General features: G+C 46.4%; 3 protein-coding genes across 4 annotated transcripts; 2 read left to right on the forward strand and 1 right to left on the reverse strand.

Moving 5' to 3' along the window:
- Positions 1-6844: 6844 nt before the first annotated feature.
- LOC135913322 (uncharacterized) lies at positions 6845-34124 on the reverse strand. The gene is made up of 4 exons (XM_065445916.1): positions 33730-34124; positions 16511-16683; positions 11976-12066; positions 6845-9614 (listed from the first exon to the last, which is right to left on the reverse strand). Exons 1-4 carry the CDS (start codon positions 34109-34111, stop codon positions 7516-7518), a joined length of 2745 nt encoding a protein of 914 aa, XP_065301988.1. The 5' UTR covers positions 34112-34124; the 3' UTR covers positions 6845-7515.
- Positions 34125-37640: 3516 nt separating this feature from the next.
- Positions 37641-58238, forward strand: LOC135913294 (uncharacterized). The gene is made up of 6 exons (XM_065445879.2): positions 37641-37726; positions 39249-39418; positions 44626-44884; positions 50141-50537; positions 54967-55199; positions 57450-58238. Exons 1-6 carry the CDS (start codon positions 37686-37688, stop codon positions 57811-57813), a joined length of 1464 nt encoding a protein of 487 aa, XP_065301951.1. The 5' UTR covers positions 37641-37685; the 3' UTR covers positions 57814-58238.
- A 22357-nt stretch (positions 58239-80595) lies between these two features.
- On the forward strand, positions 80596-117635 carry LOC135913295 (dermonecrotic toxin SPH-like). 2 transcript variants are annotated; one of them, XM_070541263.1, is made up of 7 exons: positions 80596-80670; positions 86222-86307; positions 92077-92317; positions 102009-102137; positions 106382-106513; positions 110830-111070; positions 117238-117635. In XM_070541263.1, the coding sequence occupies exons 2-7, from the start codon at positions 86263-86265 to the stop codon at positions 117362-117364; spliced, it is 915 nt and encodes a 304-aa protein (XP_070397364.1). In that variant the 5' UTR covers positions 80596-80670; positions 86222-86262; the 3' UTR covers positions 117365-117635. The 2 variants fall into 2 exon arrangements, with proteins under 2 accessions (XP_070397364.1, XP_070397365.1); XM_070541264.1 differs by lacking the exon at positions 106382-106513.
- The last annotated feature ends 4497 nt before the right edge of the window (positions 117636-122132 follow it).

A 122132-nucleotide genomic window follows, 5' to 3' on the forward strand; every position in this document is an offset into this window, starting at 1 on the left:
TTAAGATTGATGACCGTCTATATGCCTGGGATCACAGTCGCAACGAGCGTATTCTTTGCCAAGAACGCCGTGATAAGGGCCGCCATAGCAATCGCAACGTGTCAGGGGAAGCTTGCAATGACAAGGAGGGCATGCCTTCCTGCAGTTCAAACACAGCATAGCTCAGAATCGTTTCGTTCAATGCTCGCAGTATTCTTAACAAGGTTACTGAATTAGAATGTCTGTTGCTATCTGAGCGACCGCACGTCGTTTGCATTACAGAAACATGGCTCAACAGTGCTATTTCTTGCGACTGTATTATCCCACCTGGCTACACAATGTTCAGGTGGGATCGGGACTCTCGTGGTGGTGGTGTGGCCATTATTGTTAAATCATCGCTGACAGCCTGTACGGTTATGTGTGACATGTCGGAATCGGTGTGGTGTAAAATCATGTTTTCTGGCATGTCGTATCTCATAGGAGTCGTCTATAGGCCGCCAACTACTTCACCCGATTTTCTAGATATGTTAAATACGTTTCTTTGATCACATGTAAACAGGAACACCAGGCTAATAATGATTGGTGATTTTAACTTGCCACATATCGATTGGGAACTTATTTCGCCTGGAAATAAAGAAATTTATAGTGCCGAAAAATTATTGGATATCACATTTTTTCATAACTTAAGGCAAATAGTGAAAGAAAACACACGTATAACGTCCCAATCGCAGTCATTGCTCGACTTGGTGTTCCTTTCCCATAAAGTAGGCGATTATGAAATGGCAGTCACCGATGGTATATCCGATCACAAAATCATTTTGCTGAATGTGCTTACTTCTACACCACCACCTACAAAACCTACTGTACGTGTTGAAATCAAAGACTATGCTAAGGCCGATGATACGTCTATTCTAGATTATTTAGAAAAGTGTTTCAACGAATTTGAAAATGTCTCCGAGATCGAAACAGTTGAAGATTTGTGGCAGCGCTTTCAAGCTATTATCAAAGTCTGCATAGATCAGTTTGTTCCGACCCGACTCAAGAAAACGAAGCGGAGTAACCCATGGATAACTAGGGATATTGTTCACGCGAAACGGAAATTAAAAAGGCTGCGCAAAGGAAAAGCAGATCCTAGGGAAATACACGCAGTACGTCAGAGAATAAAGGCTTTGCTACTCAGTTCGAAGCAAACATTTTTTAATCGCACTCTAAGTGATTTTCTTAAGACTTCCCCAGAAAAATTCTGGCGTTATTTAGACCGCAGAAACGAAAAAATAAAGCAAATGACGGTAGGAAATCGTGTGGTAGAAGAAAAAGGTGTTATCGCTGATGGATTAAATAAATATTTCCAATCAGTATTCACGCGCAGTGATCGACCATTTCCAGTAGATGATGGGGAATCTTTCAGCAAAAGTTCCATGGATGCTATCAACTTTACTCAGAGGGGCGTATTCCAGCAGTTGCTACAGTTAGATGACAAGAAGGCTTCTGGGGCAGACGGAATACCTACTGGCTTTTTGAAAAGGTATGCTGAGTGGATATCATTTTATTTGGTAATTATTTTTCAGAAATCACTAAGCACCCATTCCGTGCCACAGGACTGGCGTTGTGCAGTAGTTATCCCCATATTTAAAAGTGGTAATCGTACTCTAATGAATAACTACCGTCCTGTATCCCTTACGTCAGTTTGCTGCAAGGTTATGGAACATGTCATAGCAAAACATATAATTACCTTCCTGGAATCAAATGGCCTCCTTTGTGCATGCCAGCATGGGTTCCGACGGGGACTTTCCACAGTGACACAGCTCATTGAGACATTACACGATTTTTACAAAGCTATGGACAACCGTGAACAAATGGATGTTATATGCATTGATTTTGCCAAAGCCTTTGATAAGGTTCCCCATCGTAAATTACTTTTTAAACTGTAAAAAGCATGACTGTATAAATGGCGACGTTCTAAAATGGATTGAAAATTATTTAACTAACCGCAAGCAGGCAGTTCGTGTTGATGGGTCCGAGTCTGGTTTTGTAGATGTATATTCAGGAGTACCACAAGGGTCCGTGTTAGGGCCAACACTTTTTCTGCTTTACATCAATGATGTAGCAACCGCTTTAGATAGTTCTGCTAAGATAAAACTCTTTGCAGATGACTGCTTCATTTTTGCGCCGGTATCTTGTTTAGAGGATCAGATTAAGCTCAACCGAAACCTTCAGGCGTTTGGGAGTTGGTGTGACAAGTGGGAAATGCGAATCAATTTTGATAAGACCACATGCACGCATATCACTGCAAAAAAGAATATTTCTACTTTTCAGTACGATATTCAAGGCTACAATCTAGTTAATGTTCCTTGTTTCAAATATCTTGGTGTCTCTATTTCGCATGATTTAAAATGGCACAATCAAGTAGAAAGAGTGTGCTCTGCGGCACAGAAGAAATTGGGTTTTTTAAGAGCAAAACTGGGGAGGGCAACAAAAGATGTTAAACTGCTGGCTTACAGATCTATTATTCGACCATCCCTAGAATATGCGTTAGTAGCATGGGCGCCCCATCAAAAGGTAATGTGGGCCAAAATAGAGAAGGTGCAACGCCGGGCGGCGCGCTTTATTTGCTCGAAATATAGAAGGACAGACTCAGTTTCGGCGATGTTAAAGTCTTGCGGTCTTGAACTGTTGGAAGATCGGTGCTAGAAGCAGAGAATAAAAACGTTATTTCAAATAATTAATGGTGAACTAAAAATTAATAAAGAGTTGTATTTAAAACCTCCAGGCAGACTGAGCTCCCGCTTAAGTCATAGTGAAGCTATTAAAGCGTACTTGTCCCGAACCAATGCCTTTCGTTGTTCGTTCTTCCCAGATTCAATAGAGCTGTGGAACAAGCTGCCTGCAGAAATTGTTCGCAGTTCTGATACTGCATTGTTTACAAATGCAATCAAAGTTCTTTACTAAAACTGTACCATGTGGATATTGTAAAGTGTTTTTCTTTTCTTTTTTTTCTCTTTTTCTGTTTGTGTGCGTGCGGCAGCTGGTTGAATATTTGAATACATGCCTTACAGTCTGTATATAGTATCTTGTATTGTATCCGTAGGACACTGTAGTGTATGTGCATATTTCTTTTGTATCTGGCTGTTTTGTATGAACGTATATGTAACATCCCTCCCTGTTATGACCCTCAACTGAGGGTTGACAGTATTTCTAAATAAATAAATAATAATAAAATAAGTTCGATTTCGTTACTTCTTTTGCGGGAAGGAAAGCAATGGGCCACGGGATGCTTTACTTGCCGGATACTCTTATTATATTAAATTATACAGACGCTAAGGGCGCATTCCTGCCGTCGCCATCGCCGTCACGTTCCGTATAAAGTCCAAAGGCGATAACATCGGGACTGCGCGCCGCATACTGTATGTGCGAGTGAAAGCGTAGCGGGGTGGTGACATGGGTGGGCCGACGATGGTGGCTCACACTTGTGTGCGCAAAGGAGAAAAGCGGGGAGGAAGCGCGCCACCTTCCGTCGCGCGCGATACATCGGGGGGAGTGGACGGAACGGGGGCGGGATCTAGGATTCCGTGAATCTGTGATTGCGCAACATGCTTATTTGCCTTATTTGATGCATTATATAACGCGACTTTTTCTTAGATGCGCAGATTTATTGGAGACTTATACGTATATTTAAATATCTTGTTGCGAGGTTTTGTGTATATGTGCAGCGAACTTTGTTTGCAGTGACATTTTTTTGCCCTTTATCAATCTGTATATTCACATTTGCACATTCCATCGCATCTTCGCATTTCTAATGTACAAGGGCGAGTCAAATGAAGGTGCGTCTACCCACCCCACGTAATAATGATTCGGTTCAATATCTGCGAGGCATGCGCGTAGCACACAGGCATCTCTCATTTACAAAAGGGACGAGTAGGTATGAGCATAAACGTTTTTTAATGCTCTCATACGCTGGGTTGAACATAATTGCGTGACGTAATGGACGCTCCAGAAGTTGAACAGCGTGGCGTCGTGAGTTTTCTTACAGCTGAAGGCGTTTCCCTCCAGAAGATTAGTCACCGTATGGCTGCTGTGTAGGTTGAACATTGCATTTCATTGGCCACTGTGAAGCATTGGAGCAAACTGTTGAAAGAAGGACTGGGGACGAACCATGGTGCCACCACTACGAGCCTGAAACACGACGGCAAAGCTTACAGTGGAAACATTCGTATTCACTACCCCCGAGAAAGCGAAAGCAAAGGCCGTCATTTCCGCCGGAAAGGTGTTGACTTTTTTTTCGATCGTCAGGGGCCATTACTGATAAAAGTTGCTAAATCTTGAGAGACCATCAGTTCTTTCCGATATTGTGAAACGCGGGACCGGCTACGTGTCACAATCAAGAACAAACGACGTGGAAAATTCACGAATGGGGTCACCTTGTTCCACGACAATGCCCGTCCCCACGTCGCCTATGTGGTTAATGTAAAGCTGGCGAAGTTAAAGTGGGAAACGCTGCAATGTTCGCCATACAGCTCAGGTCTGTCACCTTGCGACTTCCACATTTTGGGGCAACTGAAAAAAAAGAACAGCACAAGGCAGGCGGACGATGACGTGAAAGAGTCAGTTGCAGACTTCTTGGAGCAGCAACCCAAGGAGTTTTACGAGACGGGAATCACGCGACTCGGTAATCAATGGGACAAACATCTCATTGCTCATGGAGATTACTTATAAATAAAGTACACCGTTTGTCGTATATTCTCATTGGATCACTTTCATTTGACTCGCCCTCGTATATTTTGCAGAACTCCTGCTTTTTATGCGTGCTCTCTGTTTCGACTATAATTTCGGTGCAATTACGCGCGATACAGGACCGGGGACAGCTGCCCCTGCGTAATACATTGGAGCAAATGACAGCGTCATTGAGATTTTTTACTGGCCGTTGCATATGTGCAAGAATGTAAACAAGGTTCTTGAATTACCATATTTGTCCCATTAACATATTTGTCCTTCACTTGTTCATTTCGTGACCTTTTTTATATCAGCTTTAATATCACCGGTATGCAATGCTTTGCTGGTTTCGAACTGATATAGTGCTAAAGTTCGTATGATATGGTCTTTACTTAATGAATAAACAAAAACATGGAAGTGTTGATATCAGTTATCTTGGGCACAATTTTCGGCACATAAGAGTATATTTTTTTATAAAAAAACTAAATATTTTGCTTGTTCTGACAGTGCGTAGCGTTCAAGAATTCGCTTGCAGCATCTTTGGCAATGCCAATGCAGTTATTATTCATATATTTGATCCCTCGACAAATTGTTTAAGCGGGAGCTTTAACTCTGGCCCAACTTCGACGCGATCTATTCAGATACATGTAAAATGCACAAACGCTTATCTGAGATGACCCCTGGATCGCTTCTAATGAGATTTGTTGCGTTTTAGAGATTAAGTTGAATTCTAGTGCCTGTTGGAAGCGGAATTTCGATTTAGGGCATGAATTTTGTTTAAAATATTTTGAAAAATTCGAAAGTTAAAAAAAATATAGAAGCAAGATGTTTAGAAACTAAGAGGTTTGCATCAAGAACAGATATCGCCGGTATGTAAACGGCATCTACTATAACAGTCAAAGCGGTCAAATTTGGTATGTCATTTTGTCTTTCGTGAATTGGTTACGTTGTGTACAAGGGTTCTGCAAAAGCCGTATTTCCAGAATACTAATTTTTTTTGAAATTAATTTGTAACACATCAATTTTGTCCGCTTTAGATGCACTATTACGTGCACTTCACAGATTTGTGATATCATTTTTTATTGTTGAGCTAGAGTTTTAAACTTGATAGTTTCGGTTTCTGGAAATGTGAAATGTTTGCCAATTTTTATTAAAAATTGACAACCTAACTCAAAAATTCGAAACCGCTGGTCACTAGAATTTAAGTTTCTCATTTAAATGCAACAAACCTCGTCAAATTTGGTGCCGTGGTTGCCGAGAAAAACTAATTCTCGTTCTACATGTATTTAGATAGGAGCACCTGAGCTAAAGCTTCGTTTTAAGAGGAAGCTTTAGCTCGGCTGCTCCTATCTAAATACATGTAAAAGGAGAATTCGGTTTCCTCGTCAACCACTGCACCCAATTTGACGCGGTTTGTTGAGTTTAGAAGAAAAACTTAAGACCTAGTGACTGTTGGTTTCGAATTCTTAAGTTAGGTCGTCAATTTTTTATTAAAACTTGGCAAAATCGTTTTCAGAAAACAAAACTATCAAGTTTTCAACTCTGTAACTCCACAAGGAAAAATGATAATACAATTCTGTGAATTGCTTCTAATAGTACGTCTAAAGGGGAAAAAATTTATATGCTACACATGAACATAAAACAAATTACTAATAGGTAAATACAACTTTTGCAGAACCCTTGTAACCAATGTAACAAATTCACGCAAGATGTAAAATGACATGTAGAATTTGTCCGCTTTGAATGATCTAATGGATTCCGTCTACAGAACCGAAATATCAGTTCTTGATGCAGAGATATGAATCTGTAAACTTCGTGCTTCTATTTTTTTCGGACGGTGTAATATTTGAAAATATTTTAAAGAAAATTCAAGCCCTAAATGGAATTTCCGCTTGCAACAGTCACTAGAATTTAGCTTTCTCTTTCAAATGCAAGAAACTTCATTGAAATCGGCCCAGGGGTTATCTCATAAAAACGTCTTTGCGTTTTACGTGTATTTGAATAGGCCGCGTCGGAGTTGGGCCCGAGCTAAAGCTTCCTCTTAAGGTGGAGGCCGTGCTGCACCGTGAGCCCCCCCCCCCCCCCCCCCCGAACAAAATTTATGGCTACACCGCTGCACTACACCCATCCCTGCAAAACCTTATTTGCGCGAGCGCTTTGCACAGCCAAACATAAGTCTTATTTAAGCGTGTTGTCAAAAAGCTATTATCTTCGAAAACATGCAAGATAAACTTCAACAGAAGTCTTTCGTGTGTATGTGGGGTGTGCGCTTGTGTACACGTGTGTTTGCTGTCTGGGATACAGTAACAGCCGTTCATGTTCAAAGTACAGGCCCACAGTGGTTCCATGCCATTGACGCTGGTTACTGTGGAGCTGTCCGTCGTAGTGATGCCTGTCTCGGAAGCTCAGTAGTCCGGGCCGTCTACTGCAGAGCATGGCGTTCCAACTTCGATTCCAGTGGCTGCCTTCCAAAAACGGTGGGATGCAAATGCACTCGCGTATATGCGTTCGATGTGCGTTTGGTACTTCAGGTGGCCAAAGAGTATAAAGCCCTCGACTATTGCGCTTGTTATAGTCCTTGTCTTTCATTCATACCTTAAAATCAGTCAATCAACCAGTTAATTACGTGAGACAGATGTTATTCGCTTGTCACAGGCATTTCTGCAGGTAACCTTTTGCGATTTTTGTTGCTCGAAGGCAAGCGACCAAGCTGAATAATAATAAAGTAACCGCTAATAATCTGAAACATAAAGAAGTGCGTTTTGGAGATTATGTGCACGAGGAATTTCCCGTCTTTCGCAGAGGCCCCTGATCGCCCAGATGCCACTAGCTCAAGCACCTGGCCCGTCTGCGGAACTTCTTGCAGCCGAAAGCATAGCGAAACTCCATTGTGCTCAAAGCGGGAAGCAAACAGCGCAGCTTGCGTCCCACGCCCGAGCCCAAGGTTCCTGCTCCGCATGAAAGTAGGCAGAAGCGCTTGAAGAAAGTCTGCAGCGCCAACAACCAGCGTTGCGAGCCAGGCGTGCCTCGGGTGCTTTTGGGCAGGTAGTACCCCCGGAGAGCGCCCAAGGTCACGTGAAACGCGCGGCTCCACACGTACAACTCGAAGGCGTCGTTCTCGACGTGCTCGTTCTCGACGCTCTTCATTGACGCTACGACGATGTCCTCGGTGCAATTTGCGAGTCTATTGACGCTCTTTCGATACCACTCCGTCCAGGGCGTTTGGAGGGAGAACTGCGATAATGCGGCTATGCGAGACAGTTCGGTCGCCAGCAGCGTTCCCGTCGTACTCATCTCGAACTCGACGGGGACACTCTCGGGGTAGGCCATGGGCAGCCGGCGCATGGCCGCCGGAACGACCACGGCACGTCGAAGAGGCTGGTACGTCACGTGGCCCCTGAGAAGCAGCGCGCTCTCGACGGCGTAGTGCGCCGTTACTGGCTCTCGCAGTCGTCTCGAGGCCTCGTGCTCTCTCGCTGCGAGATACAGCGCGGGAAAGTTCTGCCACACCTGTTGATCGATGCCGTCGAACAAGCCACCTGGAATGCCAGACACCGGTTCCAATGTGGTATTGTACAAGAAGAGATCCGCCGTGGACACCTCCGGAAAAGAGAGCGCTGTGGTTGCCTGGTGCTCGACGCCGCCGATGGAGACGCTCGACGCGGCCTGTGTTTTAGAGGCGAGGTGGAGTACCCGCTCAAAGATGTCGGCGGTACGCGCATCGGCTGAAGCGGCGCTGTAGCTAAGGTTGCTGTACAGGTGGGACCACACGGGCGGCAGCACGTCCCGGCTGGCCGACAGACACGCCACCGGTGCGTTGGCGGTTCTCTTCGGAGCGAGTTCGTTCCTCTTGTAAATGAAGCGGCCGATCTCCGTCGCCACATGGGAGTACACGTAGACCGCGGCGTATTGAGCCCGAGCAGCGAACGAGCGCGCCGTGGAGTTCAGGCATTCTAGGCAATCAGCAAGCAGCAGGCTATGCTGTGTCATCGGTGGCTTTGTAGCTGCGGCGGCGTTGAGAACATTAAGCCAGACTGAGCTATCGACTCCGACGATGGAGTCCAAGGCCGAAACTTGGAGCTGCTCTAAAGCTTGTGTGGCGCGCCATCGCTTTCCAGGCTGCATCAGGAGGAACTCGAACTCTTCGAAAGCGCCGACCATATCCTCGAGGTTCAGCCACGTAGAATTTTCCAGAAAGTGCAGCTTGATCGTATCAAACAGCGGTCGCAGGTAACCGACGAGCATCCTAGTCTGGTTTCTTTCGCCCAGCTTATCGGCCAGACTCCTTCCCCGGGTTAGGTAGAGACCAACGTTACCACGATGCCGCACCAGACTGACTCCGAATGCTGTGGAAATTCCCCTGGTAAGCGAAAGCACGACCACTCGAGTCAGAAGTTCTGCCACGTCTCGTAAGTGCAAGATCGACGAATCGTTGGCGAACAGCTCGAGGGGAAACTTGATCTTCTCTTCTCGGGAACCATGGCTTCCAGTTCTCGCAAGGAACGCGTGGCAAGAAGCATAGAAGCGTACGAAATCTGCAGCGCCGTAGTAGCGCTCCCGTCCAGCTCCGATACTCAGGAGGGTCCAGTTGAGGGCTAGGGCCAGGTCTCTTACTGCAGCGTCTACGAAGCTGAGTCCGCCTTCTTCCGCGTCCCACTTGCGGCAGACGTGCCCGTAGAAATCTTCGCAGGGCTCGATGTCGGAGTCGACGAGTGAGCAGAGATAGCGGATCGCCAGCTGACAGTCGAAGTCGACGCACGGTTCGGCCATGTCCTGCGCCCGCCACCAGAACATTAGGAGCGCCAGCGCTACCGAAGCTGTAAGAGCTCCAACGGCGATGCACAGCAAGCAGATGGTTCCTGCGTGTCGCCCACTTTGTCGGTCACGCGCCGAACGCTGGAACTCGTGTGATGTAGCACTGCTGTCTGCATGGAAGAGAGAGAAAAAAGTGCGGTAAATAAAAAATACGACAGCTTGACCTTTCTAGAGAGGGACGAGCTACGGGGGTTTAGTCGCACCATCGGAACCTGACCTTCGAACTTCCAGGGAGAAAATTTGCACCCCATTCATTATTGGTCCATGTCTAAGAGAACAGAGTTTGACGTTTATTCTTCGTAGCACAATAAATCAGTGCTCATGTTTTCGTCGCTGCTGTCATATCATCGTGGTGGTCGCCTTGCTGCTAACGTCACATGTACAAATAATCGCCTTTCACAAACATGTTGCTCCGCGTGTCAACGCTTTGCGAAACCCCCGGACAGTTTTGGATAGACGGCAAAGTTAAAAATTCTTCGAGTACGATTATTTACCAAAGGGCCAGGGGTTCGCACAATTTCTTCATTTCCATTTCTGCTTTGTGTACTTATCGAAGCTTGTTTAGCTGACTCATGTTTCTTGTCCTGTTTCAGTCCTTCCAACTCCCCCATATGTTGGCAGGTGGTGAGAGCATCATAAGCGCGGAATGAGCGCTTCTGCTCGTTTTTTGGTTGCACTTGGCGTTTGTTTTGCCATACACCTCCGTATGCCGCCGTTTTGATACTAAATTGAGTGTGATGGCGACCTCGTCTAAGAGAACAGGCGTTAACAAATAAAACGGGCCTACTTAAGGAATAAGGCCATCAGCTTAATTATGCGGTTGTACAATTTCCATCTGCAAGCTGGCGTGCCATCTACCGCATATCGCCACGCTGTCAAGCATTGGTGGTGAGGTAATTCGCACTCTCAGAATCGGAGGGGATGGGGCGCCAACAAACCCACCCCGCGTGCGTTTAGTGAGGGTTCGACTTCTGACCGGCGATAAGGTCCACGCCTGATCGACCGTGAACCAGAGGCATGAGACGGAAGGCGACGTAAAACACACACATTCAATTTAATAAGATAAAACCATGCCCGAGACATAATGGAAAAAAAAACATGCAAACTTCCAGTAGTGGGTCCTAGCTCGCGGAAGGCGTGCGGGTCACACAGCACACGCCCTGACGCCACTCGCGCGACACTGAGCCCACCACGTGGGAACCATTTAAACTCGCGAAATAACAAAAAATCCGCGACACAAATGAAAAATATACGCGACAATAAATACGGCTAACACTACACTAACAGAACATACAAAAATTAACACGCGATGGATAAACAAATGAAAGATTAAACGCGATTAGAAAAGAGAGTCCGGCGGAAAGTTCTGAGAGCGGCCTGGAACACGAGGCTTATCTGGGGCGTGCCTGCCGAGGTCCCGGTCTGAAGAGCGTCGGGCTGCTGCAACCTCGCTGCCGAAGATCCTGACGGACTTGCACCGTCTGTCGCTCGACCGGCGAAGGCTTCGGCCTGGAGATCTCAGCCTGCCGACCACATCTTCAGCTGTCCCCCGATGCCCGACCAACCTCCTCCGTCTTCCAAACTGCTCTGCCGGCTCGCCGAGCCGCCTCGTCCCTCCGCCGCGCTCAGGCGACACACGTGACCAAACAGGTCGTGCGAGCTCGGGACAATGGGAAGCTCTCTTCCCCATCACTGTGCAAGCGGCGTTGCTGTTGCTGCGGCAATGGCGGCCATCTTGAGAGGGGCACGGGCATGCACTCTGTGACACACGCTCACTCATTAAAACTCTGTTTTGTGGAAAAAAATTTTTTCATGTACGTGCGTGACAGAGAAACTTCAGATGAAGGTGTGCCGTTTATTCTCGTATTAGCTAAACATACAATTTTGGGGGGGAAATGACATGCCGAATTGAGAGAGCCAGAACTCACAAGCTGCCTGCAACGCAGATCTCAACTTTAGATAAAAGCAAGAGACTTCCCCACCACTATATGCTGTTTAGGAATTTCAATGATTTTCTTCAAATATATTCATTAGCTGTATTCAATGTTTTAGCTGCTGTTTAAAAAAAAATTCAGCTCAAAGGGCACAGAACGCCCATTCAACGGAGGAGCATGAGAAACGAATGCTTTCTGTTATCAGCTGTCAGTTTTATATAGCATCTCTTGCTGATAACCATTAGGAACAATCGTCACGTTTATCGTTCACTCTTGTTCGACTCTCTAATACATAACAAGTATTGTTATTCCTTATATTTTGACAAAAAGGAAATATCCGACCGTTTCAAATAGTGAACTCTAGAACCTAGAAGGAATCAAATACCATGGACTGTTCGATACATACATGCGCAAGAACAAAAACGTGCTCGACGCCATTGTACGTTTATACTGATAAATTGATGATGTGATTTTTGTTGATGTGACATCAGGTGAACACTCATTATGCACATGGCGTTAACAATTGAAAGTACTTACATAAAGCAGACATTGTACTAATTCTTGAGTAGCCACTCCGGAGCTGGCTTTCAAGCGTTGTGCCGTGAAGCGGTGGTGCTTTTGCAGGATTCTGCAAAAAAGTCACTCATCGTGTTTTTGCTGCTATCGCCGTAGACAGAAAAAAAAATGAATAAAGACGAGGAAAGCGAGAACTGATCGCGCTTGTTTTACCCTGTTGAGAAGCCACCACCGAAGTTAAAAGAAAAAAAATGTAATATTTGCATAGAACGCAATTTTAATTGCATATGTTCCTTTTTCTTCTTGTGAAACTTCTTCGTCATAGCGATGCGTCATCGCCATGTTTGCACCGTATTCTGGAAAATGTGTAGGGCACAACAAAATCCATTTTCAACGCCCTAGTAGCGTTGTTCAGCGCAATTAGCTAAGAGGCGTACATCGACAAAGATGTTTACTTAGTGATTAATGTCTAGTTCGATTCACATATGTAGGTAATGCGGAAATATGTTCTACGTCAAGGAAAACTTGAACATATTGTCCACCTTTATTTCTCGATGTGGTGGATACACTTGTACAAAGCAAAGCAACTGTTGTTTAGGCAGACCCTACATGGTACAAGAATATTTATAGTAATTGTTTTTTTAATTGCACGACTAATGATGACATGCTCGAACATATCAAAGCGCCAGCTTAAGCTATACACTACGATTCGCATGCCATAATACAGAAATTTAAGATATCAAACTCAGCATATTAGAGGTATTACAGGAATAAGCGGCGCTTTACATTGCCAGCGGTTATCTCCTCGTAGGAAGAGTCTTATTCACTTGTTTATGAAATTAGTGGCCTATTGAATATCTATGTGAAGGCACCCCAATACCACTAAAAGTATTCCACTAAAAGCTGCTCACGTGAAGACGCCGTAACATGGCGACAATTACAAACCAATATATACCCCCATTTAAGCCGACTACACGTAATACATCCTGCACCATACTCATACAAATCTCCCCTTTGTAATGGCTACGCCTCCCCATATCACACCACATGTGCGTGGCCCAACGTGAAGGCAGCCCCGCAAATACCCAACCCCACACTCGAGCAGTGGGAGGCCGTGCTGACTAGTTCGGGCCTTGGTAACCAGCAGCAACTGGTGCGGCGGGCCCGGAAGGCAGCAAGAGCCGCAGAAGCCCTGGACTAAGAGCACTTCCCGCACAAGCAGACAGACACCTCCTTGTCCTCTCTCTTTTTCTTTTTTAAATGTTTTTCTTCCTCCTCTTCCTCCTCGCAGCTCCAACTCAGCCCTCAGTGTTCCTAGGCATATCCATTGTTGTAGAAGATCAACAGACTGCGCAGTCCACTGGACCTCAAGAAAGTGTATGTGATCGCCGGCCATCAGGTGATGTTCTTGAGTTTCACAGAGAATGGCGCACTAAGTCGGGTGCTGCGGTCTGCCGGATCTTGGACGCGATGTAGAGAGTTGGTTGAGCGAAAATTTCTTTTTCTTGCACTCTCTGCAATTCGTTGCGAAGGAAACCTTACTTAGTGAAAGAGTACTTCTTCGGCGCAAGGTCTCTTAAGAACGGTATTGTACAGCGTGCGATATCGGGTGGGTAGGCCGAACTGGGAGGCCGTGAATATTGTAAACCAAGCTCTTCCTTAGTGCATGACCGGTGTAGTGGTGCCCTCGGGTCTTGGGTTACTGCATAGGCGCCCCTTAAGGAACTGATATTGCGCGTCTGTTTTCCAGACATGCCGCCATTTGTCGAGCGGATTCTACGCGACACTTTAGCAAAAAAACAAACTTTATAAAAAAAAAGCTTGAGCAGAAAGTTTAGCACAAAGGCAAACAGAACAGCTAAACATCATCCGTCTTGCTTTCAATACTGCTTGAAATACTAAAACTTGAATTACCGCAAATTGTAATCACTCACGCGAGAACGACCTCACCTTACAGTTTGTCGTATTTTCGAGGCATATCACTGTTTTTCACTGCCATGTAAGTACGGATTACAGCTGTCTCTGCATCGCTACAGGGCACACGAATGTATGCGTGCTTTAGTGGCACGAGCATCGAGTGACACTCTTGTTTCTTGTGCAGCACTTCCGGTTCACCTTCTGGCACTACTGAGAAGGAAATTCAAAATAAATAGGAAGAAAATATAAAAACATTACAGTATAATATTCATGGGTTTCATTATATATATGCTATCAAAGCATGTGTTTATTTACAAGTTGAGTTATTGAAGTGTCTGGTATAGTTATAATTATTTATAAATCACCGAGACGACTGGCACGCAATTCAAAATAACTCACAAAAAATAGAAAAAATAAAATAGTGCAGTACAAACATTCACGGGTTTCTTTAAAGATATGACATCCGAGCATAAATTTAGTTACATTTCAGTTACTGAAGTATCTGGAAAAATTAGAATGAATTAGAAATCTCTGAGATGACCGGGGAGGAAAATCAAAATAAACCAGAAAAAATAGAAAAATATAGTACAGTAGAAAATTTATGGGTTTCATTATAGATATAACGTCAGACCATAAGTTTAGTTACGAGTTGAGTTACTCAAGTGTCTGCAATACTTATAATTAATTTGAATTCGCGGATTACCCTACACCAAACCACGGAATCGCAGATTCTAGAGACCCGCCGCTTGAGCACGACTTTGGCAAAATTCCTGTAAACCGGAAGTGCAAATCGCACGTAATGACGTCGCTGGTGACGCCAAACGCAGGAACGTGGCATGATAATAACCCGCTAGCTAATGGAAAACAGTTGCCTCCGAGTTCGGTTCGTGCGTTGCGTTCGCCCAACCTAAAGACCACCAACGCCGTGGTGCGAGCGCCACTAAGTCAAAGATTAAAAATATCTTTTATTGATTCAGGAGATACTGCAGGCCTTGGAAGGCCCAAGCAGGAAGGGTAAAGTAAACATACAATAAAGAAAACCATGTAGAATCGAAGTACAACAGAATTGCATTGCGACAAGCACGTTAGAACAAAAAAAAAATAAAAGGTTACATTATACAAACAAGGCCAGAAAATCATTTTATCCAACACACCTTCAGCAGTGCAAAAGTACAAGTTATTAATAAACTAATAAAACCAAAGCATCAATAAAACAAACTGGTTCATTAGGCAGCGATTAGGCCACCTGCCATTTTTTTCTGGCACACTGTACGCAAATTGGCACAAAATTGAGCATTTCAACCACGCTATATCACAATATTCGATATTGAAGCCAAGCTTTCATTGGGTGTCCTCCCAATTTTGGAGTGCTGGCTGCTGCTGTGTTGCGGATTACACCACAACTTAGGCCACTGGCTAACTGTCGGGTGCTGGTGGCTGGCGGTTCGGTGCTTGAGCGATTGTCATTCCGGGTTCATGTATATCCGATCAGTATACAATGGAATTCCAAGCGAGGCGGCTGGTGGCGGATGTCATATACGCAAGCGCCGATGTGGTGTCCAACACAAACACACCTTCGTCACCAAGTTGTTACCGTCACTCATTCGTCGTCTAGATACCGTGCGGACAAGATTCCGGATATAGTACCTCGTCGTAACACCGGCGCCATTGTCACCAAATTGGGCAAATGTGTGCGTGCCACTCTAGAATAATAATAAAGAAAAGAAATCCCTTAAATTTATCCATTGCTAAGCGGAATCTGAACCACTGCACAAGGGGTTCCTCAAGGCCAAGAACCCGGCACTTCAGCAGGCTCCGGGTCGAATACACCGTCCACGTACAGCTTTTCAATGAGCCGCTTTCACGCCAACGCTTTAGCTAGTTGGGACATGATTGGAGTGGGTACGTGCCGCTCTTCAGCGAACCTCCCGCCTGCTTGAGTCACTGAGTTTGTGGCACTGGGTGACACAGCGAGTGCGGGACTAATTCATGAGCGTAGCATTCACAGCTGCTCAGACTTTGTGAGTTTTAGTGCGAAAACATTATAAGTGTACTGCAACCACTCGGTAGGTATGTTCCGATTTAAGAATCCGGGCAGTCTAACGCGGCGCCTGAAAGCGTGAGCTGTAAGGACAAAATTCCAGAAACTGGCATGCTACTCCCTCGCCAGGCGTTCCGAATGGCGACTTGGTGCGAGAGAAGCGTGCGTGACATCGCGCCCTAATGTTAAGGTCCTGGGGTTGCTGCGCTGTACCACCTAGTTCGATCCCACCATCGGTCACGCATTGCTTAGCAGTGTTGTAGTAAGCAAACTTTATCCGCTTTCTAAGCATGTTACAGGAACGTCGATGTACGTTGAGCGCACGCGAGCGCGTCACAGTGAGCAAAAAATCGCACAATGGCAAGAGATGCGAAATACGTAAACGCGAGCTTTAACTGATAGCCTACCAGGTCACCCCTGACGCACGTGTGAAGCTGTAAAGCATCACAATAATCATAATCAAATTATTTCATTTAGGAAACTTCGCCGTGCTAAGTTCTGGCACAGTTTTCGGATTGCGACATATTTGTTCCTTTTGAACATGTGCTCACGGTTCCTTCATCTAAAATACATTATGAGCCCCATCCACTGGCCTCACCTGTGCACAAATGACCGCAATTGGCGAGCACGCTAGGGCTGAGTCACTGATTCTGTTCAGTGCGGCGTCGGGTGATGCCGTGGGGCTGCTAGTGCTGCTGTTGGCCGCAACCAGGTTGGTCGTCGGCGTCGGATTGGCCGCTGGTCTCCGGGATTGGTCACTCGTTGCGTCCTCTGTGGTCACGAAGAGAATGCTTTGGAAGTACGCGTTTATTTACAGCGTGTGACATTCTTATTGTCAGTAATCTATGATGTACATGCTAGAGTGCCCGAGGTTTTTTCGGAGCTGCTTCAGTTTCTCGGCGAAGAAAAACAACTTAGAAAAAAGCCAGTTCACGCTATATTGAAATTGTAGATGACAGTTTTGATAGCCTTTCCCAGGTACTGATTTCGCACATGTTTTAACACTTATAGAACAAAATCTGGGAAATACAGAGCATTCCAGCTGGTGTCCTCACAGTTCGTCTCGGCCTGCATGCCATGAGGTTTATCGGTAGTCTCAATCACTACAATCGCTTTGAACGATAAAATACACAGATTTCCGTGTATATGCTTGGAGCTGAAAGGTATTGTTGGTATATTAGGAGAGTACACAGAAACACGCCAAGAATACGTAATAACGGCTTTTATTATATGAAAGCGCATATACTTAGTGGCAGTGCGCAAAAACGCAGCAGCCACAGCCCGGAGTCTCCTGGAAAGATGACGGTACTATCATGATACTTTATTTGTTCATGAATCAGACAAAGCGTTGGCGTGCTCTGGCATGTGGTGTCCTTCCTACGAATTACGTACTTTCGGCGATCTCCGTTTTCTGGGCCTAAGCTTTTCTTCAATGAGCATCATGAGTGCTGTAGGTGCGGCCCGTGTTCCATGATATGCCTTCTGCCATATTCACAAGCGCACTCTCGCTACGGTATTCATAAATGTATATTGAAGCCCATGCTTGCCTTAATATAAATGACGCCTATCGTGAACTGGCCGATGGAAACGCAATGAAGCTAACCTGGCACCTTCACGCGAGGCGTCATTTAGACGAAGTCAAGTATTGGTTTCAAGTTAAGATACATTTCTGAATACGGCGCTAAAACGTTTGAGCGTGGTGTTGCAGCAGAAGCACTGAAAAGCGCCCTCAATTGGTCATGCAACACCACCTTGTGGAAATGATCTTCAGGCTAAACTACAACGTTTATCTTCATTGCAAAGTTCGCACCAGGTTCTGGTGGGTATCGCTGATAAACTTCAAATGGAGCTACACACACATGATGGCTAAGTCTTCTCATCTTTAAGCATGCCGAAGGCCACCGCCGTAAAATTCTAAGTAAAATCTATACAAATATAACTGTAATTTATTCTACAGTCTCTAGGTCTAGAAGGTATGCCGTTTATGTGCACACAATCAGACACAGCGTAGGTAATACTTCGCTTATACAGCGTAATAATTATGTGGAATTTACGCTATTGTAGGGTAATATGGAGTACTGCAATTCAATGTAATATGGGCAGAATATTTATTTTTCAAAAAAGAGCTATATGTTGCACTGGAAACATAGGCTGCCATGATCATATAGCTGTATTCTGAACATGGGTTCATAAATGGACACTAACGGCGAATACTAAGTCGACGTGTACTGTTTAAATACCATTCCAGAAACTTCGCAACGCTTGTTTTGCGCCAAGAAAAGACTTAGTTTACGAGAAAATTGCCTCAGACGGGTCTGAATGCCTTTCTTGAAATTCAAATCTATCGCCGCACAACCGGGGGGGAGGGGGGAGAAGTGACGTTGCACAAGCCGCCAACACCCTTTGCTGCCGCCGTTGAGTAAAGCCCCGTGCGACAGACGGCGCTGCCGAGCCTAGAAAAAGCAGTGCATTCACCGCTGCAGCTGCTTTTTGGTGAAGTGGCGTAGACCGTTCGGGCATCCCGCGAAATAACATGGAAGTTCAATCCTATGCTACTTGTATTTTGTGCGAGTTTCACGAGCCAGAAAAAAACAGCCAAGCACTATGCGATAACGAAACAAGTGAAACGCGAAAGCGTGGACGGCGTGGAGTCGAGCGAAAATAAAACATTTCGACCGCCCACGTCGTTGTAAAGGGTAACTTCAATGAGCTCTTTTTTCTAAAACATTATATAGAAATTAACAAGTAGCATTCTATTTCGTCTTATAATACAATACAAGGATGTTGCTTTGCAACCAATGATTGAGTACTAGTGACAGAATTGAACTGAGGCGTGTTTTCGTCATCGGGCAAGTGCTTCAATGTCCCGGGAGAGTCTCTAACCACATCTTGCATTTATCTCAATTACTCAATAATTAAGGCTCTGTTCGCGATGCTATTGATGCTTTAGATATTCACGAGCACTAATCTGTGAATTCAGCTTAACTTAATATTTGCCTTGAGTGTCCCTTGAAAAGTTCATCAACTATATCATGTAAGACTCGCTACTTATGTAGGGCAGAAATAGTTAAAAACAAAATTAGTTTCTTTGAAACATACCCCTCTCGTAGCCGTCAATATGATCTCAGACGCAAATATTTTGGTCAATCGTCGCTGCCGAACAAATTACGGTACTAAACAATTTCGGTATTTATTCACAAGTTTTCTAAACCATTCAAGCACGCTGGATATTAGGAAACACTCAAATCACCTATTGATTTCAAAAAGGTAATAGAAATGTATCTGATGTTATGTTCAACGATGTCACATCCTCAATAAAATACATCCTATGGCATACCCTTCTCGTTGCCCATGGTGCTCAGCTAAAGCCACCCCATACCATATCACGTAGGCATGTTAGGCAATCACTGCAGTACATCCCATACAACACCGTACAGCGGAGCGATGGGAGGAGCTGCTGGCCAGCGATAGCCTGGGAGATCAGCTGAGTCTGGCGTGGCAGCCGTAAGCGGAGTCCCGTACTGAGGGCCCCACCCATCGCAAACCAAGAACCTCCGACCAATCGGAGTCTTCCCGCAGCAATTTCACTGAAAATAAATAAGTTTTCACCACCACCACCACCCGAATCAAAGGACCAGCGTAGAAGGCATCTGGAACGGACTAGCACGTGCCGTGCTTGCGCCGCGAGCACGCGCCGCCCATATTTCTTTTTGTCATCTTTTTACATTGCTGACCGAGAGCGTTGACCTTTAGCGTCCGCTCGTAGCGGCGTCGATGAGCCGCCACAGACCCCCTCCCTCCACCCCCCCCCCCCGCCCAGACGGAATGGCGAAATGTACTCGTCGACGAAGTGGTTCAAGGTTGGCCGATGTGAGGCGGTGTCATGAGACAACCTTTTCGTGACTATTTAATAGGATGGTGGCGGACTTCGGCGTCTTCTTGAGGACACATTACGGCTCATCGTAGGAGGGTGTAAGAGGCGCCTTTACAGCTTCTCGTCGGAGAAAAAACATCGGTCGGTGACGCAAGATCAGGTTGCACGAAGATGCTGTAGTCCGAAGATCGAGGTGGGGCGGGGAGCATGCGCTGAATGCAGTCCTGCTGGCATTGAAGGTACTGCATCCGTAGGGGCGAGGGGTCCAAAAAAATCAAGTCTCCAGGGAGCGTCAGGGGTGCACCAATGACGAGTTCGGCCGGAGAACAGCCAAGGTAACGACGAAGGACAGCGCGTAAGACCGAGAAGCGCCATTGGAAAGTGGTCGACCTAGTGCTCCCGATCCCGGCGTGCAGTGAGCGTAGCTTCGAGCTGGTGGTGGAGCCGCTCAACCATGCCGTTGGTACAGGAATGTTATGCAGTGGTACGGCAGCGTTCAGCGCCAAGCAGGGGGCTGAGGGAAGTGAAGAGGGTGCAGTCAAATTGCTGGCCGTCACCACTGGTCACGATGATGGGGCAGCCGAAGAGGGAAGCCTTTGGTGAAACGAAGGCTTTGGAGATCATTTCCGCAGCCATGCCCGGAATGGGCACGGCTCCGGGCCAACGGGTGAAGCTGTCAGTCATTGTTAACATGCACCGAGAGTCGTGAAAGGGAGGAAATGGTCCAGACAAATCAAGACTGGTGTGGTAAAAGCGACTGTCAGGTGGCGAGAAAGACTGCGTGTGGGTCTTCGTGTGGCGGTCACTTTGGCAGTCTGGCACGTGAGGCACGAACTGGCCCACTGGCGAACATCGGTGTTAATGATTGGCCAGATGTAGCGCTGTGTAACGAGGCGCTGCATGGCTCGCACGTTGGGATGGCAGATGTCGTAATGAAGATGCGGAATGATAATGCAAGGAGTAGCCGCCGAAATGTCACACCAGATGAGCGAGACAAAAACGGGTGAGGAACGAGTTGTAGAGGTGGCGAACGGGCATGGTAACGCCACGCTTGCAGCTGAGGGTGTTCCATCTGCGCCCGAGCTAGACTTTCCCAGTCCACAGTTGTACAAGTAGAGAAAGGTTATGCGGGAAAGTGCATCAACTGCCTCAATTTCTCTGCCTTTGATTTGCCAGATACCCGTAGTTAACTCCCATATATAGACAAGTTGAAGAAGCTCACGTGCGACGTGCTTGGAAGAGTTTGTGCGCAAGACATACACCAGAGGGCTATGATCCTTTAGAACATAAAATGGCTGGCCCTACAAGATCTGCGAAAAGGGATGGATGGGGGAGTAGACAGCGAGCAGCTCACGGCCAAAAACGCTGTAGAGAGTCGCGGCAGATTGGAACTTCCGGGAGTTGAAGCCCAATGGACGCCGCTCGGAGTGGGTTTGCTGCTGGAGAACAGCGCCCATGAAGTAGGCACGTTACTTCTTGATTGGATGAGAAGCACCGATCGGTGGTGGCTTGTCTAGCAGCTATGAAAGCAGCTTTAGGTTCAGGAGACCAGGTAATCGCAGATGAGGAGCCATTGGTCCTGCGAAGGTCACCCAATGAGTACAGAAGCTCAGCACAGTGCGGAATAAAGCGCCAGTAGAAATTCACTAGGCCAAGGAACACACGCAGCTGGCGCAGGGTAGTGGGCTCTGGGAAGTCTTGCACTGCCTGGATATGGGAGGGCAACGGATGAATTCCCAGCGCCGAGATGTGTTGACCCAGGAACTCGAGATCAAAAGACCCAAAGAAGCTGGTGGTTGAAAGCCAGGCCGATTTGTTGAAGAAGTTAAAGAAAGTCCCGGAAATTGCTCATGATTTTGTGGATTGGAACTCGTGACGAGATTGTCGATGTAGGCAACAACAGCCGGGAGTCCACGCATTACCTCGGTAATGAATCTTTGGAACGCTTAAACTGCGCTGCGTGTCGCAAAGGACATGCGCAAATACTCAAACAGGGCGAAGGGCGTAGTGGTTGTCTTCGAGATATCGGCAGACTCAACGCGGATTTGGGGATGGGCCTTGACAAGGTCCACTTTACTATAGATTTTGCAATCCTTCCAAGTGGCCTGTAAAATATTTAATGTGTCGAAGGGGATAGGTATCGTAGACCATGTTAGCGTTGAGCGCCCGATAGTCGCCACACAGACCCCAGTCAAGCGGTTCTTTCTTAAGCTGGTGAAGTAGGAAGTCTTGGGAGATGAAGTGGGGAGGCCCAACCGTTGGACAGAGGGCAAATAATACCCAGCTGGAGCATGTGCTCGAAGTTCCGTTTAGCAATGCCCAGACGCTCACGGAAGAGGCGTCGCGGACGAGCTGCAACGGCTAGACCACGTGTGACGATGTTGTGGGTCACGCGGTGGCTGGGTGGCTTATTTAAATTTCAGGGCCTCGACACCCAAGGAAAGTCTCCGAGGAAGCGGGCATACAGGCATGGTGGAATCAGCAAGCACATGCCAGTGGGAGCGAGAGCCAACAGAACTCCAGAGATAGAATGTCGCGTCTTGCTGTTAATCAGGCGACGGCGGCGCATGTTGATTTCGTAGTCGAAATGGCTCAGGAAGTCGGAGCCGGGCATAGGCTGACTGACGTCGGCAATGATGAAGACCCACCGTTCGCTGCAGGCCAAGGTCGAGAGTGAGGGACCGTAGACCATACGGGGCGATGGAGTTATAGTTGGCCGCGCGCAACGTAGGACTAGGGGACTTAGAACCGTGGTTACGCTTGGAGGGTGGTAGTACGCTTACCTCGGCGCCCGTGTCTACAAGGAAGCGCATGCTGCAAATGCAATCCATGACGATGAAAAGGCGCCCGGTTTGTAAGACCAGGTCACAGCCCGCGGTCAGTGATCTCGTAGTGCATTTCTCGACCACTGGCATGAGGACTTGCACAAGCGGGCGCGGTAAACAGCAAACAGGCGAGCCTCTGGGACTGTTTGATAGGAGACTGCTCGGGGTAGAGGGACGGCGGCTGGGGCGTGAGGAGGAGTCACGATGGTCATGGGAGGACGTCCGGAGGGCATCGACGGGAACGGCCAGCTGGTCGATCCGAGACCCTAAGCGGGACATGACTGAGGTCTCGGGTGCAGAGGAGAGGGCGGCGACGTAACCAGAAGGCGCGTCGCGGACCCGATCAGTGAGCAGGGCGAGGTGGTGGAGGGCTAAATGTCCTGCAGCTGCCAAGACAAAGCGGATGGATTGTGGCAAACGCTGCAGGAAGTGTACCCTTAACAGCATACGGTTCGAGTCGACGTTGCTTGTGCCTAGAGCTGCCGCATGCCGTTGAGCAACTGGGACGGGCGGCGATCTCCACGCTCCTCGAAGGTGAGCAGCTGCTGGAGGGGCGCGCCCTCAGACGTCGTGGTGCGATCTAGAATACTGTGCTTAAATCGTTGGTACGGGGCATCGCCAAAAGGTGCAGCGATGACTTCAGGCACATCTTGAGCCACCTCAGGAGACAGGTTGCAAAGTGGCGAAACCTAAAAGTCGCAGAGGAAATGTGGTGATGTTGCTTCAACCTGGGTTAATCATACCGTTGGGTCCTTGCGCCAGAAGACGGGCTGGTAGAATTGGAGGGCTGCGACATCTCGCAGGCGTGAAGTAGCTTCAGACGGAAGGTTGAGGATGGTAGGTTGCTGGAGTCGGTAATCTCCTAGCCGGGAGTGACCAATGTCGCAAACCGAGGGGTCGCAACGGAGTGCCAGAACCAGAGGACCGGCGTAGCAGCCTCTGAGAATGGAATAGCACGTGCTGTGCTTACGCAGCGAGTATACGCCGCTCAACTTTATTATCGCCATCTTTTTGCACTGCCACCGAGGGCGCCGACATTTAACGTGCTCGCGAAGCGGCGCCGGTGGGTGCTACAGCCTTTTAGTCATCTGCTGTCAGACGTACTTCGTGAAAGCGTTCCTGCTTCACATACATCCTTCCATATCAGACTTTCACGAACCAAGAAATAATACAGGCAAACACAATAATTAGAAAAGCCTTAAACGCCAGCCTTGGTCTTCCCGAATGTGCTAGCACAGGTTCGAGGGACTAGGTCTGCACAATACTGCTGGCGAGTACACAGTCGCGACGTTATATGCTCAGAAAAAACGACTTTGTTCTTCAACTCACGGTAGGGAAGTATTTGCGAGGTTAGGCTTCACCCTGGGACTCTCCAGCATTGCGGAGAGGAAACTGAATAGATAGACTCCAATGTTTGATCGTACATTGCGGAAGCGTCACTTTCCAAAAACATCCATCCCAAGACCATTCGGGACGACACACAGCAAGGACAAAGACTTCCCAAAAGTTTCGGCATGGGACCGGACGTGTATTACATGGATGCTAGTTGAACCAGCTCCGACACCTTCGCTGTAGTCTGTGCCTCTCATGACAACATAATATCGGCATCCTTCAAGACCTCCTCGGCATGCGTGGCAGAGGCTGCAGCCATGGCCTTGGCTATTCAGGACGCCGAACGCCACACCAACTCGACTGTCGTATTATCTGACTCGCAAGCGGCTTGCCACCTGTTTCTAAATAGCACGGCACCCCAATCAATAATCAAAAGTTTAGGCAATCAACTAGAAGGGCACCACACTATCATATGGTATCCGGCACACTACGCACTAGCAGGGAACGCGAAGGCACACCGTATTTCTCGAGAAATGAACGACCGAGCAACAGCACTGCCCAACGACGACCTTCCACCGAACCCTCGTGATAACCTCTTACAGCAGATACGAGCGGAGACGTTTCGGACATCCTCAGTCGAATTTAAACCGCCAACAGTAGAAGGACTGGCGTCGTATTCAGACGAATACATACCCCAACATGCGGGACCTACACAGAATACACCCCACGAGGTTCATAGTGTCCATGATGCACAGGCGCAGCCACACTAAAACGCATTACATAAGAGTGCCCCAATGGGTTTCCGCACATAGACATAATACACAAACATTCACTAACGAGCAATAGGCAGTAGGAGGCATGGTTTGCGAATGAGGGGCGGGAGAGCCAATTGGCTCTTCTGCACCCAGCCCTGCGAGGCGCTTTCCAGTGGGGCCCTGGAAAGGGGCCCCAACCATCGCGCCTTATTTTCTTTATTTTCAATGAAGTTTTTACTCAGTCACTCACTCCTCGTAAGCATGCAAATACTGCGAAGTGTTGAGTGTAGCCTCTAAAGGTGGCGCCCACACAAACACACACACACACACACACACACACACACACACACACACACACACACACACGCACACACACGCACACACACAAACAGAGGGGGACAGACAGACAGACAGACAGACAGACAGACAGACAGACAGACAGACAGACAGACAGACAGACAGACAGACAGACAGACAGACAGACAGACAGACAGACAGACAGACAGACAGACAGACAGACATGTGTCGTTAATAGGGACATCCCGCAATATGCGCGAAATTTTAGGTTACCGGCCTCTGGCCATGCAATTCTGCCCCGTTAATATTTAAACTCACCATCCGGACTATGGACGGCTATTTCGGAGAAAAAACAGGTAACTACAGCCATTTTTCTCTTGTGTCGAGCATATTCTGGGACTGGCGCGACGACCAGTGATAAGGCTAGAACATTCGATGGTAAATGTTTAAAAACCAGCAGGTTTCGACGAGCATCAAATTGTCGATGACAGACGATCGCACTCGCCGAAACTGCGACCACGTGACAATATTCGCTTCGCATAATAGGCAAGGCTGGACGCTTCTCTGGTCAGTTCGGAGGAGACGATGACTGGTGTTAAGCGCAAATGGACAGAGCTTTCCACTAAGCTAAAGAAGGAAATATGCAAATTTAAAAGTTAGACGTTTTCAGCATGTGTTCAATAGGTGAAAGACTGGAGTAGAAATAAACTTTGGTATTGATCTGGCGATGTCGAAGGCGGCACGCAATTTTTAATGAATCCGAGAAGTAGATGGGCGGGCCGTCACTAAGCGCGAATTCCTGCCGGCAGGGACGCCGGAAGTTTGAGCAAGTGGAGGAGGCGCTCAACATGTTGTTCGCGGAACTGTGTTTCAGAGGCACTGCTGTGAGCGACGAGATTCTGCAACAAAAAGCGAAGGAGTTCGCTGCAACGATGGGTAAGTCAGTTCTCAATTTATATTTTTACACATCTAAATTAAAGGAGCTGCTCTCTCTTAAGTGGCTTGATTATATTATCTGCAACTTTACGTATTTATCCAGGCATTCATTCACAGGAACTACTCGAGGGGATGGCTCAGCAGATTTGAGACCAGACATTAAATTTGAAGGCACCGTATTCATGGAGAGAGTAGAAGCGTGAATACAGCCGCCGTTGCAAGTGCTTGGGAACAGGTCGCGCAATTTTTTGTTCAGTATTCTCCTGTTCATATTTACGACTTCAATGAGAATGACTTAGTCTACGCATTCGGCCCACCATCAGCCCTGGCTTCTTTTTCTTATTGGGGTAAAGGCTTGCCGTTAAGGCATTATTCTTGGAGCGCATATGTGTATTATATGTGTGCTGTGAGGCCTGTGTTGTGTATGAATTGAAGCAGCGTTTTGTGGAATCTGTTGTCATGTATCCAGCGGTCATAGCTGGTAAGCTCCATTTGCTCCTGGCTTCTGAACCTGTGGCTGGAAACAAGCACAGTAAAGAGAGAATCACGGTGGGATTCTCGTGCAACGCGAGCGGCACTCACAAGTGGAAGTGGAAGCCAGTTTTTGTTGCGAAGGTGGAGCAAATCATGGTGTTTCTGAAAGACATTTGACCCGAACACGTGCTGCGCCTACAATTGCAACAAGAAAGCATGGATGACTCAAACTCAAACACAAAGCTTCCTGGCAACATTGAATTCAACATTCACCTTGAATTCAACCGCTTCTTGAAGACTAAAGTAAGGGCTGTTTTGATGGTTCATAATGCATGCTCAGGCAAATCTGAAAACCTCATCCTGAAGTTCTTTCCGCCCAACATGACTGCCAAAATACAGCCCTTGGACGCAGGAATTATTCGCTCGAATAAGAAACACTACAGAACTGAACTTGCACGGCCCTACATAGCTTGCGTGGAAGACAATGAACCACTGTTGAACAATTGACTTGAGCTGGTGCCTTCAAAAGTTGAGGAAGGCATGGAGCGCGGTGAGGCCCGAAGCAATTACGAACTATTGGCGGCACGCAAGTGTTCTTGTCAACATCTCTGCAGTTGAAGAGGATGATCTTCCACTATGCTATGCAGAGGAGGAAGCGGATGACTTTCCTTTCGCGGCGCTTCGTGAAGCGCTTGGACAGCTCGGTGAAAAAAACCCGGAAGAAGAAGTATTGACGTTCTTGGAAAAAGCGGAAGAGACGAATGCCTAGGGAGCCTGTGAGCGACTAGCGGCCTCTGGGGCTTGTCGGTAGATCCACTCATCAGCAACATCAATTCGGAGAACGCTCTGCGCCGACACAAGCCGCTGATGAAGAAGAGAGACGAACCGTTGCTCGACGTGAAGCTCGCAATGACTTGGAAACGGCACTCGCATATCTTGAACAGGAGGTACACGGAGACCGCGTACTTCAAGTTGCATACGTGTAGTGCTTTCTGGGCGCTACAGTAGGGTTGAAGGAATCAGTGCACACCCACATCTCGTTTTTTGGCTGAATAAACCGTGTTATATTTTGGAACGTTTATACCTTCAAATTTTGTGTTTATAACTTATTCGCTATTATGGACGACTCACATTATGCATGATTTGTCTGAGCAACGGAGGCGTCCATATTAACGACATATAACTGCATATATGTTGTCAGCATTATGCATACACTTCATCTTGACGTTTGCACATACTCAGCATCACTGTTTCAGGCCTGTGTCACGGGGCTCACACACGAGAGAATAAGGGAGAGTCTGACGGCCTAAACGTTCTCATAAGTGGTGGAGAGAGCTGTCCAGTTCTTCAATCCACTCGGCCCCGGTACCTCTCCAGCTTCAATTACGCTGTATCCCTCGAGATCCACTCGGGACACTGCCAATACGAACTACACCCGACCAGGTCGCAAGACCATCACACCAACACCGCGACATCCACCTTGACTTCTTAGGTGGGAAACGCTTCTTGGACGGTCCCCAATCCTCCCAAGGACCCACCGGTGTTTGCTGGACTTTGCCTTGACGACGTGGAAGACTGGTTGGAGCAGTACGAGCACGTGAGTGCCTTTAACCAGTGGGACGAATCTGCAAGACTAACGCACGTCGCATTCCATCTAACCGGCATCGCAAAAATTTGGTTTTTGAACCATGAGCTCCATTTGCTCAACTGGATCACGTTTAAACATCACCTGCGCCAGATTTTCGTGAAATCTTCTATCCGCACCGATATCGTCAAGAAGAAGCTTGCTGGGCATTTTCAACCCAGGGGAGAGTCATACACTTCATGCATAGAGCATGTCCTCGCACTCTGTCGCCACGTGAACGCTTCAATACCGGAGAGTGACCGTATACGCCACCTGCTCAAGGGCTCAAGGGTTCACCTGCTCAATAGAACACATTATTTATCATTGTTTATCCTTCGGCTCTAGACTGCGTACTAGCCTTGGTCTCTTAGACTACAGAATATTAACATAGGGGAAGATCTTGACGTCTTTGCGAAAGAACTCTAGCATGCACAAGGCCAGGAAAACGCCCTACAATTCGTTTCTTGAAGACAAATGGGCTATACCAACAGAATTGAACTGTGAAGGCAACTGCGACCATAGATCTATTTTTCAGGAGAGTAAGAAAGGTATTACAGCCAGCTCCATTCTAGCGTTTCTTTCTTGTCTGAGCCGACGTGGTTCGCTGTCCTGCTGCAATTGGTCGTCATCGCGTGACGAAGACGCTTTAGCTAGTTCTTCGAAAGAATTAAGCGGTGTCAGCTTAGAGAAAATTGTGGAGTGAATACTGTTTAATGCTGGGCGATGGCAATAACCACAGAAATTGCCAAGTCACGGCATAAGTGACGTACACTACCAGCCACGGGACGCGTGATTGTGAATCACTCCAGCTGCATCGGTTCGCGCTCGACAAAAGTCGGCGTTGTCGATGCCTTTATCTCATGCTACTGAGAGCGCGAATAGGGTTAATCTCCTCACTATAACATCTCCACATGGAATCCTAAACACAACCGTGCTCACAAGGGCAGTCAACTGAAGTCAACCGCCAATACGTCTAAGGGCCAATCGTCAGCATACTTATAAAATATCGATGACTATCTGAATAGTTCGCACGCATTTGAAATCTACGGTAAAGGTCTGCCTTTAGTATGAAAAGTGCTAGCTACGTTGATTGAAGCACGCAGCGATCACTGTGGTTGTCTAGGATAGCTAATAAGATGCTGAAGTTCTGTGCTTCCGCACGCGCTCTTTGCCCTGTAATGCAGTAATATCCAATGGGCACTGCAATAAAAGAATGCTACGGCTGTTCGAGAAGAAACAATTTGCCATAATGAATCCCCGGTGAGTGTGCTGGAGGGGAGGGACAAGGGGACAGGGGGACAGGGGGACAGGGGGACAGGGGGAACAATATCAAACCAAAAATGCTTTTATTTTCATTGTCTTGCGACTTGCACAGAATGGTATGAATAATACAAAAACTAGTTTTTATTCGAGCGCGAAAATAACGTCTAACAAATTCAGATCACCCATTTTTTCTTTATTAGCCCCGAGAAAGAGGAATGGCGCCCTCTCGCGAGTGACGTCACGGCCAGGACGCCGCTCGCTCCGGCTCGCTCGGCTGCCGCGCGCGCTCGTTCCCTTCGTGTATGCTTGGGGTATAGGTGGCTCGAGCCGTACGTATTGAAGAATAAGTTGGCTTCTTTCAGCTGCCATACATTAACCACAGTTTCTTCTTCAAAAGCGTGTGAGTCGAGAAACTTTGCGGCTTGGATATCGCAAGCTAAGTAGCGTTAGAGGGGTCTACTAGTTTTTGCAATGCACATATGCGCCGTGTCTATCGGTAAATTTTGACTAAAAAAAGAATATCTGCAAATTCAACGCGCGAAGTTGTGTATGATGCTTCGCTAAACACTTAACATTCCTTTAGTATTTAGCTATGAGAGGTATTGCATTTTACGTGGAAGAAAAATTAGGTAATTGGCGTCAACATGTCATCCGATGTAAGAAAGACACTGCCCAGCGAAGCTGTCATCATGATTCCTATTACCCTGGTGTGTTGTTCTATTCAAATATGGCCATTCATTAATGCGTAAAAAAATACTTAGGCCCGCATTTCTTATGAAAATGTTTGCTGCTACTTTCATCCCCCTCTGAAACAGGCCTCCAAAAAACAAATTGCTCATGGCTGCTAACACGACGGCGCGTCATGTAGAGTATTTACATAGTTAATTCACAAACACCATAGTAGCAATCACCTGAGAGAATAGTTTCGTTGTTTAGATCGAGAGCCACTCAATTGAAAGTGATGAAATGTATCATAGTGGCCCTCAGTAGCCTTTATCGACAATATGGCACACCCCTGATCACGTAACGGTAGCAATCGACTGTCCGTATGGCGAGGCACGCTATGTTCGCGAAACCCATAAGTTCACTTCAACTTCGAATTAAAACCATAAAGCATTTCTTTACAGCGCCAACTGGAATGGCTAACGTATTCTCGAGCTACTACTACGCAGCTTAGATTGCCTACAAAAGGAAAATTCAAGCACCTTTTGTCTCACCATGTCTCGATCCAGCGTTATTTAATTATACAAACGGATAACTATTCGCTTCGTCGGTACATAAAAGAGAACCTTGCAGGCTAATTTAAGTTTGCTCCAATCCAATCGCAAACATTCATAAAGAAAGCACCACAAGCCTTGCATATACTTTCACTTGATTTATGACCCTCCACAGGGGGAATTTCGATATCTTCAATATGTCCCATACTACTAGTCATTGACGCTTCGACTGCTTTCTGGCTGCAGCTATGCGGTCCAGCAGGCATACTTCACTAAAAAAATTGGGCCGAGCAGCCTGTGTCAGTTTGCCAAACATATTCGTCATTATATTCCTCAAGCAACAAGCACCAGTAAATTTCTCAAGTGAGTTTGATTTGATTTGATTTTTTAATTTCCATTTACACACACACATGTACAGAGGAGTGGTAAATGGAGGTGGATGAGGGAAAAAAGCCGCACAGACGCGGCTTGAGGTAACCTCACCCTCTTAGGTACAATATGGCTGCATGGGGTAACACATCAAGCGCCATATAAATTACATTTATATAGTGGCCATACAACATTGCAGTTATACAATATATGAAAGCACAGTGGAATATTTCCACGATAACAATGCAAAACACACTGCGTCATTGAAATAAATAAATGATATACACTTGGTAACATAGACAAAAAAAGAGGAACATAACATGCATTATTAATCATTAACAAACGCGCTCTAAAGAGGTGAGTTGAACGTGTAGCACGGAAAAGGGAATATGTATCGGTACATTCCTTTTTGTACTCTGTAAATAGCTGTAAGCCTTCATTAACTTTACTTCAAATTTCCGCCGCTTAAAAAAAAAATAAACACGTGAAGAACCGCCTAATGTTGACAAGCAGTTAAAGAAGCAAGTGAGGCGTGTAGAATCTAAGCTCCAGTATTAGTTAAGTCACCGTGCTACTGCCGAGCGTTTCTGTGAGGAAATGCAAAAATTCGATATTATACCATGAACTGCTCGTCGTGAGCAAACCTGTTTTAGCGGAATAAAATCAACGTAACTGCTGTAGAAGTCATATATAGCCAGCTTTGCGACATACTTGTTGCACCGCGGCAGGTATGGTATCATAACTGGATTCCTATAGGCTATGCTTTTGCGATTGTCGATCCGCCTATGAAAAACCCGCAATGGGCTGGTCTGCGCCGCTTCGGCTGGCACTGTAGCGTTGCCTTCGAGAGCTGCATTGTTGTCTAAGAAATTAGCTCTTTGAATAAATGTTCGCAAAGGAAGACGCCGTAAAAATATATTTGAGACGACCACCATAAGTATACAAGCAGAGAGAACGAGGGCGAACAAACGAAAAAACCGCAGAAAGCGCCCGGAAAACGCCCGAACTGTAGCAGACGACATGCGCGAGTCCGTGCCCTGACGTCACGCGAGCGGCGCTCGCAGCGCCGCTCGCGTTCGTTCTCGGGGCTAATACAACAATCCCAACACTTGTCGAAGCAAACAGCCGGATGGGATCCACATTGTTACGATCGTGTATTATGTTTCTAGAACTACTCGTTGGTGCTAGACCGCAGCCAAGGGCAACTGTCTGATGGAAATCGTCTTATAACAAATGTATGCGCGCCGTCATTGTGGTGCTCTAGATGCTGTGTACCCATTACCAAATACAAAAAAATTAACCCCCGTGAATTTGGTGTCGGCGCAACTTTAACTACCTTGTCTAATTCTATGTCTGTATCATAAGAAGCTAACAAACACTGACACCAAGGACAACATAGGGGAAATTACATGTGCTTAATAAATGAAATAAAGAAACGATAAATTAATGGATATGAAAGTGGATGAACAAACAACTTGCGGCAGGTGGGTAACGATCCCCACTTGCGAACGATGCAACGGTTGTGCCTTTGTTAGCTTCTCATGATATCACTATGTATTTTGAAGCGCACCTCACAACTACGCACACTATAATACAAAGCCACGAAGGAAACAACGTTTTTTCTTTACACTATATCCATGTTCCTTAAGTCTCTTTTACACAACCCTCCGACTGGCCCATGCAAATATATATACAAACATAACTTTGTGAGTCACGGAGGTGTTTATATGCATTTTTGATAATCTCTTTTTCGAGAATGTTTTCTCTTCAGGTAACCGTACTCGTTTGGTACTGCTCAGGTTTTTGGAAAAGGTGTTTCAGGGTTCCAAGTTCCAAGTTTGTATACACGTGCTTTCTAACCGTGACATCCGTCGTATGACCTATGGGAAACATGGCTGCTACGAATGTTGTAATCATTAAGAAAGCTGTTCTGAACTTGTCGAACGGGTCTTTGAAGTTGGATTACTTCATTGACTGATCAGGTGACATTGCCAACGTACGTTTGATGATGGGAAAGTGGATGCATTGAAACCGTACATATCCGTATAACTAGTCGTACCGACACTCCCTACTGATGAAACTCGCTTATGCATCCAAGCGTATCATCATCGTTGTCATTGGCATATCTTTATGTTTACTACAGATTGATGGGCTCTGCAAATTATCTCGAGTGACCGCTGTGTTGCCTCCGCTGGCTCCATCATGTACCTTCAAGGTTCACAATTTTAACACGCCATTTAGCAGGTTTTCCTCCATGCGCGGCTAAGCCCGAGGTCGCGGGATCGAACCCTGGCCACGGCGGCCGTATATTGAAGTGGGCGTTATGCGAAAACACCCGTGTACTTAGATTTAGGTGTACGGTAATGAACCCACGTGGTCCCAATTTCTGGAGTCTCCCACTACGGCGTGCCTCATAATCGGAAAGTGGTTTTGGCAGGTAAAACCCCATAATTAAAAGAACGGTTCCTCCATGATTGAGTGCATTTTGCTTGCCTGGCTACTTATGTGGCAGTCTTGGTGATTACCAGTTATCTTCCCTACGCGCGGCATGGTCTAGCCAACTGCCATTTCTTGATCTTAATATGAACTATCTTATTGGCAATTCGCATTTATAGTCCAAATCACTGTCTTCCTGGTTTTAACGTTTCGCCAACCATAACTTTATTTCCTAGCTCATTGTACGTTTATGCTTCTGAAAGCTGTTCGCGCCGGACACCGCAACTCCTGTAGGGTTATCGTTGGGGAAACTGTCGGGTGCATTATGGGACGATTCTTTGTGCGACTCAAGGCAAGATTAGTGCTATGTTCACCTGTCTCGTTCGCTCGCTCGTACAACATTCACTTTGCTCACCGGAAAATTCAAGAGGCGTGGCACGCTGGTCGTAGGCGATGGGTGGCCCGGTAGAAGGCGAAGCATGATCAGCAGCGGCGGTAACGGCGTCTGCAGCGCTTTGCTCGTCTTCTCGTGGATTAGCACTGTGCGTGTCGGCGTTTGTGCCTTCGCTGTTGCTTCTGGGCGATGAGCAACTTATTGGCTCTTCCACGGAAGCAGGAATGATGGCTGAGACCGGCTTGGAATGAGACAACTCATCGGTACGCTGCTTCAGTTGCCTCTTCCGCTTCCGGTGGCTCCTGCTGCGATGGGGAGTCGCTGTCGAGGCGGTAGGCAGCGGACTTGTCGTAGAACAGGACGACGTTGGTGCGCTTTCGCTGGTGTGTTCTATGTCGGCCATTCTTCCTTGCTTGCTCTCTTGTCCTCTACTTTGGCACATACCCGCTGCGGGGCATTGGCAAACGCGCTGGCGCTTTAAGCGGTGAGGGGAATAGACCTTAGGATAGAGGTATATGTAAAAGTAAAGGAGAAATTGCGCAAAAAAAAATTCACAGGGTCTCTTATGTTATCCCTAAGAAGACTTGGAGACGAAAGCTAGTGCCATTGCATAAAAGACGGACATATGACGTACACATTTCCCTTAATTCGCTTAGTCTACTTCGCTTGGGCATGCGTCTTATATCGATTACTCATCCTCTTAATTCGCTTAGTCATCCCTCTTGATTCGCTTCGTGTACTTCGCTTAGTCATCCCTTTTGATTACAAAGCTGGAGGGTTAGAATCTATGTTATCTTAATAACTTTATCTTAATTACTTGTTCCTTATTACCTTCTCCTTAATTACTACCATAGTTGATGCTTTCGACTTACACCAAAATGCAGCGTTCGACTCTCACCAAAGGCCGAGGGCTCGACTCCTGGCAAAGTCTTGGGTTCGACTCTACCTAAATAACTGTGTCGGAATTAACCTCGCCTTCATGAACACTAATGACCGAGAGTTCGACCCCCATGAATGGTTGCTAAGCCTCTTGCACCTTTCGTGTCGTGAACGAGTTTTCACTCAAGGTTGACTATCTGATGAGACATACAATGCTTTCACCTTAATAAGAAAAGTAAGTAACTTTGGAGTCGTTTTGTTTTCACATAAGAGCCGCGTGCTTTACAAAACGATAGCAGTTCAAGACGACAAATTGAATTGAACGTCAACTCAAAATGCTTGGCTGCCTCATTTAGGGCACCTTGTCCTGCAACCGTTACACCTCCCCACTAGAGCTTGTATCATTGTCACACAAACACACACACACACACACACACACACACACACACACACACACACACACACACACACACACACACACACACACACACGCGCGCGCACACACACACACACGCACACGCACACACACGCACGCACGCACGCACACACTCTCTCTCACACACACACGCACGCACGCACGCACTCGGACATTATCATCTGCATGATGCTGGAAGTGGTTATTTATATGTTATTTTCGGCGGGACGACCTAACCTAATACGAGAAATTACAGAGAGAAAACATGTCGTGAATGGAAAGCAGGACATAAACATAATACAAACATAAAACATAATAAAGGACATAAAAACAAATATACAAATCGCTGCATTGAGGACAGTAAACTTGACAATCTCGGAATAACTAATAAAATCGTTTTCTATACCCCTATCATATTTCCCCCATTTCCAGACAGTGCGCATTTGACTTAATTTATTCCACCCTAAGAGTCCGCAGGCATTACATGTATTGTCATCAGCAAATTATTTCTCCTAACCTCATGTGCCTCATGGAGCACCCACATGGACAGGGCTGTGTTCGTGTACATGCGCCTTCTGATGTGCTTGGGTCTGAGCGCTGACCTGTTGTCTTTAGGCACCGGGAACAACCTCGCAGGGCTTGTTTTTGAGGTATTTGTGCACCACTGCACGATGCACGAGCGGTACGAGTCGTGAAACGGGCGAAACATCGCGAAGCACAAGCACGCAGTTACCGAGGACCACGAAACTGACGAAACTACCCATGCCGGGTGAACGCACAGCAGCGCACGCTTCGTGATAACAGCAGATAACGAAACATGAAACGTCATGCAGCGGGCGGAGCTGGCGCAGGGCCGGCGGGGCCGCACGGCATGCGCGCAGAGACAGTCGAACGTGAGGGAGTTGCGAGGGAGCAACGAGGGAGGGCGCGCGTGCGCGCGACGATCTACGAGGCCATGCAAGGGAAACGGATCTTCGGGTTCGCTCAATGCAGAGATGGCGCCAATTACCTCTGCCACCTAACTGCCACCGAAACCGGGGAGTTCCCCCCACTGGTACAGGCATGCATAGCGCCGTAATTATTTAAAGGAAAAAAAAGACTTGAAAAAAAATGGCTGTGGCTTAGGTAAGGTTAAGCCCAGGATGCGAAGCATACTAGCCTTTATTTTAGTTGTTGAACCACTGTTTAGCCTGGTGAACTGCTGTTGCTTGGCTATATTTGGTTCGGCTAGACGAAGAAACAACTCATGCATTACTTCTTCGCCTTCAAGAGTGGAACGCGACAGCGTTCCCGTCGACCCGCCAAGGGGTGTAAGACAATGGGCTACAGGGCAGCGACTACGCGCCCCGCATTGGACGCGGTGAGCGTCGAGCAAAGCAGCGTTCGGCGCGGCAACGAAATGTGCGCCTGAGCAAGAGACGCACGCCTTAGAAACAGCGCGTTTCTAAGGCAACACCGCATTCACTAGAGGCGCTTTTGTACCGCTTTGAAGCGTTGTACTCGTGGCTCAGTGGTAGCGTCTCCGTCCCACACTCCGGAGACCCTGGTTCGATTCCCACCCAGCCCGTCTTGCAAGAGTTGAGCCAAAGCCACTTCTCCTCTGTCGTGACGTCACGGTGTCACGTGATTTCATGGTCACCGCCGCGCCTGAGGAGCTGGGTTGAGCCCTCGTAATATGCTTCGCATAAAAATACCAGGCACAAGTGACAGTGCATGGAGGGAAACCAACTGCTATTTTCCTCACCACACTGTGTGCGGGTTAGAAAGTGCTAAAGCAAACACTCTCATATAATGAAATGTAGGCTTAGCGCAAGTCCGACACGAATATTTTGGCGCACATTTGCGTAATCATCTATGAACGCTTCGCTGAACACCGATTCCTACAGGCGCATGGGATCGGCCGCAACCTTTTATAGTCTACACTATGTTTTTAATTTGTTCGGCTATAATATATTCGTTGGTGTGGGCATTGCTTCGACCGAGGAAGTTAGAACCGCACAAGGAAACGAAGAAGCATATTTGCAGGGAGTTGGCTAGCAGAAAATTGCTTCAGTTAATAATAATAATAATAATAATAATAATAATAATAATAATAATAATAATAATTCTTGTAAAAATGACATCCACGCTCTGAACACGGTCTCGAAACACGATGTCGACCTTTCATAACTGGTATCGTGCCGTAGATCCAAGATACTGCGGGAATTAAGACGGCGACGGAGCATAAAATTATAAGGACAAAATTCTGCTGGGTTAAAATTGCAAGTCTAAATTTAATAAAGCTGCATTCAGCCTTATTGAAAAATCCCTACCACCTCATAACTCCCATATCCAATAATCTGACATGGAACATATAAAAGACGATAAAAAATCCCGTTTTCCCCATATGCCATATGATTTTATTGGATGTAGGAGTTGTGGAGAATACGTTTTTTTTTTCAGTACGGAAATAAAACAATAGGAGACATTCCGGCTCTTCGTCTTCCTCAATTTTCTGAGCCTAATAGACCTGGGACGAATAACCTGAGCGGAGCTTTAGTAAGATCGTGGTTGCGGTATGTAAAACCCCTTCATTTTTCAATATGTGCGCGTTGCCGAAACATTTGCCTCGTCTCCATTGCCTGTGCGCGTGCGAATAGCGCAGGCGCGGTGAAGAAGCAGAAGAAGAATACGGTCTTCCAAAATGGCCTTCTTTCCCCCACCAAGGCCACCGGTGGCATTCGGGTAAGCCTTCTTTCCTGAGCAAGAGCACAAGGTTACTGTTGATTTCGGTAAACGGCAGTCTTACATAGAGCCTTCCGAAATTCCGGTTGAAGCCACTGTGTCAAGAACTTAAATGTTGTTAGTTCAGCCTGTTATCACCAGACTTAGGCCTTACTGTTTCCATTAACTAGCTTCTGAGATTGTGCTACTGCTGATCGCTAGTTCCGTGGGTTCGAGCTGCTTCCTGAGAATACCGCTGTGCAAATTTTACTGCGTTTTCCAAAACCGTCACATAGAAATGTCTCTTTTGGCCTTATTGCCACTAAATATGAATAGTGGCATGATGAAACTAACGAACGGAGGAGCGCTGTGGAATTCGCCGGAGCTGTCAATAACATTGCTTAGCTCTTCAGTCACCATGCAGATTGACGGTGTTGACAACGTACGAGCTGGGAGTAGTGTATACTGCTCATCGTAATAAGTCAACGTATTGAGCAAGCTTCCCAGGCATGCCTGGATAACTCAATAGAACGATGCTATGCGCATTACGGAGCCTGTCGCTTTCCGGAAATGGCTTGGGGCACGACGCGCAAGTGCCATCTAGGGAAAGGCAATACTCGTAATGATGAAACTTATTTGCCTTTTTTAGCACATGTTAGCATGCAGATTTAGGTTGGCGCAAAGTTAGGTCTGGTAAGGTTACGTTAGCATTATGAAAAGCGCATGCAGGTGCGTCGGATGTACCCGAATCCCAGACGCTGAAGATACGTCGTAGGTGCCTGCTTTGCTTCCGTTTCGCTAGTGCCACGGCTCCGGCCGCCTGCCGATTTTTGCAGCCTGTTATAGTATTCGCTGAAGGTCGTTTATTTAACTGAAAGGGGAGCATTGAAGAATGCTTTTGAAAAGTCATGGAGATCAGCATACGAAAAGCCTGGCACGGGCCAAGATACTGCTGCAGAAGAGCAGGCCCGGTCTCTACGACCCCAACTGCTACTACGGCCCCCAGAAAAATCAGTGTTGTTATGTGTGGGGTAGAGCGGCCGTATGGCGCAACGAACTTTTTATTCTTGGCGTCCAACGTACCTTTACCTTCTGGGATTCGCGTACACCCGACGTACCTTTAGACAGAGCGTACATCAGAAATAAGTTGGGGACGTGCTTTCGAAGCTGTTCCGTAGATGGCGCTAGCTGACACGTAGCCTTCTGAAACGATATTGCAACTCCTTCGACTGGGGAAAAGAGACCGAATATTTTTATGTGTTAATAGCCAACTAAAAATGAAAGTGAATTAAGTTTCACTAATGGCAAAATTGCCATTCTCTAGATGGCAACTGTGCGTCTTGGCCCTGCCACTTCCGGAAGGGGCGCACTCCGTCGTGCGCGTAGCGTCATCTCAATTACTGCAAGCAATTCATTAGTAGAAACTGGTGTTAGGAATGACTTGCGGGAAAGCAATTTCCCTCTTGTTCATACTTCTCTAGTGCGAAGGAGGACAGTACATGTTGTGCCAATTGTTTATGCTATTTCTGAAAAAAAAAAACAGCTACCCACTTGTTGGCCTCGCTTCGCCGGGCTACCCTGTCGAAGGACAAGACGTCGTCAGGTCTCATAGGTTCCGACTGGACTGGCCGCGACATGCGGGGGTGGCTGCCGCTGAAGCGCAGAACCAGGAACGGGCAGCGGCCTTCGGCACCACCGCTGATGGACAGAAAGGTAACAATTGTCTTCAGTGATATTTAAGTTTGACATCTTATTGTTCATTACACGCATTGAAAGGGCCATCAACCACTTTTTAGCGAAGTAGATAAATCCATCTGAAGTTAAAATGGACTCTATCAGAAATACTTTGCCGCGAAAGGTACTTCTGTGCAGAAGCGGAGTTCGTGGCAGTCGAAGGTTAGTTGTGGTGCGCCTTCACGGTGCTGCAGCTTCTCCTTCACACTTCCAGGCAACTGCAGCGTGTGTAACCGCAACATATACCGGGAAACGCTCGCAGCGAACGCTATGCGCCAAGGCGGGCTTTCTTAGAGGCGCGGCCTCTTGCATGGGCCGGGATGCGGTGGAGGCGACTGCCATCTGGAAGTGTCTCAAGGAAGCGGGCGCGCAGCTCACTGGACTCCGAGATACTTACGCGCTGGCGTGTGCAAATGGCGGACCCCGCCTCAGGTCTATGTATTGCAGAAACGCTGGAAAAGGGGTTTGAGTTATTGCGTAACAGAATTATGATTTCTCGTCCATAATAGCCGAGGGCTAATGGCGAAAAGGGGTCGAATCAGAAATAACTGTTTTTCTTTTTTCTGTCAAATCATGCATAATCAGTGTGTACACATCGTATCAGATGGGGCGGTATCATGGTTTTCGTGACGTCGCGTGACAGACAGGTCTAGTGGGGGTGGTTGAAAAAAGTTTTTGACCAATCGTGGAGGGCTGATAGCAGAATTGGCAAAGAAAAGTTTGGAATAGTTTTACGTTATAGCGCCCCTGGACAGCCAGATTGCTGCTAAATGCTTCGCATAGCATAATTAACACAATTAATGGGGACTGTATATATTTTTAAACAACGTGGGCTATATTTTTGTCACATCCCTCGTGTTTAACGTGCCCCTGGCTACCGTATTTTTCGACGAGCAGACGGTGCCGATTCCGAAGACGTTGTTGTGCTTGGCGGGCTGGAGCCCTATAACGTAAAACTGTTCCAATATGTTTTTATTCCAATCTCCTGACGTCAAAATTGCGTAACTGATGACGCTGTTACGGGTGGGTACCCGCAGGGTTGTCTGAACAGACCAATCAAACGCTCTCCTCGTTCATAGGAGGTCACTTTTGTTTGCTTGAAAAACGAATAACATTCCCTACACTGAGCAGCTTGTCGTGTCTAGTTGGCTGACAAGAGGCGAGAACGCTCAAGTGGAGAGGGATTCGATGGGGCCGAGCCACTGCACCGAAAGTCGATAACCGGATGAAGAGTGTAGTGCCGGCGTCTGCGATCGGTCGGCTTTCCCTTACTTAGCTTGCGGTGGCTGGTCGAAAATCGCGGCGGCATGCAACGGAAGCTCAAGAATGACGCTAAAACGGACCCTCAGCAAAGAAGAGTTGGCAGAATGAGGGGGTAAACGTGCCGAAAGTGCTCGGAAACGTTACACGGCCACGCAAAATGTTTCATTACACGCAAATAAACCCATGTTCTCCGGCAGTTGCGAGTAGCCAGTGCCTGAGCGATCGGCTGCAGCCATCTTTTATTCCTTCCGGAACGGGGCTGCCTGCGGCTGTTCAGAAGAAAATTCAGTTTAGTTCGGCATAATAATGCATCTTTAATGCTTACACGTCCCTTTGATGCAGTGAGTTCTTGTGTGGTTTTGTGGCATCGCGTGACAAGCAGGTGAAGTGGGGGCAGCCCCAACGCTTTTGACCAATAGCCCAGGGCTAATGGCGAAAAGGTATCGAATCAGAAATAACTCATTTTCTTTTTTTCGGTTAAATCATGCATAACCAGTGTGCGCACGTCATATCAGATCGGGAGCTATCGCGGTTTTCGTAATGTCGCGTGACAGATAGGTGAAGTGGGGGTGGTCCAAAAAAGTTTTTGACCAATTGCGGATGGCCGATTGCAGAATTGGGATAGAAACGTTTGGAATAGTTTTACGTTATAGCGCCCCTGATCTTGACACCAGTGGGCAATACAAGTTCTTGCAAGGTGTTTAATGTGTTTTTTTACATGGTTTCATTTGGCCAGTTCAATAAACAATGATTTGTTTGTCCATCTTGGTAATGCTATCGCAATACAGTCATTCTGGTGTTGCTGGTCAAAGTGACTTTATTTTTTGGCTTTTTTTTTACCTTGCGATTTGCCGTTAAGGCGGACAAGATTTATATGCAAAATAGTAAGAAAATGCCAGTTCTGCAGCAAGGGAGCAAGTGCTAAAACTTGCAGGTCAAGCACTTGGAGTTGGTGCAGGTATTTGTCACGGCGAAGTAGTTAGAGGTGACCTGAATCACGAAAAAGAAATCTCCAGGTAAATTAGCGTAAGTTGGACCACACAAGGCGTGCATTCTAGTCATGAACAGCTGGTTACCGTTGCCACAAGAAACGCGTTTCATGACCGCATTTTGCCAATGCTTTGGTGTGGTTCTAAACCGATTAAGGATAATGAACAACTTAAAAAAAAACTATGCGCGTTGGGACAGCAATGGACCAAAAAATAATGATTTTAATGTTTAGACCTAAACAGGGCAGTGCGCTTTCCATCGGACTATACCAGCAACTAAAAAGAAACCCCCGTGGGTTTCTGAGAAAGGAACATGCGCATTTGATTAAAGATTTGTAAGGCGCATGGGGGTGGGGGCGGGGGGGATGTCGCATGCAGGACCATGCAGGCCAGGTCAGGTCAGGTCAGTTTATTTCCTTAAAGGCCCCTTTATCAGGGGTGTTACATAAGGGGTCGGGTACATCTTCCAACAACAATTCAACGTGATAACAAACAAAACATTTGAAAAGTGGTAGATACCATGTATAAACAAGCACCTACTCGTGACAAATTCTCAATTAGAAGAAAAAATCAACAGTTATTTTGGCCGAAGAGAAGAAACAGTGGCAATGGATAATCCACTTAAGTAACTAGCGGAACATTTGGAAAAAAGGTACATACATTGCATACAATCAAAAAGACGAATTTGTACAAAAAGGTAATTAATTTGACAAAATTGAAGCAACCTCAGCAATGGCCACATGGTGATTATTTGTATATACAACATCGTTTAGGAAGGGCATTCCAATCGGTTGCTATTCGAGAGAAAAAAAAAAGCAGAGAAGGTAGTTGTGTGTCAGTGTGGTTTTAAAACTTGGAGCGGATGACGAGCGCGTTGTGATATTCTTGCGGGTGGAACGATGTATGGCATACGATTAAGTGAAATGTAGAAAAACCTATGAAAAAGACGAACGCGGTATACCTTACGGCCTATGCAATGCGGCTGTTCTATCATGTGAATTATTCAGGAGCCTAACAGATCGCAGCGCGTGGGCGCATTAACCGACAGCTCGAAGCACAGGGACACTGAATAAGGCGAATAAGTTTCTGCCAAAGCCTGCTAAGTGGATGAAGGTTAATAAAGGGGGAAAAAATTCGCACACCCGGCTGCAGCACGAAGCGTCATGCTACAGTTGAGTACATGACAAGTTTTTTTTTTCTCTCAGAAAGCAAACGATTGCACATACGTATTGATGCGAAAACATCAAACAGCCTATTATGCGAAAACGCCAGCGTCTGTAGCAGCGAAACGGCACCTAAATTCTCATTGGCTGCGGCGCCACGTCACGTGAGCGCCTCGACGTAGCAAAGCGGGCGAAAGGGGACACCTATAATGCCGCGCTGGCGATCCAGGTCTGGCGTGAGGGAAGAGGGCGTCGCCACCACGAAGCCTGCGTTACCCACGGGTTCCTTGTCCGCGAAAGTTCTCGCCGTTGTTCCGGCTTCGCCTTGGTAATTGCTAGAAAAGATACTAATGCATAGAAGAGCAGAATAAATTTGAAAGGGGAAATGTTGGCGATACAGCTTTCAGCCTACGACCCCACGCTCAGAAGCCGACTGCCTTATCGACTGAGCTAATTCAGCGCTTCCTAGATAGTAGGCCTATGCACTATACTTTATGGAATGATGCTACTTGAACTGAAATGTCCATTGTCAAAGTTCGCGTGATGTAGGCGGCGAGATCAAAATCACGGCGCCTTGCTCAGGAGCGGCCCCATTAGATGTAATGAAGTCACGGATTGAAGTGCGCCGGCCTTGTGCAATCTAGAAGGCGCGGGCCAAATGTCTCATTGTGCTCGCTTGCCTGCGAGGACTCCATAATTCAAAGGACCACACAGCGGCGTTTTAAGTGGACATTAATGCTATCGCATTCACAACTCATAAGAGCTTAGGTGTCCTCGGTTTTTTTCTAGATAAGATTAAAAAGCACAAGTCAAGCGTGGCCGTTGATGGGAATGAAATAGAGTTCACGATTGAAGACTAAGGTGCTTCGAAAGGTTGCAAAATTAACAAGTATGGTGCAAAATTAAGTCTGATAACGCACACAAAGAGTGTAAGTAGATAGGTCGGACTTCGCCCAAGCTCTCCAAGTGCCCTGGCTCTCCTAGAAATGTATACATTCTCCTTAAGCTGTATCCCACTTCGTAACTTAGAAGTTTCTCGACAGTTATGCGCGAATATGAAGATTTGCATCGCTTCTGAAAATTTGTCATACCACTCTTACCAAAACAGGGCTAACCATACTCTCGAGATCTGCCTTTTGCAAAGATTGGCTTGTCGGTGCTCGGCGTAATAAATGCCAAATGCGTTACGCATGACCTTATGCGCACGAAAAAGGTCCAGTTCACCCGACTTAAAATAATTCAGAACGTCCCAAGCATAGTCAAAGTTAATATCAAAGCAACCATTCGCGTCAATTTACCAGGATAGAAAGACCCGCCGGAGTGCCTTAGCGGCTATGCCGTTGCGCTGCTGCAGGCACGAGTTCACGGGAGCAAATCGCGGCCGCGGCGGCTGCATCTCGATGAGAGCGAAATTCAAGATCGCCCGTACCCTGTGCATTGGGGACGCGTTAGAGATCCCGTGGTGTCCAAAATTATTCCGGAGTCCCGCACTTGGATGTGACTCATGATGAAATCGTAGTTTGGGCACATAAAACCCCAGCGTTCACTCGTTCATTACCAAGGTAGAGGCACTGCAATGAAGGCGCCGAAAGCGAGAAGCTACATCACAACCACCTCTTTGTAACTCTATTTGTTTAGACAATACCTCCTTGACGGAAACCAACGAAATAAACCGTCTTACTTGAAGGAAGTGACGGATTGATCACCCCTACTCTTCTTCCGTTGCTTCCGGTGCTGCCATCCGCGGACGTCGTCGTTGGCGGTGGACCAGAATCGGGCACGGCGTCCGGTGTCTCGCTGACTGTGGGTGCCGAGTCGTCGTCCAGCGCCAGGGGCGGTGGCCGCTCGGCGGATGGCGCCGCGTCAGAGTGCAGCAGCCTGGCGCCTTATTGGATGCCGGAAGAGATCAAGCACTACTTCCGCCACCGGCACTCCGAGGAGGACGACAGCAGCCGCAAGGTAGACGCGGCGCTGCACGCGATCGGCCGCGAGAGGGAGCTACCGGCGATCGATGACCGGGAATGGTTTCGGTGAGTTCCGTTACGAGCCGTTACTACGGCGCTAAAATATAACACAAGTACAACCTTACGCAAATCTAACTTATATTATATGCAAGTGAAAGAAAGGCAACACCATGCACAACTTCGAATCTGATATGGGAGCTGAGGAGGTACAGAAATAAGCGACCGCCACTTCCATGTCGCAGATGAGCAACATCTCGACTTACCGTGCACCTACGCGAAAGTTGAGGTACCGAAGATTCGGTAGTGTGCTCTTTATACAGAGCACACTACCGAAGAGCACACTAGTGTGCTCTTTATACAAACTGCAGGGAAGATGTCCACTACAGCAACGCATGGGACCTCTATTGGGAGGAGATCAGGACTCCGCCCCGAACGACATGTGCAGATCCTTCGAGTGCCCGTTAAAAGCATAGACAACGCCCGAATCTACATCGGCACTCTCAGCAATTCAATGTGGAGGGTCCTGTGGCATCTTATCAAGCGCATCAGCCAACGGCACGGGCGAGCGACTACTGAGATTGTATGAAGGTTTTTCATGGGCAGTACTCGTCCGGACAGACTCTTCACTACAATCTAACAGAAGGTCAATTCCGCACCAAATACCATAGAAATGCCATACAACGTGGAGTTACACGTTATATTAGGACTACCCAAGCACACGCCAATTGTGCAACTCCTGCAATACTCCAGGCTGACTCCTATAGTGGTCGACATTCAGCAACACCCAAATAGCCATGTTGCAGAAAATAGGTCAAAACTGGCCAGCATATCATACAGTTACTGGCTGCCTTCGATTTTACGACTTCCTTAGACGGAATCCTTCCTGCCGAGAGAAAGCTCTACCGAAATGTACACGCCGAGAAAGTAACGAATACAGAAGACGGCACATCGTCACCCAGCAGCAGTTGCTAGGCACAAGGAAAGATGTCGCTATCCACACAGACACTGCTAGAGCGCATGATCGAGGAGAGTGTCCGGACATTCGCGGCTATAAACTACTTCGTCGATGAAGTCGTCGAAGGTACTGAAAGGAACTAGTCCGCCATACCTGGGTCCCGTGGCATCATTTATTTATTAGAGATTCCTCTCTGAATACAAGCGCACCAACCGAACTGCAATGTACGAATCTCGCGGATATGCAAGAAGCGATCTTCGCAGTTCGGCCCATCTCAACTGCGTGATCCAAACTGAAAGCGTGAAACGGCTTTGAAGATTACCCTAAAAATGACTAGAAGAACGACACATGCCAACTACTGACATCATGTGGGTAGCCAGCCAAGATCACTTCGATGGAAGAGGAGCAGAAGTGGTTATGAGCGAGCTAGATTCTGCAGTGCGACCGCAATCGCTTCGGCATTTTCAAAGACTCTGGATTCATGGCTGACGACAAATCAAACACTATTTATCGAGGTTCTTCTAGAAAACGTTCCTACGTTCAAAGATAACAGAAAAAGCCACAAACATACAGTGCCACACATACAGTGACCCCAAAACCGTCCGGTCTTGACAATTTATCCTACGCGAAAGAAGGCTGGGGCTCTGGCTCTCTTCCAACGTCAACAAAGAACCTACAAGAAAACACGCCACACCACAAAGAAACCTAGAATCTCAGCCAAGGAACCCTAGCATCAAGCACTCTACCGTGGAGGCAGAGAGAAAAACACCACGCCCAGCCATTATCGCCTGTTTTGGGGCCATCCTGGCTTGGCGGAGCAGTGAACGCATGCATTGCAGGGCCTGACCATTAACTCCGATGAGAAATAGATCGCCCCTGGAAGCACTGAAGCCACGAAAATTCCTTTGGCGCTCGTTCGATGCGCCCACGAAGCAGGGATACTCTATTAGGTATGTTACGCGGGAAGACGCAGATAACAAGCTATGCACAAGTGTATTTACGAAATCAATACGCTGCACTTGCCCAATAGGCAACAGCCCGCGCAACCCTGCAATCGTCGTTTTCGTCTTCACAACACTGGCCTCTTCGTCATCGTAAATACTAATCTGTAGCACTACCCCCGGCGTCAAAATCGCCGTCCCAGGCCAACCAAAGGCTGGGAACGGAAGTAGTGTAGGTAGGTCTTCAGCCTACTGACGTGCATGACATCACTGGATACCAGGGTAGAGGGCGAGGTGGAACTGACGCGAGCAATTTAGTCAGTTACTGGGGCCAGCAGGGGCAGCACGTGGTAGGGCCCCGTGTATCGGGAAAGGAGGTTGTCTGAAACTCTGTCATTACGAAAAGTTCACCGCTGCAGCACGAGCGCACCAGGCGAAAACTGTGTGTCATGGTGGAGGGCGTTGTGCAGACGCTGCTGAGTGGTTTGCGAGGCTGTCAGTCGAGTATAGACAACCTGGCGTGCATGGTCGGCTTGGGCGATGGCATAGCGAGCGTATTCGCTTGCTGAGGCCGCAGCAGGAGGAAGTGCAGCATCAAGGGGCAAGGTCGGTTCGCGACCGTACAATAGATAAAATGGGAAAAATCGAGCAGTGCCTTGAGCAGATGAATTATACCCAAATTAGACGTAAGGAACGGCAATGACCTATTCACGGTGGTCATTCGAAACGTACATGGAGAACGAATATGTGAGGGTAGCGTTCAATCGCTCCTTCACTCCATTGGTTTGAGGTTGGTATTAGGTGGCCAGATTTTGTTGAGAGAAGGAGGAAAACATCATGCCGGCAATAATTTTCCACAAAAAGTTACGACGACGGTCTGTAAGCAGCTGTCTCGGGGCGCCTGAAAGCAAGATAATGTCATGCAAGGGCAAGTCTGCGACGCCAGGGGCGCAACTGGTCAGGAGAGGTCGTGTGACGGCTTATCGGGTGGAGTAATAGGTTGCAACGGTTGCCCAATTTTTCCCAGAGGATGACGTGGGAACGGGGCCGAGTAGGTCTAATCCAGCACAAAAGAATGGTCCCGCAGGGCCTGTGATTGGCTGGAGATGACCGGCAGGTAGCGCCTGAGGCGTTTTTTGACTTTCGTAGGCATCACAGGAAGCAGCATAGCAGCGAGCGAGACCGGGTCAATAAAAGCGGCAGTGGAAGTAGTCGTTCGTGCGAGATACCTCAAAGTGTCCAGCAGTGGGTGCGTCATGTAGGTAAAACAGCACAGCCAGTCGTAGATGTTGGGCACGACAAGAAGATTGGATCCGCCAGGGAAGGAGTTCTTCGGTACAGAATGCCGCCCTGGAGGATCTAGCGGCAAAAAAAGGGATCGCTAGGTGTAGAGTGCAGACGCTCGATTGGTGCTCGCAGCGATAGGTGCCGGTACTGGTCACCGGCGATGTTAGCGAAGGCAGATGCAGAGAAAATGCCGTTGGTGATGCTACTTTCGGCATCGTGAGGTTCATAGACTGGGTAGTGAGACAGGCAGTCAGCATCCTTGTAGAGATGGCTAGATTGGTAGGTGACAGAATACGAATCAACGAAATGTCCATGAACAGTAATCTTGCGACGGCCCAACTGGTCCTTTGATAAGCTGAGTTGCAGACCAGCTCGACGAAAAACGTTCAGTACGGGCTCAATGTGCGTAGCGAATGTTAGAGGGAATACTATAACGTTGTCCAGTAGCACAGGCATATGGTTCAATTTGAAGCTACGAAGAAGGGAGTCCATCATGCATTTAAATGTGGCCGGAGCGTTGCATAGACCACACGAAACCACTTTGAATTGATAAAGACCGTCGGGTGTTAAAAAAGCAGCCTTCTCGCGGTCGAGATCGTCCACGGCAATCTGTCAGTAGCGGGAGTGAAAGTCAATAGATGAGAAATAGCGAGCACCGTGCAGGCAGTCAAGGGCGTCATCAGTGCGACTTGGGGATATACGTCCTTTTATGTAACACTGTTAAGGTGCGGGTATTCCCCGCAAAATTGCTATGAGCCATCTTTCTTTTTAGAGCGCAGCTCTTAGGCGCCTGTTCCTGCGGCGAGCTTCGGCGTCCTACCTCGTAACCAAGCGAACAAGCTCAGAGAAAGGTGAGAGCGAACGCGGAGCGCTGCGATGGATGAAAAAAGAGGCGACAGCGAAGTGAGCGTGATGAATAAAGCGGAAGAGACGGGTACGCCAAAAGTGCGTTGTGCCACGCACGAGAGACCTTGCTGCAGGTTGCCTGCGTCACCCAAGCACTTTTTCTTGTGATCTCCCGGTTAGAGAGTTGCTTGTGCCACACTTCGCTCCAGTTGCAACGTGCCGCAAGGGACAGATTTTCCTCGCCAGCCATTGTATCGCAACTTGAAAACACGTATACGGCTGCGCTCAAATTTCGGATTACGGAGATTCGTAATCGTCGGTGAATTTTTCACCAAGACTTCAATGTGATGCCCAAGACTACGCGACAGTTCAACCATACGAAGCCAGCAAACAATGACACCAAGGACAACATAGGGGAAATTACTTGTGCTTAATAAATGAAATAAAGAAATGATAACGTAATGAAAATGATAGTGGATGAAAAAACTACTTGCCGCAGGTGGGGAACCATCCCACAACCTTCGCATTTCGCTTGCGATGCTCTACCAAATGAGCTAGCGCGGCGCCATTTTCCCATCCACTTTCTTAGGTACGTATGTTTCCTGAGAGTGTTAGCCAGCACCACCATTCACGATCCCACAACCTTCGCGAAATGGGAAGGTTAGAAGAGCCCCACTTATATATACAGTGGCGAGGAACGCATATGTCGTCTTGAAAAAGACAACTCCACTTGTTGAAACTTGGCCACCGCTTTTACCTTGTTCTCGTTTTGCTCATCGTCAGAATTTACATTGTTATATAATCCCGATGGTGTTGTGATGTAGTTTTCAGTGTTACACTGCAGACGACATGAAATAAGTTCGACTAAACAGTACATTACAGGAAAGAACAGCATCAACCCTGTGTCACTAAAAAGAAAAGAAGCATACTATAATTTGTGTTCTCCTGGCTAATTTTATTGCCTCGAAGTTCCCGCAGCAAGACTTGAACAGTGAGTTTTAACATTTGCTTACCAAGAATAACACGAGAAAACGCAACTTTCCAAATGCCAGTATTACGTCAGTAATATGTCTTTTTCCATGTTGTTAACTTTCAATGTATGGTTACCTTCCCTCAAGATCTTGCCTATACTTTTTTGCAGTGTACGGCTTATTAAATTGAAATATAGTGCCTGATGCATAATTTGCGTGTATACAGCAGCTTAGTTTTGCACTTTAGTGCACCCTTTAGATGGAATAGAAAAATTTTGAATTGCCGAACACTTACCGACAAAACCACGTTCTCCTGTTGCAGCAAGTGTTGTCGGAAGCGCCAGCACAGGATCGTCGCGGTCATGGCTGTGGTAACTGTCACCTTGGTCCTGCTGTTGCTCGCGGCGCTTGTGACCAAAGACCGCGTCGCCGTGCCGGGATCTAAACAGGGGAAGTCTGCCGCGGAGGCCGACGACCTGGCGGGTGTCCACATCGGACACGAGAACACAGGCAACACGCCGAAGCCGGTCTCGAGCGAGGAACACTTGCGAGAGGCAGACGTCGCGGAATCCGCAGACTCCGAGCCTGAAGAAGTAGAGGAGCCGGGGGATACTGCAGGTGGAGGAGATGAGACGATGCCGAATCATCGTGCCGAGAAGTTGCACAGTGCCTCTGTCGGCGGGTTCGGTAGAGACGACTTCGCGCCCTCGCGCATATGGGTGTGTAATGTTCTCGTACCTAATACTACCTAAGAAGTCGTTGGTGTCGGGCTAGGGCCTCTTGACGTGAAACTATGCCATTGTATTTTTACCCCAATGTCCTGACGTCAAGCTTACGTAACCGCCGACTCAAGCATCGGGCGGTGACCCGCAGCGTTGTTTGTACAACCCAATCACTCTCCTCATTTGTAGGAGGTAACCTTTGATTGATTTCAAAGCGAGTACCACTGTCCAATTTGACAGGTTATTTTACCTAATTGGCTAACAAGAGGCGAGGAACACTCAGAGACGGGGAGGATTTCGGTGGAGCCAAGTGACAGTGGTAAAAGTAAACAACCAAATGAGGAGGCAAATCGTAACCGTCTGCGATTTGCCCACTCCAGGTTGTTTAGCTTGCGGTGACTGGTTGAAAACAGCAGTGGTGTGAAACTGAAAATGATCAATGTTGCTGAAATGAATCCTCAGCGAGGTGTCGCCATAGTGATGTTGCACGGCCACGAAAAAGATGTTGTGCACGCAAATAAATTCGTTCTCCCCAGGAGCTCCGAGCAGCCAGTGCCAAATCTATCGTACGGCAGACACATTTTATTCCTATCGGAACAGAGCAGTCTATGGCTATCGCGAAAAAAAAAAACTAGGCTCTTTGAGGAATTATCAGCCATTCTCGCGGATATAATTGGTCTTACAAAGGTTAGAAAAAGTTGTGAAGCTTAAACACTGCTCACTAGCGGTCGTGTTCCCCGCTACAACGGCTTTTCTGTTAAGATAGAATACGGGTTAGGATTTCTAATCCATAAGGAAATAACGGGCAACATTGATGAATTCTACAGCAAGAATGAGAGGGCAAGAGTCATCTTCATAATGCTGAATAGGAGGTATAGGATAAAGGTGTTACAAAGCCTACTCTGCAACTTCGAGTCATGATGATTAAGAAACGGAACAGTTTTCTGAAATTGTTGAATGAGCAAGGAAAAAAAGCTGCGAACTAAGTCATCAGCAACTTAATGAAGAAGCGTGGAGATCGAGGCCAGAGAACAAGCAATTGGTAACAACGGTATCGAGTCTAGGGACGCTAGAGGGGAGAGGATAGTAGAGCTCGCGTAATGGAATAGACTTCGAATTATGCATACGTTTTTCAGCAACCGTAGAAACAGGAAGTGAGCCTGGAAAAGCCTTAGTGTAGAAACAAAAAATGAAGTAGATTCCATACTCTCTGCCCGTTCTACTATTGTGCAGCATGTATAAATGTTCATTACGTTTAAGGGCAAGAATCATAGGTCAGTGAGATAAAGGATTTTGTCAAATTTGAAGAGATATAGAGTAAAATTAGTCAAGAAAGAATACGCCTACCTTGGCGCAGTGAGAGTAAATGTATGTGAATTCTGGCTGGTGATCGCAAGCACATACGCAGCTTTAGAACAGGAAGTTGAAAACAACATAAAGGTAATGAGTGAAACGATACCTAGGCTGATTTCAGAAGCAAAAATTGAAGAGGGAGGTAAGGCAACGAGCAGACCAGTAGGTAAGATCGCTCCCGTAACAAAGGAACTAATAAATAAACTAGAAAGAATGAAAGTGCCTAAATTAAGAAATCAGATAGAATTCGCTGAACAGTGTAAACTATTCAGGAATAAGGAGCAAGGGATATTCGAAATTATAACATGAGAAATGAAGTGGATTGACGATGTAGTAAAAGATGCCCGCAGCATGAAATCAATCAAACGAAAAGTTTGCATAGGAGACAGCAAGATGTATGCACTGAAAGATGAGAAGGATAATGCCATCAGCAATTTCCGTGATGTAAAACCAGTACGAGAATTTGTACGGACCTGTAGAGTACCCGGAGCAGCCACGCTACCTTTATTTGAAGTAGTGATGAACAGGATACAGAGGCTCCTTCTATAACTAAATTTGAAGTTAGAAGGGTCTTTCAAGACGTGACCCGGGGAAAATCCGCAGGAAAAGACGAAGTAACAGTCTATTTAGTCAAAAATGGAGAATAAAGCATGTTTGAAAAGCTTGCGGCTCTTACGCAATTCCTCCCAACTTAAAGTGTTGCAGAGAGGTGGAGGAATGCGAGCATTATACCAATCCATAAGAAGGGAGACATTAAAGAATTGAAACATTAGAGACCCATTAGCTTGCTTTCAGTATTGTCAAAACATCAAGATAATTGCCAATAAAATGAGGGCAACACTTGATTTCAATAAACCAAGACAACAGGCTGGCTTCGTAAAGGGATATTCTGCAATGTATCAAATTCCATGTAACCAAGTGAGAACTGCAGAGTACAATCAACCTATGTGTACGACTTTCATAGATTATGAAAAGGCATTTTGTTCAGTAGAGATCCAGCAGTCCTAGATGAAGTGGACTATGACGAAGTACAGAATATATCTTAGGAAATCTTTTAGGAAACATCTACAAAGATTACACAGCTACCTTGGTTCTCCACCAGAAAAGTAGAAAAAACGCTATCAAGATAGGGGCAAGGCAAGGAGACACAATCTATTCAATGCTATTCACTGCATGCTTTGAAGAAGTATTCAAGCGATTAGATTGGGAAGGCTTGTGAGTGACGATCAACTGCGAATATCTCAGCAACCTTCGGTTTGCAGATGACATTTTCCTGTTCAGCAACACTGAGGAAGGATTACAATAAATTAATGAGGACCTTACTATCAAACTGTAAGAGTAGGGCTGAAGATTAATATGCAGGAGACAAAGGTAATGTTCAATAGCCTAACAAGGCAACAACAACTCATCATCACCAGTCAGCCTATAGAGTCTGCGCCGGAGTACTTCTATCTTGGTCAATTACTCACAGGAGACCTTAACCATGATAAGTAAATGTACTGAAGAATGAAATTGCTTTGAGCGCATACGGCAGAAATGACCACATCATGACTGGGAGCTTACTACTGTCATCGCAAAAAAAAAGTGTACAATCTTTGCATTTGACCGGTGATAACATATGGGATTAACAAAGAGAACAAGGACAGTGGAAAGGACGATGGAATGAAAAATGTGAGGCGTACCGTTAAGAGATAGGAAGGGAGCTGTCTGGGTCGGCTAGCAAATAGTGATGGCCGATGTTCAAGTCGACACTAAGTGAAAAAAAAAGGAGCTGCGCAGGCCATGTAATGCATAGGGTAGATAACCGGTGAACCATTACAGTTACAGAATGGCTGCTAAGGGAAAGGAAGCGCAGTCGAGGAAGGTGGAAAATTAGGTGAGGAGGTGAAATTACGCAACTTTCAATAAGCTAGTGCAAGACGGGGCAATTGGAGATCGCAGGGAGAGGCCTTCGTCTTGCAGCGGACATAAAAATAAGGTGAAGAAGAAGATGATGATGATGAATGCGTGCATGTCACTTTGACGTAGTGAGTATTCACAAATTTCTGAAGTTTGGTGAAAGACAGGCGAAGTGTGTGCAGTCCGAAAACTTGTGACCAATAGCGGAAAGCTAATTATTAGGCAAAAGGCGTTGAAAAGAAAAACACCAAATATTTTTTGTTCGGTCTAATCTTCCATATCAGCGTGCGCACGTGCTATCATATGGGGAGTTTTCGCGGTTTTCGTGACGTTGCGTGATAGACAGGTAGCCCGAAAAGTTTTGACCGGTCGTGGAGCATTGAGTGGATACATGGAATTAAAACAGTTTGAAATAGCTTTAGGTTATAGCGCCCTAAGTTCGTTCATATTTGTGATTGCGTAAAAAGATGCGAAAGAATATAAAGTTGCGACAGGAACTATCGTGTATTCCCTAAAAAAATTAATTCTAAGATTTTACGTGCCAAAACAATGACTAGAGTACAAGTGACGTCGGATTATTTTGACAGCGTGTGGTTCTTTAGGTTTTATCGACCGTTTTTGCATTTCGCCCCCGTTCGAATGCGCCCGTGGCGTACGGGGTCGAGCCCGGGACATCGAGCTTAGTGGGGCAACGCCGTAGCCCCTGGACAACAGTGTATGACCTCACTCTTCTGTAAATTGGCTTTCGTTTAAACTAAAATATTCGCTACCATAGGTACCGTAGGAAAGCTGCTATAGAGACACCGCTGGGGTCGGCGTTGTAAAAGTAGTGCTGCAGAATCTCCCAGTGCCTTTCTTTAGTTCCATTGGAAAACTAAAAGCCTTATCCTATAGCCTTCGTTCTAAGCAGGGGTTTCCTCGTACAATCAGAGAGATTCCGAAACGAGCAAGGCTTTGCAATGCATGTTCCGTGTTTGAGTATGTAGAATAAGCGATATATAAATATAAGGTGCTCATAAGGTAGTCAGTAATAACCTTTACTTAACTGCCATTATACCTGGCTTCTGTAAGAAGCGAGCGAAAGATAGCGGCAACTTGGTGTAAGGCGTTTACCTGTCTTGAAGTTATGAAAAATCATACTCGCTCACTGTGTGTCCTTTTTTTGTTCCCGAAGACGAAGGTGGTTTGTGGACAACCAGCCTTCAGATTCTGCTCGGGGGGACCAGTAGAATTCTACTACAATGGCAGCGGACAATCGTGCATGAGGCTGTCGCCCCGTGGACCGGGCCTCTGCAATCGAGGTCGCAATCGGTTCACGTCCATGGAAAGCTGCCGACGACACTGCGTGGACAGGAAAGCACCTGCAGCAGAGTGCTACATGAAAGCCGTTCTTGCAGAGTGCCAGGCGTGAGTCATACCACGGTGTTTTACTTGAGAGGAGAGCATACGCAGTCAGTTACTCCACAGGGTTCGATTTTTCTTTTCGTGATCTCGAAACGCTTGTTTAATGCAAGGGAATTGTTTAGTTGCCCAGAAGAAAGCGCCCGAAGTATGTTGCAACAGAACTGCTTGTTGGCTTAGTTGGTGCTTGCTAAAATACATCTTTTTTTGCCGCAATTGAACACACATAAAAGGAAGACACATGAAGACAACACGGGCGGCCCGTGTTGTCTTTATGTGTCTTCCTTTTGTGAGTGTTCAATTGCGGCAAGAAAGATGTCCTTTAGGCGCGCGAAGGGGCCGCACAATTCTTAGGAAATTCAGATCGTCCGTTATAGAAGAACATACGTATGTTAGGATTTCATACTTTTTGCGAGCAATCTCGGCGATCGTGCTGAGCGGCACATTACAGCGGGCGTTGGCCCAGAGATCCACACAGCAAGGGTGCTACAGCCATTAGAATAAGGGTGTTCTGAGGTCAAAAGGTAGGCGTGCGAAGCACGAATAAAAAAGGGAATGATATGGAGTTACGTTTTTAGTTCCTCCTCATACGTGTGAGTTTCGTATACATTTTTCGTTCTACGGCTTATCCATGGAAAATAGAAAGGCGCAAGTGTAGACGGACCGATAGAAAAAGTATTCTTGAATGTACCAAGGTGGTCTGACTACCAAGTCTTAAGGTACCGAGGTATGTTCTTCTGTGGACAGATATACGTGAGACGGACTGGCACATGCCTAAATGTCAGACTGCCATTACACTTTTCAGGCTGCATTTTCAGGCCATTACACATTTCAGGCTGCAGAAAGATGGAGAATGGTCTCGCGCACTACATTTATATCAGTATGGTTAAGCTCCGTTATTTCATCAGACTGCGGGCGTTACAAAGCATACGAGTAATCACGAAAGGGTGATAGTTGTGGCCGCAGTTTATACTACGGAAGCCCTCGATTAGGTTGTTAGAAACAGAACTAGAACAGCATAAATGCGCAATAGTGCATTCTCCTGATCTTCCTTGATTTTCGGAAAAGATGGAGACATGCATTTTGTTTTTGGTTATACCATTTTATGGGCTCTTCCTATCGCAGGTGTACTGCTGCTTACTTTATTTGTTTATTTATTTGTATACTTACATTCACCCGAGGCACTGTTGTGTATAGGCGAATGTTTAGACTGAAAAAAGTACAGAACAATGCAGTGTCACATATTAGAAAAATATAGCAGATGCACACCGCATGAGTAGGCACAACTGCGCCTAAAACATTTTATTTTAGAATGAACACTATATGGTATGCGGCGCCATAGCGCGGAATAAAAGCATCGACGCCAATTCCGTCTTACGTGAATCCCATGTTAGGGTTTGCAAAAAGTATCAGCAAAAATGATTCCTCGAGAGGTTGCGGCGCTAATTTCGAAGTATAGCACAACCTGGTATTGTCTTTAGTGCCCATTTAACATTGAAGGGTTAGCAGCTATTTTATGGCCCGGCGTGGCTGCTAGCGTCATGTGAAAATCACAGAGATGACCTGGCCGCAAGCACACTTTGCAGTTATACCCAGTCAAGTGGCACTGTCTCCACTGTTCACGTGGCGCACCTAGGACACAACTACCGAAATGATAGCATTTCTCTGACTCTTTCGCTCATTCTTGTGGTCGAAGTATCTGGCCTCCTTGGAATTTCCCGTTCGCGATGCGTCCCCCACAGGCATGCCCCTTTCGCCTTGCCGTCTTCGTCATGCTGCTGTCGATGTAGTCGTCATTGTCACATTGTGGACATTCTGTTCTCATCTTGTCAACTTCGTCATGCTGCCATTGCTGCAACATGGCTGTCGTGGTGTCGTCGTCACGGCGTCGTTGTCACACTGTAGTCATCGCATCGGCATCATCACGCTTTTGTTGCGGCGTCATCTCCGTCATCCCATTCCGTTGCCGTCATGCCTTCTTCGATTCGGCGTCGACATGAGAATGTTGCAGTGATTTCTCGTGAACGCCGCCGTCGTCTTGGGATTTTCCCTCACGCATCGCACAACAAACACATGCACACTTCAACAGTTTTAGTCCGCAAAGCTATCGCTCGACTAAGACAACAATCTACCGATTCCACTTCCTAATAGGACACTCTCATGACCACATGCAGACAAGCAGAAGCTACCAGTGCTATTGTTTTCGCCTTGAGTGCCTGCCTTCTTCGTCAATTTTACGTCGGCGTGCTGACGCAGGCGAGACGTCACCGAAACCTGGTGGTGGTACGTCGACGGCAAGGGGTGCCGGCGCTGGCGCTTTCCCGAAGGCCGCTGCCCGTCGCTGGACGCCGACGTGTTCCGAACGTCTCTGGAGTGCGTCCGCCGATGCACGAAGGGAGGTGCGCCACCCTGCCGCGTCCCAAGCGCAGTCACCTGCGAAGTGAAGCAGCTTCGCTACGGCTACATCGCGGATGCGCCGGCACACGGCGCAAGAACGAGGCGCTGCCGCGAACTGCCCTCTGCTGGTGGAGGAGGCGCACGGCAACATTGCCTCGCAGGCGCCAACAGGTTTCCGACCATGCAGGCCTGCTTGAGGAGCTGCGTGCGTGCTCGTCCCTAGCGTGCGCACCTACAGGTGTGAGGTGGGGTAGGAGGGGGCTCGAGCAATACAGACATTTCACCCTCGACGTCGGTTTCGTTCCTGTCACTTGGTGGTTAGCTCATATGCCCAAATAGTGCGCCTGCTGTCCGCAGGGTTACGAGTTACAGTAACTATAAGGCAATAGCACCAGCACTAACGCTGACGCCGGACCTAATGCAAGAATGGGGCTCAAGAATACTCATCAAGAAAAACGTCAATGCATGATACAACACATCGTAGGCTGAGTGTATGCTATGTGCCTATTTAGATGCTGTCATATCTTCCTCATTCTAATTTGGGGCCCTTGAAGTATTGGAAATAAATGCGCGAATAAGCTACCACTGACGCTCCCGATAAGGCAAATTCAAAGGCAAGCTGCATAATAAAATAAACTGCGAATAAATGTCGACCCAATATTGCGACTTCTTTTTTACTTCATTGTTAAGGTTACTATTCACAGACCAAGAAATTCACACTCCATTACCATACTCCCTAATGCGAAATTTGAGCACTGCTTTATACCTGCTTTTATTCCGCGATGCAGGGTGTTCCCCATAACTTGAGCCAAGAAATTAAAAATGAAAGGCGCGTCGTAAGCGAATTCAACCGTACGGATACTATTCGCAATACCCTATAGTAACTCAGACAATTTTTTTGTTTTCCCGGCAACTCACTAATTAAGTCTAATTGCCCAACTTTTCCATAATTGGCTGAGGACCACATGTATCCTACACAGATTTTTGAGCCCCTTCAGAAACCACCGATCGGGTTGTTTCCTTTACGATACCTCTCACGTAGTCATTTTCCCGGGTTGCAAATTACGCCCGCAAAATATGAAAAAAAAAGCCACGAGACGGAGTGCTTGCGCAGTGGTATCGTGCTGCTCTCAAGCGTGCGTTCGGTGAACAAGGTAGGCTCCCATCGGATGACGACGAAAATGCATGTTGGTGACCGAGCGCTGCCGATGAGATAATAATGCAAAATTACTTGCACATCGTATTCTAGACGGTATATTACAAGATCAACTGAAAAGCCTCTAACAAACGTTGTAATTGCTACAGATGCTTCACAATGTGAAGAAAAGTCAGGTGTAGGAATATTTTCCCCGATTCTCGATTGGACATTTTCTCTTCGGCTGCCAGATTTCATACCGATCTTTTTAGCCGAATTCATGGCCGTGGTGATGGCATTACGAAAATTAGCACCATCAATTACGTCAGTCGTGATAGTCACTGATTCATTATCATTGTGCTCATCCCTTGCTACTTCTAGTAATTCTCGCGTGATGAGGACATTTCATTCATTGGTACCTGGTTACTTGAGAAACGTGTGTTTGATTTGGGTGCCTGGCCATAAAGGACTAATCATTATTGAAATTGCCGACTCTCTAGCCAAGGGATCGATAAGAGGCCAGATTCTCCCTTGCTGCCCTTTGACTGCTTATGTTACTGCTGCTAGATTTCGCAGGAGTATCATTATACAGACAGTATCAGACTCCGCAATTACTAACTCTGTGGGTTACGGACATCTCCTACACCCTTGGAACAGAGATTTTTGCCGAGCACGGAAAATTGAAGTGTCCATCACGAAGCTGCGCTGCCGTATACCTGCATTGAACTTCAACCTCCACAGGTCTGGTGTGGTCCCCTAACCATTATGCTCATTCTGTGGCGAAGCGGAGACAATCGACCATTTCTTGTTGTCTTGCAGACGTTTTTCTACTATAAGAAAATGACTACTCGAAATCCCGCTTCGCTCTATTGGTCCAACTTTATCAGTGCCTGTTATCCTATCTTTTGGAGCCTCAATTATTGGGTTCAGCCACAGAAATGTTTGCTTGGCGATGCAAAATTACCTCATTGAATCCAATCGATTTCCATGTTAGATTGATCGTTCTCCCTCCCAACCATAACTTTCTTTTATTTCTTATCTATTGTTATTTATTATTATTATTATTATTATTATTTTATACCCGGTTTCAATCTGATTATTTCCTTTTTTCTCCAAACACAAAACGTTTACATTTAAACTCACATGCTCAAATTGTTTACTCCTTTGTTATCGTTATTATTTTTATGCACAAAATTAAACCACCCGATTCTTGGCTAATCCCCCACTGTGGGTATGTGCCACGGCGACTCAGGACAACAACAACAACAACAACAATAAAAAAAACGCCCTGCCGCTTCCTCGTCGCTAGTCACGATGCAGCCGACCTTGTGTGATTGCCTCGCTAACCGGGAGGTCGAGTGTGGGTGACGCGCGTGCGCGATTCACAGCAGCCGCACTGGACATCTGCGCTCATGCAGCGTTTTTTTTTCATATATGGCATGGGTGGATGCGCTGGCCGCATGCCATCGGTAAATAGACGACGGCGCGCTATTCTGGCGCCATCTCCTAGGGGTCGTCGCTTCATTGCCCACCTTGCTCAGCACTACGCTTTTCTTTCACGCTTTCGCCGTACCCTCCTCCTCCGCTTCCCTCCTCATTGCACCACTTCACGCTTCTCCTCCGTTCTCCGCCTTGCGTCCTATTCGCGAACACCGCCTTTCATGCCACACTGCGCTCCGCGTTCGCTCTTTCATCCTTCGCTGTGTTCGTCCGCTTGGTTACGCCGAGGGACACCGGCGCTAAATGCAGCAGCAGGCGCCTAAAAATATCCCTCGAAAATATAATTGAAAAGTGCAAGAGTTGCAATAGGCGAGCATTTCCGCAATGCTATAACAAAGCAGCTCCATAATGTAAATGTGATGAGACGTGCATGACACGTAAGGAAATATTGATTGACAAGTGTTTTGTATGTATTATGAACTTTTGTGTTTCTTTTGTGTTTTTTTGTGTTTACTATACAAAATTTGTGTTTTACTATACAAAATTATTTAGTCCACCTTTCGAGAAGAATGCTGTCGTCAAATATTTGAGGATGTTTCCGACGACGCCCTCAATTCCCTTGAAGTTTGTGTACTTATGTAGCATTTTTTTTCCAAAAAGCGTTTTCTTTTGATGGAATGATAGGTGTCACACCTGCTGTTTCATAAACTACTATATGGTTAACGGGTCTTCAGCAAATTACTGCTAGTGCAATATAAACTTCCACATACCTAATTTCAAACCTATTTGTCAAAGCTTCTGTCGCTCGTGATAACCTACGCATATTGAGCAATTCACGGAGAAATATCACGAAAGTGTCGCTGAAGGTTACCGTCGAAGAATGCTACCGCTGGAGCCACCATGGCTTTTCAAAGCAGCAGTCGACATTGCCCGCAAGTGGCATTTGGGGTGAGGTCCACCACTGGAAAAGCTGGCGCCGCCGTCGGCTGTACGTGGTATGAGGGACCGCGTGGACGCAGCAGCCGCGTCGGCTGCTTCGGAAGTGCCGAAGCGAGCCGAAAACGAAAGTTAAAGTCCCACCAGCGCTGCGGATCTGAATAAGTGACGAAAGTTTGGCCGCTTCGAATGTCGTCTTAACAACACTGGAAAGTACTATAGGTCAGGTCAAGCCAGTTTATTTCCTTAAAGGCCCCTTTATCAGCGGTGTCACATAAGGGGTGGGGTGCATCTTGTAACAAAAATTCAACATGATAACAACCGAAACATTTGAAAAGTGGTAGATACTTTGTATAAACAAGTGCATACTCGTGTCAAATTGTCAATTAGAATAAAAAAGGAACACTTAATTTGGCCGAAAAGAAGAAACAGTGGAAATGGACAATTCACTTCAGTAACTAGCGGAACATTTGAAAAAAGGTAGACACATAGCACACAATCAAAAACGAACGGTAGATGATGAATTTGTACAAAAAGGTAATTAATTTGACAAAACAGAAGCAACCTCAGCAATGAACACATGGTGATTATTTTTATATACAGCATGGTGGGGAAGGGCGCTCCAATCAGTTGCTGTCCGCGAAAAAAAAAGAAGCAGAGAAGGTAGTTGTGTGTGAGCGTGGTTTAAAACTTGTAGTGGATGAGGATCGCGTTGCGGTATTCTTGCTGGTGGAATGAATATACGTAGTGGCAGCCTTTGAAGGCGCCCAACATGGTAGGTCGCAGTGCCGGACGTACGGAAGGGAGTCCGGTGTCAGTTTTCACATGTACCCGCAAGACAAGAGGCTGCGTGAAGCTTGAATAGGGAAACTTAGAACCGCAAGCGGCCATCGGCTACAACTCGGGTGTGCTGCAAGCACTTCCGCGAGTATAATTTCCTCTATGGCATCAGGGCTATGATGTTCACGGTTAGTAGCAGAAAGAGCGCACTGAGACTTTCGCCCGCTCGTACGGCTGATTACTAATGTAATCAAGCTTTGGCCATTGATCTATGAACTTGTTGATGCTAGATAGTGCAAAGTTCACTGGGACGGAACGGCAGCTGTATGAAGCACATTAAAAAGAAGTCATAGTATATAGTCATGTTTGTGTTAGCACCAAACAATGAATGTACTGGATTAAGAAAAAGTAGCAGCGAGAACTTGCTCGCTGAGAAGACCGACAAACAAAGTGTAACGCTACTTGAGAAATAATGATATGGAAACGTCCAAGAATCTAGAAGAACAAAAAAGTTTTAAACTTTAGGATGGCACGTACATCACAAGTCGCCCTCATAGGCGACGAAGTCCCTAATTACAACGAAGCTATTTATGAAGAGTTCTGATAATCCACGCACCAATGGTTGCTTATGTGAGGCTCCGTGTTGTTCCGCTCTTCAGGAAGATCTCCTCCAAATCCAGGCATGGCGCAACAAATGGTACATGCCCCTCAATGTCATAAAGTGTTCTTACGTGTGCTTTTATCGACGTCGTAATTATGTGGTATCGTCCTACTCCCTTAACAACTGTACTTTAACACAGTGTGAAACATTTAAATACCTAGGAGTGCATATATCTAGTGACTGATCTTGGACCCATCATATAAATCAGTTAACTAATTCCTGCAACCGATTACAAAGTTATCTACGCCGTAACTTGTCATCAGCACCTACCTTAGTCAAACAACTGGCATATAAAACCTTAATCCGAACTAAACTAGAATATGCTTGTGCTATTTAGGACAACTATCGGGTTAATGTGATTAATACCATTGAATCGATTCTGAACCGAGCGGCCAGATTCATTCTCTCTGACTACTCATATAACGCGAGTGTTTCAGCCTTAAAATCCAGGTTGTGTCTTCCCTCGCTCACCTCCCGCCGCAGAAGTGCTCTTCTTTTATTTTTTAGGTTCTTTCATTTACAGCCCACAGGTAACCAGGTCATCATTCCAGCCCATCGTTTTTCCCGCCACACACATCCTAATGCTGTGTATTTACAACGAGCCCATTCCACTGCGTATCAACGTTCTTTTTTTCAATACACAGGCCATGAATGGAAAACCCTTCCTTCTGACATCGCCCTCATCACTGACATTTCTCGTTTCAAAGCTGCCATCGAAGATCATCTTTCAAGTGACATAACCTAACCAGACACGCCGTTTTTCGATGTGCCCACCCCTCATGTAATGTCCTGTTCAGGGACCGTTGAGGTATAATAAACAAACAAACAAACAAACAAATAAATAAATAAATAAATAAATAAATAAATAAATAAATAAATAAATAAATAAATAAATGTACTGTCAGATGATCATATGCTGCGGCGTAAAGCTCGCGCCACGAAGTGATAAATAGTGCACGGGCATGCATGAAGACGCGCAGTCGGTCGTTGCGAGCCGCGCGATCGCTGCATTGTGGCTTCATTCTGTTATGTTGCATTGAATTATGCAGTCAGCCCACTGTCGCAATATGTTTTACATAGTTTGCTCCCAGCAAATGCCTACATTTCTCGCAAGGAGCCGGTTCGGCGGACTTCATCGCGGCGACTGCGCAATGTGAGCCTTCACTCTACGTATTTAATCTGTAACCATTCTGTTAATGTCTGTAAAACATTTTGTGCCTTATGTTTGGCTAAGATTATTGCTTCGAAAGGGAAAGCTTCCCACTTTTTGAGAGTACTTACAGAAATGTCCAGGAAGACTCCCGCGTAGTGTTTTTGTTGAGCGTCGACAGCCAAACTACGCGTTATCCCTCATACTGCGCATGCGAGCTCGGCGCTTCCGGCAGATGGCGCCTCCATAAGTTCTCGCCGCCAGTAGTGTTCACGAATCGTTCCATCATACTGTGGTTGGCGTGGGGACTGATATACGTCGGCTGAGCATGATCATGCTCTATCCTGCTTGAACAGCGAAATTTTCAGATCGTGCTGAATTCAAATATTAAAGAAAAACGGCCTGCGAATATTTCCAATTTCTAAACAAAGGGAAATACATGGCTGCGTGGATTTGGTTGGTCAGAAAAGGATGGCTTACGTGAGTTGATACATGTAATGTCGTAAACAATTATATGTCTAAGTCAGCGTAAAATACGCGAATTACTGGCAAACATAAGGAAGGAGGAAGTACCTGGTGCACCATGAATAACACGATAATAAAATAAAGGGACGTCTAGTCACCACATTCCCGTAGTTCAGTGTTTATCGAAGGATTGACGTATATTGCTAATGGGCCACATATTGTTAAACGGGAATGCAATTGCGGCGAGATGAACGAAATAATAAAGCAATTTTCCTACATCGAGGTAAGTTAATCGTAGGTTACCTTAGTGGAACATGGTCATTGGACGACTGGAAGAAGCGGTGCAGAAACCATGTCCCGCATGCAGTTTTTTCAGGATGTAGCACGCCTGCGAAGCAGGCGCGGTCCTTCTGCAGCCTGTAAAGATTGGGGTCGGGCATGAAATAGATGGTAGCTGAGGAGAATGAAGTGGTCGCTGCCCAAACTTTCGCCGTTATTGGTCTAGTCGTAATTCCGAGCATTTTTACCAGCGTTAGTACTGGGCACCGATAGGCTTACACTGTTGCCAACTCGAGTCGGATGCTGGGGGTACGTAAGGAAGGACAGTGCTACGTCAGTTATGGGCAACGCGAGTTTCCTGCCTTTCTGATCTTGCCCGCGTTGAAATCACCTGGGATGACTAGGGGCGCGCCGACCATTATTTTTACTGTTTCGAGAACGACCTCAGCGAATATGAGTCACTCCGCATCAGGGGTCCATTGCAGATGTTTTGAACGTGCATACGTCGGCTATTCCTACGGCTGGGGAGTATTTTAACAAAAATGTCTTCTATTTCTTGAGTTAGTTTGAGATCAGTAGCGGTTGCCGTGGATTCTTTGTGGACTAGGATGCATGTGACACGCCAGTGCTGATGCGCGGAAGAGCTTCGTAGTTCGGCATCTGTGTTTACAGATCGTCAAGCTATGACAGCTGGCCTTGGGTTCATAGATATTACGAATTGTTGGATGGATGCCCATTTTAGAGCGCAGCTCTCAGGCGTCCATTCCTGCGGTGAGCATACACGTCGCCGTCTTATCTCGTAACCGAGCAACCGAGCACAGCGAAAGATGAGAGCGAACGCGAAGAGCAACGGGGGATGAAAAAGCGCTGATAGCGAAGAGAGCGCGAGGACGAATGCGTGAGAGGAGGGCATGGAAAAGGGTGGGAATAAAAATGTAGTGCCGCGCACAAGGGGATTTCGGTGACGATAGCTAAAAGATGGCGCCCGAGTAGTGCACGTCGTCAGTATGGAATTAAAGCGCTGCATGAGAAAAGGTTGTCTGCGGTGGCTGCTGTGTAACGCGCCCATACATCACCTACGGGCTTCCTCTCGCAATACCCCTATTAGTCATACAGTTGCGTCCCAGTTAGCTCCGCTTGCAACGTGCCACACCAGACAGCGCCAGCCAATATATCGCCTGTCATTGCGCGCGCCAGCCAATATATCGCGAAATGAAAACACGTATACAGCTACGCTCAAATTTCGCATTAGGAATTACAGTAGTGACCATGACGAGAATATTTTGTTCCCAAACTGGCTAGATGCTGAAGGACTCGCTACGCCTGTTTTCTTTCGCGGCGGCGCGAACTGTTTTTCCGACAACAGACTGCCGGCCGCGGCATTTCCTGAGGTCGACTTTACCTTATAACCATGTCCTTCTTGTCCGATGTTGGCACCGCTCTAGAATTCTTCGATTTAGCCGGTGTCTCTCGGTTTCGACGGATGTCTTGCTGGCTGCCCACGTCGCGGTCTCCCGGCTCAGCTACCCTGCGGCCATCTTGGGCTTCCAAGGGACGGTGACGGGCAGCGTCCCTTTCAAATTGTTCAGCCTTGCGCTGGATCGTATATTGAGGTAATTGGTGGAACACAGGTCCATCCGTAGCTGGTAAATCAACTATTGGCAGCTTTCGGGGTCGTAGCACCTCACTAATGTCATGTTGCCAGGCGTTGCAGCGCTGGCTGGGCCTGCTGAAGTCGTCGCTAGGCCTTAGGCTTAGTGGTGCTCTGACATGGTCGCAACTTGTAAGTCCCGTAAATTGAGGAAAAATTTACCCACTTGTCCAAATTGATATTTATATGATCCAGAAATGAAGAGTAGATTCCGCTTTATTTCAGGTCGATACGGGTAGCTTTTTCGTCACCAGAGCCGATGTTCACTGCAGCTGGTGTGAGACAAGTCCGCTCACTCTGACCGTCAGGTGACGAGGCTTGTTGTGTTACTTAGGCCTTTCAAACCTTTTTTCGGCGATGGACGTTGTAAATGTGGTAGAGTGACTACTGTCCTTAAGCATGGTCACTTGCCGCGGCACACTGCCGTTGATTCTGTGGTCATTTTATTTAATGATGGCTTGGTTCGTGCTCTTGGTGGCAGTTGCTCTTATAATTCGCTCAGAATGCCCTGAACAGGAAGGGAGCAGTGCTTTTGAAAGTGAATAACGCCACAATAAAATCCGCCAACTGACAAATGCAAAATGAAGCGTGCGAACTAGCATATAGTGTTGTGAACGAGGTTGTCTATACAAGGTGCGTTTCATATGCGGGAAATCATAAGGCAGACAGGCCGCTGTAATAACATTATGTCAAGAGAGCACAGGTATGTGACAGGAATGATCCAGTCACCAGGAGATTAGGGGGCACACTGCGCACAATGGGGCTGCAACCCTTTCTCCACGAAACCAAGGCTGTGGTTCGCTGAAGGTCTAAAAAAAGCACGTGAAATCTTGGAAGCTTATCTTATGCTAAAAAATCATTCAGAAAACAACGTTAGTACGCACTCTGTTGCACTGGGAGAGAAAGCATTTAAGTTCATAGAGGAGCGTGAGATCAAACCATACTTGTAATTGTGGAATCGAATGTACACATATTCCTTTCATTTCCGTCTTTTATTTATTGTTTTATATTCACTAGCGATAGTCACCCCATCGTGTGTCTATTTATGTGCGCTGTAGCGAACAATCAACAGTTGAGAGTTCGCACACATGTGCGTCACTCTCTCTTTGTCTTTTGTGTAACATTACAGCGCTGGAAGTAGAACGGTGGCCTACCAACTAGCCCCAGTGGAAGCATAAATGAACTCCATTCTTTATCACGGCTATAGCCACTGGTGGCGCCTAAACCTTTCTTAAACGCACTCATCCACTTTGCCTGAGAATGTGCGCGGTTCTTGATGAGGTATCCAGCAATCAGTTTGCTGTGGGCGAATGCTCCCTTGCATGGTTTATTCGCGACTGTCGCCTCCGTCGGAATAGCCCGTATCGGCCTCTCCCGTCCCGGGCAATCAATTGCTGCATTGAAAGGGCGGTAGAGCACTCTGCCGTCCAGTGTGATATACCCAGTACTTCTGCCAATATTGTAACAGATTGGATGCGTCTATATAGAAGATGATAGGTGGTGACTGCAACGCAAGGGACAGGACGGTCATCATAGGCTAACAGGCAGCAACCAGCCTCCTCGCACGTCCCTCCACTTTCTCTTCCTTCACCTCCGTCATGCAGCGTTACATTGGGATAATGAAACGAGAGGATTCTTAGGCAGCCTTTGTTGTGCATTGTATATTGCGGCAAGGAACAGAGCCGAAAAAGGGCGCGCATCTATACAGTGGCTACACATATACGCCGACTCGTTGTATGTGTGCTGCATGTTAGTCCGTGTTTTGCGATGACGTAGTCTCTGTGAAAGGGAAGCCTACGGGAGACCTCGAGGAAAACCGCATAGTTGAGGACTGAGGGCATCTGTGTACACACCAAGTGGAAAATATTTCATCACGAAAAGAAAGATGACTTAGGCGAACTTCTTAGATGCAGTAAGCAACTTCAGATACGCTTACATGTTTTACTCGGGACACTTACTGGTAAAAAATGCACTGTATTAGATTCGTGCATCCTAAATAAAACATGGACGTACTAAAATGCACCTGGCAGAAATATCTTCTGATAACGAAATTATTAACGTCTTCATGAAAAATCATCGTTACTCGTATTTATGCAGATAATACACTGCAATATACCGAAATTATAATATGCAGTGATTTGAAGAAAAGAGGTGATCACATGGTTTTCTTAGAGTCTTCATTATTTGCGCTAAATGACGGTCCCAAACCTACGAGCACGATTTACTGCAGCAGCTTTTCTACAGCCAGTATTTGCTGTGTTTTGCAGAAGACGACTAATAAAATTATGAGAAATACCGTAAGGAACAGCTTAGTATGCAGATTCAGCATCGCAAACTTCTCTTTTGTGGCACCTTTCCGGAAATTTTATTTCGTCACATTGTCTCTAACTTCAATTGAAAGTAGTCCTAAACCACTGGCTTCATTTTTCACGATTTCTGATGCACTGGACAGACAAGGTTGCCAAGTACATCTGTAAGCGCATTAACATTACCCCGTAAGAAATACATTGTAGCAGCAGATGCAAGTCCCTGTGATATTGTTAGCCGTGGTCTTGGGGTGCACGCATTCCAGCTTCATAGTGCTCGCGGTTGACACATTTTACATCTCTCTCCAGAACTCTTATTACTCTTGCGATACTCGTAAAAATCCCCTCCATCATAGTATATATGACAAATATAGGGCACTGTTAGCCATACTGTGGTCCCGGATTCCATGCAGGCGTTGGGAGAGTGCGTCCGCTGCTGGCACACTTACCACACTGCATGTGCTACACACGTACAGCCCTATTCCACTCCGACCCGGAAAAGAAGGCATGTGTAGCGACCACAAGAGACAGCTCTCCAACAGAGGCTCCACCTTGTTCAGCAGTGGAAAATTGCCTGGCAGCCCGACCGTGTCGCTAGCTGACAAGTGCATAGAGACCACGCTCTTGCGATCGTGTTCCAGATGAGCGAAGATTGCCTCCGGTAGCAAACGGAGCACCAACGTTGTTAATGTTTACCACATAGTACACAATGTTTGCAACAGAAGTGCTCATGTTTCACCTATGATGCTGATAGGAGTGCGGGTAGCGCAAAAGCGCCAATATGGTGAAACATAGCAGCATGCTCAAACGCTAAGAACACTCCAAGAGGAGTAAATTAGCTCAGACGATCCGCTTGAAACATGCGTTCCACTAAAATATGTTTTCGCCATATGTTTATTCACTTTGTGAGAGGATTTGAGTAAAAAATTGAACACACACACACACACACACACACACACACACACACACACACACACACACACACACACACACAAACAAACACACACACACACATATATACATATACATATATATATATATATATATATATATATATATATATATATATATATATATATATATATACATATTGCCGCGACGCCATCTGTGCCCAACCACGCTGACGACGAGGACGACGACCTCGTGTGTGCAAGCGAGCGTGCTAGAGAAGAAGAAGCGAACACTGAACGCTTGTTCTAATTGTCAAGGTTAAAATAACGCTCTCCGCTCTTGTCTCAAGTGAGCCGTGACACTGGTGGACGTGCTGGGTATCGCATCATCGCCTCATGATAGGGACGACTCCTGCGAGTAGCCCTGCGTCCAGCCCTTCAAGACATCATCCCCGCGTCGAGACACCTGTGCACCGTGCAAGCCGCCGCCTGCAAGGTCTGTGCCCGGAATTCGGTCTCTTGCAACGAACTTCGTCAGCGACCTCAATGACTCAGGAAATGGCGATTCCAAGTCCAACACAGGTGACTATCCAAAACAATCTAGTCCCCTCAAGCTTCCACGGTGACACGTACGAAGACGCCGAAGACTGGCTGGACCAGTACGAACGCGTAGCTAAGGTCAATCAGTGGCGTCCGGACCAGAAGCTTTCTAATGTGTACTTCGCTCTTGAAGGTAGCGCAAGGACGTGGTTCCAAAACCGCGAGGCACATTTGGCAACGTGGGACGAATTTTGCCGTCGGCTACTTGACACCTTCGGAAGCACTGATCGCCGAGATAATGCACAACGACTTCTCGAGTTGCGCATTCAGAAGCCCAATGAAAGTGTCTCCATGTTTGCCGAGGACATGTCTCGTTTGTTTCGTCGCGCGGATCCCAACATGCCGGATTCGAAGAAGCTGAGCCATCTCATGCGCGGCGTCAAAGAACAGCTATTCGCTGGTCTCGTGCGTAACCCGCCTACAACGGTGGAAGAATTCATTAAGGAAGCCACAGCAATCGAGCGGGCGCTCCAGCAGCGTTGTCGGCAATACGAACGCCTGACTAACGATGCGCCTGCAGGAGCCGCAGTACTCACAGTGACAGACGAGACCTCGCTGCGTCAACTGATAAGAGACATTGTGCGCGAGGAGATTGCGAAGCAGACTGTGACACCGAAGGAGTTTACTGTTGCTTCGGTCGCTGAAGTTGTTCGCCAAGAAATTCGGCAAGCATTAGCACCTCCTGAGCCGCTCCCTGAACTGAGTCCCGAGCCGCGCTTCGAGCCACGCGCATATAGCTACGCAGACGCTGTCCGTCGCCCGCTTTCTACCATGCCGGTACAGCAGTACCACCAGCGGCCACCTATTGCTGCCTGGACACAGAGGGAGCATTTCAGGCGACCCCAGCCTCGCAGGACCGACGTATGGCGCACTGCTGACCGCCGACCATTGTGTTTTCACTGTGGCGAACCAGGGCACATTTATCGTTTTTGCCCTCATCGCCAGCGTGGCATCCAGGAAATGTCACCTGCCACTCCGCGCCAGTTTCCAGAGAGACATCCACGCTTCGACGACAGTGTCAGTCAGGAACAAGGCAGCTCAGCTAATCTGCGGTCGCGCTCGCCGTCTCCATTACGTTATTCTTCGCCGAACCGTCGCAGCTTCGCCGACGTGGTACGAGGCCGCTCTCCAAGCCCACGGCGGGGAAACTGAAATCAGCGACCTCCGGGGGGAAGGTTGCAAGTCGTCGAACCGCCGAAAATCCCCCATTATTACTGAGAAACGAGCACAGCAACCCGGAGAAAAGGGCCGCCGACGAATTTGTAAGTGCCGACCTACTCTTAACAATTGATGGGCACGACGTCACAGCTTTAGTTGATACTGGTGCAGACTTTTCGATTATGAGTGAGCAGTTGGCAGACCGGCTTAAGAAAGTCAGAATGCAATGGACGGGCCCTTATATTCGAAATGCCGGGGGCCAGGTAATGGTACCTACAGGAAAATGTACTGCACGGCTCCAGATAGGAAATACAGCTTTTGTCGCCACTTTTATGATTTTAAAAGAGTGCTGCAGATCACTCATCCTTGGAATGGACTTCTTGCGGGAGTACGGCGCCGTGGTTAACATACGGGACGGCGAGATAACCTTGTCAACTAGTACAGACACGAGCCAAGACGAAGAGCGCCGACGTACATCGTTACGTGTCGCCGACGACGACGTCTGCATACCACCTCTATCATGCAGTCTTGTCTCCGTAAGTTGCGGAGAACAGTTTGACAAGGACGGTGTAGCCGAACAACTAACTGCACTTCTGTTCCATCAAGGTATTGCCATCGCTCGGGGTATCGTCAGCCTAATCGGCGGTCGCACAGAGGTACTACTGACAAATTTTACCAATGAACGCCGGCACATCAGTAAAGGCACCGCTGTGGCGTACTTTGACGAAATGGACCACGTCCAACACTGCTTTGCTGTACAGCAGGAATCAACCACCGATACGATGCCATCTATGCCCGTCGTCGACGTTGACCCAGGTTTAGCGCCGCAACAGAAACAAGGGCTCAGAGAACTGATTGACCATTTTAAAGACTGCTTCTCTACAACGTCCCGAGTGCGTCAAACACCACTGACGAAACACCGCATCATTACGGAGGAAACAGCAATACCCATCCGACAGCATCCGTATCGCGTGGCTGAGAAAGAGCGTGAAGCAATACAGCAGCAAGTCAAGCAAATGCTGGACGATGATGTTATCCAGCCGTCGAAAAGCCCTTGGGCATCGCCCGTGGTACTCGTTAAGAAGAAGGATGGCAGCCTGCGGTTTTGTATCGACTATCGCAAGCTCAATCGGGTCACGAAAAAAGATGTGTATCCCTTACCACGCATCGACGATTCCCTCGACAGGCTACGGCATGCACGTTACTTCTCATCGATGGACTTAAAAAGTGGATACTGGCAAATAGAGGTCGATGAGCGGGATCGCGAAAAGACTGCGTTTGTGACGCCTGATGGGCTCTATGAATTCAAAGTTCTTCCTTTTGGTTTGTGCTCCGCCCCAGCCACATTCCAAAGACTAATGGATACTGTTCTCTCAGACCTTAAGTGGAAGACTTGCTTAGTGTACCTAGACGATGTGATTGTTTATTCTGCCACATTTGATGAACATCTCAGTCGGCTACGGTCAGTTCTTCAAGCCATACGGTCCGCTGGGCTTACCTTAAAACCTGAAAAAGTGCCACTTTGGCTATTAAGAACTACAGTTCTTGGGCCACATTGTAAGTCACACAGGCGTCAGACCTGATCCTGAGAAAATCGCAGCCGTCGCAAAGTTTTCAAGGCCTACGGACAAGAAGGCAGTCAGACGCTTCCTGGGCCTATGCTCATATTACCGGCGATTTATTGCGGGTTTTGCACGCATCGCCTCACCGCTCACCTGCCTAACCAGAGAAGATGTCACGTTTATGTGGGGCGAGGAACAGGAGGCGGCATTTAACGAGTTGCGGCACCGTCTACAAACTCCGCCTGTTCTTGCCCACTTTGACGTGGATGCGCCGACAATGATCCACACCGACGCCAGCAATGTGGGTCTAGGTGCCGTCCTTGTTCAGCGGCAAGACGGCGCTGAGCGTGTGATCGCTTACGCGAGTAGAACACTGTCACGTGCCGAGTCGAACTACTCCACCACAGAGAAGGAATGCTTGGCTGTCGTATGGGCCATTACCAAGTTCCGCCCGTACATATATGGCCGTCCATTTCAAGTCATAAGTGACCATCATTCTCTCTGTTGGTTGACCAACATGAAAGATCCATCTGCACGTTTGGCACGCTGGAGCCTACGGCTTCAAGAGTACGACATGACAGTGGTCTATAAATCGGGAAGACAGCACTTAGACGCTGACTGCCTGTCCAGATCACCGATCGAGTCGTCAGGCCGAGATGATGACGAATCCGCAGGCTTTTTAGGAGTTGTTGGTGCAGCTACCATCTCTCAACAACAGCAAGATGACCACGAGCTCGCTTCACTAATTGATTTCTTAGAAGGCCGCACCACAAACAAGCCCAGATTGTTCTCAAGGAACTTGTCATCATTCTGCATGCGAAACAGTGTTCTTTTTAAGAAGAACTTCTCTTCAACAGGGAAGAGATATCTACTGGTCATCCCTAAAACTCTCCGCAGTGAAATCTTGCAGGCCTGTCACGATGAAGCTAAGTCGGGCCACCTAGGCTACACCAGAACCTTAGCACGGATCAAAGAGAAATACTACTGGCCACGGCTCGCAACACACGTGAAGCACTACGTTCGAACGTGCCTTGACTGTCAGCGACGAAAAGTGCCACCTACGAAACCTGCCGGACTATTACATCCCGTTCAAGTGCCGGAAACACCGTTTGCACAAATTGGGATGGACCTTTTGGGCCCATTCCCAATATCCACTGCAGGAAATAAGTGGATCATAGTTGCGACAGATTACCTTACGCGTTATGCAGAAACCAAAGCACTTCCGAGCAGTACAGCAGCCGAAGCCGCGCAGTTCTTCATCGAAAACGTCGTTCTTAGGCACGGTGCTCCAGCGGTCATCGTAACCGACAGGGGAACCACATTCACGGCTGAACTTTTGCGAACTGTACTCACGCTCAGTGGCACAGCACACAGAAGGACGACAGCTTATCACCCGCAAAGCAATGGACTTACGGAGCGCCTCAACAAGACTCTTGCAGACATGTTGTGCATGTATGTCGATGTGGAACACAAGAACTGGGACCAAATATTACCCTACGTAACGTTTGCTTACAATACGGCTCGACAAGAAACAACAAGAATGACGCCATTCAGTCTCCTCCACGGTCGAGAAGTGACTACAATGCTGGATGCTATGCTTCCTCATGATTCGAGCGATTCCGAGAATGACGCCGCAGATTTTACAGAGCGCGCCGAAGAAGCAAGACAGCTCGCACGCGTTCGCATAACTAGCCAGCAAGACCGTGATGCGCGACGTTACAATCAACGCCATCGATGCGTCGTCTACCAGCCCGGCCAAAGAGTCTGGGTTTGGGCTCCAGTGCGCCGCCGAGGCCTCGCGGAGAAACTTCTGCGCCGATACTTCGGACCGTACAAGGTTCTACGACGCCTTAGCGACGTCAACTATGAAGTCATTCCTGCCAGCCAATCCTGCTCGAGGCGCCGTCAGGACCTGCCTGAGACTGTGCACGTGGTGCGCATGAAACCTTATTTGACTGAATGACATGAACACTTGCTGGTGGGCTGGACACCGGGTGCTACCCGCCAAGCATCGGGACGATGCTCCTTCTGAAGGGGGGCAAATGCCGCGACGCCATCTGTGCCCAACCACGCTGACGACGAGGACGACGACCTCGTGTGTGCAAGCGAGCGTGCTAGAGAAGAAGAAGCGAACACTGAACGCTTGTTCTAATTGTCAAGGTTAAAATAACGCTCTCCGCTCTTGTCTCAAGTGAGCCGTGACAATATATATGTATATATAGCAAACTTTCCTTGTGTTTTAATCTAAAATGTTGGCGCTGGCACGTGAGCGTAGACATTCAAAATTGTTATTCTGGTATTTGGGCCATTGTGGCTTCAGAAATGTCCTACAAATTTTCTAAATTTAAGCATTCGGTTTGTCCAGAACCCAAAGTATTTCTAGAAAACAAAGATTTAAGCGTAGATTCATCCAAATGCTATCAAAATCATGATGCCCTGAACCGTCGCTGAGGAGAAATGCTGGGGAGAGTCAACACCCAGATTTCGTTATTGCGTCAATTAAGCCTAAGTAAGCCTGCTCCGCGAAGTAAAAAGGAGCTTTTTGCCATTCGTGAAGCGTGATATGCTAATAACAATTGAATTGATGTTTTGCATTATACCTGAAAGAGTAAAAATTGTGCGCCTGATGTGAAACAAAGTGATTAAATTTGATTATCTGAACCAACATCATAAAAACCTTGTTTAATAGTGCGTAAATTAGAGTAGAGCAGTAGGACAGCCCACCAAAAAAAAGAAGACCACTCAAAGATTTGCATCGACATTGAAAGCCGAAACAAAGAACGATCTTTTGTAGATACCTTCCTCGTTAAAACGACGCAGTAAACCAACCGCAGGCAGAGAAACTGACCTAATATATCGCACTTCAGTACACAGACGTGTATTTTTCGCGCCATCATGACGAAAACATGATTGAAGTACTAAATGATGGTGCGCTAATTTCTTTTTATGCTAAAAGACTGACGGGGAAAGTAGCTACTCAGAAATGCTGAAAATAAATTATGTTGCACAAACTTAACGAACGCCCAATAATGAAATAATACGCTGTGATTTCGTCATGTGCTTTGTTTTGGTTCCATAAATTCAGGACTACATAAATTAATAGCCACAAGCGAGCTGTAGCTGTTGCATAAGCTTTTCTTTGTCGCAACTTTTGCTTTGTAATAGTCGCATAGCTGAGACTGAAGGCCACATGTTTAACGAAAAGCTAGCAGAATAGTCGCTTTGACGTCTGGGGCTTGTGAACGTTTAGAAAACACGTTGGTTTGCCCCTTGAGTAGCCGGCCGATGGGAGAAATTTCTTAACTGCACGCATTGCTGCGCATTCTGACTTGCGGTAACATTAATAAAAAGCGAAAAAGAAAGCTTATGAAGCAACAAAACTGGTTTCGACAAACTGTTGCTGAGCAGCGCAAGAGTAAACATGAACCAAGAAGGCCTTAAAAGACTCGGAAGACATGCTTTTCGTTTAAAGTGTGAAAAGGCAGGGATGTGAAATCACTTCATAGGCTTATAGTAGAAATGCGTAGGGCGAGATGTGCAACAGTAAAATAGCGTACACAATGTAGGACCATGCAAGCAAGGGCTGTAACGTGTCTGTTTTTTTTGCACGTGTTTTTAGCGCACTGCTTGGTATACGGCTACGAAGCTTTCTCTCGTATTATCCTAAATGCACTTTCTCATCTTCTCGTGTTCGTGCTGTTTACCTTAAACCATGTCCTTCCATATATCTGAGGTCGCTGGTATTACCAGATCAAAGTAAGCTCCACTCTCTATAGAGGCGACACATCACGCCCCTCTCTGGTGCTTGGACAGGTGCATGTGTATGCTGCTGACTTTCGGCAATGAAGACTTCCCGCTGATTGACTGCAGCCCCTACAGGACGGGCACACGGCGAATGTTTACAGTGGCAGTCAAGTCACGGTGGTGCACTCGGGGCCCTGCGCAGCATATGAGGCTGGAGGGTGCAGCCTGCACCATGTCCGATGCCCTTCCTTGCGGATATGCAAGCGGACGGCAGCGCTAGCTGCCTCAACGCCTCTGCCGTAACGGTTTTCGGTTGACGCTGCCTCGTTGGATCCAACCAGTGTCGGTTCCCCGAGGCCAGCCAGAGCGCGTTTTGGACTGCGTTGGGCATCCTTCGGCGATATTTTCTTTATGTGACGATAACGTTTTCCCCATGCGTTAATAAAAAAGCACCATATATGTCGTGTTAAACCTGATATTTAGGTGTGTGAAGGCCACATTCATTTAGGTTGGAGAGCAAGCTACCTGAAGGGGGCCTGCCTGCAGTCGATGTCTTTGCCGAAGGTGCAGCAGTGACTGTAGTGACTCGATCCAAACTCAGCCAGATTGGAAAAGAACAGCATTGGATGAATGCCAATCCTGCATGCTCCAGCTTTTCGTCATGCTGCTGCCGCTACCACAGGCATGGGCAATCAAGCCGGGGCCTGGCGGCTCGGTTCCATTGTGTCCTTTTCGGCAGAAGTCGGGAATTAGGGGTAACCGCCACAGGTAGATCCACATCAAGGGTGAATGCAGGGGGCAGGTGAATTGTCATTGAAAGGCAAAACGAGTGCAGAGCACAGTTCTAAGGTGCTAGAAATCTTCAGTAGTATTTGCAGTTTTCTAAGCAAATATACCATGTTCTACTCAAAGCAACGTTTCATGCGAGAAGTTTAATGTTTTCTATGGAGTAAATGAAAACCGTCAGTGACGTCATAGCCGACAGTTTAACAAATGAGACGGAAGATTTATTTTCATGCAGCTCAAATATCCATGATGAAAACACTTATGGTAAAGGAAATTGATCCCATGGTCTAGTTGTTACGGATTCTTGTAGGATTTTAGTTTAGGCATACGTGGGCTGCCATGTAATAACAAAACAGCACCAACCACGTCAGTAGTTGTGCAAGTTAGTTACGGAGAGCTGGCAGTGCTGCCATTGCAGTTTCACGTTGAGTAAATACGTAGTTTAGCCGAGGTGACAATGGCCTTTGTGTAACTCTTGTTTCAACTTAAAACATCAAATGGGGTCAGCTCTGTGAAAAGACACATATTGGTTATAAACAGTAATTTCATTTGTTTTGGTTGTTTTATTGCTTGAGTGATGGGATCGTTTTCCAGTTTAGAAACGGCTTAACTGCGCTTGGTGAGGTCGTTGGTTCAATTTTGTGGAAGCAGCTCTTCTTCTAATAGTACAGTATGCTAGGCAGGTAATTTCCTTGACACAGTGAAGTTTCTTGTGATGACATTGTTTCGCTGTCTGTAATCAATATATATGTAGACTCTGTTTTGTCGCTGTGTTCTTTTTGACATTTGCAATACACACGTTCCTGAAAATATTTGTATTGCTACTATGATCCCGTATGCCATTTTACTGTCAAAACTTACTATATAATCGTTTTAATGGAAATGCTGGGGTCGATATCGTCGCACCTAAAGCGGCCAAGCTCTCATTCGCAATGTCCAGCCTGTTTTCAAGGGGAGTATGGTAGCGCGATTCAAAGGCCATTGTTACGGGGATGTTGACAGTATAGACAGACTGTATTTAAAAAATGTATACAAGCAGAGTCAGTGTGGTTAAGATGGCTGACTAGATGGCTGACCATCGTCTCGCGATCTGTTTCCTTTCTCTTTGCCAATACAGATACAGCAAAAATGACCGCACTAACAAATCGCGGCATCTGCCCCGGGTGCGGCAACCCGGGTGCGGCGACGATGTCGGGGGGGTGTGTGTGGATGCAAACCTCAACAATTAAAGACGCCTAGCACGTCATTTGAGCGGTGGGACAAACAGCTGAGTGACAATACTCTGGCGGGCCAAGAAGCGCTCGTCCAGCAAGTTCGTCGAGCAGCCATGGCCAGTCGAGTCCTGGAATGAGGACACTATGCCCTCGGTCACAAGAGAAAGCGCCTCGATGGTTGAAAAACGAGTTGTCTCTCTCTCTCTCTCGATTGTGTGTACTTCAGCTTACATGAACAATTCGTGAAATATGTAAAAGAAAGCGGTTATGGTTTGCTTGTATGGTTCATTTTTATACTTAAGGAAGAGACCTTCGAGCAGGTTGATTTATTATTCTGCATTCAACTTGTATTGAATGTCTCGGTGAGAAAGCACGTATACTAGAGCAAAGAAAAAAAATAATTGCAATTATTCTTGCAGCTGACTGCTTTGTAACAGTTTGCGTAAGTATGTAGCTGTCATAAAACCATGAGAAAAATATTTACAAATACATGACAGCTCATGTTCATCGCGATATCACGCCAGATTAGCGCGAGTGTAACCTTCACGTATATGTACATAGGGTTGTTATTCTAGAGATCAGAGCTAGAAAAAAAATTGTGAACTTTGCCTTAACGTCTACATTTTTCATAATCGTTTATTGTACGCTTGTATTTTTTCTTTGCATTTTCATACACATAAACATGCCGATATTAACCACTGGGTCCTTTCGCCGTATTTCGTTTACTGTCGTCAAGATATGCGGCCCAAACATGGAGTTCAAAGATTACCACAGCTTACAAGCAGTGCCCGTGTGTTCATCACAAAATTATCTATATAATTAGAGAATATTATTGTGGCTAATCTAGGCGCATCCACTCTCTTAAAGAATGTTGACTGATAGCACAATGTGGTTTATTGAAATGAGAGAGACCGCGCGAGATATGAAATACAGTAAATGATCGCGACATCAGTCGGAGAAATATAAATATCCATCTTGAACAACTGCTTAGAAGAGTAGATTGCTGTTGAGAAAATAGTTTCTTGTACCAGGCGCGCATCTGCATAAAAGCGCACACGACAGGTGCCTTTCGTACAAACAGGCGTTCACCAATCGTGATAATAAACCTAGCCACGTGTTTCTTGCTCGTGGCACTTTTCATTTCTTTATTCGATTAGACAGTTCATATGTGTTACTGTGCATTCACTTTTACGTAAACATGCACGCCATGTGACACTGTCCTCAAGCGGTGAAGTCATGGTGACGTTACATTGTTATCTAATGCTTTGTCTACTGGGACAGCATTCTCATAACGCCACACTGAACTATATCAAACATCAGACGCATATTGGTCAGTATATATATATATATATATATATACATATATATGTGTGTATCAGGTTATTGTTGATTTATCAGTGTGATTACAGGAGCACCGAGTATGTTGGCAGTGTCACTCCTCCAGCATCCCAGCTATATGTATTGTTTGTAAGCGCAAGGTTGCCCAGTACATACGTCTCTGACTTTCGTTTGAGTTGGACAGCCAGCCTGCCCCTCTCACTTGTTTTTGCCGCTTCCTTCAAGTTCTCGTTGACCTGAGAAATAGAATCATACCCAAGTGGCATCGGAATTAAAAAACGACGCCGGCTGGCGGTTCTTGTTTGTGTTTTCATTCATCTGAATTTAGTCGTACCAGTCATCAAAGAGAAAAGTATTTAAGCATGTTCCAAACAAAACGGAAGCATTCGATAAAGAAAGGATGCGCCATGATAGATCGTCTGGTGCAACTATTGCATCGTTCGTCTTGGGTAAACCGTACGTTTACATAGCGGTTCCGTCGCATACTTTGTGACAAAACGCGAATTTGCGAACTAGTTTGTGTGTTTGCCAGTCGCCGTTATTGCCCATTTTTCTTCAGAAGAAGCGTTGGTGTACAGGTTATTCGGAACAAATGGTTTAATCTGTTTTCAAACAGTGACCTCTGAAATGTGATGCAGTTTGGCTTAGAACAGCTATCCTTTCATATTCTGACCTATTGCAAATGGACTACGAAAGTGCACAGCAACAAATGATGGCTCGCGAAGCGGCCGCAACAGGGGTAACTTGCAAACGACAACTTTGCAGCAGCTGCTGCCTACGCCTCATCTCTCTCAGTTATATCGTAGCACATGTACGTCACAAAATTTACTCACCTGTCTGTGGAGACATGACGCGCACTTCATATACGTGATGCTGTTGCAGACTGAGGTTTGCACGCAGTGTGATGAAGGCCTGACAGTGCATTCCATACGAAAACACACTTAGCACCTGCTGAGGCATAAGTCCTAATGCTGCTTTTTCCCAGGTAAGTTTCGAGTGCTTTCGAACTCCTACATTATCAGAATACTGAAGCTGAGTTCAAAGTAGCTTTTCGTTACGTGATAGTAAATATTTTTTGTGTGCGCTCTAGGGAATATCACAAACGAAGCTTTGTCTCAACGATAGCGGCGTCTTTCCATTCTTCGCAAATTGAGTTGCTGCAGCTCGAAATTACGTACCTGCACTAGTATTTACGACACGCGTTTCTTTGGCCAATAATTCTTCTGCAGCCGGTGGACACTTCAGCCGCAGCTTAACCTCTATTCTGAAAAATCGTGCAGCTTGCCTGCCAAATGTTATCCGTACTTTTGTGCGCGGCTGAATAAGAACGAGCAACAGGCATTTGTGTCACCAACGTTATAAGAACCAGATGCTTTTACGAAAAGATGACTACAGGCGGGCTGTACGTAATAGCGATTGTCATGAAACAAAGCGACAGTCGCACACGTCGAGCAACCTGCTCTTGATCCGGTGTCGATCCTCCTGTCCAACAGGAAGACAACATTGGTTACAGAACGTATTTAGTTGGTATACCAATGAAACGTTGGATGCAAAAGGGGTTCAGGAGAAGGGAAAGGACGCTAACAGTGGTACTTGGTTTGTATAGGTGTGAAGAAGCATTCCTTAGCGCAATTCAGTGGACACCATATTGTGCCGCGTTGAAGGAGCCAAAGGAACATCAGGGTAAAAATTCGCGAGAATCCATCTCACTATGGCTGTCGATTGTTATACGTTTAGCATTGAATCCATATAGCGCCACAACGTATTGCCACCGTCCAAAGGAGTTATGTATGAGGCGTATACGGCAACGAGGTTCGTCTTTCGTGTTTCCGTATGAGCACTCGGTGCCATTTAACATCGCCGCCATGAAGCCTATGCGTAACTTCCGAGATGCATGGCGCTGCCGGTGCGTACATTCATTCACTCAATAAACTTTTTTCGCGGAAAGAAACGAGAAACTACTGCATAGCGAACGAGCGTTCTCGATTTCGTCCCCATCGTAATGTGAGCGTTGGAATCCCAGCCCGCGAGCTTGAGCGGGCTCAGTAGCGGAACGCCACTGTCGTTGTCCTCGCGCGACAGGTCGAAAATGATAGGGTAGGTGGTTCTCGTCAAACAAAGCCCAGCATGATTCTTGGAAACTACAAAATGTGAAATACGAAAAATATGTCGTTCACACTCGTTATGTTTAAGCTGAAGATCTGCATTTCTTGAATCTCTGAGGCATGGGGACGGATGCGGTTTCTTTGTATAGTAGTACGGGACACAAGTAAACACTACGCCAGAGTACGCAGATACCATCGGACAAATGTTTTTATGTGCTTTGACAAACCCACTTTTAGTGATGAAGTAGCGTTACCAAACTAAAAATATTTATTGGCAATAATTAATTAAATTTACACAGTGTGTGAATATGGTCGTTTATATGAAAAACGCCAGGACAACCGCATTAATAAGGAACTGGATTGCATTTTATTCTCCGAAGGCACCTCTAGAAATTTGGAACATGCCAGAAACCGGGAACTCAATGCGCCTATTTGCGATCTAGAGACATTAGTCGGAATACAGAGCGAACCGGCCTATTTTGACGTACGCCATTTTTTACTAGAGGCAGGTTTAGAAGGCAGGCAGAGCAAAGCAGGTGCGCGTCTACTCCGGCTGACGAGTGCAAGACCTGCTCCCCACAATTAGCCGCATGGCATAAGAGACTTATTTTTGTATATCACGACTCCCACCTGTGCCATATTACATAAGGATGTCTGTCAAATTTAATTAGAAATATTTTGCATTGCACTTAGTGTAGAAAAATAAAAAAATAAAACTCGTGTTGCTATTAAAGCATACCATGGTTGTAAATTATGTGGAAAGAAATAGAAATTCAACAAAGTTTTTTTTTATTAAGCATTTGCCTTGTCCGCTAAAATAACGCATGCCGAAGCACATAAATGAACTGAACAAGAAGCACCGACTTATCTGACGCAGTGGTTTGGTTAAAGTTTCTTGTAGTTTATTTTCCAAAGGATGTATATCAGGAGTGCATTGTTCATGGGTGTGTCTAACATTAGGGTGTGGCAAACGATATTTCGATGTTTCACACACGTGATGGCGCTCAGTCTACTTTATCGCCATTGCTCGCAATAAAGACCACAATAAATGTTTTCCTATTAGGGCTAATAACCTATTTCCCACCACTTGAAAAATAACAAGGTAGAATGATTTTCTGTTGACAGAATATAGACAAAAGCACTGGAGTGAAAAGAAAGGCTTGAAGGATAGGACTGCACCCAATGAAAATTTTAGATCAGGACTGCTCATCTAAAAATTTGCATCGGAAGGCAGGAGTGGCTGTGCTTCGCCACTACAGAGAGTTTGATATTGTTTGTTGTATTTGAAGATAAAGCTAAAATATACCCACTGTAATTATGAGCGTTTCAAGCGAAGCTTTCGTCTACCCATATGGGTTTGGCGTGGCTATCTGGTGGGTCGCTTAGCATATCGACGAATATATTTGTGGGAACTGAGGCGAAACGGTAGAACAAACGCTTTATTTAAAGAGCATGAGCTAGCGTGCCGAAGATGAAGAGGTGAAGTGATGACGATAGTTATGTAGACATGAGGAACATGACGTCCATATCACTGCTCACAGTATCTGCAGGAAAGTAATGTACGATGGTCTGGTATCGCACATAGTTCAAAACTGCCCCTTATGCAGTTTGATTTACGTAAGCGCACATGTAAACTCTGACACAAACGCGACGTGGGTCCGTCGTCTTCATGCCGCAGTCGTCGTTTCATCGTCTACATTTCATTATGATAATTTTTTTTCATGACGTCGTAATCGCTCCACCGTCCTCATTCTGTCGCCGTCACTGTGTTGCGATTTTGTCGCGACTGTGCCTCATCGCTACTATGTCTGCTTTGTCGTTGTAGTCAGTCCATCATCATCATTCTTGTCAAAGCGAAGCTTCCGTGCACTTTGTTGCCCAATGCTTTGATTGAATAACTTATTTGAATGAAACCGTTAACCTTAGTAATTATTTTATCGAAAGCTCTTCCACAAATAATAGCTTAGGTGATAACATAAAGGAAAGAATCAGAATGCTCGGGTAATCAAGCCCTTTGCACAAATCACCGATTTCTCTCAACACCCATCTTAGTATCTGCACCATACATTCATTTCTATTCAAGTATACTTACTCATTTTTTATATGAAGCTACGCATGCTACTTCACCACGCGTTTAGCACCGTGCTCTCCGTCACTATTACTTGACCATCAGAAGGAACCATCGCAATCTGATGATGATGATGACGAAAAACGTTTATTTGCTCTCGCGAATGATTAATCTTTCTTCTTGCCCGAAATATGGTGATTGAGGGCTAACTATAACAAAAAGTCGCAGTTTCGCTAGAAATGTGAAGCCTTGATTGGGATAGCAAACTATTCTACAGGTATAAGATAGTAATACAGATGGTAGTGTTACCCGTCGCATAAACTACTGGTGACATTCGCCTGTTAGTTTAACTAAATTACCAACCGTCGCGTTACGCGCGCAAAGAAAAACATAAAAACATCTCACTTTAGGACCACAGACACTCGTTATCGGGACGCTCACGTGATGAAGAGCGTAGAGTGAATTGTCCTTCGGGCTTTATTTGGCTTCAGCAAGAACTATAGGTGCGCGGGAACACAGTGCACACGAAGCCATCATCTATCTCCGGCCACCTAGCCATTCCACCAACGGCAATGTTATTCCCAAGGCAGGGCGCGCTCACTCGCTTTCAGCTCTGACATGTGTAGCCGCGGCCACAGTAGGAGAAGTGCGCTAGCCGGGCCCCCTCCCCCCGCTTACCGGCTAGGGCGCACATACCCCCGCGATACATCTAGCGCGTTATTGAAGAGGGCACACATCCTTCCCACTCTCCTCCCTTGCGCACTGCAATCAAGCCATCATCCTTCTTGCCTCAATTTCACACACCTACCGTTTCACCTGCAACATAAGGCGTGCTTTCGCGATCATATGGCACTTGAACGTTATATGGAATGCCCTGACGACCCGTTATTGACGACAAAGGCAGAAACTTACCTGAAGTGTCCACATAATGGGCTTTGAATTCCATGATTTGATGGGCCAGCAGTACGATTTGATTATGAGCCACGCCATAGTGTATTACTACAGAACAAGTTTGACCGCCAGGGAATCTTTGGCGAGCCCCAGTGGACGGGATATGGGCGTTTTTGAATTTCGCCTTCATCGGAATGCGGCAGCCGCGGCCAGGACTTGATCCATAAAATGTTTATGCCAAGAAAATAAGCGCGCTGCGACGACTTGCGGCTGGATCGGAAGCGCTGTCGGCCGTGACTGCAGCGGTGGACAAGCTATGGTTTCGCATCTCGATCGGCTGATGTCAGCCGAGATGCCAGTGGACGGTGCACTGCTGTGAAGCTCAAGCAGACATGCTTTGATTGACTATGTCCATACAAAACGAAAAAGCACCGCGTAAATATGCTTCTTGTGTACTTCTTGACGAAGATACAAAATCTTCCGTGCGTCGTGTGATCAAATACGGGCTATAGCGACCCCATTTCTACAGGAACGAAATTCAAATATCCCTTGGTGTGCAATGCGAGCACGAAAAAAAAAAAAACAGGCAGTGAAAACTATTCCGCGCTCCCCCACGACAGCGAGCTGCACAATAAGTTTGTGGTTTCGGCACGTAAAACCCTAAATTCCCAAGAAACTCACATGTTTCCTCACATCGGCAAAACGTTGAGTGTCAAAGCGAAATAATAGACAGCCATGGAAAGCAAGGTTAGTCACTTTATTTATGGCATGAACTGCTGTACAGATACACTTACCAACTATATTAACAAGCCCGTTGTCACGCGCGCAGAGGCAAAGGCGAACGCATTTGACTATACGACCACGGACACTCGCTATGAGCACGCTAACGTAATGAAGAGCGGCCAGCGAATTACCCTTTTTGCACCCTCTCGCTTTATTTAGAACTAGACACGCGAAAGCACAGCACGCACGAAGCCGCCAGCTATCTCGGGGTGGCCAAGCATTGCACCTAGCGCAGATGACTTCGAAGATAATGTGCGCTCGGCTTCGCTCGGCTTCGCTCGGTTCGCTCGGCACCGCCATGCACAGCTGTGGCCGGAATAAAAGAGCCCCCCCGTCCTCCACCGTCAAGCACACGCGCCGATCCCCCCCTCCCCCACCGCCCCCCTTACCTTTGCGCGCGCGACATCAAGTCACTGTACGTCACGGCTCACCTTGGCACGCTTGCCCTTGCACCTACATAGCACGGCGTGCGGGCCTAATTTTATCCCACTTACACCTGTGGCGAAACAATATCGCGACGCCGAGGATGATGGTGGAATTTCGCCTGACATCTTCGTATAATTTCTATAGCAATAAAATGTGTTCGACTGGTCGATGCGGTTTAGTTATATGTGGCTGTTGATGCATTATGACTAACGAATAGTTTGTTGTGCAATAACATTTTTTTTGTATTTTATTATTTTTTACAGATAATTTCGAGGCACGGTTACTGAAAGCAAGACTCGGAATAATGTTCCTCGAAGCGACATGCCTGTTCTTGTTGTCAATTCGTGGTGCAAGTATTTGTCACACTTGTTCCTTGGGGCAGCAGGAAGAGCAATGGAGGTGGTTAAGTATATACGGGGTGTTTCAGCGAGCGCTTTCAGAAATCTTGAAAAACTGCCTGTGGCAGGTAGCACAATTATAGTTCATGAGATGGTCTACTCGAGGAGGCGGACATTACTTACACAAAAAATGGATATGCATAATCAATTATTTCACAAAATTTCACAAATTAAGTGTTAAGCTAATTACCTTATGGCACATGTTGCAATTTAAAAATTCTAGCAGAGAAGTTCTCGAGGCGGGTACACTTGGGACGAATTCTCAGGTTGACACCAGTTTCGAGATATATATGCCTTAACTTTGCTGAGAAAAGCATTGGCGTTCTAGTTACTTTTGTGCTTCAATGCATAAAACGACGTTTTGTTAAGAAACTAAGTGAAACGAGAGTTCGTTTTTACGGCAAGTTTGACGGCACATACTTCGAAAATGGAGTTATGCACACAATTAATTTCAAGCGAGTATACCTTGCAATCTCACTCGCTAAAATGTCTAAATTGCAATACGTGCCATAAGGTAATTAGTTAAAAATCTTACCAGTAAATTTTTGCGATTTGTCCGCCTCTTCAAGCAGACTAGCTCGTGGACTAGAATCGTGGTATCTGCCACAGGCAAGTTAAACAATTTTTGAGAGTGTTTGCTGGAATACCCGGTATATTCATTTCTTCAGTCGGCTAAGCTGCTTCCTAGGCTTCGCGCGTACAATACGTCACGTCTTGTATAAGTAGTATGCTAAAATAACATATTTAAAAAAACAGAAGTCGGAGCTTACAAACTTTTCTCGATTTTTAGCCATTCTGGTTCCGCATATAATTAGTACACTAACCGAAATATGCAAAATATGCAATGAATACACAGACTATGTGCAGGTAACGTGACCTAATAACTTAAAACTGAAATTATTTACGTTGAGTGTGTTTCAGTAGTGACGGACACGACTCCAGCTTACCTTCTTACTCAAATGAGAGCAAATAAATGTTACTATTTCCGCATTTCTTTCAGTTATTCTGCAGCGGCAATAAAGCAATGATGCAGACGGGAAATACATATATATGACATTTCTCCATGATTAAAAAGGATATACCCACATTAAGAAAAAAACTTAAAGATGCAGAAAGCACATTATGGCACCTAGTTTGCGATCTCATTAAACATTGCATTGATTGAGCAAATTTAATGAAGAACGTTTTAGAACTGTAGCCGGGGCGTTGGAGCTGAGTGTCCGCAGCGGCTGCGGGAGGTCGTGGGTTGAAAACCACGTTGCCGCCGCTTGCCCACCGGTTGTCTAAATGATAATACGTGGTCGCCGGGGTCACGCTCAGCTACTTGTAAAGGTGTGTTGTCTGGGGAACGAAGCCTGCGCTATGCAAATTCCTTTGAATCCTTCGGACACACCAATCTTCGACCTTCACTGTCAGGATTTCAGTTGATTTACAACCTGCGATTGCACGTGGATAAATTAAGCGCATACGGTTGGCACGATTTCACACAATGTTGCTTACGCCTTTAGGATATTAATCAGATTTGGAGAGCAGTTCTTGTACTGCATACGTGTTTTCTAGGACGGGTGGTAGCCAATTCAATAGGCAAATAAATTACTTATCCATCTCTGTTACGTGGCAAGAATTTGTTCGCTGGAATGTTACTTATATTTGCGTAGAATGCTTTTTCAGTCATCTTTTCAGCATCTCAACACTTCATTTGAACACACTTTGCTTGTTTAACCCTTTAGTTATGAGACAAATTATATTACCTCCGCCTAAAAAGTTTATTTTCTTCCTAAATATGCAAAAAAAATCAAGAATAGGCGTAATCAAGAAAAAATATTTCGTGGAATTCATATTTTGCGGAATGCAGTATGGGCAAAGCCCCAGGCAGGAAACTAGAAGTGGGCTTCACTGCATCACATCTAAAGATTCATTTTCAATTTGTTTAGATAGCTTTGGTCATATGTGAACCATAGGTGTACACCTAATTTGATTTACATTACATCTGCGACGCCATTGCAGCTGGATATCTTGCACAGGCGTGTCTCCCCTGACGTTGCTTTCACAAGGCAGTGAGTCGCATGCCGAACTTCTTCCTCTCCAGTGTTGCTGTTCTAAAGCAACTAATGACGCTTGCTGTCTCTCATTCATTGCTGCATGTTGTCCATTTTCCATATATTTATGTATTTATTTTGATAAAAAGGAAAGACAGGCCCTAGGCAAGGGCGCTATAACGTAAAGCTATTCCATTCTCATTTTATTCATGTCTCCGGACGTCGAATGTACGCAACCACGGACGCAAGCGCGGAAGGCGATCCTCAAGGTTGTTTTAACAGCCCAGTCAAACGCTATCCGTCTTTATAAAAGAGCACTTTGGTTTCAAAGCGAATGGCATTGCTACTGCGGCAGATTTTTCTTATCTCAAGAAATCGCCCATCAAATATAATTGACGGGCGAGAGGTGAGAAGCGTGCAGAAGAGGGCAACGTTTCGGAAGGGCCGAGCTAGCACACTGTATGTAGAGAACCGGATGAAGAAAGTGGCGCCGGTATCTCCAATTGGTCAGTTTCCACTTGCTTATATTGCGATGACTCGTCGACAAATTTCGGCAGCGTGCAACAGCGCGTGCGAAATGCCCCCAGAATGGATAATCACTGAAGTGCATTTGGCTGTTATGTACACGTGCCTAAAGGGCACGGAAACGTTATGCTGCTAGGCAAAACTTTATTACACGCAAAGAAAACTCTCTCCACTAGCTCCGAGTAGCTAGAACTAGTGCGATCAGTAGACAGCCGTCTCTTATTCATTTCGAAACGGCGCAGTCTCCGATTCCGAACACAAGTTTCTTGCCATAGTTTTAGACAAGCATCTGAAATTCGATCTCCATGCGCAGTCACTTGTCTGTAAGATTTTTTTTTTTGGAATACGCACCATAATCAAAACCCGCTCATATTTTCAGCCGCACATTATCCATTCCCTTTATCATGCACACATTCACAGCCATTTATTTATCTTACTGCGTATCAGCCTGGGGTAACACATACCTTACTCACCTCAGCGAACTTCAACGCCTGCAGAATTCGACGTTTCGTCTCATGACTTTCAGCGATTATCTATCCAATGAAACGCCACTTTATTGTAGTTTAAACATTCATCCTCTTCATCAGCTTTTTACTCGCCGTGGTTGCTCAGTGGCTATGGTGTTGGGCGGCTGAGCACGAGGTCACAGGATCGAATCCTGGCCAAGGCGGCTGCATTTCGATGGGAGCGAAGTGCGAAAACACCCGTGTACTTAGATTTAGGCGCACGTTAAAAAACTCAAGGTGGTCAAAATTCCCGGAGTCCTCCACTACGGCGTGCCTCATAATCGTGGTTTTGGTGCGTAAAACCCAATATTTTGATGTTGTCAGATATGTATTGGGACACATCGAGAGAAAATCAGAGCCAACACCTTGACTCACTAAGGCCTCCCCGAAGGGAATTATAGGCGCATGTGTCTGAACTGAGTATATTGCGTGAAGCAGACTGTCCTTGCTTTTGTTTCTCTTTGTTTTATTGTGTCTATCAGTAGATCATCGTGATCATCATCAGCTTATCTTTGTGGCCGCTGTAGGACGAAGGCCACTCGCTGCGATCTCTAATTAGCCTTGTCCTGCGCCAATCGATTCCAGCTAGTGTCGCGAATTTTTTTTATTTCATCACCCCGCTTAGCCTTCTGCCATCCTCGAATGCGTTTCCCTTCTCTTGGCATCCATTCTGTAAGCCTAATGGTCCACCGATTGTCTAACCTTCGTATCACATGACCTGAGCAGCTCAAGTTCTTTCTCTTAATGTCAATTAAAATATCACCTATCGCTCTTTGCGTTCTGATCCACACCGCTCTCTTCCTGTCTCTTGACGTTACGCCTAACATTCTTCGTTACATCGCTCTTTGCGCTGTCCTTAACTTGATTTCGAGCTTCTTTGTCAGTCTCCAAGTTTCTGCCCCACTTGTGAGCACCGGTAGAATGCACAGATTGTACACCTTCCTTTTCAGGAGTCAGGAGTCAGGAGTCAGGAGCTCACGAGTCTGCCGTATGGCATACAGCCCATTTTTATTGTTCTATCAACTTCCTTCTCGTAATCAAGGTTCCCTGTGATTAATTGACTTAGGTAAACGTACTCCTTCACGGGCTCTAGAGGCTGACTGGCGATATTGAACTCTTGTTCTTTTGCCCGGCTATTCATCATTATCTTTGTCTTCTGCATAATAATCTTTAACCCCACTCTTACACCATCTATGTTAAGGACCTCAATCATTTGTTGTAACTCGTCTGCATTCTTGCTGAATAGAAGAATGCCATCGGCCAACCGAAGGTTGCCAAGGTATTCGCCGTTGATCCTTACACCTAAGCCTTCCCAGTTTTATAGCTTGAATACTTCTTCCCAGCCCGCAATGAATAGCATTGGAGAGATTGTGTCTCCCTGTCTGATCCCTTTCTTTATAGATATCTTCCTACCTTTTTGTGGAGAATTAAGGTAGCTGTGGAAGTCATGTAGATACTTTCCAAAATATTTACGTAAGCGGCCTGTGCTCCTTGATTACGTAATGCCTCTATGAGTGTAGGTATATCTACTGAACCAAATGCCTTTTCGTAATCTATGAAAACCATTTCCTGCTCTGCGGATTTCTCGATTACCTGATTGAGGACTTCAATGTGATCTATCTTAGAGTAACGCTTACTGAAACTTGCCTGTTACCTTGGTTGACTAATGTCCAATGTTGCGCTTATTTTATTGGAGACAATCTTGGTGAACATTTTATATAATACTAAAAGTAAGCTTATGGGCCTATATTTTTTCGAATATTTAACATCTCCCTGCCGCTGCACCTATCACTACATATGTTGTTAACTTACTCTGTAGTACAATTCAGCTCTGTCTGTTTTTTACACCTATGACGTTATTTCTTGTTTACTAAATTATTCTCTTTATTATTACTATTACGTGGAGAGTAGCACCGATCACCATTAGAGGTGATTAAGGAATGTTTTAAAATTTTAATTAGAAAGATATTCTGGGAAAGGAAGCGCGAATTCATAGCAACAACTTTTTAGAATGCAAAAAGTACAGCGCATACACCAATTCTTCCATTCTTCCGTATTACAAGCGCGGAATAATTTTCTGTAGATACCGTATGTAACCACATATGTACTACGCAATTCTAGCAAAAAAGGCCAATCGAGTTTAAAACTGCATCAGTTATTTTCAAAAGTTGTTGAAAATAGAATAAGAGCCCAGTTTACCAAATTCCTCGTATTTCTTTGAAGCGTAGATTCCCAAACAGGAGAAAAACGCCAACTTTGTGGGAGATTCTATGGCATGTTATGGCTCCCAAATAATCGCATTTAAGCTGTCAACATGCGGCGCGGGAACATGATTCCCGTAGTCATTCGTTTCCTGCGCTGTTCAAGCTTTTAAAAGAGGCATCCCAGGTTGGACAATACTGCTAACGGCAACTTGGTGGTTAGGGTAAAAGATAAAGAAGGATGTGGAAAGCCATCTTACTGAAATTTACATATGCTTCGTTTGTGGGTACTCTGCAATCTCGATATTGTAAGCTATGGCGCGGGGACACGGATAGAACCACGATATCCTTTAGATATGTTGCGATGTCGATAAATAACTTCTAGTTAAGGCGGTTTGTGAATAAAGAACTAAAAAGCAAACCAATAAACTTTTGCTGCTGCTTTGTAGGCATCTGCGTCTATAGGACGTCGTCCCTTCTACGTGTTCGGACACATGGCCAACAGCTTGGCCGATGTGGACAACTTCGTGGCACAGGGCGTGAATGCTGTCGAGGCTGACCTCAGGTTTGCCTCGGACGGGACGGCGCTGAAGTTCTATCATGGTGCCCTCTGCGACTGCCGACGCGACTGCGAAAAATCCGCCGAAGTTACTGCGTACCTGGCGTATCTGAGGGACGCCGTCAACGAAGGTAAGTATGCAAGTACCGTGAAAGTGATCAACTGCTCTAACCTTAGTTTCGCACACGCAGCATTATTTGAAAATTTCAGCTTAGTAAAGCAATTACCGCCTTCGTAAAGCTTGATCACTAAGTCAGCTCCATGCAGCTATATTTGCGTATCGCGGGCTCAGGAATCAAGAACCTGTCAAAAAGATATGCACGATCACGGTTTGCAAAGCAACCATGAAAAAAGTCGTTTTTTTTTTAAAAAAGGAGCAGTAGACGATATCCTCAGATCACGCGCTGTCTGGTAATGATAACAATTGGGCCTGGTGTCTTGTGGTACGTTTCTTGGACAAAGCTCCCATACTTATTTCACCACACTCATATTTCGACGCTTAACTTAGTCGCGCAGCACGAACCACCCACGGTGCAACGCTTCTGCATAGGTGATCGCTTTCTGAAAGAGCACAGAACAGTGAGCTTCTCGTAATATTCAGGGATATCTTCGAAGTTTATGATGAATGCCTCGAGGCGGTTGGCCATATTTACCAAGTGATATCGCTTCAAACATTTAAAAGCAATCGTATAGGCACAATTAAAGTTGAGTTTTTGTCACTTGTATTGGGTACCGATTTCGTGAAGCTGACAGGGCACGTGGTCTCATGTACTACAGGACTACCCCAACATTATTCAATTTGTGGGATGTTTAAACTGCATATTATCATTTATGAGGAAGCATCTACTGAAAGAAAAATTCGCGGTTCTGGTGCGACATTTACCCGTACTAAGATATTTGTTAGGAGTTTAATCAAATTAAAACTATACTTCACCTACCACAACCAACAAAATAAAAAAAGAAAGCACACATATGTACAAAGCTATTTCGCATAGGAAAATACACAGATATTCTCTCCAGTGGGGCAACAAAAAGATGACAACATGGTTACAATTTTGTCATTTGTCATGTCAAGTTTACTCCAACCGTGAGAAATAAAAGATTATAAAATAGTTCTTCCTTTGGGCTATGGATGGTAAAATCTGGATTGCTTGATTGCTATGTCTGTATCGCTTAATTGCTCACACTTTTTAACATATTTGTATAACTTAGGTACTGTTACGTCTCAAAACAGAGACGAGCCATTCCTTGAACTTGTCCCACGAGCCACTCATTTCATCAGCTCGCGCCCAGACGGGGACAGGGCCCGACGTAGACTATAACGCGCAAACAAATGAACAGACTTCTAGGCGACAAGAGTTGCTGAATTATGTGGAAGCGGTAGTTACCGCGAAGGCCACTCTACCTGAACGTGACCCTAACAAGCGGACCGTCACAGAGAGGCTACTAATTGATAAAAGGCGCCAACGTCGAGGACTTCCGCGGAAACGGCGTCGACATCAGGTTCCCAGTTTTCCACGTCGTTGCCTCGTATGCGGGGGTGATCACACCACACACCAGGAGGAGTTCGGCGGAACAGTGCGACGTCATGAGAAGGATGATGTGAACGATTCAACGCTCGTGATTGGCCGAGACACAGACATTCGGTTCCCTAGTCTATTTATCTAGGGAAGACGGCTGTTTCAAAAACGGACCCCTTTGGGGCAGTGGTGTCTCCTGACGTCTGCAGACATGTGCGCCGTGACGTGCCCTGATGTACGTTCCGACACGTAGTGAACTCATACGTGTAAAATGCTCTTACCTAGAATGGGCTTCGATATCTGGAACCAGCGTAAATAACGTAACGAAATAACGTACCCTTTGTCTTTCACTTCCACTCCCTGACGTACTCGCCCCTGTGCCTGGCCTAAACGCTACCCGAAATCGCAGTCATCATCATCATCAGCAGCAGCAGCAGCAGCAGCAGCAGCAGCAGCCTAGTTACGCCCACTGCAGGGCAAAGGCCTCTCCCATACTTCTCCAACTACCCTGGTCATGTACTAATTGTGGCCATGTTGTCCCTGCAAATGTTTTAATGTCATCCGCCCACCTAACTTTCTGCCGCCCCCTGCTACGCTTCCCTTCCCTTGGAATCCAGTTCGTAACCCTTAGTGACCATCGGTTATCTTCCCTCCTCATTACATGTCCGGCCCATGTCCATTTCTTTTTCTTGATTTCAACTAAGATGTCGTTTACCCGCGTTTGTTGCCTCACCCAATCTGCTCTTTTCTTATCCCTTAACGTTACACCCATCATTCTTCTTTCCATAGCTCGTTGCGTCGTCCTCAATTTCAGCAGAACCCTTTTCGTAAGCCTCCAGGTTTCTGCCCCGTAGGTGAGCACTGGTAAGACACAGCTATTATACACTTTTCTCTTGAGGGATAAGTACAATACTCATTTTATTAGGGGTCTTTAAGGTAACAAAACGAAGTGAAATGAAATGGAAAAAGAGGTAAATCAAAAGCGTAAACACGCCAATGCCCAATGATTAGCTGATAGACGACTCTTGGTCAACACGTACGCCTTCCGTCTCTAACAGACGGGAATGCATTTTCTTCAGGGGCTACTGACAGATGCTCAACGATGTGGACTTTAGATAAATCTGACTACGTTCCTTGTGTATCCTAACTAGTTTGATGCTATTCGTTTCGCATACCTCAAAATAAATACAGTAAAGAAGCAATATAAAAGTGCAATATTACTGTAGGCAAATGTCGGCATATATGATATGCAGAAATTCAGCGAAGGCTCTGAAATTTCCCTGCCAGGCCCCAATGCAACTAATGGTTATACACTAGAGATTGTAGAGGGAGCGCGTTACCGCAAGAATTTTTCAGAGCGGTGGGTTATTGGAGAAGGTCGAACAAATTGAACTGTTCTGCTACCATGAAGCCAAGCGGTGAGTATAACGGCCAAATTATACAATCACTCTTTATGGCTTGACTAGCGTTCCCAAGTAGTGTATAACAAGCATGCAGCAAGCTGTCAGTAACTTAATAAAAATCAAAATACGCAGTTAGCACCAATCTTATGAAATGGAACATCATATCCGAATGTCAGCACTGATTACAAGTCTGTTCTAGTATATGGAAGTCTGGAAAATACTTTTAACAGCAGGGCTGTTCTTGGTCGACCCTGTGCCGTCGCGCTGGTTGGTGTCATGCTGGTCACGTGATCTGAGAGCGAGAAGGGTGAAAGTGAAACAGGTATCTGCGCCACACTGAGAGGGGCGAGGGTGCGGCAGACAGCTGCGCCGCGCTGAGACGTGCGCAACTGAGTCAGGCAGCCAATGAGCGCTTGCGCAAAGTAGGTCAGTGAGAGGCACAGTGGGGTATAAACAAAAGAATCCAGTTTTTGCTCAGCATTCGTTCTTCTTCGAGGATGGCCAAGGCTGCTTATACTGTCGAAGAATAAGCCGCCCGGCGTAAGCGCCAGCGAGAGCTTGCGTGGCATGCTGCGAAAGAGTGCCCGTTGTAGGTGTTGGGGATTTCAACATCAGCATTTTACGAGAGCACTGGATTATGCAGCACATGCATAAGCTTGGATTAACATGTTTTAGCTGTGCGGGGGGGGGGGGGGGGGGGGGGGCAAGCAGCCAACTACGATTAGGGGCAGCTGCGTTGACTTGGTCTTCGCGAACGGTACTGACTTGCAGCCGATAGGTGCGCCGCTCGCTGTACACCACAGCGATAAGAAAGGCGTGCCCATCAGGTGTTAAGCGGTGGCAATGGCGTCAGGAGCCCACGAAACACCCGGCAACTCAAGCTGCCATGGTAAGGCAAGACCAAGCAACGCAAACGGAACCCCCGATAGTGAATGAGCTACAACGCAAACTTAAAGGGCCCCTCACCAGGCCCCATGCAAATTTCGGTTATACGCTGGATGTTGTTACGTGTCCTTTAAAGAGCGTTCTGCCACCAACATTTTTCAAATCGGCTCATTAATATCCGGGACAGAAATATTTCAGTACCGCGAACCCATGATTTCAGTAAGCGGGCTCCACTGCCAAGCAAGACGCTCTCTCCACCCGCCCCGTCTAGCCTGTGCAAGCGAAATTCCTCCCCTACGTTCTCCCATACCAGACCTCGAGGATTGAGTGACGCGTACGTCACAGGCCACGCCTTCACTTTTTTTTTGTTGCTCTCTTTTTTTTCTCGGTGCTACTCATTGCCGCCGACGGCGTCGCGCGCGAGCTGTTGTCATGTTGGTACAGCGCACGACTTTGCTGTGCACAAGGAAACATGACTAGCGATATAAGTGAGTGCTACACGAATACTGAGGCAGAACAAGCGGATCGCAGAGCGTGATCACGTGCTTGAACACGGTAGAAAATGGCAGTTTCGATATCTGTGTACGTGACCGCACGAGCGTGGGAACAAGCACACGAAGCGGAAGTACATCTTTCTTGCTTCGGTGCGAGGTGAAACAAAAAACACGCATACATTCCGTTTGTATGTTTTATTATTTCTCTAAACTTCAATTCATCAATTCAAGCAACAGGTCACACACAGATAACAGATGTCTTGAATAATTGTCGAAGTCTTGCGCAACCACGAGCGTCGTCACACTGCGGACGCGATTACGTAGGCGCAGGAGCCCGATACGTCACCGTCCCTTTCCCGACGGATTCGCCGTGAGTGAAGAGGGAAATGGCGTACGGATTGAAATTTCAGGCCTTTCCGCGCCGTGTAGCGATGTAATACTTTGCAGACGCGATTGCTATCGCGCAATGTAAGCTCTGCGCTTGTCAGCTCAAGATGGCCAGACCCGGTGAGGGGCCCTTTAAAGAAGAGCTACCGCCAGTGTTCCATTCCGTGAAAACGCATAGACCAGCTCTCCAGTTCCAACAGCCTTCACAGAGTGGAACTGGCCATAATTTTGTGTCAATGGAATTTTGGATGAGCAGAATCAAGTCCTCCGTTTTCCCAAGAAAGTAATGAATTAGTGACGTTAATTTGTAGCGACTACCATTGAGGTTTCCGTTAAATAATGAAGCCGTTTTTTGCGCAATCCTTTATTTATTGCACAAAAGGTCTTGCTTTGCACTTTTTCTCCTAGATACAGGATAGTTGGCCCAATTTTCTGGCAGGTGGTTATCATAACGGCAATCTGCGCGACACACGAAATCACCGCATATAACATGACTCGATCTCCACTCCGTGCGTTGGAGCGCCGACGATAAAGAACAGATGCCGTCCACGTCAGGTTCGATACGTAATTTACCACCTGTCAAAGATTCTGAAATCTAGAGGCTCACGACAAGTTCGCTGAACGCCTCGCGCCCTCTCCACCCACCGCTCCTTCCGGTGCCGTCCGCGCAAATGCCTGCAACCGGGTTAAGGCACTTTCGCGCCCGCTGTGTGAATCCAAAGCTACTCTTGAAGCGGGTTGCTCGACGCTACACGACTCCGAAATAAACGCAAAAGTGCCCCGCGACTGGCCCCCCTAGGCAGTTTGCGTGCATTCGTGGGCTTCTTTCACTCTCGGAAAAACACTCTCTTTTAGCACATAACACAAAGAAAGCTGTGTCGGGAGTTTTTCATGTTGGTCTACAATTATCTCATTGACACTTTTAATCTAATTATATTATTTGAAAAGTTGACTAATTATTTAGGGCTCATTATCTAATTGGGCAGAATGAATAAAAAGAATAACCTGAGTATCTGAAAAAGACGGCAAACAAGATTTCGTTGGTTCTTTCCAGCTATGTGGCATTTGCAAATTTTGATATTTGGCTCAACTTACGTCGGACACCCTTTATTATAGAAGACATAATTTTTTTCTTTGCATTGAGCATCGCAGCCGAAGTTTGAGTACTGAGCTCTTGCTCTAATTGCCACATCGCGAAAGGCATTGAGAACATGTGCACTTTATAGCATCACTTGATCCACTCTACCTAGGTTTCGCTCTCCATAGAAAACTTGTGTTAGATGTGCATAATTTTTTGAAGAAACCTACACAGTCATGCCTGTGTATAACGTACTTCTATTAATAAGATTCGCGATGCAACAAACTATTTTCTTTTCCCAACTTCAGTTCCATTGAAAACCGCGTATTTTGTTTTTTTCGGAATTAAACAAAGCAATTTTGTGAGACTTCTCATTTAATGAAGTTTTTAGCCGTTTCATACTTATACTGGGTGTCTGCTTGGCGGGTAAATCTAGGAAAAAACAATAGATATGTCGATAGAAGGACAAGCAAGTTGCACGCGTGCTTCCGTATGAAAAGTTTTGAGTGTTCGAAAACGTCGTCGAAGCGCGCGGCGCAGGGACGCGCTATAGACGAAATACCGCTGCGCCCTCTGTCATGCTGGAAAATAACTTCTGAAGGCCGCGGGGCCCGTGGCAGCTCGGCAAAACACGAGAGCTCTGACCACGCTGTCAGCGCAAAGTTGTGGGGTGGTGAACGCTCGGTAACCTGACAAACGTGCGCTGGGGGAGGTGTGTGGGTTAGAACCAGGAGAGGCGTACTGTTTGCGGTCTTACATAAGCGCGTGCTTCTCCTTTTCTAAACTTGCCGGGGCTGCGCATGGCTGTCCACAGGCGGGCTACAGGCCGTATTTTATTGTAATTTTCAGCAAGTGGAATGGTCGACCCGAGATGGTCGGCGTGTGAATACGCATTGCGTTACCACGCCTGTAGTGTTGGCGGTTGGAGAAATTTAAAGTTACCGAGACACGGTGCGATGTCATCATTATCGGAGTCATCGTGTAAGATCTTTTCATGCTTGCCTGAACGGCTCGGGACGCTGATAAAACTACGAAAGTTACTTTTTGAAGTTGTCTCTTTGCTATCGCCATCAATCGCCCGCTACACTCACTGGCAAATCTGCGATATTTCTTTTTTATTAATAGGACGAACATCCGAACCTCTCTACAATCTTTCTTTTTATTTGTAGGCAGCATCGGATGCTGGCTGCGGGCACTGAGCGCGGTCAGCCACGGGCGCCGAAGATTTACGGCGCCGCGAGACGCAACACACGCAAATCTCGGAAGCCATGAGCCGCGCCGACGCACTGCTCTAAACACGATCTCCAACGCACGCGCTGGCGCTTCATAGGCGAGATACTACAACCCTACCTTCCTGGAATTTATTCATGAGTGATTACCGACAGGACACTAGCCACCAGGAATTTTCTTGGAATAAGTGAAAATATTCTTGCCGCTAAATTTTAACACCTCGAATTAACGAAATTCGAGATTTGGCAAAGTGTCTAGCTGCAGGTACAACATCTTCATACGGAGGTTTAGTTGTCTAAATTAACATTTCGAAAGTCTAACGCAGGGGGTGCTATAACAATGAAACTATTACCTTTTCTGTAATGGTGCCTTGGTAAGGACCTAATTAACAGCGCGGCGAATAACGACTTGCTGCTGGACAAGTTGATGTGGTTTACCAGAAAATTTTTTAAACTGCTCTCAAAGTAGACACGATACACAGAACACGACACGCATGGGTGCCGTTATAAGCAATTTCTAGTGACGATTGTGTGTGTCGTGTTCAGTGTGTTGTGTTTGCTTTTAGCGATATGGAAAATAATGTAGGGAATGTGATGATCACTATCGTGTCAGCTGCGCTGCTGTCAGGACCACTTAGCGCGAATAACTAAATTATCAAACTTCGCTGTTTTACGCGCCAAAACCACAGTGTGATACGAGGCACGGCGTCAAGGAGGAAAAATGCGGGTGTTGGCGAATAATTTTCGACAATTTGGCGTTTTAACATGCACCTAAATCTTAGTGCACGAGAGCTTTCTCTTTTCTTGCAATAGGTTGCCACGACCAGGATCCAATCCTTCACCTAGACCTTAGCAGTGCCACATACGCCATAGTCCCTCCTTGAGTGTGATGGAACGGGCAGGCAGAAGTGAGCAATTTTGTAATATATGTTTAGGCGACGTGGTGTGATGTCTGTGTGGTTGTCGTAAGCTAAAACATTCACGCCGTTGTAAGCCCACCAGCCTACAGGTGGAAAACAGTCTTAGTGTATTTCTTTTTTAGTACATCTTCTATATCCACAAGACCCCTAATGGTCGTCAGAATTTTAAGCCTGATACATCTGTTTTACGCACGTGCACAGCCACAGATCTTAGGCCTCTATGTAGCCACGATACAAGTTCTCCATATCATTTACCACACCATGATTTACATATGTCACAGCCATCCCTGGCACTCTTTGGCCATCCTTCGGTCTTACGCCATAAAACTCCATCATCATCATCATCATCATCATCATCATCATCATCATCATCATCATCATCGTCCTCGTCGTCGTCGTCGTCGTCGTCGTCGTCGTCGTCGTCGTCGTCGTCATCATCATCATCATCATCATCATCATTACAATCATTGTCATCGGGAGGTACATTTTCGATGATGGGGCCAAGCACCTGCTGATTTGCTCACCCGCACCCACAAGATAAAGTTTGCACTGCCGTCGAGGGTACAACGACATGCACGTTGAAGCCGAATGGGTTGGATTACTATCGTCTGCGACGCGCGTCTTTGCAAGCCATGTCGTCATACGTTCACTCAATTTGTGGAAAACCTAGGCGAACTAGGCAAGTGCGCGAACAGATATTGTACTCCACTACACGACACAGTGAGTGCATGGTAATTTACAACCGTAAACGTTTAATTAGGTGCATTGTCTGTGCAACGCCTGTACATTCACATCAAAGGCTGCAGGACAGTTGTACCGTAATGCAAGTTGTTTTGTTAGCATTTCCTTAAAGTTTCATTTTTAATGTGCGCCGGTGGAAAGTGATCGCAACAAGAAAGTGTGTCGTATCTTTCTGTTTGGCCCTGGCATGCATATAAAGTTTAGTACTAACTCTCCCTAACTAACCTCTTGCTGGAATTGTTTTGTACAAGCTTCTGTTAAGTGCATATACTTCCCAAAATTTGTCACCCGTTGAGGCTAATATCTCATTCAATGGGTATCCGAAATAAACGCGACGTTCCTAAGTTTTCCAGCGTAACATTTAGTTTTTTTCTCCTTGCCTGGTGATAGCGACAGGGCAAACGTCCTGAGTTAGTACAGTAACCTAGGACATGAATATCTTGTAGTGCGTGCCCTTGTAGGGCAGTAAGACAAAACGAAAAGGCCTTACTTAGTATGGGTAGTTCTTCTGCATTCAATTTACTTATTTCATTTATTTACTTACATACCTACAGCGCCCAATGTTGGGCATTAAAGTAGGGTGAAGGAATATTATACATATGTTCAAATACAGGTGATTGTAGGTACAAAAGGATACTTCTAATGCCTAATACAACACAATACTAATATTGAAAAATACAGCACTGAATACAACATTACGCCTAAGGTTATTATGAAATACAGCATAAATACAATGTAGCACAGAATACAACACAATAATATTTAAAAATGCAATTAAGGCAATAGTACACTTGAGGTTAATAAAAGCCGTGGACAGGAAAGGTTGATATCCTGTTTTATTTGAAGCAAATTGGTGCGGTACTATGCCTGTAGTAGTTTGAGTTGTCCGCTGTGCTTGAGCCCAAGAGTAAGAAATGAGTAAATACATTAATCAAGTAAATAATTATATTAACAAATACATTATTTAAATAAATAAAATAAATGCCCGTCCTAAGCCAAAAAGTTAACACTGTTGATTTGTCGTAAGATGATTTGACGATTGCCGTAAGCCTCATAGAGTGTTGTGCGAAAGGAGCTTTAGCTACGAATGCACCATGATTATTTAGTTACAATTGTGTCGCTGCTAACACCCCTTTTTAATTTCTCTTGTTCTCATCAACGTAAGGTGGCAAGTTCGCCGGCAAGTTGCAGCTTCTTTACATCGACACGAAGACTCGCAACCTTCCTCCTGGCAGGAAATACGAGGCCGGTATCAGCCTGGCAAATAACTTGATGCGCTACCTGTGGAACAATGGTTCGTCATTACATTCTTTGGCCACTTCATCTTTTCCGAAACTCGTGATCCTTGCATTTTTTTCACCTGAATGAATGCAAGTGGGTTGTTATCATTTAGTAGTGTTTATGGCGCGGCCCCTTGCAATCAGTTACTATTATAGTTTCCACGAGAGTATTCATGACACGTGCGACCAATTTGCATGTAGAAAAATAATACAGTTACCTACTGTACAATTAGGTGAATTAAATTGCCAGTTTATTTTAGGAAAATATGTGGTTTAACCTGCGCTGCAATATCTATTCCTGCGCAGCGGTAGGTTACATAATATCTAACAAATTCTTTTGCGAACGCATTTAACTTTTTATAGCTGTATTTTTTGTTTGCTTACATTTCGGGAAAACTCTATATTTTAATAAGAATAATGAATCGTAAATCGTACTCCTCATGTGGTGTTGCGCGTAGGAACGGGTACCAAATATGTAATTGGCAGAATTAGCAGGAAGGTCGATATTTAGTCGAGTTATTTGTTACAAATCCAGAATGAAATGAGGGAAGCGAAGCCATAAAGGACTTATAAAGGTCACCAGAAACGTTTACTTGCAACTTTCTAAGGCGATGCAGTGTGTGCTGCAAACTGTTCTTTCTTTGTTATTTTCGGCTGGATACGTTTCATGTTTGGCTGCGACTGTTGTAGATTATATATGTTGTGTTACCATTTCTATTTATTTTTATTTTCTTCTTCGTCGAGGACATTTCAAACTACAGATTGTGGTTCATGTCCAGTGTTTATAGTCCTTCTGCTCTTCTATTTTTACCTCGCGGATAACAGAGATCAGTTACTTTGGTTTTCTGCCTGACATTTCTGGTTGTAGCTTAGAGCAAGCTTTATCTCGTGCCCAACTGCGATGCCGCTTATTAAAGTACAGGTAAAACGCAGACACGTTTCTCTGGACTAACCTGGCACGATTTGAGTGAAATTGGTTTTATTTAGGAGAAAAGGCTACATTATAGTGACTGTAGAAGCTGGAGCTTGGTTTAGCTTCCTCATGATTTTATAAGAATTGCCAAAAATCGGCAAGCATGAAAAAAAAAAGTAGGGGCATGAAGCTTCGAAATTTGTATCTTTGCACCAAAAACAGACATTGCATTACTCTAAACTGCAACCGTTAGACCATGTAAAGTGAACAAATGTTATCACTCATTTGCAGCTTACGTACATTTGATACAATGTTTACAAACGTGTAGCAAAAGTCCAAAAAGTCCTATTAACAAAACGTTCTGCTTTTCTCTTAAGCTATATACTTAGCTTAGCTAGCTCCTCTTAAGTTATATACTTGTTCTGGGATGTTTTGCTTTTATGAGTTGTACATATAGTTGATCATTTGAATAATTTTCTTGTTTTCTTGATCTGTGCTTTCGCCAAAACTTTAACAGGAAGTTGACAACTCCATAAGCGGTTTATCACAATTTTTCTCTCAGTGCGGTTTATGTTAAGTAAATGAAAACACAAATGGATTTTTATTTATACAGATTTATATGTTCATTCGAAACAACACGTATTTAAATGAGGCGGTATTAACTGACGAAGCGTATAAATTTTACGCAAGCCACTGTGCACAAATGCACGCCTGCAGAAAGAAAAAAAAAAGAAAAAGTAGAGCGATCGCAAAACGCAAAATTTACGAAAAGCGCGTGCTCCAAAACTTGATAAGAGACGATCCCATCACTAAGACAGGGCTCATGAAGGCAGCTGCTCAAATTTTCCTGTACAAAGCAGCGTACGTACAATATTGGCACCTGCGCGTTAAAGGGACACTAAAGTGAAAAGTGATCTCTTCTGCATCAGTTAATTAACGTCCTACAACACCAAAAACCCCACACTGACAACGATAAGACTTTTGGTAAGGCAGAAAAAGTGCAAAAACGAAATACGGGTGGCGACGCCTACTTAAGTTCCCGCACCTTGGGGCTGTGACGGCTTGGATTTTGATGGCATCTTCTAGGGCCTACTAATTATATATAGCGGTACAGACTGACTACTTTGTGTTCTAAAGGAACCAGATAGCAAACATGGCAAGTTTCGGGAACCTTTATTCAGCCAACGCGGCCCAAATGCGAAAACGTACTTTGGAATCCCTGACGTCATGCCGACGTACCGGCGCTGGGGTTTCGGCGCGTACTTGGACCTTCATTTTCTCATCTAATAATCATACTATTTTTTGAAATGACTGCTTGGAGGGTCCTCAAACAATGCTTGATTAGTCTAAACTGATTTATTGTTTCGCTTTAGTGTCCCTTTAAGTACTGCTTGCTTTTAACTGCACAATTTATTTTATTGCGAAGCAATCTTTGTCTCATTCTTGGGACTTTGCGGTAGATGGATAGGCAGGCAGGTAGTAGGTACCTGTGTCGCTTCACTTTATCGAAAAGAAAATAATGCGTAAACGATGGTGGAATTCAACCTCTACTTTGAAGTACAGCAGCCCGGTGCTGTAACTGCTAAGAAACGATCGATTTTCTTTTATTTGACTGGGCCACGATTGTCAACATACTTCTCACATTCTAAAGCCAGCCAGCTCTTTGAAATGCACGGCACGTGCGCCACGTGCCACTTTCTCGTTTATCCTTGTAACAGCTCCCGCTCTGAAGCGTCGTGTTAGGTTGCACTAACTCCGAGATTGGCCCACTGTCCCGAATACTTCCAACGTATGTTCTTGTAACAACTTCATCATCATACAAATTCGTCATGTTTTCACATTTCTTCGGCGTAGTTGAAATGTCATCGTCGTTTTAACCCAAACAAAATGACATAGCCATAGGTACATGCGACTGGGTAGCACCTAAGTTGTTGCTGATGACGTCACATTTCGTGTTTCTTTCGCTTACGCTTGTCAAATACCCATGTGGAACCCAACAATCGCCATGTCGTAAGCTTGCGCCGAACGGAGGGCATACATATAACAAGGAAATATACCTTGTAGCGAAGCTTCCATAGGAGCCCATACGTTCAAAACATGGCGGTCCATCACCGGTTCATGGGGCTCAGTGCCATCTGTATGTGGTGGGAACACTTCCGGCGGAAGAAAAAATAACGTGACGCCATGTCTGTTAAAAGCAGAACTGACGTCATTTTATATTCGAAGGCGCGAAATTTCTTTTGTTGCTCTTCCTTTGGAGTTATATATTCAAATGCCCCGCCATTCGACTTGATGGGCGTTTCGAGCTTTCAGCGTGGAAAGCGATGCAGGAAAAGGCCAGCCGTACGGTTGTCGAAATCGCATCCCTGCACAGAACATAATTTCTTTGGAGGCCGACGAAAGCTTTACGTGTAGAGTGCTGATCCTATTGTCGGATGCCATGCCCGTCGGCCAGCGCAGTCGCACGAAAACAACTACACAATTATCTGGCGGTCGTAACTCACTACTTTTGACTGAACAGATTAAGAAGCAATGAAACTACCCGTGTCACCAAATTCAGACAAACTTCGACAAGCAAGAAAGCACAAATTGTGAGGGGGGCGTATTTCAACAGGTGATACGAGTGCGCCTTTCTGCCCATTTCAAGACGTGCATTGCACTGCGAGTGATAGTGGCGTCAACGCCCCCTGTAGCGATGGGCGCTGAAAAGAAATGCATTTATTAATAATAATGAAATTAAACGTATTTTCTTAACTCATCACGAATATATAAAATTGACTAGGAATTTTATTTTCGTTGAATGAATCTAACTGTGCCTCATTTGAATTAAAAAAAGCGTTTTTATTTCCCAATGTTTGTTCCCTCCAAACACAGTCGCGCTTCAATCGCTGCTCCCATAACCCCCGATGCTGATGCCGGTGACAATCTGTACTGAACCACTTTTCGCCCGAAGCTTCGCAACCTATTTGAATCGACCTTGGATATACCTTAAGTGCCAGTAACAATTTGCTGGCATGTGACTACCAATACTGGACTACAACGTTTTGTTCTTGTGTTGCTGAAAAATTTACACCAGCAAATTGTCAAATTTCGAAAAATTGTTTGCGCTCATCGAATATGAAAACAGCGCCACCGCATCTTCTCACCATCGTCACTTAACCCTCTATAATGTGTCTTAATTTTTTCGGAAATGGTCTTTCTCTACGCTTGCAATTAAGCCATTTAGTTATCAGTCATCATGACCTTATTTCGTTTATTGCTCTTTGAACACTGCTCATTCTGTGCAGTCTTCTTAAAATGCATTCAGATTTTAGCTATCTCAAAAACGTTTCAATTCCTTACCAGGCGCAATTCCCTCCGAAAGCATGCTGAACGTGATCCTGTCTGCAGTCACAACAATGAACGCAGACATTCTCTCGGGGGCACTGGACACCTTCAAGGGGGCCAAGAATTCTTCTCTCTATCTCGATCACATAGGTAAGGGAGGCAGTTTTTGAAAGCAATAAAACGAGCTGTTACGTGCGGTCGTTTTGAAAACGGTATTTTTATTAGGCGAATGGTTTTCTTTGGCTGCCATCTTGCATAGTTCGGCGTCGGCTCCAAGGTATCTCGCCAGAGAGAGAGGGAAGCGCGTGAACGCTGGAGGTCCGAGCAGGAGAGAGTTCTCGCTAGTTCGTCCTCGCCGGTTTCATCGAATGGGCGCGCCTGTGGGTCCGTCACGAATGACGCCTCTCTCGGAAGCGTAAGCTCTGGCGCTAGCGTCGGCGACGAGAGAGGGCAGCGGTGAAGAAGGACCAGAGTTTCGAGGAGGGTTTGCCACTGAATGCTAACTAGCTCATTGAGACGCACTAGCGGTCGCGCGCGAACTTTGCGGCGTGGGAAGGTTTTGCTGCGCAGGAAGCAGGCGGCGCTAGGTCGCGTTCCTCTATGTCAGCCTATGTCAGCGTTTCTAAAACTTTTAAACCGCTATGGTAGTACCAACTCCACAGTGACTACTTCCCCCACACACTCCATAAGCCTTCCGAGAACTTCTGTTTTTCAGTGACACAGGTGTCTGGATTTAAAGAAACATTAGGGGCAGCAGAGAGAGCTACCAAATATACTTCTTAATGCTTTTTAACAAGGAATAAGTTACTCAAGTATTTCAATTAGAAGGTGCTTACTGACGCGATAATATTTGCTGAACCCCCAATTCTTCAGTTTCGATGTGAGAAGACTGGATGTAGTTGGGAGGCCGCATTCTGTGCAAATTCTTTTTGTGTCGACCGAAACATATTTAATCACCATTTGCGTTGCCGCTTCGCTGTCTATCTTGCAGTGAAAGCTAGGGTTACACCATGCATAATAAACATTACTTCAGGGGTGCTGATCATCATCATCATGAGGCTTTTTTTATGCCCAATACAGGATGAAGGCCTCAGCCAGTGCTCTCTAATAACCGCTATCTTGCGCTGTAGCTGATTACAACTTACGCCAGCAAATTTGCAAACATCATCACCCCACCCAATTTTCTGCCATCCTCGCCTGCGTTTCCCCAGCCGTGGCACCCATTCTGCATGCATTACATGACCTGGTCAGCCGAACTTTTTGCTCTTGTAGCAAACGAGAATTTCGGTAATGACCATTTGTTCTCTCATACACCATCGCTCTCTTCCTGTCTCTTAACTTCACGCCTAAGATTTTTCGTTCCACCACACTTTGCGCGGTTTTTGACTTGGTCTCGAGATTCTTTGTTATCCTCCAAGTTTCTGCCTCATATGGTAAGACCAGTGGAATGCTAATGATGGTACACTTTACTTTTCAGAGACAGTGGTAAGCTCCAAGTCTGTATTTCTTCATGCTTGCCGTATGCACTCCAACAAATCTTTAACCTTCTGTAAATTGACTTGTCATGATTCGCTTTCCCTCTGAGTAATCGACCTAGATAAACGTACTCCTGCATCGAGTGCAGTGGCTGCCTGGCGATCACGAATTCTTTTTCCCTTGCCAGGTTTCAAAAATTGCTTTTGTCCTGTGCGTAATATTCTTCAACCCTACTCTTACACTTCCTCGGCTAAAGTGCACAATCATTCATTGCTATTCATTCCCAGTGTTGTTAAACAGCACAATGCCATCTGCAAAGCCAAAGTTGTCGAGATATTTGCCGTTGATCCTCACCCCTAAGTCTTCCATATTTATTAGCTTGCGTACTTCTTCACAATCGTAATCAAAATGTATTAATATATGAAGTTGTTTCAACATTCAACATAAAAAAGGAGGTCCAGGAGCCGGAGACTCAATTGGGAACTCGTTTACAAGGTATACACACAAAAAAAGTAATAAGTTTACTTCTAAGCATGTACTGAATAGCGGCGGAGAGATTTTGTCTCTATCATTGCCCTTACCTTGATTGCCAATTTTCTACTTTTCTTGAGGAGAAACAAGGTAATGTAATTTTGTTGATATTGTCCAATATATTCCCGTATCCTTCCTGTACTTGTTGATTGGACCATATTTTGCATGAATGCTGCGATCTGTATTGAATCAAATGCCTTTTCATACTCTATGAAAGCCATATTTAGAGAATAATTTAATTCCGCAGATTTTTCAATTAACTCATCGCTGACATGGACGTGATTAATTGTGATAATCAATTAATGACGCCGACTAAATGCTAAGAACGAGTTGTCATGAGCTGTAGATTTCTGATACCGATGGCGTAGTCTTGACGTAACAGTTCTGCGGAAAACCGCAAGGTCGAGAGATGTAATTATTAAGGGAGGCACATCATGATCTTGGGTTAGCCGGGCTGTCACAGACTTGCGAAGCTGATTCTTATTTGGGTCTGATAGCTCAGTCGGGTCTTTACCAACAGCGGCACCTCAGATGTTTAACTACCAAAGGCTTGCTGGCTTGCTAAGAAACAAGAAACAAACACTTGCGACTAGGCCGCAGGATCTGCGCCAACACCTACACCGTCTTGTGGAATTGACTTGCCTCAGGTTTACGCATCTGCTGGTTGTTTTTCGGCGCCGAGGTCCGTCTTGACCACAGGGCTACCGGGCGAACGCCAAGTCTCGACGGCCTTTCAGTGCTTCAGTTGGCCCTCATGCAGGCGGTAATAATTCTCGCTGGGTGTCTCAAGCTCCGTCGTTCGAGAGCCTGCCATGGACAGTGCCACTTCGGGGCGCCAGCTGGCGCCTTTTCTGAAGCATCTGTACCGTATATGGGCATCACAGATTGATGGAAAGCTTTGTATCCGGAACGCGCGATAGAAATTGGTCAAAACACAATGTTTCCCAGAAGAGTGCGCGGTTCAAATCCGAATAAGAAAGAGTTCCAAATGAAGTGCACGTGCTTTTTCCACGTTCTACTGCCATCAATTTCGGTGATTTTAATTTCCCCGTTATTAGCTGCATGGACAAGGGAATCTGTTGCCGCTGCTCACGCCGAAGCGTAAAGCGCACAATTTCCTTCTCGTATGTCTAAAGTTCACGTTGTCTCAATTGGTTACTCTGTCAACCTGTTCATTATGCACATCGGTTAATATCCTACACCTTACCTTGATGAGTGATGCTCTAATCTGTTCCGACATCCTTCACCTCGAGGGGTGGTCTGATCAGTTATAGGTCTGCTTAAATTCACGATAACAAAAAGATAACACTAATTAGTACATTGAATGTCTCAATAGGGCCATATTTATTTGAAATAACTTTGAATTTGTCACCTACGCAGATACGTTGGTAGATACACAATCCTATCGAACTATTGAAGTGAAGTTGTTTAGGTTTCGAGACAATTTCGCAGATCTTATTGAAACTAGCGTTCCTGTTCATAGCATTCGATGCAACAACACTACTCCTTGGTCCAATAAACGCCTGCAACCTTTCAATAATAAAAAGAAGCGCGTTTCTAGAAAGGCCAATAAGGCAGACAAAAATTCCAAAACATAGAAAAAATATAAGATATGCGGCAGTGAATACGAGTCGCTACCTAATGCACACGTCGACACTTTTAAAGCCATGATTTGGGGGATTACAAAAAGTGTCAGGAGAACACAATAATAAACAAAAATTAGACGAGCAGCCGCGTTAGCGGTTTGAAATGAAACAACAGCGCTAACTGTCGGTGAGGGGTATTAGTGAAGTGACTGACCTATACAATGCAGGAATAATATTTAGTCTTGAGCTCGCTTCCTTAACCACTGCTATTGTGGTGCCAACAAATCACCGTAGACTGTTTTTAAGGTGGTTTTGATCCCTAGAGGAGCAGACGAATGAGAAGGCGATACGAGCACTACGGACGTTAGACTAACTAGGCAGGCTGGGCTTTGACCGGGATAATAGAGCTACGTTGGTAGGTGGATGAAATGATTTCTGGCCTAGCAACCAAATGTGACTATACGGCCATCGCTCGATTCTGCAGTTGCCGCACAACCACCAGTACGCGAAAATATTATTTAAATCATGCCCTCGCTTCCGCAAGCACTGCTTCCATGTTTGGCTAAAATTGGCTAAAATTGTACAAGGAAGGTCTTAATGTGACTGAGCTATACGCATGACAATTTTATTCTCATAATCAATAATAAATTCGTTTAGAAGCATCTTTGGGTCTCAAACACAAGCTGCTTTGCAAACTATTTTTCTTGACGTTTGATGGCTACAGCTACGTCGCACGCCGGGATTTCATTACCGCACGAGCACCATTGTGAAACTCCCCTCTATTACTTAACTGAAAAATCAGTATACCTTACAATATTGGGCTTCTTCCGTAAAACACAGAGAGAATCATCATCGAAGGAATTCACTTGGCAGGTTTTGACATCAGTGGAAACGAGCTGCTGAGCATCATCGCCTGGACGTACGAAGAACTGGGCATTTTGCAACATCGCTGGCAGGGTGATGGCTTGACTAACTGCCTAATTGACGTCTACTGGGATTTGCGCACGATTGCAGTGACGTCACGACGAACGGCCGCGAACACGACGCATGACTACGTCGACAAGGCGTACGTGTGGACGGTCGACAAGCCCTACAGCATGCGTCGATTTCTCAGGTGTGTTATTCTCAACGCTTCAGTGCGTATGCGTTGGAATATAGTAGTGCAATGAGTGTTATCAAGGTATAACTGACTCCCGCAGCCTGGTTTCGGCAACTCATCTTAAAAGTGAGCTCCTCAGCATTGCTGCAAAATGGGGGGTTCGAGCGGCCACGAATAATCCAAGACTGGTGCCGTGTCAGGTTCCGGGACAAGGAGAGGTCAAGAGCGACGTCCGAGCGATGATAAAATCAAGTTCTATGCACAGATTTACATGATTGTGATTTATAAGAACGGTGCCATGATTCTCGGAGCACATTACATGTCAACCAAGAACGTTCCCGGCTGGCCATTACATGTCAAATTTTTAGTGTTGTGTAGGAAGGTGCTCGTTCATTACATGTCGAAGTATTTTAACGACCGAGCAGCTTCCTACACAACACTCAAGCTCCAGTTTTAAGCAGTAGATCTGCCTCCTTCGATCGACGAGGGAATTCAATGTCCTTTTCTCAGCCAATTGTCGCACAGTCCACAATATCCCAACCAAGGCATCGCGCCACCCCGCCGGACTCTGCTTTAGGTGTCCAACCATTGACCCACCTTGGATGCAATGAAGACGCGATTGCATATTACATCGGGGTCGACGCTGTTCCATGGAAGTTATCAGCGTTGGCTCTTTTCAGGAATTAGCAGCTCTCGGTAACGGCCCGCTTGTAGCCATTGTCGTCTTGACTGTCGTCACCGCTTCCAAAGAATTTGGTGGTTGTGGTCACCTTGAAGGGAGATTCTTTGTCTACATGTCAATAGCCTGTGCAGGGCCTTGTCATTATACAGGCGGGCGCCGAAGCTCCGCATAAAGCACACAAACATTGGCGTTGCTATTTAGAGACCACACATGGCCGATGACCTGTTGTAGTTTGGGGTCCCAGAACTGATCTCCTTCGTCAGCCCTGAGTCGCCGAACAGGCGAAGACACGACACATTCTTTGTCAACTGTTTTAAGGTGACGCTGATTTCGTCGCCAGCTCATTGGCGACGAAAAGAGGATGAAGTGAGGATGGCGTTCCAGAGGGGCATGCTTGCCAGAGGAACAGCTTTTGTCCATAAGGAATGCCAGGCACAACATACACTGAAACCTCAGTACACGAGACGGCTTCTCAACACTGTTACCGTTGAAAGCAGGTGGTCGTAGCTAGAAATAGGACCCATCATATTTTGTTCAGCAGCATATTACAAAACGGCTGAGTTACTGCAAGGGTAGTTCTTTGAGGACAGTGTCTATAGGAGACTGTATTTCAGACCTGACAATGGCCTGAACTTTTCAATCATGCAATTTTAGAAACTCCCAGTACGTTTCATGCTTCAGCATTTATGCGCAGCCATTGCAGAGAAACAAAGGAGAGGAGGTGCTGTTCTGTACTGGTTTTCGGCGATTGTTACATCAGGCATGCGGAAAATGGAACTTGGGTGAACCACTTTTCATACACCACAAGAAAAGAAGGAGGCGGTGGATTCCACGGATACGTGGAATGCACTGTACGCTTGGCATGATGCAATGGTGTTGCTTTAATTGCTGCCAGTTTTCGCATAATCTGACAGCAAGAATATCATAGATGCCCTTTGTTATAGTACAACATGCATCGTACTTTAAATCTGAAACGAATATATCGTTCCGTACAGCACGTACGCATGAAGTGAGCGGACGATGAAGGAAAAATAAAGGACTTCATATGGAGGGCGAATTTGTGACCCGCAACAGGATACAAAACGTCTATTTCAAACAGCAGTCGGCATCGGATAGATCGCCTTCAGCAATACGCAGCTTAGCTTTTTAAGGCGGCAATCGAACGTGTTAGCGTCCACCTACCGACAACCACAAAACCTTTATAATGCCTGCACGTCGTTCCTTACTATACCTATCAGTGACGGGCTATCGCTTCACAAAAAAAAAAAGACGGCAGCAGTAATGAAGCAGCATACATGATGAAGAAATGCACGTGGCAGTGTTTCGCACTCCCATCTGAGTTGAAGTGAAAAATGGTTGACAGCAATCTACACTAAATTCTTTGTAGATCGCAAGAAGAATAGGTATAAACATTTTGAACAATTACGCTTATTTCACATGAACTAGTCTATTCGAGCATTTTTTAGCCAACAAACGGCAGTGTCACTATGAAGCGAAGCGTCATTGCTTCCTTTTTGCTGGCCCGCTAGTCGCATAACACTACCACATTGAAAGGATCAATAACTGAATGCGATGCCATGTTTCTGAACTGGTACGAGCTAAGCCTCAACACTGAACTTAGCGTATAGTCTACAAGATATTGATGCCACTGCTGCGGTAGCCACGTCGTACTGCCAAATGCGTGGTGTCTAAGAATCTGTGCAAAAGGGTGCGTGTAAGCTCTAATATGGATAAAACCTAGGTGTAAGTCTTTAAAATGCATGATTACATTCAAAATGAACTGATCGCTTCCCGCTAGACCCGCTGATATACGATACTAAGGACACTTATAGGTTAGCTCTACGGCTAAGTGTTATGAGATGTATCGTTCCTGCAGCGTCCTTCTGTTCCCGTGACCAGCCCGTGCTGTAAATCAGAGTGAAATCTTTGCGAGTGAGTGAGTGAGTGAAATAACTTTAATAGGCACAGAGAAGAAGCAGGGGAGACCCCGCGCCAGCTGGCTAGTCCCACGTAGGGACCGCCAAGCCGAGCTTGAAGACCCGATCGCGGGTACTCTGGATGGCTAGGGTTTGGTCGTTGAGTTCGGGGCTGCCCAAGAGCGCAGCCCGCCTATCCTCGCTGGAGGAGGAGCCGATGGCTTCGCACTCCCACCACACATGGTCCAATGTTGCCGTTAGTCCACAGGCAGGGCATTCCGCACTGGGATACGTTTCAGAGTGTATTGCATGAAGAACCGCAAGGTTAGGATACATACGGGCTTGTGAAAGTCGAAGGGTCACCGCCCGCGCCCTGCATAAGGCTGTGTGTGGGAGGGGAAATGCCCGTTTTGACAGGTAATAGTGTGTGGTAACCTCATGAAACGTGAGCAAGGGTTCTTCGCGGGGCAGGGAGACTGCGGAGGAGGCGCGGTTGGCGAGTCCTCGCGCGGCCTCATGCGCACCTTCGTTAGGGTTAGAAGGAGAGCCCTCAGCAGTCGACCCCAACTCAGCGGGAAACCATGTGATAGAATGCGGAGAGATACTATTGGCACTTTGGAGAATTCGGAGGGCCTTAGGGGAGACCATCTCGGTTGGTAGGCCTAATGGCTTCCTTGGAATCGCTATATATTGCCTCTCTGCGACCTCCGAGCATAGCCAGCGCGATTGCAACCTGTTCGGCTACGACGGGCCTCAAAGTGCGTACCGTAGCCAAGAAAGTGAGCCTGCAATTGGAGTCCACGATGGAGATGGTGAATGCTGCTTGATGGACATATGCCGCGGCATCCACGAAGCTTTCCTCAATGTGGTTGTTGCGGACATGCTCGAGTAGAGCTGTACCCCTGGCCCGACGTCTGCTAACGTTATTTGCGGGGTGCATATTGCGGGGAATGGGCGCAATGTGCAGTTGAGACCTGATGTCGCTGGGAATCCGCATGGCATCGGGGCGCTGGTCGACAGGGTTGAGGCCCATCTCGTCAAGTATCTTGCGGCCCGCCGGGGTGCTGGATAGCCTGAGCAGCTGTGAGCGCTCTTGTGCTTCCATTATTTCTTCGAGCGTGTTGTGGACTCCCAGCTTGAGCAGGCTTTCGGTGTGGGTGCTGACAGGTAAGCCGAGGGGAAGCTTAAAGACCTTTCTGATGAGGGAATTGAGGTTGTTCCTCTCTGCAACATGCCAATTATGCATCGCCGCCGAGTATGGAAGGTGGCAGAGAACAAAAGCATGTATAACGCGGATCAGATTGCCTTCTTTGATCCTCCTGATGGGCCGAGATCACTCTCCGTGTTGGTGGTGATCTTTCTGAGTGCGATTTCTTTGGCTCCGTTAGAGTGGATATACATTTCCAATATTCGGAGCGAGTTCACTTTGGGCACCGGAGACCCGTCACCAGTGAAAAGCCATATTTCGCTTTCAGACGCCGGTTTCCAATCACGGTGACCGTCGCCTCTGAGTGTTTTTTTGTAGAGAAGAAACCCTTGCGAGCACAAATACTATGGACTGGTGTTGGTATGGGCACACTAAATCACTATCCTTCATTACACTACCACCAGGATCGCTGCAGTTTTCAATGAACTGTCTCCGGGATTGGCTGGACAGTATTTCATGCACAGCGAGAAAAGAAACGAAAATTAAGGCTCGCTTTAATTATCCAGGTTGCCTTTTTACGTGATGCCTCCCAATATAATAATTTATTTGGAAACGAGCCTTTGCGACCACCATTGGTCTCCCCTTCGCCTCGCTCCTCTACGTTATTGTGCACTGGCCACTGTTGCAGGCAGTGCATTGTTGAGTAGAGAAAGATGCGAGTTGTCATGGTGAACATTGTTATGCAGTGTCAAGTGCACAAAAAACACACCTGGCCTACACAGATTTACTGAGACTTTGTTGACAACAAAAGTGACAGGGTCCAGGCTACCTCGAATTCCTTTTTGTTAGGGTTACGACAGCTTCTGAGCGATATATTTTTAACAGGAATTGTTCAGCCAAATGGGCCACGTGACCGGTTTAATATTTTTAGTGAATGGGTGCAGCATGATAGTTGTTGCTAAGTTAAATACTATATTTTATGTAGTATTTATACTATAATAATGTAAAATACTATATTTTAATGTCTTGCTTTGTCAGCGCACAATTATTCGAACGCTACGTTAAGCGTACTTTGTACGTTTGTGGCCGAACAGAGTACTGAAATTATGTTAGCCTTGTTCAAATACTTTAGCGACAAATTTGACTATGTGCAGCTAGGCTTCTGAAGCCTTTATTAAACAGCTGGCGTATATTAATAAAATGATCCATTGAATTTGCAATTTATTTAGAGGGTCATGGGAGGCGATGCGTTTTTGTCTGCGCTCGGGCAAATGACCTTTAATTCGCAGCTCACCCTCAGAGTTGTGCACCCGCATAATGAAGACATTGTTTGTTGCTCTGCAGCAACGTTCCCATCAAATTCGAAGGCTTATTTGATGCATTTGCGGATATAAGCAATAACAGCGGGGAAGTAGACACCGTGATTTTACGGCTGTCTGGCGATGGAATGTGAGGAACTGGGTTAGAAATACTGAAGTCTCTCAATGGACAATGCCGTTCTGTTGAGCACTGTGTCGACATTTCGATAGCTTTCAGCGGTGGAGGAATGCGAATAGCAAAACGCCCGCATACCTGCATTATGATGTGCGTTAGAAAACCACAGCTCGCCAAAACTAATGGAGCCCTGCAACATGCTTGAAAAATATTTTCGGTCAGCACAATAGCATCCTCAGATGGAGGGGTGTCGTACACTTGGTGGAATGAACACGATGTCGGTCTCCGCCATTATGACAGCTGGCTGAAAATACTTAGTGTGGTCAAAGTTTACACGACAATGCTATCACCGCAATGAAAGAAATTGCATGATTACGTTCGACAGGCATTTTAACACACCACTTCCACACCTAGCACGCGGCGCTCCAAGTTCTGGCTTCCGAAAGCGGTTGAAATATTTACAACGATAGAAACGACTCCATCAACAAGCTGAACGGGCTTTCCCATCCCGACGTGCCAACTTCGGCATGTAACATTCATGTCCGGCCACTACCAGGTGCCACAGTTCCGCGTTTCGGGAGTGAAATTCGCAACAACTGCTGCAGAAATTTGAGTAGCGCGTAACAATTATTTTAACTGTACGTTGAAGTTTATGCAGCCGATGACTTCTGTCGGTCTCTGGCGAAGCAATTAGGATTTTTCTTACTTCTTTCGACGAGGTAAGACTGGATCTGAATAAAACAAAGCCGCAGGAATGAGGAAAGCGTGGCGGAGTCCCTAAAAAGCCTAAACGTGGGGCTCAGTGTTACCAATAATCTCATAGCCAGCTACGATTAAGAAATTTCGCGATCATGTATTCATACAGAGCGTGCTATTAGGTAAATACATGCACGGAGGTAACAACAAGTACCAGCAAACACAATAAAAAATGGCGCAATGCTTTAAGTTGGTCCCTAGGAAAATAAGAAGAGCATTGATTTCTGTCTTTTTTTCTTTTTTTTAGGAAGAATATCGACGGCATAATGACCAACGTGCCTACAACGCTTCTCAATATCCTCAAGGAAGATGAATTCTTAAAGACGTACAGGCTTGCAACCACCCAAGATAGTCCATGGAAGCGGATTGTTTGAATGTACCGAGTCCTTTAATCTCAAGCTAAAGCAAAACAAAGAACCCTAGACAATTGGGATTGCATTAATCGCTTTTGCATCTTACATTCACCTACAGGTCATAACGGTAATATTAAATTCAAATCATTCACTTTGCAGTATAAATACTTCATGCATACGATGTACGCACACGGGTGCACACGTCAGCAGGGCACCTCGGGAGTCTCGACAACAAACCCACAAATGCCCAAATAATGATACCAAAAGAATCTTGCATTTTGCTGTCATATCTCCCACCGAAAACATTTGCGCTGTTTCTTTGCTTATTCTGGTTCACCTCGACAACGGCTTCCTTCGTGTAACAAGTGACATCGGTTTGCAGAAATGACGCACTCCCCGACATTGTGCTTGCAGTGTGGAGTGCGAAAAGGCGAAATACCCCGTATAAAGCAAATCTGGCTCCATGTCAGGCACGGAAAAACTCGATGCGTGCGCTTGTTTTTGTGACCTCAATACATGGTTCGTATCCATGAACCACTTCCTTGCGTTCTCTTAAATTTTGCGTACTGTCTCGTGCATTGCGCCTCCTGCATCATTTCTTACCGGGCGCTAGTGCTGACAGCAGATGACAGCGATTCCACTGGTGTCATGGTGATTTAGAACCGCGGACGAGACGCCTGAACGTAAGCAATGGAGCCTGCTTATGGAAAGTCCTCGATCGACCAGACCACCTCCGCGCTTTCTTTCTTCCCCAGGCGAGTTGGATCAAATCGTGACGAGAAAACTAATACTTAGCAGACGAGAATAGGAAAGAACAGAGCGAGCACTAAACTTCAGCTGTTTATTTGTAGAGCGAAGACACAGGAATACAACCCCTGCGCATGCGTGTGGTGATCACGTTAAAAAAAAATGGCCAGGCTTACCTTGGTTAAGCCAAGAATGCGTTGCATATTGCTCGGCCACGCAATATGCGGCCGCGCGCGACCGCGCGAGTTGCGGCCCAGCTTTTCCTCCGTGACGTCACGCGCCATCGCAGCGCCCCTAGCTGGAGGAGCGGGAGTCAGGTGGTGGCTGCGGCCGCGCGCGACCGCGCGAGTTGGGACCCAGCTTTTCCTCCGTGACGTCACGCGCCGTCGCAGCGCCCCTAGCTGGAGGAGCGGGAGTCAGGTGGTGGCTGCGGACGCGCGCGACCGCGCGAGTTGGGGCCCAGCTTTTCCTCCGTGACGTCACGCGCCGGCGCAGCGCCCCTAGCGGGAGGAGCGGGAGTCATGGGGTGGCTGCGGCCGCGCGCGACCGCGAGAGTTGGGGCTCAGCTCTTCCTCCGGCTGTCATGACGTCACGTCACGTGGTTGCGCTCAAGGTCAATGCTGGCTGCCCGGCCGTGCCCAAGGGCTGAACTGAGTGATTGCAATATGCACCGCATAAAAACAACAGTGTTGTGTCAAGCAGTTGGAACTGCTTGACAAAATGCTGACGCAAGAAAGAGATGTGTCGCTAATGCACTTGCCTATTTCCCTAGTAATTATGCAAATCATCCGCAAATTCCCGCGCCAACTTGTCACTACATCTGCCCAGTATTTTTGTGTCACGAAGCTGTCGCTCACACTTGCAGGCAATGTAATACGCAGGTCAGCGCAGGTTGCCTTTGACCTTTAGTGACAGTGCATGTTTCTGTGCTCGGACTTTGATACATCGTCCAGTTTGACCAACACAGTTATTACAACACCGTAGCGGTATTCCATATACGTCGCCAGCCGCACATTTTTTACGTAATGTCTGATGCGTTTCTTCTGGCATCAGAGCTTGTCAAGTAAGCTCCTGCACTGCAGGCAACTTCCGTGGCTCTGAGAAAACAATTAGCACATCATTCCTATTCGTGATTCTTTAGGATTGTGGCATAACTTCCGGAGTGAAGGCACTCCAATATGCTTGCGTCCTTCGATGAAACTGGTCCCTCTTCTCTTTATCTTTTGGAGGAGGGCATCTGAGACCACTTTTACAGAGCCGAACGCGGGTAGCCACCTGAACTCAATCTCGCCGACTGGTTATCAAAAGTATAGCCTGCATGACGTGAGGACACGACTTCATAAGCGTGTATTCAAGATATAGGGTTGCTATTCCCCTTTTTATCAACGCCGACTGAGCAGAATTATGCGGCACAAAGTCTTCCTGCGCACGTTGGCTTTATTGTCAGAAGACATGGTTATTGTCCAAAGAGAAATAACGATAAACAAAGATGTAAAAAGCATGCCCTTCCAATGTTGCGGAAAGGTGGCTAGAACGTCATTAATACTGCCCTCAATGGTGAAACCTCTAGAGTGGCTACTTTTGCTGTTCAAAGCAATTAAAATATTGTTACGTAGGAAGACACCGACGAGAAGCTATTTACAAGTATATTTACCAGGCAGTACGCCGCAGTTGACCAAGAGGCAACAGCCCGCGCTAGCTCCCAATCGTCGTCTTCGTCTTCTTCCTGCTCGGCTCTTCGTCAATGGGAATACTACCCCGTAGCACTACCCCCGGCGGCAAAAGCGCCGTCCCGGAGCGACTAAAGGCTGGACTCTGAAGCAGTGTAGTAGCTCTTGAGCCTACTGACGTGCACGACATCACTAGACGCCAGAGTAGATGACGCGGTTGAGCTCACAGGAGCAATTTCATAAGTCACAGGCGTCACCTGGCGCAGCACGCGGTAGGGCCCTGTTTATCGCGAAAGGAGCTTTTCGGAAAGTCCAACGTGACGACAGGGCGACCACAGGAGCACGAGTGCACCAGGCGAAAACTGTACGTCTCGGTGGCGGGCGTTGTACTGACGCTGCTGCGTGGTTTGCGAGTCCGTCAGTCGAGCACGGGCAAGCTGGCGTGCATGATCGGCGAAGGCGATGGCGTCGCGCGCATACTCGGTTGCTGAGGTCGCAGCAGGAGGAAGTACCGTGTCAAGGGGCAAGGTTGGTTCGCGACCGTAGAGTAGATAAAATGGAGAAAATCCGGCGGTGTCGTGCCGGGAAGAATTGTAAGCAAAGGTGACGTAAGGAAGGGCAACGTCCCAGTCGTGGTGGTCCTTCGAAACGTACTTGGACAGCATGTCGGTAAGAGTACGGTTTAAGCGCTCTGTCAGGCCATTGGTTTGAGGATGGTATGAGGTAGTTAGCTTGTGTTGAATAGAGCAGGAACGCACAATGTCGGCGATAACTTTCGAGAGGAAGTTACGACCACGGTCAGTAAGCAGCTGTCGCGGGGCGCCATGCACTAAGATAATATCACGCAAGAGAAAGTCCGCGACGTCAGTGGCGCAACTGGTAGGCAGAGCCCGCGTGATAGCGTATCGGGTGGCGTAATCAGTTGCGACGGCTACCCATTTGTTCTCAGAGTATGACGTGGGAAAGGGACCGAGGAGGTCTAACCCAACACGAAAAAACCGTTCCACACGGACGGTGATCGGCTGGAGATGACCGGAAGGTAGCACCTGAGGCGTTTTCCGACGCTGGCAGGGATCACAGGCAGCAACATAGCGTCGGACGGAGGGAGCAAGAACCAGGCCAATAGAAGCGGCGGCGGACGCGGTCGTACGTGCGGGTTACGCCAAGATGTCCCGCAGTGCGTGCGTCATGCATCTGAAAGAGCACAGTCTGTCGTAGATGTTTTGGCACGACAAGAAGAAGATCAGGGCCATCAGGGAGGAAGCTCCTTCGGTACAGAATGCCACCCTGGAGGACATATCGGCGAACGGATGCGTCGGTAGGTGTAGAGCGCAGACGCTCGATGAGTACTCGCAGCGATAGGTCTCGGTACTGCTCATCGGCGATGTTAGCGAAGGCAGACACGGAGAAAATGCCGTCGGCGGTACTACTTTCGGCGTCGTCAGGCTCGTCTATCGGGTAGCGAGACAGGCAGTCAGCGTCCTTGTGTAGTCGGCCAGATTTGTAGGTGACAGAGAACGAATATTCTTGGAGGCGTAAGGCCCAGCGACCAAGTCTTCCTGAAGGGTCTTTCAATGAGCATAACCAACAAAGCGCGTGATGGTCTGTGATAACGGAAAAGGGTCGGCCATATAAGTATGGGCGGAACTTCGCAACCGCCCAAACTAGGGCCAGACACTCACGCTCAGTGATGGAATAGTTGCGCTCCGCGGGCGAGAGGAGCCTGCTGGCGTAAGCGATAACACGGTCGTGGCCACGCTGGCGTTGTGCCAGTACTGCGCCAATTCCGTGACCGCTGGCATCAGTACGGACTTCGGTAGGCGCAGAAGGATCGAAATGGGCCAGAACGGGAGGCGTTGTGAGAAGATCGATGAGAAGCGAGAATGCAGAGGCCTCGTTATCGCCCCACTGGAAAGGGGCGTCTTTTTTCAAAAGCTCGGTTAGTGGTCGTGCTATGGCCGCGAAATTTTGGACGAAACGGCGGAAGTACGAGCAAAGGCCGATGAAGCTGCGCACATCCTTGACACACTTCGGAACAGGGAAGTGCGTAACAGCATGGATCTTGCCTGGGTCCGGTTGCACTCCGTTCGCGTCAACGAGATGTCCAAGGACGGTAATCTGGCGACGGCCGAATTGGCACTTCGATGCGTTGAGTTGCAGACCGGCTCGCCGAAAAACGTCCAGGACTGCTGAGAGGCGCTCGAGGTGCGTAGCGAATGTTGGGGAGAATACTATAACGTCGTCCAAGTAGCACAGGCACGTGGACCATTTGAAACCGTGAAGAAGGGAGTCCATCATGCGTTCAAAAGTGGCAGGAGCGTTACATAGGCCGAACGGCATCACCTTGAATTGATAAAGACCGTCGGGTGTTA

This window comes from Dermacentor albipictus, chromosome 6 (assembly GCF_038994185.2).
Source record: "Dermacentor albipictus isolate Rhodes 1998 colony chromosome 6, USDA_Dalb.pri_finalv2, whole genome shotgun sequence".
NCBI lineage: Eukaryota > Metazoa > Arthropoda > Arachnida > Ixodida > Ixodidae > Dermacentor > Dermacentor albipictus.

Coding starts and splice junctions, on each gene's coding strand:
- LOC135913294 (XM_065445879.2), top strand. CDS start 37,686: ATGGCCTTCTTTCCCCCACCAAGGCCACCGGTGGCATTCGG. Junction 44,885..50,140: donor GATGACCGGGAATGGTTTCG/GTGAGTTCCGTT, acceptor CTCCTGTTGCAG/CAAGTGTTGTCGGAAGCGCC. Junction 55,200..57,449: donor GTTCTTGCAGAGTGCCAGGC/GTGAGTCATACC, acceptor GTGCTGACGCAG/GCGAGACGTCACCGAAACCT.
- LOC135913295 (XM_070541263.1), top strand. CDS start 86,263: ATGTTCCTCGAAGCGACATGCCTGTTCTTGTTGTCAATTCGTGGT. Junction 102,138..106,381: donor GCGCTACCTGTGGAACAATG/GTTCGTCATTAC, acceptor ATTCCTTACCAG/GCGCAATTCCCTCCGAAAGC. Junction 106,514..110,829: donor TCTCTATCTCGATCACATAG/GTAAGGGAGGCA, acceptor TTCACTTGGCAG/GTTTTGACATCAGTGGAAAC.
- LOC135913322 (XM_065445916.1), bottom strand. CDS start 34,111: ATGGCCGACATAGAACACACCAGCGAAAGCGCACCAACGTCGTCCTGT. Junction 16,684..33,729: donor CACGCCTCTTGAATTTTCCG/GTGAGCAAAGTG, acceptor TCGTGACCACAG/AGGACGCAACGAGTGACCAA. Junction 12,067..16,510: donor TTGCGGTCATTTGTGCACAG/GTGAGGCCAGTG, acceptor ACTTTTTTGCAG/AATCCTGCAAAAGCACCACC.